This window comes from Ictidomys tridecemlineatus, chromosome 1, assembly GCF_052094955.1.
Source record: "Ictidomys tridecemlineatus isolate mIctTri1 chromosome 1, mIctTri1.hap1, whole genome shotgun sequence".
NCBI classification, from domain to species: domain Eukaryota; kingdom Metazoa; phylum Chordata; class Mammalia; order Rodentia; family Sciuridae; genus Ictidomys; species Ictidomys tridecemlineatus.
Window position 1 is genome coordinate 171,128,200 of NC_135477.1, and position 127,249 is coordinate 171,255,448.

At 44.2% G+C, this 127,249-nt stretch overlaps 3 protein-coding genes and 1 long non-coding RNA gene across 15 annotated transcripts in view; 3 read left to right on the forward strand and 1 right to left on the reverse strand.

The window, feature by feature from the left end:
* Positions 1-2,196, forward strand: part of Ttc1 (tetratricopeptide repeat domain 1) — a 48,560-nt gene extending 46,364 nt beyond the window's left edge. For 3 of the 4 annotated variants that reach the window (XM_013358698.4, XM_013358699.4, XM_005325427.5), the window contains exon 8: positions 1,581-2,196. In XM_013358698.4, the coding sequence (XP_013214152.1) occupies positions 1,581-1,714 (134 nt within the window). In that variant the 3' untranslated portion in view covers positions 1,715-2,196. The other variant, XM_078051894.1, reaches the window with a different exon arrangement.
* A 6,681-nt stretch (positions 2,197-8,877) lies between these two features.
* Pwwp2a (PWWP domain containing 2A) lies at positions 8,878-46,727 on the reverse strand. 7 transcript variants are annotated; one of them, XM_078051880.1, is made up of 5 exons: positions 46,056-46,724; positions 24,063-25,024; positions 16,306-16,371; positions 13,578-13,697; positions 8,878-11,137 (listed from the first exon to the last, which is right to left on the reverse strand). In XM_078051880.1, exons 1-5 carry the CDS (start codon positions 46,637-46,639, stop codon positions 11,124-11,126), a joined length of 1,746 nt encoding a protein of 581 aa, XP_077908006.1. In that variant the 5' UTR covers positions 46,640-46,724; the 3' UTR covers positions 8,878-11,123. The 7 variants fall into 7 exon arrangements, 6 of the variants coding, with proteins under 6 accessions (XP_077908006.1, XP_077908008.1, XP_021582147.2 ...); XM_078051882.1 differs by lacking the exon at positions 16,306-16,371 and having other exon boundaries at positions 46,056-46,723; XR_013439747.1 differs by lacking the exon at positions 16,306-16,371 and having other exon boundaries at positions 11,056-11,137; positions 23,330-25,024; positions 46,056-46,727.
* A 27,829-nt stretch (positions 46,728-74,556) lies between these two features.
* On the forward strand, positions 74,557-86,097 carry LOC144378170 (uncharacterized). Of its 2 annotated transcripts, XR_013439791.1 has the most exons (4): positions 74,558-77,832; positions 78,439-78,534; positions 78,851-78,945; positions 84,307-86,097. It is a non-coding gene; the product is annotated as an uncharacterized LOC144378170 (long non-coding RNA). The 2 variants fall into 2 exon arrangements; XR_013439790.1 differs by lacking the exon at positions 84,307-86,097 and having other exon boundaries at positions 74,557-77,832; positions 78,851-81,564.
* A 14,444-nt stretch (positions 86,098-100,541) lies between these two features.
* Fabp6 (fatty acid binding protein 6) lies at positions 100,542-121,527 on the forward strand. 2 transcript variants are annotated; one of them, XM_078051909.1, is made up of 6 exons: positions 100,542-100,771; positions 110,107-110,232; positions 115,068-115,147; positions 117,167-117,342; positions 119,436-119,525; positions 121,402-121,527. In XM_078051909.1, the coding sequence occupies exons 3-6, from the start codon at positions 115,081-115,083 to the stop codon at positions 121,453-121,455; spliced, it is 387 nt and encodes a 128-aa protein (XP_077908035.1). In that variant the 5' UTR covers positions 100,542-100,771; positions 110,107-110,232; positions 115,068-115,080; the 3' UTR covers positions 121,456-121,527. The 2 variants fall into 2 exon arrangements, with proteins under 2 accessions (XP_077908035.1, XP_005325483.1); XM_005325426.4 differs by lacking the exons at positions 100,542-100,771; positions 110,107-110,232 and having other exon boundaries at positions 114,409-115,147.
* The last annotated feature ends 5,722 nt before the right edge of the window (positions 121,528-127,249 follow it).

The following is a 127,249-nucleotide window of genomic DNA, read 5'->3' on the forward strand; positions in this document are numbered from 1 at the left end:
AACTAGGCATTGAACCCAGTGGTGCTTAACCATAGAGCCACATCCCTAGCCTCTTGCTAAGTTGCTTAGAACCTCACTAAGTTGCTGAGGCTGGCTTTGAACTTGCAGTCCTCCTGCCTCAGCCTCCTGAACCACTGGGATTACTGATGTGCACCACCACGCTCAGCCAAACTGGCAAATTCTGGGATTGCATTGCTAACAGGTTTCCCTCAGGATGCCAGGCTTGTCTTTGCTTGTTGTGATCCCTTGCCCGTTACCTGAGGCTGTGCTCCTGGCCTCTGTGCTGCTCCTATCTATAGGCCACCCCAGGCTTTTGCTGAGGATTCTCTTAAACCAGCAGCCCATGTGTGCCACAGGATTAAGTTTGGGAAGCCTGCCTGCTAGAAAATGGCCTTCCTAGGCTCCAGAAGTTTTCTACAATAATGACTGATCTTTCTCTCAACTCAGTTCGCTTCTGTGATGAGTTACTAGGAAGACCTTTCAGATTTAAACACCAGAAATGAGATTTAGCTCAGTGGTAGAGTGGTGCCTAGTATGCACATGAGGTTCAGCCCCCCAGTGCGGGGGCCGGGGAGTGAGAATAAAAATAAAGGTCCTGCGTCTTTAAATTATTTTCCTGGGCTTTACTCTAAGGGTGGGGAGGTGTACGCAAAGAGTGACAAAAGCTGCTAACCAAAGAGTGGCAAGGAGCCTGTGCCTCTAAAGGTTAGAGGCATCTCTCCTCATCTACCCCCATTCTAACCTCCTTTGAATACAGATCTGCAAAAAAATTTACAACAATTTAGGAAGAATTGCAACTTTTTATTCACCATCCCAACCAGGACTTTCTAAGAACACTCCTAATTTTAAATAATCCTCCCACTGCCCCACAGATCCCTATCCATCTCTGGGAATGTCCTGATATACAAACTACATAGCCCCCTTTCTTCTTTTTCTCATGGTCCTTTTTTTATATCATAAGACAGCATAAGAATCCTTGGTTGAATCACGTGTCTCGGTTTGGTTTCATGACACAAGATCACCCAGGTGGGAAGAAGACCCTGGAGCACTGGGCAGATGAACAAGGTCTCATTTCCCAAGAAATGCTGTACTTGTGCAGAGGCTAAAGATGTGCTTAGAAAAATGGGGGTTTTGAGTTCAAATGCAGGCTCAGTAGAAATCTGTTGAGTTACATTAAATTTACTGTCTGCTTCTGCTTGGAGAGGCCACATGTGGAGGGACCTCTGGGCTCACCACCAAGCAGGCAAGGCTTGGGGTGCCTTCACCCCACTGCACTGGGAGCAGCAGCTGATTTCCCAGCAGGCATCCTGGAAGCCTGTGTCCTTGGTAGTTCTGGCCAATGTGACACGATGCTCTGATCTCCCAGGAGGAAACCAGCAAGACTGCCTCACTCAGATGGGCGCCACAGCCTTCAGAGTAGAACTGGCCTAGAAGTTTTCATATTATTTAAAAGCAGGCATTTCTTTAACTGCACAGAGGTACTATGTATTTTATAATCAGTCAGGAAGGCAAGATCTGTTGGTATCGTCCCACTTCTCTTGGCTCCTATATTTATTTGAGTTTTTGCTTTTCCATTGCAGGTAAACTAAAAGATCTTGGGAACTTGGTTCTCCGACCTTTTGGGCTCTCCACAGAAAATTTCCAGATCAAACAAGATTCCTCTACTGGCTCCTACTCCATCAATTTTGTTCAGAATCCAAATAATAACAGATAACAAAGATAACAATAGCTTTAAAACCTGACTTGGAAATTGTGTGCTGCTTGCTGTTCGCAAGGGGCAAGGCCCTGCCAATATTTAATTTTCAAAAGCATCTTAATCTAAGCTAGTCCAAAAGGCTACCAGTAGAGCCTAGAGCCGCCTTTTCACTCTTGTTTCATGGTCAGAGTGGAAGGTACTTCTAATGCAATGAGCCTCATTTGATTTCATTTTAAGGTGGTGTCTGTGCAGCTGTTGTCCCTGGTTCTGACCGTCCTTTGTCCGGGAGGAAGTCTGCTTGGCAAGGCTGACTTCCCTGAGCCACACAAACCCACTAGCCTAGCAGACCTGTTTCTGGGAGACTGCCTGGATGACAGCCTCCCTGGGGTCCCTGAAGTCTGCTGCCCCTCCCTGATCACACAGCTCCTGGCTGCTGTGCAGGGTCTCCAGGATTCCCTGGTTTCCTCTGTAATAATAAAAGCTTTCTTTCGTGGTCTGGACTGGGTTGTGAATTTGTCCCCTTCTCAACAACTAAAGTCCACTGGCTTTGGGCAGTAGTGTTGGTTTTAGGCAGCATGGCTGATTCCAAATTCCACAAATTTGCCAAAGTTATAGTTGCTGCCTTGAAGATTTATCTTGAAGAGATGACCATCCTATGAACTAGAATTCAGAAGTTCCACCTCAGGAGCTGTCTTGGGCCCGTCAGTTTGTGCAGATGATTATGAAATCAGTGGTTTTGACCAAGCCTTCATTGTAATTTCAATTTAAAATAGCTTCATTCAGGAATGGTGGTGTGCAGATCCCAGAACTAAACCATATTCTTTCAGACATGTGACACCAAAGGTTTGCAGGAGAGATGATTTTCCTAGTCATCTGTTGGTGCTGGGGAAAAGTTTTCACACTCTTATTTGAGTGCATAGGCGGTATGTGTAAGTTCATGTGGGGACTCTGTTAAGTGGCATGCAGCAAGGACTGTGCAGGTGGGTCCTGCTGGCTGCAGAAGCCCCAGACAGGATGCTGTAGACAGGGTGGGAGGGGATGTAGACTCCTTCACAATCTTGAAAAATTGAAGGGCTAAGGTGGTAGTTCAGTGGTAGAGTGTGTTTCTAACATGCACTAGGTCCTGGGTTCAATTCCCAGGACAGCAAAAGAAAGGGAAAACATTTAAATAGTACTTTCCATTTTGTGAATTCTATCTATTTTAATGTGTTCTGAATTCTACAACTACAAATTAAAATAATTTAAAAATATTTAGTTAATTCCTTGAAAAATAACAATTTGTGTTAACATGAAAAATATTAAAAATATCTTCCGAAGCATGTTTTAGTGAGAAGTAATGACATCTTGCACTTGTGCAAGCCTCTTGACTGACAGCCAGCCGGATTCTCTCGTCCGCTTCTGTGCTCAGTGTGTCACACTATCACATGTCATGTGGGAAAAGTCTACCTCATGCTCATGACAGATTGACAGTGAAGAGAGCACATAACCCCCAACATTACAAAGATAGTTTTGACCCCATGGGCACCTGAGAGGGTCTCAGGAATGCCTCGGGAACCTTGAACTGCATTTTGAGAATTGCTTTGTGATTACTAGGACTTTGGAGCTAGATGGTGGAGACTCCTGAAAGACCATCCCTGCCTCCAATGAGCAGGAAATGGACAGTTTACTTAGTTAAGAGATGCCAGGGCCTGCCATTGCCTCAGGGTGTGGAGGCCTTGCTCTTAGGCAAGCTCCCTCCACCACCACACTGAAGTCTTAACAGAGTGCCAGGCCAAGCCAACCTTGCAGGCTTCCAGGGAGTGGGCCAGGCAGTGCATCTGGAAAGAAAAGGAAGGGATCTCAATAGGTGTGAGTTTGCTCAAGCCAAGACGGTTTTTGTCCAGCACCTACCTGCTTCTGAAATCTATAAGAAAATGCTTGACCATAAAAAAGTTGTGAAAGAATGCAAAAATAGGGAAGAAGGTGCCTATATTTGCCTATTCTGCTAAAATGTATGATTTTAACATTCTGTGATGCCCAACCAAAAAAGGTAGAGCAGAGTTCACTTTTTCTGGTGCTGGGGACTGAACCCAGGGCCTCACACGTGCTAAGCACCTGCTCTATTGCAGAGCTGTACCCTCAGCCTCCAGAGTTTACTCCTAAGGTCATCACACTGTAGCGTGGTATATATTCTTATTCATACAGTATTGCAATAAATCAAAATAACTTTGGATCTCCTTTTAGAATTGCTTTGAGAACTCTATAAAATATCCTTTAAAATACTATGATCTGGGGCTGGGGATGTGGCTCAAGTGGTAGCGTGCTCACCTGGCATGCGTGCAGCCTGGGTTCGATCCTCAGCACCACATACATACAAAGATGTTGGTTATGTCCACCGAAAACTAAAAAATATTTAAAAATTCTCTCTCTCTCTCTTTAAAAAAAAATAAATAAAATACTATGATCTGTTGTTTCCCTGTCTACTGCCATGCTAAGTAGACAGTGAGTTCCTAGAAGGGAATGGCCATACTCTTAGCACCAGCACCTACATTCTACTGGAGACTTGGTCTGTTGGAACTGGAACAAGACATGGTCTCAATGTGACAACCATCAATATGCAGAGTTCTTCAGATTCTTGTGCTTTATTCATCTGTTTTGACAAATGTTTTGTTGCGCCAGATACAGTGGCACAAACTTGTAATCCCAGAACTGAGAAAGCTGAGGCAGGAGGATCTCAGTTCAAGCCCAGCCTCAGTGGTAAAGTGCCCCTAGGTTCATCCCCAGAACAAACAAAAATTCCAGTCTCTTCGGTAACATGCCACATGTGCTTCCCTTCTCTCACAAGCACAGTTGGCTTCATCAGTTGTATTTGTTTTTAGCCTTTTGCTCCTTATCCCCCTCCCCCTACAATGCCACATCTTCTCACTTAACAGATAACTGTAGTTTTAAGTGAAGAACTCTACACCATGTCCGGATGCAGAGGTTGGAGAGTGGCTAAGCCTCCTTGGCTAATGACCTTAGCCACATCACCACTGGGCCTATATCTGAAATTCTGCAAAATGCCAGATTTCACATGCTATCCCTGCAGAATTGCTCGGATAGTCAATAGGCACAATGCAAAGCTGTCCTTACTACATCTGGTGTTGATAAAGGTAGGGGAACTACTTTAGGAAATGTTTTCTGGCCTGTGGTTGTTTCTGCTGCTCCTTGAGCCTGAAGTGGCCTCCAAGACCACTGGTGAGCAGCATGTCACACAGCTGCAAGCTAGACATAGGGGATTTAAGGAAGACCAGACATGGTTGTTTTAGAGGCATCTTACTGTCCCAATAGACAGTGGCATAGAGAGCTAGCAATAGGTATTAAATGTAAACCTGACTAAAAGATATATTTTTGCAGGTGTGTGGTCCTAAGAGCTAATCAGGCCTGCAAATCCTGTCCCTGCAACCAGCTTAGCAGGACTTGGAATGTTAAAGGGGAAGACCATGATAGGAGACCAAAGAAGAGGGCTGCTGAGGTAACTGTGCAGGTCAATGGTGACTTTAATTTCCTTGAGGAAGAGAAAGGGAAGAGTCCAAAAAATCTCGAAACCAGACTGCAGTCTGAGAATCCACACAGATCGGTGACAAGCCCTTTCCATTTCCCGTTAACAGTGCTTTCTTTTAAGCCTGCCCAAGGAGCTGCTGAAGCTCAGTGGAGCTGTCCCAGTTCAGATGCGTCCTGAGTCTGCAGCCCAGTGGCAACTGCCAGCCCCAGCTCTATGTCCCTTCCTTCTGCTCTCTGATCACTTCCCCTCTTCCCTGTCTACTCTCCCCTCCCTTATTTCTTAAGGCCTCGAACTCTTTCTGTATTAACTCCTATCTGTACTTGACCAATGTTTGCAGTCCTTTTCAGCCTCTGTACGTGGCCTGACAAGCTGAATCCTATCACTTGGCTTTCCTTGAAAAGGGAAGTTTGTGCACATTCCACCAGAAGTGGCTGGAAGATCTGTGCCTTCAGTGAACTATACAGTTGTGAGGTGTAGAGGGAAAAGAGATGAGCATTTCCCATCACTTCCTTCTGCAGAGTATAGAGCTGTCTTGAGCCCACACCAGACTGAGTCAGTTAATGCTCCTGGTAATGAAAAATTGATTACTTGGGATCAGCCAGCCCAAGAGGCAGGGCTAAACAAAGATTGCCCCTTAAAACCATTCAAGGGGCAAAGAAAGAGAAAGCTATTATATGAAAACTAGTGAGTATGTCCCAGTTTTTATATTTCAAAGCATCAAAAATTTCAATCTTCAACTCAGAAGGCAGGCAGGACAGCAAGTTTGAGGCCAGCCTGGGCAATTTAGGAAGACCCTGCTTACAAAAGGGCTGGGGGTGGTATAGTGCCCCTGGGTTCAATCCCAGTGCCACAACAAAAATTCCATCTTCCTCACCACAAGTTGGTACTTGTCAAAGCTAGGGATGGGAACACAGTGGGTTAGTTTTTTTTTTTTTTAATACATTTATATTTTCTATAATTAAAAAATAAAATGTTCTATTTTTCAACCCCCCTGAGATCTGCAAGCTGGGAGTAAAGCTCCATCATACAAAGTTCCACCCGCCAGACCAAGGCTTCCTTTCTTTTCCCCTTCACTCCAGGGGAAATAAGCAGCTCACATTTCCTGCTTATGGTACAGCAGGACCTGCTGCCTCACTGCCATGGCAGCCCATGGTACTGATTTGTGGCAGTGACTCAGTGTCAGCCAGTCTTCGTTCCTATTAGTCCCTGTGCTAGTTCTCACTAGAGTATGACCTGACAAAATGGGAACTGTCACCAGGCACCGGGGCTTAGTGGCCTGTCAGTATGACGGAGGTGAATGGAACATCTCTTTTGGGTTCCAAATGTGAAGAGCTGGATCCAGAGATCCTAGTCTTACTGTCCTGCATGAGATGGAGTGCCAGACCGCTGGCCACCAGATGTCCATCTGGTTCACACAGCAGCTGCCACATGCCACCCCAGCACACAAGCATGCAGTTTCCAGTCAGTCAGAAATTCTAAGCCCAAAACTGTTCAAGGAGCTACAGGAGCCCCCAGGGTGAGAAGTGAGGGTATAAAGCGAGGTAAGGAAAGCAGTATTTAAACACTGAAGCGGGGAGGTTTGGGGAGGCCATCAAGCTGTTTTGTAGGAGTGGTTTGACTGCTCCAAAACAGTATGCCATTTATAGCTTTGCCTCATGCACTTGATTGGGAGAAAAGGCCTGACAGTTTCTAGGGCAGTGTGACACTTCAGCTGGATTCTGCCGTTGGTGAAGTTGGCAGCAAAGAAAATAGTTCCTGCAAAGCTTTTCTGCCTGCCTTGTTTTCTGCAGGTCTGACATTCAAGCATGTGAAAGATCACAGCCATTGCTGTCTCACTGAAGGCCTGAGCATGCTTTTTCTGGGGTAATAACTGTCACACTACCCTTTTTCCTTGTGGCACTTCACACTGATGTTATAGTGTACCTTATTTGGAAAATTTGAGCTGTCTTCTCAGGATCTGCAGCAGTTAAAATACTGAACGTAGTTCACATAACGACAAATTCCCTGATGTCGCCCCAGCATCTTGAGCCTTGGCTGAATAGGAACTGAAGAGCTTGGTTGGTGAGACTGAACTTCCACACCCCATTCTAGCCAGTGAGTTCGTGTGACTTTGCGACCAGGAAAGTCACTGATAAAAGGACCCTTTCATATCATAAATTTGCCGTCCCTCCTTTACCTCAGAAAATTGTTTCTACAAACTTGCCTCACAAGGAAATAATGGATGGGCTAATCCTAGAAGTACTCTCAACTCTTAATGACCCAGTCACTGACCTGGCCAGTTTTTCCTCTGGCACAGTATTCCTGAATCATCATCTCTTTCACCCAATTCATTACCTTCTGAACACCAAAGCAAAGGAGGAGTCATTAATGTTAAGGCCATAAACTGTCATTCTGAATAAGCAGAGATTTGGCAGAACACTCATCACTAAATAAAAGTATGCTTAATACACACTAAATGAAACAGGAAAAAAAATGAGGTATTGGATATAAAAATAAGAAAACAGCTTATTTTTATCTAAAATATTTGCCATGACAGGAAGGAACTTGTGTGACCTATACATGATTCCAAGGTATGGCTCAGAAGTTACACTTCTTTATCTAAAGACCAACATCAATATTTCAGGTTGTACCATGTGTTTCCTCGCTTGTTCCCTGTACCTTGTAGGAGGTATCTATCCCCACACACATGTACCTGCTCAAGAATGGTCTCAGGTAGGCCTTCCCTGGTAAGCAAGCATGTGGCTTAACTTCCCTTGTTGTCTCTAGTTCTATTTTTGTTAGTGAGAAACTTGAGAAAAAGGGTATTAACAGAGCAGATACCAGTGGCCTCCTTTTTATACTCCTTTAGATAAACTGAAATGGGAGAATGTTTGAGAGGAAAGACTGCATGTGTACTCTGGAATAACAGCCTTCTAAAGGATTGTTTTACAGAAATGGAAAAAGGGTGGGCAGGACATACTGACCTAAGATTCTGGGTCAGTCCTGAAAAATCTCACTTGTATGGTAGATTTGAAAAGGCTACTTTTTTCCGACCTCCTGTCGGATATGGTGGGCTTTTAAAGAAGCAGCCATTTATCATGAGGTTAGGATGCCTTAATGTTACAACAAAACCACACAAACCTGTCAGTGGCTGTTTAATTATATCCAACTCAGAAGGATATGTTATTTCCATCAGAAAAGTAGTTAAATTGTACACAGGGTCCTAACTAAACTATTTCACCTTCCTTATCCTTAGTTATAAAGAACTCCATGAAGTCTCCTAGTGATCAGAAGCCTCAGACTGTTCTTAAGTATGTTGCTACCCTATATGCTGGGCACTGTGGCACTTATCTGTACTCCCAGTGGCTTGGAGGCAGAGGCAGGGGGATCAAAAGTTCAAGACCAGCCTCAGCAACTTAGCAAGCAAGGCCCTCAGCAATTTAATGAGGCCTGTCTCAAAATAAAAAAGGCTGGGAATGTAGCTTAGTTGGTAAAGCACTGTTAGGTTCAATCCCCAATACCAAAAAAAAAAAAAAAAAGAACAAAAAAAGAAATATTGCTGAACAGCTTCCTGAAGTACAATGACTGAATTTCAATAGTTAAAATGATAATTCTGTAAAACTAACTCTTAAAAAAAAAAAACTAACCCCTACAAAGTAAAAGTTTTTAAATAACTAAATTTTAAAAAAATCAAAGACTTTATTGGATAAGTGTTACACAACATTCTTTAACATTTAACTCGGAGCATACTTAAGATGAGAAACAATTTTTGTCATTCAAGTCTACAAAATGAAATAGGCTTGTGAAGATTTGAAATACAGACAAAAGGTAGCATGAAGCAAAGCTTAAATATTAAGCAACTAAAGCAATATAAGTGATGTCACAACATGGTCTAGATTTTAAATACCACCAAGTTTCATTTTTTAAAAAATGAAAATCTAGTTTGTAACAAAACATCTTTGAGAATTTATTATGAGAAAAAAATATTTAGATACTTAAAACTTGATCTCTCCCATTTATTTTGCCTTTATATTATTACTTCTTGGTCATTCCCATTACTCTACACAAAGAATCCTAAAGCTTAGTTTAAAATCCTCATTATACAATCCACATGTAATCCCACCAAGGCTTGGGAGTCATCTGGTTCTTGAAGTGAGCCTAAAAGGTACTGCTGGTGTTAGGCATCTGAAAGGCCAAGATGACCCATGCCATCACCCTTGGGCCATCTAGAGTAGGGTACCTGATAGTACCTGTCATCTTTAGAATTTCCTGCTGCTATAGTTCCTGAGCTGACTTTTTCCAATTTGATAAGATATATAATGACTTCATAATACTGAATCTTCCAAAAAGACAACTGTGGGATGCAGTCAACACTTTTAATTACTTGCAATGTAATTAGGATTTGTATTAAGTTCACAAGGCTCAAGACTGTCTGTTTTCTTGAGTTGTAAAAAACAATCAGTCAGATAAATTAAATATTCTAAAACTTTCACCTAGAACATTTTATCAATCCTGAGCATGTGGTCATTAGGTAATTCCAAACCTATACAGTAAGATCACGGAAAGTTAGAACACCTGAGCCAAGTGCTCAGCTATTTATTATGTTGCTTCAAATGAATTTGTGGTGTTTTTTGTGGGTTTTTTTTTTTTTGGCATTTTTTTCTTTTTTTTTTTAACAAGTAACCAATATGGAATAATCTTTCTGATTTAAAAAATAAATCAGTATTGCCACTAAAAAACTTCAGTTTTTTTATTAAAAGTACGGCACCATCAAATATAAAATGCCTTAAAAATGTAGTACTCACAGGTCCATCTGATTTTCTCATGTTTTCTCCATTCATTAAAAAAGAAAAATTAAAGTTTTTCATAATATGTACTTATCAAAGAAAGAAATTATGGTCTCTACTAAGAATTCGTGTTCCATGCACAGAAAGTTCAAGCTATCTTTATGGATCTCTTCTGGCCACTCATCCCCCAGGGCCAAGTCCTACCTGACACCTGTGAGAATTTCTTGCAATTAGATGGAGGGGCTCTCTGTAAAGAGGTCCACATCAAAATTCAGATGTTGTTACCTCTTCTGAACAAGATAAAATCAATAAGGACAGAGACAAGAATAAAACTTTTTCCAGCTCAGTAAATTAAGAACTAGCTCTTGGAGTATACATTTTCACTCCAAGGTCAACACTAGACTATCCACTTGGAGTCAAAATATGAAAAGATAAGCATGTAGTTATGAAAATGTGCACAAAATGTTAAATACTAGTGGCAAATAAATACACCTTAATATGTTCTAACAAGCAAACATGTATTCAAGATAATACAGCCCTGCTTTAGAAAGAAATGATCCAAATTTGTTTGTGGAGTGGGGCACTTTGCCATCCCTCCAGCGGGATGTTAGATAATCTTTCCTCTTATTTCCACTGGCACCCTGAAGGAGACATTGGCCTTAGCACGAGACTATTGCTGTTTCATAAGAACCATTCTAGAAATACCTTTGCTCATATCTGAACTGATTAACATAAGCCTTGGAGCAAGCACGAAGTTTAGGTATGAAAAATAATTCAGCATTTCTGCATCATCCCGTGCCCTTTAAGCCTGTCCAGACTGTACTGATAAGAACTTCACATTCTAAGGAAGTTATTGTCAGTGATTCTCCATACGTAAGATTCAAGTGAGTTCTTATGTGTATTCACATCACTTTCTCCTCATCTCATGCATAATTTATTGCAGTAGTTTTAGAAAATATTCCCTAATACCTTTTCTTCAGTTTATTATAATGCAAGTGCCCCTTTATAGACTGTTGGGTTTAACCACTGCCTTAACATTTACTTCTTAGTGCAGCTTTAAAAATCTCCAATTTCATTCAGTCCTGATGCTCTGATGTTCTCTGTCATTGTGGTACAGGTCCATGAAACCAGCAGCCTGCTAATGTCTTTGTGCTGAAATATAGTAAAGAAAAGGAAGAAAACGTAGTTAAGCACAGGTAATTATATAAGAAATAAAGAAGTCCTTGTTTAAATTAAGCCCTATATAGATTTATGGGACTTTTTCTTTAAATCAGTTAAACCTGACCATTTTTTTTTTTTTGAGGAAAAAACTTACTGCCATTCTAAACCAGCAGAAGCATTTGTTGTTATTTCTGAAGTTTATGTGGCCAAATTCCAACACAAGTTAAATGCTGCCATCTTCACATAATCATTCTGCACTTGAGTCTTTTATATATATATCTATATATATATATATACTTGTTCATGAATATTTGCCTACTGTCAGGGAAATTTTAACTTTGTTCTTTATGTTGACATATCAAGGTAATAATAAGTCAGCATGGCTGGTATGGACTACTGAGAAACACCAGCCTTCTCTAGCACAAGAGAGCCTACCTACAGTCTTAGGAAGCAAAATTTATATAATAGAACCAGTCTACTGAAAAATCAACTGAAGATCACCCTGTTTGCATATGTGCACACAGTAAATAAGAGGGGAGTGGAGGGTGCCTCCCCAGAGGTAGACACAGCACATCAGAAGGCATCAAGAGTACCATTTGAAACTGGAAGACAACTGAGGTACACTGGTTAGACCACAGTGTTCCTTATTACACCAGCAAACTTGATTACTGACAAAGCCATACTTCACCACAGCTCCAACAAAAAACAGGACTCAAGAATGTGCTTACAGAGAGCAAGGCTTATAAAAATTACTGCCAAGTAGCATGACCAATGCCCAACATTACCAACCTCCTAATATCACAAAGTAGTAAGAATCCCACTGAAACCCTCTATAATCTATGGGAGCTTCTCTCAACGTGGGAGCTTAAGTGCCAATGAAAGTTTGAACTCCAGAAGAAGCGATCCATGGAAAGAAACATGAGTTTTTTTGTTTACTTGTTTGTTTTTTGTCAAATGCATTTTTAAACCAGAGATATGGTATTTTGGTGAAATAATAACACACAAACAATGCAAAAAAGGAAAAATGAAACCACCCCATCCTTCTCAATGTTTAACTTCCAAACAAAGTAGGCGACTTTCCTGTGGTATTATTTAACAGAACACTTGACTTTATGTTAACTTCCCAGTGTTGTCGTGCTTCATCTGCTTAGTGGATCAAGGCCTATAAGATAAATTCCACAGGACATCCTATCACATTTCTTTACAAACAATGAAAAATGACTTGTAGCCATAAATAATGCACACATCAATATGAAAGGCGGAGGCAGTCCTCGCTTCTGAAGAAAAAGAATGATTAAGTTTTAAAATTCCACATTAAGAAAAGTTTTTACTTTCTAAAAGTAAGAGATCCAGCTAATATGATCACAATCCTCACAGATTTAGACTCACATAAAACTTTTTTGAGAGAAAAAAGGGTCAATGCCACATATGATTCCATTTCCTTCTATTTTTGAGTCTCAAAACCTGACTGATCTTCGTGAGGCCTCCTCAAGTTCAGTTAAGATCAGAGCAGGAAGCCAAGGATTCCTATGAGAGGGGTGAAAACCGAAACCACTGTTCCCTCAAGAGATCACTGTAAGGTAGCTACCACCATTACAGATAAGTCCCAAATTCAACCAGTCTCTGATCTAAACCTGCCCTTCTGACACAGCTTGTAAATTATAGCTCATTTGCACCTATTTAGCTCTTCAGTAGCTGCAAAAATACCAGGTTAACAGCACTGCCCCTACCCCAAAAGGAAGGCTTCCTACTTTTATTAAGAAAGTAATGAAAGATCATAAATTCAAAAGGAGCACAGCAACAACACAAAAATCCCTGAACTTTTCCTACCAAATAAAAGAGTCCAAAATAAGCCATTCAGGCATCATCCAGGAAATCAATAAAAGCTTATGGAAATAGATTATAACTACATTTCAGTATTATCTTTTACCACCCCTGGAATTCTTACCTTATGTAAATGACTACAGTTCTGAGATGAATTCAAGATTGTGTGTGTGTGTATTCATACTTATGTATACAGGAAGAAGCAATCACTCATAGGAGATTAAAGAAATGAATATAAAAGTGACAAAAATTGAAATAGGGAAAAAAATGAAGAAACCCAGTACTTGATTTTCATGGATACGCAGCTATGTGATATAATTCTTCAAAGAAACTCCAAACTGCTACCATCCTACAAGAAACTGTGCTCAATTTATGGAAACTCACAGGAAGCTCTGCTTCTTCATCACAGCAGGTAGAATCAATTAAAAGTTATTTTCACTCATTAAAGCTATCACCTACATGAAGTACATCCAGCTATCAAGGTCAATGAAAACTAAAGAAAAAGGACTAATGAATTCTTTGAAATCTAGCCTAGTCTACTTCAGGAATGATTAAGTGATGACATGATGCCCTCTTCACTTCGTGGCAGGGCTTCAAACAGACAGACCTGCCCGTTTCACTGTTAACTTCAATGCTCCCAGTCTGAATCCACAGTGGTCTGTCAGACACTGTAAGGGAGCAGCAGGACTCGTCACTGTCTGATGTAATAGCTGCCATTTGTTGAGACCTATGGTAGAAAAAACCAAGTTAACAAAAATAGAGCAGTCATTTGAGTTCTTTTTCATCTATTTTACAAAAAAAAATAATTTAAAAATAAGACCAAAATTTCAGTTGAATTTTCATAATTTATGTATTCTGGGTAAACTGCTGGCTTCACAAAATGCGAAGCTTTGATACTACAAGACTTGAGAGCCGTGCAGACACATTAGCCTCGGCCAGGAGGGGGCACACTCCAGCTCAAGTCCTAGCATCAGCAAAATGCCAGGGGCACATAACTATGCTGCCCTCCAAGAAAACTTAGAAGCAAAAGGGGACTCACATTTAATGTTCCTGACCCCAAAAAAGTAACTGCTAACCCTAGCCTAGGGTTGGGGCAATTCTGATCTTCAACAAGGTCTGCAGTATCCTCCCTTGTATCACATCATTCACAAACTCTGAAGACCTGTTTCCAAAAGACCATCCACCATCTTAAGCCCCTTTTCTTTCCACAGGGATGACCACCTTGCATACTACTCAGGACCTAACATTTATGAGGTGACAACTGGTTGGAAAAATAGCAGTTATGATGAGTTAAACCTCAGGCTTTCACAACAGAGACTTCAAATACTAAGCATAATTCCGATGAAGGACTGGTCTTTTAAGCTTTCATTTAACATATTTGCTGGTTTGCTTACCTCCTCTTCCCTAGTTTAAGTACAAATAAGAATCAATTCACCTGTCACTTCAGTGTACTCAACTCGAGGGTCACTGATTTAGATAGTTTTAAGATTCTAATCAGAAGCAGTCACATATGATAAAAAAAAAAGTTTTTTAAAAGGGCTTTCTGACATTGAAAAGGAAAAATCCTGTATATACCTGAGGTTTAAATATAATTACATCTGAGTTTTAATCCAGATGAAAACAATTTTTAAATGAGGTTTAATAATGAGGTTATTTTGCAAGGGAAAAATTAAATATACTATAACTATAACCCAGTAAAATCATGCAAGAAAAAGGAATCTGAATGCACTAGAGGACTTCTCTTTGGAAACTGTCCCTAAGTAAAACTTTTGTTAGGTTCCAACAATCATTCTAAAGAATCTGTTTTTTGATTCTAAAGCAGGGAGCTAAGATACATCAAAGAATGATCTATCTCATCTTCTCCTGTATATTTCCTCTTTGGCAAACTCCTGAAATGCTACATAAAATACCAGTATGCCAGTCCCCTCCACAGCGCCTGGCTTGTGAGTCTGGTGCTAATATTTAATGTGAGTTTCCCTTCAATGCTTCCAGGGTCTCCATGTTCTCTTTAGAAATTCATCACCATGCAGGATCTGCGTTAGGAAGAGCCAGGGAGCCTGGCTATGACGCAATGAAAGGAGGGATACCCCCATGGAAGGCGCGATTTCCCTGGAAGTTCCTCATTTGGTCCTTTAAGAGAAAGCTGCTGCGAAGGCCCTATTCCTGGGAGGCAGCAGAGATCTAAAGGCACAAATCAGAACAGGGTGTCAACAGTCAGTCCCCCTTTTGGAGTGAAAGAAGGAAGTAGAAGAGGTCATGCTCTCAGTGCAAAGTCCAGCATTGAAAACTCAATGATTAAGATTATACACATGTACCTATTATTTCACTAAACACTCAATATAGATTTTAATACAACGGGATGCAACACAGAAGAACCGGAAATGCATAAATAGTACCTCATTTTACAAGACATTCTGGTTTTCTAGCCTTAGTGCTGTTTTTCTAACCAGTTATTTTTCTAGTTTTGAACAAACTGCACATAGTTCTTCCCATCACACCAGGACTCACACCTAGATGCGCCACTCCCTGCAAAATTCCTTGCTAAAATCTAAACTGGGAGAAATCATAGGTTTGTAATCAACAGCATCTCAGAAATGAATCATGGATAAAAATTACTATCCTTTGAAAAATAAGGCCATGAGACATAAATCTTGGCCTTGAAATGTTAAGTATATCCCTCCTGGGAAGGGAAACAGCTTCCTACTCAATCAAACCAGTAGTAACGCAACTTTTTCCAATTAATATCCACTGCTTACTGCTCACCAAAACATTAAAATAACAAAATGCCAAGGTCCCAAGGGAACACAGCATCTGTGCAAATCCACAGTTACTTAAAATCTGACAGGTATAGTTTTGTGGTTCTAACACCTTTGTCATTGTCAAGCTCTGACAGGAGCTTCATGCAAGGAGCTCAGTCTTCTCAGAGCCAGGGGAAGGATTTGGGAGGTACAGGCCATGGGAGGTGGTGATCAGTTGTTAGTACATATCCTATCCATACATAAGTAAATGATCATTTCTAATCACGCCACGCCCTGTGCCTGCCACAGAGTGGAAATGGGAGTTATATGTGAGTGAAGTATGTTACATGAAGAGTAAAAATATGCTAATGTGAGTTAAATAGGAGTTTTCATCGTGGTGTCCTGTGACCTCCAACCTACCTACCCTCCTCAAATGCCAGTTAAAATCAGTGAGTTCATGCTACTTCTAGAAATCTGTGAATAATCATACCGTGATGACTGGAATAATCACACTGATTATTGAAACCTAAATAACATTTTTTCATTTAAAATGAATGTGTGGGGCTGGGGATGTGGCTCAAGCGGTAGCGCGCTCGCCTGTCACGCGTGTGGCCCGGGTTCGATCCTCAGCACCACATACAAAGATGTTGTGTCTGCCGAAAACTAAAAAATAAATATTTAAAATTCTCTCTAAAAAAAAAATAAATATAAAAAAAATAAAATGAATGTATGTCACAAAAAATAGTTATCAAAAACCATTAGAATGAAATTTCTCTGCCATTTACACAAAGATGGTGTTAGTGATAGGAAGTATTTATGTAGGTCTTGTGCCAGGCTCTTTTCTAGTGCTTTAAATATCTAAATTCTCACCATTACCTTAAGAAGAGTTACTATTATTCTGCCATTTCACAGATGATGATACTGAGGTAACTTGCCTGACTTGTCAAGTTGTGAATCTAGGCTATCAGGCTCAGAAGCTTGTACTTTCGACCACATGCCTAAAAAGTGAAAGAGATGATTCTTTGCTCAATAAAAGCCTGCTACCACACGCTACTGATGCAAAACTGATAATGCTCCAGCTTACCTGCATCACTGGCAAGTCGTATACTCATAAGGACCTGCTTGTATATTTTACAATCAGCTGGATGACACTCCCATATTTCTACAAAAACACTCTCCTCAGGCAACCAAAAACTTCTAATATATTTTACCTGTAGGGAAAAACTATACTCCTAGGGTTTTCAACAGCTTTTAAGTGAATCTCTGGGCTGAAAGAACTGAGCAGGAGGCACTGAGTGTAACAAAACTATGTTAAATAGTTTTTTTAAAAAAAGGAAAAGACACTCTTGCTAAAACTTGCTATGAATTATTATAAAGACAAGGTTTTTAATTTTCAAAAAAGGCGGGGAGGTGGTGTGTGATCATAAAAACCTAACACTTCAGCTAAGGAGTACTTATTTTTGCTTCTTTTTTTTTTTTTTTTTAATATTTTTTTATTTTTTTTTTAGTTCTCGGCAGACACAACATCTTTGTTGGTATGTGGTGCTGGGGATCGAACCCGGGCCGCACGCATGCCAGGCGAGCGCGCTACCGCCTGAGCCACATCCCCAGCCCTTATTTTTGCTTCTTGATACCGACACCAGTACAGAATGATCATGAGTTTTAATCATGGTTTCTGATTAAGAGTCAGATTTCTGGGCTGGGGATGTGGCTCAAGCGGTAGCGCGCTCGCCTGGCATGTGTGCGGCCCGGGTTCGATCCTCAGCACCACATACCAACAAAGATGTTGTGTCCGCCAAGAACTAAAAATAAATATTAAAAATTCTCTCTCTCTCTCACTCTCTCTCCTCTCTCACTCTCTCTTTTAAAAAAAAAAAGAGTCAGATTTCTAAGCAACATAAAGTGGCAACTGTCACATTCTTATGATATAAGGAAAGTTCTATATTTAAATGACAATTGTTTTCAATTTATTTAAGAGACCTTACCAAATATTTGGGAATTTGAAGAAAAATATTTAATTCATGTTTAAACTAAGTTTTAAGAATGGCCTGTTTTCAACATGAAAGCTTTATGAAATTGTTTTACAAAGAAAAGGTGAAACTCAAGAAAAGAAGGCCCATTGAGTCAGACAACATCCATTATAGCCACCTATGTTTTTCAACTGAAAAATGAAACTGACTCAGAAATTCAGTATTTGATGATTGACTTTTGAGTTTACAATATCTCCTCTTTACCCCTCCTCACAGAATAATGCTGAAATCTATATGAAAAAATTAAGGTTCAGCAGTTAGATTTTTCAGGGATTAAAAAAAAAAAATCACTGAAATTTGACTCAGTCCATTCCAAGCTAGATTTCAATATAAAAATTAATTCAGTATCTCCTATGAAATTGTGGTACAAAAGATGATCACAGAACTTTATTAAAAGTTAAACGTTATGTATGGCAAGGCATTATTTGTTTTCTATTAACTACTCACATACAAAGGGGGAAGTGAATAAATTAAAGAAAGCAGTATATGAATAATGAAAATATGACAAAAGTATGATGGGCTAGTAATCTAATTTAATTACTAATAACTTATTTCCACATTCATAAAAATTGTCCAATAATTGTCCTTATTACTGGAAGGGGACCATTTTAATTAAAACCTACTCCTGATAGGTAGATGCAGTCACATTTATTAACCTAGAAATTCTACCAAGATATAGTTTTTGAAAGTGGGGCACCATTAGCACTTGGGGCAACATTTCTTTGCACAGGGCTACAAGTGGACCAGGAATGAATCCTGGAAGGCTGGCACTACCAGTAGCTTAATCCAATTACAGCGATGACCTCCCCAGAAAATGAGTGGGTCCTATGACTTAATTTCCAATACCCTCTAGAACAATATTACTGCAAATTTAAAGATTCTATCAAAAGCCAGGTGTGTGATCCCAGCTACTTGGGAGGATGAAGCAGAAGGATCATCAAGTTCAAGGGCAGCCTGGGGAACAGGAAAACCGTGTCATAAAATTTAAAAAATAAAAAGGGCTAAGGATATTGCTCAGTTGTAAAGTCCCCAGGGTTCAATTTCCAGTACAAAAAAAAAAATTACTGATGGATAGTTGTGATGGTTGCACAACAATGTGAATATATGTCATACCATAAAACTGTACAATGAAAATTGATTTTAAATTGGTAAATTTAGAGTCAGGCATGTATGCCTGTAATCCCAGCCGCTCAGGAGGCTGAGGCAGGAGGATCCCGAGTTCAAAGCCAGCCTCAGCAAAAAGGAAGACACGAAGCAACTCAGTGAGACCCTGACTATAAATAAAATACAAAATAGGGTTGGGGATGGCTCAGTGGTTGAGTGCTCCTGAGTTCAATGGTAAATTTTACATTATGCCTATTTAAGCACAATTTTTTAAATACCAAAAAACTGCAATGCTTTATTAAAACAAAACACTATTTCTACTTGATCCAACAAGGAAAATCTGTTTGGATCTACATAAATGTTAAGTCTTGGCTGGGGGAATAGCTCAGGGTAAGAACCTGGGATCCATACCTATAATTGCAAAAAGTAAAATGATAAAATATTGTTTTTTACTTGACTCAAACAAAGAGACATTTCAATCTTAGTGTCAGTTATCCATTTTACAAAACTAAAATATAAATCATCTATATCACTATGACTTTAAACTTCTTATTTCTTATTCAGAATAACACATCAGAAATGCAAACTACAAATGCTTCCACTTTTCAATTCAATGCAAGCTTGAAGAAGGAACACAATAAAGTGTACACAAAAACAGAATATGAAGAGCCTCATTACTTAGAACAAGGTAAAAATCAATACAGCTTTGCTGTTTACCTTCTCCTGGCAGTTGGATGGCCCCACCTAATTCTGAGTTCCTGTATTAGGCATTTCTAATAGATATTGTCTTAACAGGTATAATTAGTACAGTCCCAAAGCAAAACCTGATTTCCCCTAACTTAGAAAATTTGTCTTCATTCAGTCAAATTCTCTATTGGGGGCCATCACTGGACATAAATCCTTGAGTTAAAATATTATTGACTTTTCTAGAAATTTGCCAGTCAGCTAAAAGTAATAACAAATGGAACCAGTGCAGCACAAACAATAGAACATTCACAATTTAAAATAAAAAAAACTGATTTTAAATCCAAATTACAGATTTTTTATTTGCAATTCCTAATTCAGTTATTCAATAAAAAGGCAAACTGGCCACCTTGCAATCTTTTAAATATGTATGTTCCTTTCAACATAATCAATTTCAGAAAGGTACAGCCTCTTTATATAGAGGTGAAATTCAGTTTTTCTTTCTTTTTTCTTGCAGTACTAGGGACTGAATCCAGAACCTTTTTTCGCATGCTATATAAGTGATCTACCAATGGGCTGCATCTCTACCCCTTTTCACAACAGGGTCTCACTAAAGTGCCTAGGCTGGCCTCAAAACTTGCAATCCTCCTGCTTCACCCTTCCAAGTAGCTGGGATAATAAGCACATACCATGACACCCAGCTGAAATTCAGTTTAATAGTTTGTAATTTAGAAGCCCAAACCTACAAATGAAGATATGTAATATGGTTGATTTTAATATGGTCCCATGTTCTTTGCCTACAGTAAGTATCATCTCTAAATTCCTGTCTATTCATATACTTAGTACTGAGCTACAATTACTATCTACTTAGAAATTTTTTCCATCAAAGTCACTTAAGGACATACAGACTAGTGAATCCTAGTTTCCCCATCTTTTACATTTCTGGTTCCACATCTGTAAATGAGAGTTGAGCAGATGTCCCTTCAAAATGACCAGGAAGCTTTCTGGTCTATAAGTTTCAGGAAAAAAGGGGGAAAAAAATCTGATGCTTTCAATTTTTTATGGTTTCTGAGTTTCAAAGATCTGATTTCACTGTGTTTCTCCCCTTGCTTATCCTTTGTTTTGGCCACTTCTCTTAGACCACTAGAAACTTGATGTAACCCTACTTTTTCTCTATTCAAAGGGAAAAAATATCCAGTTGGATTATCTCCATGAAAAAAGCACCTTTAGCACTTCTAACAGAAATGCAAAAATGGCTATAATTATCCAATTCAACTCTACCTCCATCTGCAGTAGATACTGGTTGGATTCATCTAAGACATTTCTATTTGAATACAACACTTTAATAATCAGCTATTGGATTATTAGTGTTTAGAACATGCATTTTAAGATTACAGGAATTCTCTAAAACTTGTCCCTCCCTTCTGAGAGGTACAGTGAAACACAACAGACTGTAAATTTAAATCGAGGGATTATTTGACATAACTAGATCATGTACATTTGTTATTATGCCTCAGCCTTTTCCTCAATAGTATAAACTACAAAAGTGAATGTTAGTTTTGTACTCTACAATCATGAGTTTTTTCTTCTTTTTCCCCATGGCTTCTAAAACAAACCAAATATGGTTTAAGCCACAAAAGCATATTTGTCAAAGTACCTGACTGTATTAGCAATCCACTTTCAAAATCACTATTCTGATAAAACCCAGTTCATTACAAAGCCTTAAGATAACATACTTTAAGTGACTTTTGTTTTAAATTTGTCTTTATATTCAAACGTTTAAAAATACCTGAATGAAAAAGTTCAATAATCTGAAAGATACTCAGAAAATATTTAAAGATAATTTTTATAACCTCTCCAACACTGTGAACTTCCTTCAACCTGTTATAATAAAAAAATTATATAATAGTTGTTTCTGTTTGCAGGAAAGAATATGTTTTTAAAGTGAAATCTTTTTTTTTAATTGTGTGTTTATTAGAATCAAAAAGCATTGACTAAAATTCCCCAGAAGAAATTCTACATGCTTTTGCAGAAATTGGTACTTAATCAAAGAAGTTCATGACCTTAAGGAAGCTGATAGGAGACTATAGATCTCCAATCTCTATTAATCATTATTAATTTCATAGTAACTAACACATTTCAAAACTGGTTTATTTAGACATACATGAAAAATTGCCCTTTCAAAGGTTCAAGTTTCCAAAAGTGTTGAATTGACACATTTCAAACTGGATTATTTAGAAATACATGAAAAATTGCCCTCTTAAAGGTTCAAGTATCTAAAAGTGTTGAATTGAAATTATATCACACTTAAAATTTACACGCAAGTCTTATAAGCAACTTTTAAAATGTTGGGATAAACTTGCCTTCACAGGCAATCAGATATATTTTTTCACTAACAGTACAAAGCTAAAACTGCAAAATAAGAGATCAAATCTCAGGGACAGATAGAACATTTAGAAAAATAGCAAGCTAAGTAAGTTACCAGCAAAAAGCAGTGGCACCTGAGGCAGAAGATCAAACAGAAAAAGACTGGTTTTAATCCCCAAATGAGACTGGTTCTAATTCCTTAGAAACTAAGCATGTAGTGAAATATTACGGCTAAAAAGGAAAATATTAAAACCTATACATTTGAGAACTTGCTGGGAGGGGAGTATCAAATCTAGAAGCACATCAGACCTCCAGACTATAAAACCTCACATTAAGAGTGTACTGATTGATCTCTTATCTGAATTTCACCTATTCTCAGATAATGTATTCCCTGATAGGGCAAACCATCTTGAAATATTTCAAAGCTTTTTGAGAAACACACACAAATAATTTGGATTTAGTCGATTTTATTTACAGATTTTTTTCGTTTTGTTTTCTTGTTTGTATTTTTTTTTTTTTTACATTTCAGAGCATTACACAATTACATTTTCTCATTTTCTGACCTGCAAACAGATACCTTAAATGGAAATTTTTTTAATTATCAAATTAGGTACATCCAAAATGCAACAATTACACACTTGACAATTAATTCACAAAGTGTAATTTACTGGGACGTATCCTAAGAATTTAGGAACAGCCAGTCAGGAGAAATCTGACCAAATTTAGCAATCAACTATTTACATATCCAAAACCAAACCTATCTAAGCTCCCAAATCAGAAGCTTGAAAGTCTGCTATATCCCCACTGCACAAAGGAGAACAATGACTCAAACCTGTCCAGTCTTGACAGTTTTAATCCCAAATACTGGGCTACTTCCCCAGCATGTCACTGAATAGCAAGCATTCAGTTTGTCAAAGCAAGCATCTCAGTTTGTCAAACACCCAAATATCAAACTTTTATACCATTATGACCATAGAAAGACTAATTTTCTTTAGTTTAAAAAAAAAAAATAGTAGTCATTAAATATCCACAATGTGCCCCCAGGTCACCAGCCCTTACTAAATCCCAAATACGCAACCTATGTCACATAGTGACAGGCAATGTTATATATATGTGAAGATATATATACAGTAATAGTACAAATAGCAATTAACAGTCCCTGAAAAAATTCAGTTTCAGTTGAGGCTATGGCTTCTATGCCTTGGGATGTTTTTAGATTTCAAAATTGGAAAATACTGCTAAAATCTCACTTCCTGAAGACAAAATTTGATTGCATGTTCAGTTTAAGCTTCTCAGTCTAAAAATGGCTATAAGGTAGTATAAAAAGTCAGCCAACTGAGTGCAATTTTTCTCTCCAATTTGGCCAAGCTATTTTGTAGAAATTATTCCTAGCTAGACTAGAAAATCTGTGGTGCCTTCCAAGGGTTCTTGCCTACCTTACTGTCCATGTTCACGTTTCAAACTGTGTCAACAGAGCCCGCACTTCAGGGGTCAGTTGCTTGGCAGCCTTAGCCGCCTCTGTGATAGCCTTGCGATACAGGCCCTTTCTCTTCTTATTAAAGCGTGACTGGAAGTTTTCTAAAAAGGGGGAGAGTTGCGAAAGAGCAAGGAAAGATGTTGTTGGAGACCCAAACCACGAAATGCGGGCCTCCTGTCGGACTAAAAGGCCGTTATCTTTCCGGCTCACAGTTATAGTAAGAATACGGGCTGGCCACCAAGGGAAGCCATATATCTTGGCCCAAACAATGTCCCCTACACATATGGTCCTGCCATCTGGTGTGACGCATTTAGAGACGTTTTTGGAAAAGATTTTCATTTTCAAGGAATTACTGAGCTTTTTCTCTTCCTTTGAAGAGGAGGAAGTGGAGGAGGTGGAAGGTACATGCATACTGCCTGGAGGAAAATCAAAGCTTTCAGAAGAGCTACACTCAGAGTTGGAGGATTTCAAATCATCTGTGCTATCAATGCTACACACTGAAGCACTGGAAGAGTCAGATTTCTTGTGATTTAGGGTCATGTAAACAGAGATATTGCTTTTGCTGCCCTTTTTGCCCAGTGTCTGTGGTTCATCCTGCTCACCAGGTACAGGCACTTCACTTGTGTCCTGAACCCCACTGCTGGCCTCTTCAGGGCCTTTTGAGGGACTCTGATTTTCTGAAGGGGCCTCACCTGCTGAGCGGGTGGAGGTGCAGCGAGACTGGGGCTTGGGTGCCATCTTGCCACTCCGCATTTTCTCGAGTCCTGTCTTCAGAGAAGAGTCATTTTCTTCATTCCTGTACCTCTGTGGTTTTAAACGAACCCGGGGTGGAAGGGAACCTGAGCTAGGATTCTGGTATCGACGAGTGAAATGGACTTTTGAATGTGCATTTTTGGAAGTAGAGGTTTCACTTTGCTTCTTTTGTGCCTTTTCTTTGGCAATTTTCAATACTTCCCGAGCTTTTGCATGATCCATGTTCTTACTCTGGAGCACTTTTTTAGTACTTAACTGAGCTTTTGACGTATTTGCCTGAGCAGAAACTTTGACTACTCTGCCTCTGCTGTGAGCAATATTTGAAACCTTAACCACAGCATTTCTTCTCTGGCTTTCATTTTGGTTTTTCCCATCCACTTTATGGTCAGTTTTCAGTTTTTTGTTCACAGTAGCTACACTTTCATTTCTCCGTTTTTTATCTTCATATTTAGAAGAGTCACTTGCACTACTACCTTTTCTAATTTCCTTTTTTTCAGCAACAACACTGTTTTTACACTTATCACAGAGGACTTGTCTGGGTCGTAGTTTAATAGCATTCATTATTGAAGTGGGTTCTTCCCGGTACATTTTTCGTTTGGGTCGCTTAATTTTCCGAGGAGGAGGCTGAGGTATTGATTGGTTATATGTGTCCCTGATAAACAAAGGGGGAGGATAAGGTGCTCCTTCATGGAAGAGAGGTGGTGGTTTGGAAGTCCACAGGCTTTCAGCCAAACTCAGCTCAGGAGGTGGGACAGAAGGATCGTTGGGAACAGCACCATTCACTTCACCCTTGACTTCTGTCCCTTCTTGGAATGTATTACTTTGGAGCTGCCTGGCTTCCGGTTTATCCTTATATTCCCTTTTAGGAAATACTGTCACAGGGATCCCATGGGGCCCAAACCTTTGAAAGAAAAGAAAGAAAGAAAAAAAGAATCCAGTAAGTTGACATTTATAATTCAATGCTTAAATGTAAACAGCTTTCATGTTTATTTATGACTATTCCTTATAAAACAAAAATCTACTGACTACCCCCTTCCACCCTCCATTTCTGCTTTTTTTGGGTACCGGGGATTAAACTCAGGGGCACCTGACCACTGAGCCACATCCTCGGCTCTATTTTCTCTCTTTCTTTAGAGACAGGGTCTCACAGAGATGCTCAGCACCTCACTTTTGCTGAGGCTGGTTTTTTTTTTTTTTTTTTTTAAAGAGAGAGTGAGAGAGGAGAGAGAGAGAATTTTTTAATGTTTATTTTTTTAGTTCTTGGCAGACACAACATCTTTGTTGGTATGTGGTGCTGAGGATCGAACCCGGGTCGCACGCATGCCAGGCGAGCACGCTACCGCTTGAGCCACATCCCCAGCCCGCTGAGGCTGGTTTTGAACCCGAGATCCTCATGACTCAGCCTCCCAAGCCACTGCAATAACAGGCATGCGCCACCACGCTCAGCAAAACCTCCATTTCTTTGGTCCTACATTTTAGGTATAAACAGAAATACTCCAAATGACTGCCCTAAGCAACAATAGCTGACTTCACTTAAAATGGACCTTTCCAGTGTTGAATTAAAAAGGATGTACTATCAAACAACCTGATATCCAATGTCATGTGTTATATTCACTGAACTACATGCAACATCTTCAACTACTTTCAAATAGGACTTTGTAACATAAATATATATCTTCCTCTGGTTAATAGTTTTCAAAAGATTTACAAAGTAAATCCATTCTTAACTACTCAAAAATACTAAAAAAGTAAAATCTAGTTTCACCTTTATTGGTGAATCATTAAAGGGTCAAAAAACAAAAAAAGTTGCTCCTTTATTCTTATCTCTTAACTCTTTTAAGCCTACAATTCCAACCTCCCAAACACAAAACTACCAAGAACTCAAATACTCAAAGGAATTTCAAAACAGACAGTTACACAACTTGTGGCTTTCAAGCTTTTTTAAAATCATATACTTACTCCATTAGCAGATTTTTTCAGATTGTAACCCAATATAGAAATTATTTACACATGCATACATGTGTACATTGTATACATAAATATACACTTACGTAAAAGTTTCAGCAAATACTGAACCTTATGTGATACACAATGATATGTTTGCTTTATTCTTTTTTTCTACTCTTGTCTATTTCATTTGTATTAATACTAGTTAATCCAGACCCTTTATTTTTATTTTTTTTTAGCTGTAGATGAACAATACCTTTATGTATTCATTTTTATGAGGTGCTAAGGATCAAACCCAGAGCCTCACACATGGTAGCCAAGAGCTCTAACACAGAGCTACAACCCCAACCCCTAGACACTCAATTTTCAAAGCAGTGGTCCAGAATACAAAATCTTCACAATTATCAGCTTCAAATAAACTGGGGTCAATAAATTTCCTTCTCACGAAGACCTAGAAATAACTGTGGTTTAATTTGCCTGGGCTCAATTATCAAAAACCTGACCTTTAAACTGGCCATACTCAGTTGCCTTCTCATAAAACTTAAATCACACTACCAAAAATTTTAGCATATATATAAACATGTTAATTTTAAGCACTGACTGGATCAAACAGTACCTAACAATAAGATTCTAACCAGTCCTATAAGGCAACAGTTCTTAGACTGGCTTCAGGTAGTGAGTGAGGCAGAATCCCTCCAATCAGATGCAAATGTTATATATGTGTTTTGTTTTGGGGTTTTTTTTTTTTTTTTTGAAGTCTGGCACTCAGAGTCTTAAAAATATGTTCTCATGCTTCCAAAAAGGTTCAGAATTCCTTTGTTGAAAACAAATTCATGAAACTGGGTAACACAACTAGGGCAGGGATTTAAACAGAGCCAACACAGAGCAGGTATCCAATTTTAATATTTTTCTTCTTAAAAGTCTTTAGAAGAGTCTTGGCTACCTCAAACCAACAAATTAACAGGAAATACTTACAAACCATAAAAAAAAAAAAAAAAAAGAAAGAAAAGAAAAGCATTTTTTTTCACCTACAGTATTACAAGCATGGGTCTGGGCTAGTTCAAAATGGAAAGGCACTCTCCTCAACTGTATTTGACTTTGTAGAAAGTTGCTTTTTTAATCTAGCATAGCATCTGATAACTGCTTGCTTCCTGACTCATTGATTGAGCATTTAACCTTTTCTACATACAGGTGTTCTTACTTTTTTTTTTTTTTAAATGACAATATAGATACAGGTATGCTGTGCAAACCTGTAATCCCGGGGACTCAGGAGGCTGAAGCAGGAAGAATCAAAGTTCAAAGCCAGCCTGGACAACTTAGCAAGACCCTACTTCAAAATTAAAAAGATAGAAAAAGTGGGGATGTAGGGGCTGGGGATGTGGTTCAAGCGGCAGCGCGCTCGCCTGGCATGCGTGCGGCCCGGGTTCGATCCTCAGCACCACATACCAACAAAGATGTTGTGTCCGCCGAGAACTAAAAAATAAATATTAAAAATTCTCTCTCTCTCTCTCTCTCCCCCCCCCACTCTCTCTTTAAAAAAAGAAAAGAAAAGAAAAAAAAAGAAAAAGTGGGGATGTAGCTCAGTGGTATTAGTACCTCTTGGTTCAATTCCCAGTACCCTCCCCACCAAAAAAATGGATTCAAGGTCAATAAACATTAGCCACTTTTCTTAGCCAAAATTAATTTTATATTATTTTTATAACAGTGGAGTTTAGGAATCTCCTCATATGCCCCTCCACCCATTCATATTGAGGATTAAACCCAGGGCACTATACCACTGAGATTTATCCCCAGTACTATTTTAAATTAATTTATTTAGTTAGTTAATTCTGAGTCAGTTTCATGTTGCCCAGGCTGGTGTCAAGATTCGGATCTTTCTGCCTTAGTCTCTCTAGCAGGATTACAAGTATATGCCACTGCTTTCAGCCCCCTCCTCATATCTTGAATTTATATTCCCCATGTCGGGGCTGAAGGTGAGGCTTAGTGGTAGAGTTCTTGCCTAGCATGCACAAGGCCCTGGGACTGATCCCCAGCACTACAAAAAAATAAGTAAAAATATGTAAAGAAATATATACATACTCTCAATGTGAGCACGACCCCAGCTAATTACTTTAAAGCTGGTTATATCAAGAAAGCCGTGAGCGGAACGTGGTGATGCACACCTATAATCCCAACAACCCAGGAGGCTGATGCAGGAAGATCACAAATTCAAAGTCAGCCTCAGCAACTTAGCAAGTTCTAACCAACTTAGTGGGAGCCTGTCTCAAAATAAAAAAAAAAAAAAGAGCTCAGAGATTAAGCACCCCTAGGTTAAATCCCAGGTACAAAAAAAAATGCTGTGGAATCTTGATTTATTTATCCTATGGAATTCAATGAGAACATTAATAGTTCTTACCTGGATTGGTTTTCTCTTTGCCTTTCCCCCATAAGCATATAAACTATTCAAACATGAAGTGTTTTCTGTTTGGTTTTGTATGCCATGCTAGAGATCGAACCCAGGTGTTCACACATAAGCACTGTATCACTGAGCTACACCCTTAGCCCTCAAAGTGTTTCTAATAACAGAGGACGCACTTAATTACTTAATGATGAATGGAAATTAGAGGCTACTAAAATGAAAAAATGAAAAAGGACCCAAACTGGTAACTCAGGATAGTGAATGACTAGCAAAGCAGAAAAATATTTTTAAATAATAATAAAAGGCCCCCCCTCCAAAAAAAAAAAAAAAAAACAAAGGGAAAAGGTAGAATCACACATCATCTTTCCATCTCAGTAATCATGAGTAATTGTGCCACCAACCTTACACAGACATCACTTAACTATCTAGAACAGCGTTATCAAACTGAGGATAGAGACATTGGCTGTGATATCAATTCAGGGTCATGCTGATAAAAATAAAGCCAGCATTTAAGAACAGCAAGAGTAAATGTCCACAACTGCAGTGAATATTTTCGCGCGCGCGCGCATGTGTGTGTGTGTGTGTGTGTGTGTGTAAGAATCTAGATGTCACTATGTCACTATGCTCCAAAGTTTGAAAGTCAGAGGGCACAGTGGCTCATGCCTATAATCCCAGCTACTCTGGAGACTAAGGCAAGAGAAAGTTTGAGGCTAGCCTGAACAACTTGTCTCAAAAATAAAAATGAAATGGAAAAGGCTGGGGCTGAAGCTCCGTGATAGAATATTTGCCAAGCATGCATGAGGCCCTGGATTCAATGTGGGCTACTGTACACAAAGTTTAAAAGCCACTAACCTACAAATGTAAATTAGCAAAAATACTTATCTCTTTAAAACTCTAAATACTAACTTCTCAAGAACAGTCAGTGAAAATCTTCATCACAACTCACTGGAATATTTGAAAACGGAGACTTCTAAGCTGAAACATAAGACTCTCCTACAATGAACCCAAGATCTAAATTTTTAGCAAGTACCTTGCTTTAGAGCTCTTTCTAAGGTAGAGACATCTACGTCCCATGTCAATGTTTTCCATGTCAATGTTTACTGAGCAAATGGAGAGCTGAAAGGCTGAATGGTGTCCCTTGCTTGGGCTTTTTTTTCCCCTGTTGTACTGGGTTTGAACCCAGAGGCACTTGACCACTGAGCTACATTCCCTAGCCCTTTATTTTTTTAATTTTTAAAAATTTTACAGTATGGGGATGAACCCAGGTCCTCACACATGATAGGCAATTGCTCCACCACTGAGCTACTACATCCTCAGTCCGTTTTATTTTGAGACAGGGTCTCACTAAATTGCTCAAGCTGGCCTTCAACTTATGATCCTCCTGCTTTAGCCTACCAAGTAGCTGGGATTTTAGGTGTGTGCTACTACCTTTAACCTGCTTAAGCTTTTCCTAAAAGAACTTCTTAAGAACTGACACCAACTGTGTCACTTTCCTTCCCTACTCCATTGTGCAGCACACTAATGTTTTAGTGACTTATTCTAACCCTTACCCATTTTCAGTCTTTTTTACTACCCCAAAATTCTGGGCCAGGGGTAAAGATCAGTGGTAAGGCATGCACTTAGCACATACAAGCTCCTGGGTTCACTGAATCCCCAGAACCAAAACCAAAAAAAATTCTAGCTGGTAATCCCAGCTTCTGTGGGGCAGGGCTGAAGTAGGGAGGATCGAAAGTTCAAGAGCAGCCTGGCAACTTAGCAAGACCTAGTCTCAAAATTTTAAAAAGGGCTGGGGACACACTCAGTGACGGAGCATTTGCATAATATGAGTAAGGCCCTGGGTTTAATCCCAGGCACTGTAAAAATATTAAAATGACTTGTGGGGAAAACTAGGTGAAGGTGCAAGAGACCTCTCTACCCTATCTTCACAACTTCTTTGAATCTGTAATTGTTTTTAAATAAAGTTGTTTTGTTTTTCTTTTTGATTTTGTTTTTGGCTACTTGGAATCTAACCAGAGATTGCTTTACCACTAAGCTGCATGCCCACCCCCAACCATTTTTATTTTTTATTTTGAGACAGAGTCTCACAAAGTTGCTGAGGCTAGTCTAGAATTTAAATCCTCCAATTTCAGCCTCCCCAATCATTGGGATTACAGGTGTGGGTCCTGGTTTCAATCCCCAGTAAAACAAAAAGAAAAGCAAAAAAGGACTGAGGGCATAGCTCAGAGATAGTCCACTTGCCAATGCATACAAAGGTCTACCAACCACTGTGGTCTGTGCTGTAGTCCCAGCTGCTCAGGAGACTGAGACGGGAGAACTGCTCAAGCCCAGGAGGTTAATACCATCTTTTTTTTTTTTTTTTTTTTTTTTTTTTTTTTATTTTTTTTTTTTTTAAAGAGAGAGTGAGAGAGAGAGGGGGACAGAGAGAGAGAGAGAGAGAGAGAGAGAGAGAATTTTAACATTTATTTATTTTTTCTTAGCTCTTGGCGGACACAACATCTTTGTTGGTATGTGGTGCTGCTGAGGATCGAACCCGGGCCGCACGCATGCTAGGCGAGCGCGCTACCGCTTGAGCCACATCCCCAGCCCCTTAATACCATCTTGAGTAACAAAGTAAGACTCCACCCTACAAAATTTTTTAAAAAATAGTTACCTTCCAAATAAATTAAGAGTGATGAATGCCAAAATTTTGAGGGAAGAGAATCCTGGGGTTTAATAATTACTCTGTGTGAGGGCAAGAGATATCACTATTAAAAAAAAATAAAAAGTATTTTCAGAGCTAGGCATAGTGGCACATGGCCTGTAATACCACTAATAGGAGGCTGGCAAATTCAAGGCCAACCTTAACAAATTAGCAAGGCAAGCAATTTAAGCAATTTAGCAAGGCCCTGTCTCAAAAAATAAAAAAGGGCTAGGAATGTGGCTTAATGGTTAAGCGCCCCAAAGATTTAATACCAGGTACCAAAAAAAGGAATCTTAAATCTCATCTTGAATCTTGGCTGTGACAGGTACAGTGACACATGTCTATAATTCCAGCAACTTGGGAGGATCGAAATTCTGAGGCCCCCTGTCTCAAAACAACAAATAAACAAGGGCTAGAGATGTAGCTCAGTGGTAAATCACCCCTGAGCTCCATACTTAGCTAAAAACTGGGAAACTGTGGCAATAGGATCACAAGTTAGAGGCCAGCCTGGGCAACTTGGGGAGACTCTTAACATAAAAAATAAAAAGGACTCAGATAGATCTCAGTGGTAAATTGCCTCTGGGTTCAATCCTCAGTACAAAAAAAAAAAAAAAATCTCAGCCTAATGCAATGATAAAACTGAAGATGTAAATGTAGAGGATTTAGGTCAAATCCAAAAATGTGACTATTATAGGAAATATGAAAATGTTTTCTAGTATTTGTATTCCATTTAAGATGTCTGAATTTTGTGATTATTTTAGCCTTGACCAAAGAATCAGTCTTTATTCTCCTACTAACAAGCTTTATATAAGTTGTATTTGCTCAAGATTTCTAGGACTACCAATCAATCTTTTTTTTTTTTTTGAGTTGTTGATGGATTTTTATTTTATTTATTTGTATGTGGTACTGAGAATCAAACCCAGTGTGTCACGCATGCTAGGCAAGCGCGTTACCACTGAGCCACAATTCCAGCCCTAGCAAACAATCTTATACTTAAATATGTGTGTGGCTTCTTGGGGTAAGCTCATAACCATTATCCAAATTCCTTTTTCAAAGGAGTACTTAAAACATAACTAAAACGTTTACCAAAAACTACCCATTTTAGTCAGACATATTTATAATTCTTACCTCTTATTTTGAAAGGTTTTTTGTTTGTTTTTGTTTTTTTAATGCTGATCAGGGTTCATCAGCATGAACTTCACAGCAAACTCAATCAACTCATCTCTGACCTAGGATTATATTCTTTTCCTTCCTGTTTACAACAGTTTAAGAATGCACAACTGATTCTCATTTTCTTCCCTCCAATTCTTTTTGCCAAGCTGCAACTGTAAAAGGGGATCTTTTTAATATATTTCACACTAAAAATAAAAAAATACAAAAGCAAAGGTATTACAAACTTTAAGCAAGCAAAGAGAAATTCCAAGGAATTAAAGGCTCAGGAAAAAATTCAAGAGGGTTAGTTGTGATAGGCCCTAGTGCTTTGGCTAGACAAGACCTCCCTCCCAGAAGATTAGCAGGAGACAAAATGAAATCCTTTCTGCTATAGGAAAAAACTGTATGCAACTAACCCCTTAAAAAATAATATGCAGATTTATTTCAAGCAGATGCTTTTAGAAACTACCTATCCTTACAATTAGCAATAGGTTAAATCATTAAAAAGGGGAAACTATGAAGTAAGCTTACTTTGATTCATATTTCATGTCCTTGTGATGACAAATTATTATGTCAAAACTTAATCCAGAAAAAATGAAATTAATATTAAACTAAATGCAATATAAAATCTTACCAAAATGCACACCTATTCCTTCAGAAATAAAAAACACAACTGCTATATAATCCAGCAATCCCATTTCTGGCTATATGTATCTATAACAATTGAAAGGAAGATCTCTAAGAAATACTTACACATCCATTGTCATAGCAGCATTATTCACAATAGCCAAAAGTAGAAGCAACCCAAGTGTCCACTAGCAAATGAAGAGACAAAATATGAAATATGTACATACATATATATGTATCATGCATATATATATATACATAAGAATATGTATACACACACACATAGTGTGCTATTTTCATCCTCAAAAAGGAAATTTAAAAAAGGAAATCATGTCTCATGCTACAAAAATGGACAAGCCCTAAGACCACTGTGCTCATATTAATCCACTTAGGTGACATATGTGAAGTATGTCCCATACCACATTGTTTTCCAATTTCAGTAACTCACAGAATAATTTTTTACTATAGTGAAGTCTCTTTATTGTATCTAATTTTAAATTAAACTTTATTATGTGTTGATTTTAATTTTAACCCTAAATGACCTTTAATTTCTAGAGAAAATGAGGAAATAAACATGGTAAACTACATATACCAGCATTTCATAGATTTGAAAATATATGACTATACCATTTCATAGTTTCTATATGCCTGTTCTTCATGATCCAATTTTCTCAATGTGGCAGAAAGAAGAGGGTTATTAACAGGTCCTAAAAGCTTTGGTCTCCATTAAAAATAAGAGGCCAGTTATATGTAGACTTGAACCTAAGTCCATTAAAAGTATTTTATCTTGGGGCTGGGGTTGTGGCTCAGTGGTAGAGTGCTTGCCTAGCACATGTGAGGCACTGGGTTTGATTCTCAGCACCACATATAAATAAATAAAATAAAGGTCAACAACTACAAAATATTTTTTTAAATATTTTATCTTTTGTGTAGGTGAAACAGATACTTAATGAATATCTAGAAGTCAAGTTGCTTCTACTTTTGGCTATCGTGAATAATGCTATGACTATGGATGTGCAAATGACTCTAAGGCAACAAGTTGCCAAGATTTTGGAAACCATTTTGAGACAGCTATATTGTAAAATACAAAATTGGTACTGAAATGTTTGTGAGAATAACCTAATTTAATTAGAGGAGCTTAAGTGTGTAGCTCAGTGATAAGAACATATTCATAGCATATGTGAGGCCCTAAGTTCAATCCTCAGCACCATCCAAAACAAATAAAAAACAGTACTTTAAGAATCCCACACCCAGGCAGTTCTACCAACTTTTAAGCAAAGAAAATCTATTAAAAAAATTTTTGTTCTACTGAAGTGTAAATGCCCAGAAATTCATCTCATGGACCACTAATCACATATGTACTCAAAAACCAGTATGTTGTGGCTGGAGTTGTAGTTCAGTGGTAGAGAGCTTGCCTAGCATGTATGAGGCCTTGGGTTGAATTCCCCACACTGCAAAATAAATTAACAAAGTATGTGAATTGGTCTGATAGTATAAAACAGTCCTAGACCTAGGAACCAGCTTTATAATAGGTGAAACCTGAAGCAGTAAGTCATTGTCAAATTAAGTTACAAAACAGAGGGAAAGAAATCACTCTGCATTGATGATTAGAAAATGGATTTAACAGGCAAAAGGACCTAGAAGAGCCCAAGCAGATTAAGACATCCTGGGCCTAGTGGAACATGGGTGTAATCCCAGCAAGGAAGCTAAAGCAAGAGGATCAAAAATTCAAGGCCAGCGTCAGCAACTTGGTGAGGTCCTAAGAAACTTAGTGAGATCCTGTCTCAAAATAAAACAATAAGAGTTAGGGATACGGCTCAATGGTTAAGCACCCCCTGAGTTAAATGCCCCCCCCATCAACCAAAAAAAAAGAGAAAAACAAGGAATGGTAAATGGTGGTCTGTTTACCCTTTTTTTTAAGGCTGTTAAGGATTCAGAGGCATAAAAAAGCAATTAAGGGAATCCTCCTGGAGAGAGAGGATGTTGGTTAGAGTATGTGTCTCTAGGAGGGGGCTAGGTGTGTGGTTGATTGAGAATAATAACTAGTCTCTTGCCGTGCACAGTGGGTTCTGCCTGTAATCTCAGCAACTTAGGAGGCTGAGGCAGGAGGATCACAAGTTATAGCCCAGCCTCAGCAATTCAGTAGGGCCCTAAACAACTTGACAAGACTCTGTCTCAAAAAAAAAATAAGACAAAGGGCTGGATAAGTGGCTCAGTGGTTAAAGCACCCTTAGGTTCAATACCCAGTACCCAAAAATAAAATCACTAGTTCCTTAACAAGATGAAGCCACTGAAGGCTTCTGACTATTCTATAGTAATATGACCACAAGCGTCTATTTCACTTTGTTAAAAACCTTAAATTCATCTACACTAGTCTGATCCTATCGTTTACTGAGTACAAAGTGCTCAAAACTATCTTGCTTTCCCTCACTTTGAAATAGATCCTTCTCAAAGGTGAGCCTTTTTCAATTAGTTTAAAGAGTACATAGGAAGGACTAAATTTCCCTAATGAGACTGTAACCTTCTCTTCATGACAAAGCCTATAATTTCCTCATAAACCATCTGCCCCAAAATGTTAGTGGAAAGAAAAGATTGGGAAACACTTCCACACTCCATTGTGAAGTCCACTGTTATCTCATCCCTAATAAAACACACGTCATCTTTCCTTATTTTTTTATAGTGACAATAATTTATTTATTACTTGTTTTTTTAAAATATACATGATAGTAGAGTTTATCTTGCCTACTACACACACATGTAGTATAACTTATTAGGATCCCATTCTGTGGCTGTACATGATGTGGAGTTACACTGGTCATATATTCATAATGGACATAGACAATGATATCCGATTTATTCTTTCCTATTCCCATACCCCTTCCTTCCCTTCATTCTCTTTGTCTAATCCAACTAACTCCTATTGTTCCCTACCCACCTTATTGTGTGTTTGCATTGGCATATCAGAGAGACATCCTTCCTTATTAAAAGAGGAAAGTTGTGCTACCCTAATACTATCCAAAGCTTCTACAAGTCTTTTCAAAGTATTTGAAAGATGTGGATTTATTCTGTAGGCCACAGTATCACTGGGTTTAGGCTGAATGGACATTCAAGCCAACCCTTATTAAGTGACTTGTCATTCACCCTAGTTCTGCTACTTAATACCTACTTTATAAAGTTAACAATGTTAACGATATAGCAGTTACTATATGTCAGGCACTATTCTAAATAAACGTTTACAATAATTGGTTTAAATCATAACAGCAACCCCATTAGTAAAGTATTACTACTATCCTCACTTTATGTGTGTGTGTAGTGCTAGGGATTAAACTCAGAGCCTCATACACACTAAGCAGGAGTCCTACTACAGAGTTAGGCCCCAGCATTTTTTTTTTTCCTTTTCCTTTTTTTAAAGAGATGGGGTCTTGCTATGTTGCCCACACTGGCCCCAAACTCCCAGACTCAAGAAACCCTCTTGCCTAAGCCTCCAGAATAGCTGGAACTACAGGGTGTCCCACAATACCCAGCTTTCTGCCCCCATTTTATACTCGAGAAAACCAAAGCAGAGAGAGTAAACAATCTTCCCAAGATCACACCTCTGGTGAACAGTAGAGCTGGGATATGAATTCCGGCAGTAGGCCCAAAGTCAGGTTCTTTATTACTGCCTCTTATCTCATCAAGTTATTTAGCCTCCTCTCTCCTCCACCTCCACTTTTCCACTAAGGAAGCAGAGGCACTAATGGGTCTGCATGCTCCTTTCTGAATGCTGTGGAGACAAACAAGCTTCAGAACTCAGACTATGCCATGTTTTAAGATAATAAAGCACCACCATAAATATATTAACGTTTCAGCAGTGAAATAAAATAAAAGCACGTTCACACTAAATGGGATGATTAAATGGGTTTAAAAAAAAAAAAAACCCTCACATCATCTTAGGTCAGGTTAGGTTTTGCCATCAAAAAGTAACCAAAAAGCTGGACAAGGTAATCCCAACAGCTTAGGATGCTGAGGCAGAAGGACTTCGAATTCAAAGTCAGCCTCAGCAAAAGCAACACTAAGCAACTCAGTGAGACCCTGCCTCTAAATAAAATACAAAATAGGGCTGGGATGTGGCTCAGTGGTCAAGTGCTTGAGATCAATCCCCGGTACCAAAAAAAAAAAAAAGTAAAAAAAGGCCAGGCTACACACCTGTAATCCCAGCAGCTTGGGAGGCTGAGGCAGGAAGATCACAAGTTTGAGGCCAGCTTAGTGAGACTATTAACAATTTAGCAAGATCCTATCTCAAAATAAAAAAAAGTATCAAAAAGTTTAGTTTTCAAAGCTTTGTGGATTATAAAATTGCAGATAAACTTGTCAGACATGAGGCCAGGCACAATGGGACACACCTGTACCCCCAACTACTCAGGAGGCTGGGTTGGGAGTCTGAGGCAAAAGGATTTCAAATTTGAGGCCAGCCTGGGCAACTTAACAAGAACCTGTTTCAAAACAAGAAATAAAATATAGAGGTAATGGGAATATAGTTCAGTGGTAGAGTGCCTGGTTCAATGCCAGTACCACTAAAAAAAAAGGGGCGGGGGACAGAATTCTGGATATTCCTATTAATATCTGCCTTTTACAGGAAGTTACTTAATCTGAACCTGTCTTTATCTGTGAAATGATTATTAATATAGGTATTAACAAAATTTACTGATTCAAATTTCCAGGGCTAAATGAAACAATGTATACAAAGTACCTGGCACAGAGTCTAACAAAGAAATGAGTCTAACATAGAAATACACAGTAGCTATTATTTAATATGAAAAGTAAAGCTTGGTAAACTTTTTAGATAGTAAGAGTATAAAGAAAGTATGAGTTTTAAAAGGCTAAAACATACTGTCATAATAAGACAACTTTATAAATTAGTTCAAGGAAAAAGATAAAAATATGGACTACTTAAACTTTCATTGGGCAACCAAATTTGAAAAACAATTTGCAAGTTTAATAACCAGGTCTACAATAAGAACCTGGATCTGCCACCACTCTGCACATCTCCACATGCATTGCATGGCTTGTGATTATGTTCCATTCTAAATTAACCAGTAACTCCTTAAAACATGTTTAAGAAATTTATCTTGGGTTGGGGTTGTGGCTCAGTGGTAGGATAGAGCACTTGCCTAACATGTGTGAGGCACTGGGTTTGATTCTCAGCACCAAATATAAATTAAATTAAGTAAAAGTCCATCAACAATTTTAAAAATATTTAACAAAAGAAAAAAGAAATTTATCTTTCACCAAGTGTGGTGGCATATACCTATAATCCTAGCTACTAAGGTACATGAGGCAAGAGGATCACAAGTTCCAGGTCAGCCTGGGCAACTGAACAAGACCCTCTCAGAATAAAAAATAAAAAGGGCTGGGGATGTAGCTCAGAGAGTGCGTGCACTAGGTATCAAAAAAAAAAAAAAAAAAAAGCAAACTGGTAGAATGGAGCTCAGAAATCTATGCACATTTGTTTTGAGGACAACTGCCCAAACGTGTTTGGCAAATTCATCTTATATAAATTCACCCAAAAATTCACTTAACCTCTACTCATGCTCTTCTAAGATCTGCCCAGCCAGTTTCTGTTCTACGGGTAATGTGTGTCTGAATTAATTGGGGAATTTAGGGAGAACAGGACCAACAAGAAATAATGATGTACTACATAGGCACAAATAACTAAGAATATCTTTCATTTTTTATCAATAGGAAATTAGCCATAACAGTCAACATAAGCACATATGAATTTTTTAATAGCACACAAAGATAAGTTGATCTTAGGAAGATCATGTGCAGTGTTATCAAGAGCTTTACTTTAAAACAGTACAAAGTATAGTCTTATTTACACATAAAGGCAGAAAATTAAATTCATCAGAAACATCAGATCCAATAAAACATGACTGGCAAAGTTTGTATATATTTAGTTAACTAGCACATAAAATATATTTTTTTTTTGTTAATACCAGAAGTCTCTGCTCTTAGATTTAAACTAGATTTTTAAAGCCCAACAACTAATCACTTCCAAAAGAAAAAAATCAGATTACTGCAACATACAATGGAAGAACTCTCTTGATACAGCACAGGGGACCATCCTAGATTGTCTAGATCAAAATGTGACTGGCACTTGACTCTGCTATTTTATTGTGGGAGCCCTTTATTGACATCTGAGATTTAAGTAGAATAATCACAGGCAAAATATTTATAAGTGTTTTAAATATGTACAACTCAAGACAATCATTCAAGCATATACTCGAGGACCTAAATTCTCAACCTGGACACTTTAATATAAGCTACTGATACCACTACTCACTGCTTCACCAGAATGGCTGTATATTTTTCCCACCAAAAGTAGAGCTATTGCACCATACGTTCATGGTCTCTGCAAAGAAAAGAAATCATTGTCTTGGTTTATATTTCCTTTAAAAAGTAAATTTTCTACAAATAATTTTAAGAACCTAGACAGTGAAATCTGAAGTTTTCTCAGTTCTTTTTAATGCAAATGGTACCCACACATACACAAAGTCAATATGGTTATTTGTAAAATGATCAGTTCTGAAACACAACTAGCTATAACCTTTAATATGCATGTGCCAAAGAATTAAAATGCACAAGCATTTTTAAACACAAAATACGTACTTCCTGATTCTTTAATTCATGTCAGGTAAAAAAAAATAGTTTCAAAAAGATTTTTCAGGGTTCAAATTTGCTTTTTAACTATTTAAGATGGGACTAATAAGCAGAATAATGTGTACAGAGAAGCTATTGATCTTAGTAAATAATGTCCCTTCAGACATGGATTGAACAGGTGAGAAACTACCTTTTTAGAAGCCAGAAATGAAGTTTTTACCTTTTGCAGATAATCTTGACTGGTTAAATATTTCTATGCTTGAAATTGCTAAAGTTAGAGCTGTGTTTAAGCAACAAGTCTAAAAGTTTGCAGGCAGATAAAAGATATCCATAATCATTTCTACTGCCCTAAAACAAAGGAAGAGTGGCTTTCAAAAAAAGGGATGGGAGGACTGAGATTGCTGCCCTTTCAGTTTGCTACTGTGGTAAAAGAACGTTTACATCACCAGGCCAGGTGGGATGGTGCACACTTGCAATCCCAGCAACTTGGGAGGTTGAGATAGGAGGATTGCAAGTTAAAGATCAGTACAGTTGGGCTGGGATTGTGACTCAGCGGTAGAGTGTTCGCCTAGCACGAGCGGGACCTGGGTTCGATCCCCAGCACCACATAAAAATAAAGGCATTGTGTTGTGTCCATCTACACCTAAAAAAATAAATATTAAAAAAAAAAAAAAAGATCAGTACAGTAACTAAGTGAGAAATCAAAAAGGGCTGGGGATGTTAACTCAGTGATAAAGCACCCCTGGTAAAGCAATCCCTAGTAAAAAAAAAAAAAAAAAAAAAGGAATATTTGATATTTGCATCTGAGGGTATGCAATCAAGAAACAAAAAATCCAAAATGTAGAAAATTCTATAAGACTTTCTGGGATCCTAATTTGAACAAAACGTAAACAATCTTGGGGCTGGGGTAGTGGCTCAGCGGTAGAGCATTCTCCTAGCACATGTGAGGAACTGGGTTTGATCCTCAGCACCACATAAAATAAAGGTATTGTGTTCACCTACAACTTAAAAAAAAAAAATTGAGATGTTCATTTTGAGACTGTTTATGACATTTTAACACTAACTAGAACTTTAATGATATAAAGGAATTGTTGCTATTATTTTAAATGTGAATGGTAGTATGGGGTCTTTTTTAAGTATTTATCTTTTTAGAGATCTATACTGGAATATTTATGGTTATGCCTGGAAATTGCTTCAAAATAATTCAGTGAAAGCAACTGTAACAATTTTGACTAAAAAGCAGTGAATGTTAAAGCTAAACAATACATGTATGAAGGTTCATTTCCAATAATAAAAGAATTCAACAAAAAGCACCTCATCACTGATTTCTTATTGTCTAAACCATTAATAATTAATAATCACTAAGTAACTTGAAGGAATACTTATTACATATCAAAATTACAAAAGCATAAGATTAAGGAAGAAAAGGAAAACCCAAACTGAATTCATAGTGTTGATTATTCTCACCAGCTAGTATTTAACTGTTTTCATTACACATTGCTAACAAGCTGAACAACAGGCAGGAAATTTAAACTAAGAGAGCTAGAGATGTAGCTCAGTAGTAGAGCAAGCACCAGAACCTGGGTACCATACCTATCAATACAACCAAAGAAAGGAAAAAAAAAGGAGGCCAGGCATGATGGTGCTTGGGAGGGGACTTGGGAGGCTGAGGCTGAAGGATCAAAAGTTCAAAGTCAGCCTTACTCTTAAAGTTAAAATTTAAAAAAAAAAAAAAAAGGTAGGGAGTGTGGAGAGCTGGGGATGTCACTCAGTGGAAAACTGCCCCTGGTTTCAATTCCCAGTAGCAAAGGAGGAAAAGAAAAGGCAAAAAGCCCAGGGTAAACTAGAGAACGCATGTTTTACCTAAAGGCATTCAGTTTCAAATAAATATTTCACTAAACAAAATATGTTTTTAACCAGATACTCAAACACCCTCATTTAGTGTGACCATGTCATTTACAGCCAAACAAGATACCTAGAAGAAAGGAGAAATAACACTCAACCAGGATGGTGCAGGCTCCTTCACAGTATTCACCTTACATGTGCAGTCATGTATTGCTTAATGGTGGGGATATGTTCTGAGAATATCAGTGTATACTTATAAAACTAAGACAGCCATAACTTCCTTGGATAATATAATCTTATGGGGCTACTATCAAAAAATATGGTTCAAGAATATCATCTGTCCTTTCTAAAATGTCATTATGCAGCACATAAATATATATATAAGCTGGAGCTTAAGCCTGCTTGTTTATATGTAAGTGAACTGGTCAAAGCCAAACAAATTAGCCTCAGAAGAACTAGAGAGGGGCTGAAGGTACAGTGCTAAGGTAGAAAGCACGCTTAACATGCTTGAAGCCCTGGGCTTAATAAATAGCACCAAAATAAATAAATAAATAAAAACAAAAGCAGTAACACTTTTTGCAGACTGAAGAAAGGCACACGTACGCTGACATAGTCTCCCAAACATTCATTCTTTCCCAATTATCTCAGACAGACAGGAACCAAAGCTTCAGAGCTTTATGTCCTCCAATATTCAAGCTAAGGAAACAGGGAGTGTCCAGAGCAGAAGCCTGGCTACTAACTGATTGAAGAAATTTGCCTGGCTCCAAGACCTATGTTCTTTGTATTATCCCACACAGCCACTAAAATTAAGCACTGAATTTCAGAAATACATATTTTTTTACTTTCTGCTTAAAAGAAAAGTTGCTAGCCCAACTGACTCTTTATTATGAAAGTAGAAAAAAAACAAGAGGTTTTAGAATTAAGTTTGAATCCTTATTTTACTTACAAGGCAACTGGCCAAATTAAATGAACCTCAATTTCTTCCTAGATAAATGAAAAATACTACCAGAGCTATAAAAACTAAAGCATGTGATACAATGCCTGGTAAAAAATAGGTTCTCAATAGGAAACTCCTATTATTTTTACCTCAAGGTATAATTCTATGTCCAATTCAAATGGGATACAAATTATTTTTAAAAGTGACTAATGAGGGCTGGGGATGTGGCTCAAGCGGTAGCACGCTCGCCTGGCATGCGTGCGGCCTGGGTTCGATCCTCAGCACCACATACAAACAAAGATGTTGTGTCCGCTGAAAACTAAAAAAAATATTTTAAAAATCTCTCTCTAAAAAAAAAAAACTGACTAATGAATATAGTGTGGTCATGGCCTTGGTAGAATTTATTAAAAAAAAAAAAAAAGAAAATTTTCTGGATCCATCAGTTAACACCAAAATTATATATGAAATCAGGCAATGAAGGTAAGTGCAGGGCTGAGGCCATGGCTCACGGTAGAGCACACTAGATGGCAAAGCCCTTGGTTCAGTACCCAGCACTGGGGAAAAAACAAAGACACGGGCCGGGGGCTGGGGGGTTGCCACATGTTATAATGAAAAAGGAACTCAAACTACTCAATCATCAGCCTTAGGATAATTCCTTGAATAGCTAAACCGTAAAGTCACTGTGTTTTATTTCCTCACCATTTCCATGACTGGTCTCTCCACGTAGGTTTTAGAAGGGAGGGACTGTGTATCACACACTATACTCAAAATACCTAGAAGGGTACCACATCACATTACATACTGAAGTGCTCAATAAATATTTTCTTGAATTAAAATGTTGATATGGGGTTGGAGGTGGAGCTCAATGGTAGAGGTTTGCTTATCATACATGCAAGGGCCTAGGTTCCATCCCACACTGAAAAACAAATTGAGATGATCCCCTTAATGGCTTTTTTAACAAATAAAATAGCTCTTTCAAGCCAGATGGACAGATGCAGTGGCACGTGTCACCTGCAATACCAGCTACTATAGTCTCTGCTACTCAAGGAGCTGAAGCAGGAGAATTGCTTTAGCCCCAGAGTTGGAGGCCAGCCTGGACAACATAGCAAGACCCTGTCTCATTAAAAAAAAAAAAAAAAAAAAATAGCTCTTCCAATAGAAGAAATCACTGTTTATAAGAAACACTGTTAGCAAACTAGACCAAATTCAAAATTGGAATTTTCTACCAAAGAAAATTTTTTAAAAATCAAAACATTGACAGAATGAGCACCAAAAAACAGGAAAGCACTCTCCATTCCATTTCTAAAAACAACTTACCTTATTGCACCTTTCTTTTGCAGATTTGAAATTCAGATTCTCTCACAATCACTGGCCTCTTCTGTTTGATTCAATAGCATACACACTAGAGTGTCTCTGTCACTATTAAATACATCAGTAGAAAGGACACTTGTCTTATTCTGCTTTCTAACTAGGAAAACAGAAGTACAAAAGTCCTAACCCCAATTTTTTGTTTTTAATTGCAGAGCAGGGTGATGCACACCTGTAATCCAAGCTACTTGGAAGGCTGAGGCAGAAGGATGGCAAGTTCAAGGCCATCCTGGGCAACTTAGCAAGATCTTGTCTCAAAGTAAAAATAAAAAAAGGACTGGGTGTATAGCTTGTTAGTAGAGCACCCATAGGTTCAATCCTCACTACATCCCCTCCCAAAAAAAAAAAAAAAAAAGGGTTAGATGTGTAACTGTGGTAGAGTGCTTGCCTAGCATGCATGAAGCCCTGGTTCATTTGGAGCACTGTCAAAAAAAAAAAAAAAAATTAAACAAGGCACGGTACTGCATGCCTGTAATCCCAGCAGCTAGGAAGGCAGGAAGATTCAAAGCTAGCCTCAGCAAAAGCCAGGCACTAAGCAACTCAGTGAGACCCTGTCTCTAAATAAAACACAACAGGGCTGGGGATGTGGCTCAGTCAAGTGCCCCTGAATTCAATCCTTGGTACCTCCCCACAAAAAAGTTAAGATTAAACAACATACAGAGCAACTGTAACTGCTCCTGTCTTTTCCCCAGAACATCATACTTCAATATAAATTTTAAATGTTTCTTTTTTTCCCCATACGGAAAAGGATTTCTGAAACTTGATGGGAGGGCAAGGAATTAAAAGTAAAACATACTAATAAGTCATTTCCAAACAGGTGAGACACCATTAGTGTGTGCTATTGCAGGAAACAGAATAGAGAGCAGTGAATGGGAGTCTCTGCACTTCATATCTGCAAAAGAAGAGAATAAAAAGGTTAACTAACTTAAAACAGGTTATCTCTTTTACTTGTTTAAAGCAGTGCCCATAAACATTTTAAATCAAAAGATGGCCTGGGGGAGTGGTGCAAGCCTGCAATCCCAGCCACTTGGGAAGCTGAGGCAGAAGGAAGGCAGGCTCAAAGTCAGCCTTAGCAACTTAGCAAGGCTCTAAACAACTCAGTGAGACCCTGTCTCAAAATTTAAAAATGAGCTGGAGATGTGGCTCAGTGTTAAGTGTCCTTGGGTTCAATCCCCGGTACAAAAATTTTAAAAAGGATGAACATGTACTGACTGGTTAAGACAGAGTTATAGATGAACTCTACCTTCTAGTCCTTAAAACAAATTTTCTGGCATGGTGGCCCACACCTGTAATCCCAATATTGGGGAGGCTGAGACAGAGGAACAGCAAGTTACAGGCCAGCTTCGACAAATTAGCAAAACCTGTCTCAAAAAATAAAAAGGGGGGCTGGGGATGTGGCTCAAGCGGTAGCGCGCTTGCCTGGAATGCGTGCGGCCCGGGTTCGATCCTCAGCACCACATACAAAGATGTTGTGTCCGCCGACAACTAAAAAATAAATATTAAAAATTAAAAAATAAAAAGATAAAAAAATAAATAAAAAGGCTTGAGGATATAGCTCAATGACAAAGTGCTCCTGAGTGCAACTCCCAGTTGGGGGTAGGGTGGCGATATAAATTTAAATCGCATCTATAGTATTAGAAATTATGTTAAAAAGGATGTGTGTGTGCATATATACATATATATACATATATACACATATATACCCTATCTCTTCTTTAGATATTTATTTTAACTATCATTAAAATTGGCAAAATATTCTTCCCTATTTAATAGTTACCTATGGGGAACTGACAGTAGTAAGAATAACAGTAAAAGGTTTAACTTAACAAACGCTCTTTCCCCAGTAAGGAGTGACAGGTAACCTTTTAAGAACCCATTGCACACACCCCTTTCTCCAACCCTGCTAAAGTTAAAGGTTAATTTGAGGACAGACAAGTGCTCCTGTGCATCTTCTGCTCCCTGTAGTCCCCCGTTCCCTGCAAAACTCCATCTGCATTTTGCATTAAACCACCCGATCCTGGGTAGGTGAGCCAGGGCCAAGTCTCAGGAAGCTGAGAGTGGGAGGCGAGATCCACGACCCCCTCCATCTGAACCCGCGCCCCCTGACCCGTGGCACACCTGCCCGCGCAGGCGCCCACCTGGGGCAGGGACCGCCCTCTCCCAGGTTCGCGCGCTGCCCCACGCGGAGCGCGCGCCACCCGCAGCTCAGAACCGGAGGGCGGTGCAGGCGGCGGGGCCCCGAGCACAGGAGCCAAAAGCCTGGGAGAAGGGCCGCCGGGGCTCGCTCACTCTCTCTCGGGACCGAGCCGGCAGCAGCGAGCGGGGCACGGGCGCGGTACCTTTTGGACAGATCCATGAGGACCCCGGAGAAGAGCTTCTCTCCGAGGCGGAACGACACGACGAGCGCGTCCTCAATGATGTGGTCCAGAGTGACCCGCACCTCCGAGCCGGGAATCAATTGCGACACCGCGGAGTCCCCGCCCGCGGGCGGCACCAGCGCCGGAGCTGTGGGCTGGGGCAGCGGCGTGTCCTCGCGCTCCTCGGGAGCCGGGGGCTGCTCGCAAAGCGGCGCTGGGGAAGGTGGAAGGTCCGGCCCTTCTTGAGACGCGGCAACCGCCGGCTCCGCCACCCGGACGGGTAGCTTCTCCTCAGCCTCCAGCTCCGGCCCCGCCGCCTCCGGGCTGCGGGCGAGCTCCCCTGGCGGCGGCGGCGGCGGCGGGAGCGGCGGCTCGTCGGCCTGAGGAGCGGACTGCTGCCCGTCGGCCTCGCCGTCCGGCACAGACGCTTCAGTGGCCGTGACCGGGAGGGGATCAGTGCCGGCCTCGCTGCCGGGGATGGGCTCCATCTCCGGCTCGGCCTCGCCGGCGCCCCCCTCCCCGGGGGACGCAGCAGTCGCTGCCGCCTCTGCAGCCACGGCCGCCATTTTCTTCCTGGCTTCTCCCTCCTCCAACTCCGGCTGCGGCGGCGGCGGCACCGCTGCTTGGTTCCCTAGGCCTTCCCCTCCCTCCCGCGAACAGTTTCGTCCCGCCCTTTCCCTCATGCTCGCTATTGGCACCGCGCCATTGGCTCCATCCTACACCCCTCCCGCACTTGTGCTATGCCATTGGTCAGGCCACGACGTCTTTCATCTAGTCAGTCCATCCCTCCCACACAGAATAAGAACTTCTCATTGGCCAGATGAGTTGTCAAATGTCGAATCTGAGAGGAGGAGTCGGGGTGGGCTCAAAGGGGGCGGGGAAAATCACAAAAGCCGAGCTCCGTACTTTATCTCCTCTTTCTATTGGTTCAAAGGGAAAATGTAGCTTTATGATTGGCTTACGCTCCTGCCCATTATCAGTCCCGGTCTTCGGAGGTGGGAGAAAGGATGAGATCACGTGGTGCGCTTGTTCTTTCAAAGATGACGGAGGGGAGGAGTAACGGGAGAATACGGGAGGGGGAACCACTTCCCAAGAATCTCTGCGCAGAGATCCTTAGAATAAATGTTATTTCTAGGGGCCGACCTGCTTGCGGCAGAGTGTGGGTACGACAGGCATCTTTGGGAAGAACAACTAAAGTTGAGAATAATTTCGCAAGCACTTTTTGAGACCCTGCTCTGGTCTTCACTTTGCTAGTATGGCTATAGTATGATGTACAATACATTTCCCCATAACCTCAAGGCAGCTGCTCGAGTCTCCACACAAGGAGTGTTTTCCTTCACTTTTTAGGAACAAAGAACGAATCTCCACTTTCCAGGAATTTAGTAATTTCAAAGAAGGAAAATGCTAGTGAAAGAGAAGAGACACCTTCCACACTAGACAAAGTGAAAGCAATCCTGAGACATTGCTCATTCTCTCCAAAAATGGGACACACCTGGTGCCTGGCAAGCATTCTTTCTTTCCTGACCTGTCCTATTTGGGTCTATTTGGGTATTAAAAGTCTCTCTTCAGTGTCCTGATGCACCTCCTTCTCTACTTTCATTTTCAGTCTCTTGATTTGTTATGTCTGGAAGAATCTGAATGTGTTTCTCTCAGACTGCGCCTCAGTCAGTCCTTTTCTATGGAAGAATAGAGATTGTAGGCAGTGAGTATGCTTACAGGACAGAGGGAAGAAAAGTTTCCGATGTTGAAGGAAATAAAAATGGAATTATAAAGAATAACTGCAGCTAACATTTTTGAGTATCGTGCACTAGGTACTAGTATACTGTAATATACCTCTCATTTAATACTTGCAGGTACTATTATTACACTTGTTTTATTAAAAATTGAGCTACGAAGAGGCTGCTAAGATCACTCACCTGCTAAACTGCACAGTCAGAATTCCAGTTTTGCATTAAAAAGCTCAAAAATGGCAATAAGCAAATATCGTTATGTGTCCTATTTATTTCACATCAGGTGGCTCTTGGGAAAAATCCAGTAAGAGATGTCAAACAGGAAAGTTTCCGAATCTAACAGAAGGAATTAAATGTACTTAGTGTTCATTCTGTAGCAGGGATTAGGAAGCGGAGTCTTAGGTTAAGGAGTTTGCACTTGTCTAGCATGGGTGCAGCCCTGCTTTTCCCAGGGAAGTTAGGTGAGGAAGGCCGGGTCTGTTATCTCTTGCAGGCAAGATGCTTTCCTTCATGACACCCTGTGTAGAGTTCACCACAATGAGTTAACCATACATATAGGCTGTGAAATTCTGAGACCCTGAGTTTCCAAATTGTGTAATCTCCCACAGGGAGAAAAAAAAATCTAACTTGGGTCCTAGGACCTTATTACCTCTTATAGCAATTCATTGCAGGATACTGAAGTGAATAATTTACATTTCACATTTATATTGTGACATAGTAAGTCACCTTCTAAACTGTCATTTTCATTCTGCAACTCAAGTCTCTGTTGGCCTGCTGTGTTGACCTCAAGTGTACCATCTTCTGCTTTACTTTCAGGGCCCTCTCTGTTCTCACCCTACCTTTCAAGATCTATTCTCCACTAGTCCTCAGGCCTTCTAATTCTGGGAATATCTGGTCATCCATCCTTCATCCATTTATTCATTTATTCATTCAGCAAATAAATATTGAAGGCCAACTGTCATCAGTTACTGGGATAGGCAGGTAGAAGGCATGCCATAAAGGTTACAAAAGATTTAGTAACTGCCTTTCTGAACCTTTTTATTTTTCCTAGTAGTAAAGCTAAGAAATAATCCAAAAAATGAATAAACAAGGGGCTGGGGTTGTGGCTCAGCAGTAGAGCACCCGCCTAGCATGTGCAAGGCACTGGGTTCAATCCTCAGCACCACATAAAAATAAATAAAATAAAGGCATTGTGTCCAACTACAACAAAAAAACTTTTAAATGAATAAACAAGAAGATGATGGATTGTGAGCATTGCCAGGTGTACATTGGGGTCAAAAATAACAGCAATTGCTTAAAGTTCTGAGGCAAAAGAGAGCTTGACTTGTTCCAGTGTGGTTGAAGAGGAATGAACACCAAGATTAGTGGGTGAGATGAGGTTGGGAAGGAAAACAAGGCCTAAATCATATGTCAAGTATACAAAAGTAAGGAATTCTGCTCTCAGGGAACTCCAGATCTAGTGGGGAATGTGGCTTTTACATTTGCTGTTGTCTCCTAGTCACTTCTGCAGTCACTGTCCTTCTGGCATAGAACTGGCTTAGAGGAGACCCTTGATGTTTATGTCATGGATATCCACATGGTATGTGTGGCTAGCTAGATAGTGAGCCGGGTGGATAGTTGGAGGATTGGACAGATGGTTGACTAGATGGATGGATGGTTGGATGGATGATTGGCAGGGATAAGCAATCCAGCTGGTTGCTTCAGCAGATCCTCTCTGTCACAGACTTTGATTTCAAGCTCTGCAGGGTACTATAATTTAGTGACTAAAAACTCGAGTAGATGTGAACAAACCTGTGTCTGACTCCCCAGTCAGACTTATGACTCGCTATTTGAACTAAGAATGATCTTAGGCAAGTTGCTTAGCCTCTATTTGCTCATTTATAAGCTATTTTGTACATATTATGTAATCTCACTTGTATCTTAATAATAACTATTTACCAATAGGGTTTGTTTTTAATTATATAAAGTAAAAAGGGCATAACATATACCCTCAATCAGTAAAAGTAGCTCAATATCTGTTAGCAATAAGGTATAGAAACTTAGAACTTACATGAAGGGTATTGACCCCCCCAATAATCAAACTTGTTATCATTAAGCAAAAACTGAAACATTAGGATGTTGATACATGAAGAAGGATAAATATATTTAAATATGGCTTAGTGGTTATTTTTGTGGGCCTGGATTTTGTGGGAAGTCCAATTATAGCGAGAAGAAAACACGGGGAGTAAAGACTCGTTCAGGACAAAGGGAATGGATCTTCTCATAGGACATAACTGCCAAACCATAGCGACTAAATGAGTTGTTCCTCCAATTCTGTCTATTTCCATGTAGGTAACCAATATTTCTCTTCTATAATCAGTTCTTCTGCTCCAAGACTGAGATGGAGATAGATGACTACTGACAAATGTGTCAATCATTGACTCTGTCACTATGTCTCAATAGTTCTCAATGTATCAGGGGATCTCTATGAGAAACTGCCTGAAAGTTATTTTGTACATATGGTGGGATCCCATAAAAACAAGCAAAACAAATGATGCTGGGCTTGGGTTTTTTGGTTTTTGTTTTGTTTTGTTTGTGGTGCTGGGGATTGAACCCAGGACTTTGTGCATGTGAGGTAAGCATTCTACCAACTGAGTATATACCCAGCCCCTTGGGGTATTTTTATAGTACTGGGAGTTGAACCCAGGACCTTGTGCATACTAGGCAAGTACTCTGCCACTGACCAATTTCATCTCTAGGCCTTTGGGGTTTATTTTCTTGCAGATTCACTCAGGCTGGCCTCAAACTTGCAATCCTCCTGCCCCAACTTCCAGAGCAGCTGAGATTACAGGCTTGCATAAATGTACCTGTCTTCAAATTGATGCTATCAGAAATCAAGATATAGGGTTATTCTCTGCAGGGGGTAAGTAGGAGCAGAGTAGCTAGTGACTAACAGGAATATGAGTGGAGTTTGCTGGATTCTGATAATTTCTGTTTCTTGGTCTGGGTACTGGTTACACAGGTATGCCCAGCTTTTAAATATGCATCAAGGAAGCCAGGCAAGGTGGCACACACCTGTAATCCCAGCAACTCCAGAGATTGAGACAAGAAGATTGCAAATTCAAGACCAGCCTGGGCAATTTAGAGAGAGCCTACCTCAAAGTAAAAATTAAAAAAGACTGATGTCTCAGCTTAGTGTTAAAGTATTCCCGGGATCAATCCCCAGTATCTCAAAAAATACAAATAAAAAATAAAAAGGACTGAGGATGTACTTCATTGATAAAAAACACACTTGGGTTCAATCCCCAATATAAATAAAATAAAATAAAATAAAAAATCAAGGGGTGAGGAGTGTTGCTCAGTAGTAGAGTGCTTACCTAGTATGTAGGAAGCCCTGTGTTTGGTCCCAAGAACACAAAAAAAATTAAAGTTTAAAAAAGTACATTAGGGGGCTGGGGATGTGGCTCAAGCGGTAGCGCGCTCGCCTGGCATGCGTGTGGCCCGGGTTCGATCCCTAGCACCACATACCAACAAAGATGTTGTGTCTGCCGAAAACTAAAAAATAAATATTAAAAATTCTCTCTCTCTCCTCTCTCACTCTCTTAAAAAAAATAAACACACATAAACTCAATTTACCTTAAAAAAAAAAAAAGTACATTAGGGTCTGAGGTTATGGCTCAATGGTAGAATAGTTGCCTAGTATGTGTGAGGCACTGGGTATGATTTTCAGCAACACATATAAATTAATTAATTTATTAATGAAATTGTCCATTGGCAACTAAAAAATATTTTTTAAAAAAATACATCAAGAAGCATGCTTATGTATACTTTTCTCATAAGCATGTGTAAAGTAAGTTGTATTAGTTATCTATTACTCTAGTGTCTTCCTTTCTTAAACAACATGCATTTGTTTTATGACAGTGTTTATGAGTCAGAAAATCAGCATAACCTACCTGGGTTCTCTGTTTCAGAATCTCACACAGGGCTGCCATCTAGATGCAGTCCCAACTAAAAGCTTAACTAGAGAAAGGTCCAGGTGGTTTGATGTGTCATTTTGAGCCACAGGGAACCCAGATTGCACATTATTTCTGATGCATCTGTGAGGATGTTTCTAGATGAGATTAGCTTGGGAATTGGTGTACCCAAGTGAATTACAACTCCTTTGGGGATGGTCCTCCCCATGTGGTGGGGCATCATCCAATCCTTTGGAGGCCTGAATAGAACAAAATGCAAATGAAGAAAGAATTCACCCCATTTGCTTCTTGTCTACCTGCTTGAATTAGGACATGTCTGCTCTGGACTGGGATTTACACCAGCAGTTCCTTTGCTTCTCAGGCCTTTGGACTGAGTCTAGAATACCACCACACTTTTCTTCTTCTTCTCAGCCTTCATATTTAAAGGAGCCAATTCCTCACGTTAAATCTCTTTCAGTTCTGTTTCTCTTGAGAACTCTGACTCATACCGTCCACTTCTAAGCTCACTCACATGATTACTGACAGGGTTCAGATCCCAGTGGCCACTGGCCAGGAGCTTCCCTCAGCTCATTGCCACATAGAGCTGCCTCATAGGCCAGCTCACGTCATTACAGCAAGCGCGGAAGAGCCAGAGACAGCTAGAAAGAAGCCACCTTCTTCTAGAGCTGAGTCTCAGAAGAGGCATCCCCGCTCTTCTGCTGTGTTCTACCCATTGCTGGAGTGTAGCTCAGCAGTAGAGTGGGTGGAGTTCAATCCCCACACAACTTAAATGTTTAAGCAAATTAAAAGGGAAAATATTTCAAGGGAGTCCCCCTGAATCTCACTCAGGGTTGCATGCTCTTCTGTGGGCTTTTAAAAATTCCTGCTCTGCATGAATGTCTACCCCTGCCCCTCCTAGGCAGATCCTCACCTCCGTCTGGCAGGTACAAGAAGCCATTACTGCCCGTCGAGGTGGCGCACACTTATAATCCCAGCAGCTCTGGAGACTGAGACAGGAGGATCTCAAATTCAAAGCCAGTCAGCAATTTAGCAAGGCCCTAAGCAACTTAGTGAGACCTTCTAAGTTAAATATAAAAAAGGGCGGGGGCTGGGGCTCAGTGGTTAAGGGCCCCTGGGTTCAATCCCTGGTACCAAAAAAAAGTCATCACACTACCAGGGTAAAATCCTAATACTGAGGACACTCCTCATAGCATGAGCCACCATGAATCCAACCATTCATTGAGTACCTACTAGGTACCTGACAGAGACAGCAAGGAGGTGAACTTGAAGAAATCAAGAACCTAAAATGTAAGCACCATGCTGAGACATCTTCCTCAGCAATCTTGGGGGTGTTGTTTTCACACTGTTCCCCATATAAAATGTTCCCCCAGTATTAGGGATTGAACCAAGGGACACTCTACCCCTGAGCTACATTCCTTATTTATTTGTTTGTTTGCCTGTCTGTTTGTTTTTGAGACAAGGTCTTGCTAAATTGCCATGACTGGACCCAAACTTGCAATCCTCCTACCTCAGTCTCCCAAGTCCCTGGGATTACAGGTATGCACTTGGTACCTGGATGCTCCCTCTTTATATATTCTTGATAATCATCATGTCAACAGCTGGGTGCGGTGGAGCATGCCCATAATCCCAGTGACTCTGTAGGCTGAGACAGAGGATCATAAGGTCAAGATGATTGTCAGCAATTTAGAGAAGCTGTAGGCAACTTAGCAAGACCCTGTCTCAAAATGAAAAATTAAAAGGGCTGGGGATGTAGTTCAGTGGTTAAGCACCTCTGGGTTCACATCCCAGTACCAAAAAATAATAACAATAATTGTCATGCCAACATAATTCCTTCAATATTGACCCCAAAGGAAATACTTTAGAAAGAACGATTTTCGGTTGATCTAGGTTTGCTGGGACTGAGGGTCTGAGTTGCAGGACATTCAGTATTAGAAGTGGGACAATTTGGGAGACTGGGATATGGCTCTGTGTTAGAGTGCTTGCCTAGCATGCACCAGGCTCTGAGTCCTATCTCACACCAAAACCCAAAAACAACAAAAAGTGGAACAGTCTTGGGTAAACCATAAGATTCAGCCAGGCTTCATGCTATGTGTTTTGCAGAGACGAACACCAATCCCTCAATAAACCAGCAAGTAAAAGGGAACCTCAGAGAGGTCAAAGGAAACTTCCAAAGGTATAGACAGGGATTAGGATGGGAGCTAGGCCTGTCAGTCTTCATAGAATGTACTCTTGGCAACTTTGCTTTTTTTTTTTTTTTTTAAAGAGAGAGAGAGAGAATTTTTTGATATTTATTTTTCAGTTTTCAGTGGACACAACATCTTTGTTTGTATGTGGTGCTGAGGATCGAACCCGGGCTGCGCGCATGCCAGGCGAGCATGCTGCCGCTTGAGCCACATCTCCAGCCCCAAGGCAACTTTGATTTTTTATTTTTTTTTTAAATTTCTTTAGCCAAGCCTCAGACAGGATTCTTAGATTAATGATTTATGGATGTGCGTTTGTCAAATTTTCTAGTTCCAAGCCCACAGTGTAAACTTGACCTTAGATTCTAAACACCTTTGATTGTAGCAATGCCTGAAAAAAAAAAAACTAATAATATTTGTTGTTGTTGTTGTTGTTTGTTTGTTTTCCAGTCTCAGGATTGAACCCATAAGCTCTCTACCACTGAGCTATGTCCCCAGCACTTTTTACTTTTTATTTTGAGATAGAGTTTCTCCAAATTGCCTAGGGTTGGCCTTGAACCTGCAATCCTTCTGCCTCAGCCTCCTGAACAGCTGGGATTACAGGCATGTGCTATCTTGCCCAGCAGAATACTTATTCTTGTTTTTTTTAGTTAAAGTTTCTGATGTCAGAGATTGAACCCAGTGTTCAGTAATGCTCTACCACTGAAGTATACCCCATTACATGAACACTGATATACTGCCACGTGCAGTGGTGCACACCAATGATCCCAGTTACTAAGGAGGCTGATACAAGAGGATTGTAAATTTGAGACCAGCCTCAGCAAATCAGTGAGACCCTGTCTCAAAATAAAAAAATAAAAAGGGCTGGGGATGGGGCTGGGGATGTGGCTTAAGCGGTAGCGCACTGGCCTGGCATACGTGCGGCCCGGGTTCAATCCTCAGCACCACATACCAACAAAGATGTTGTGTCCGCCGAGAACTAAAAAATAAATATTAAAAATTCTCTCTCTCTCTCTCTCTCTCTCTCTCTCTCTCTCTCTCTCTCTCTCTCTCTCTCTCTCTCCTCTTTCACTCTCTCTTTAAAAAAAAAAAAGGGCTGGGGATGTGACTCAGTGGTAAAGCACCCCTGAGTTCAAAATATAAAATAAATAAATAAGTAAATCTCAAGCCAGAAGCAGGGACTCAGGAAAGGCACTTTATTTATATAATACCACGTACTTCACAGCCATTCCTTCCCTAGCAGCTACGTCAGGGTTCATGCCCAGCTGTTCCTCTGACTGTACACTTGCTTATCCAAGGACAAACACTACATTAAAACGGCTTGAATATTTAGCTCTAAGTTACTTTGGTTCATTTTTATTCCAAATTCTTTATATATATATGTTTTTTCAATTGTAGATTGTCACAATGTCTTTATTTTTATATGGTGCTGAGGATTGAACCCAGAGCCTCACGTGTGTGGGGCAAGCGCTCTGCCATTGACATACAACCCCAGCTCTATTCCAAATCCTTATTTTATTCTCTGTTTTATTTGTATTTGTTTTCAAAACAGCAGCAGAGGCAGGGTGGCACATGCTTGTAATCCCAACAACTCAGCAGACTGAACAGAAGGATGGTTAGTTCAACCTCAGCCTCAGCAACTTAGCGAGACCCTGTCTCTACATAAAATATAAAAATGGGCTGGGGATGTAGGTCAGTGATCAAGTGCCTCTGGGTTCAATCCCCAGTAGCAAAAAAAAAAAAAAAAAAAAAAAACCCAGCAGAAGCCAGGTGCAGCATAGGCCCATAATCCTAGCTACTCATAAAGCAGGAGGATCATATGTTGAAGGCCAGCCTCAGCAATTTAGCAAGATTATGTCTCCAAATAAAAGATAAAGAGAACTGGGAATATAATTCAGTGGTAGAGTACCCCTGGGTCCAATTCCCAGAACCACAGTAAATAAATAATAAAAATAATAAAACAAAGAGGAGTGTGGATGGAGTCGGTCTACAGCACTTGCCTAGCCTGTGCAAGGTCCTAGGTCTCACCCACCCTGAGTGTCATACATGTGAAAAAGAAAATTGTAGACTGAGCATGGTGTCGCACACCTGTAATCCCAGCTTCTCGGGAGGCTGGGGCAGGAGGATCGTGAGTTCAAAGTCAGCCTCAGCAACAGTGAGGTAGCTAAGCAAATCAGTGAGACCCTAGGGCTGGGGATGCTCAGTGGTTGAGTGCCCCTGTGTTCAATCTCTGGTACAAAAAAAAAAAACTTATAGAGTTTTTTTAAACAAATGATAAATAAATGAATGGTAATTTCTAGGTGGTGGGATCACTATGCTCAGTTACAAGTATTCTAATTGCCTAGTTTTTCAACAAGAACATGGATTTCTAGGGGGAGGGCATATTGTTTAAATTCTTACCTAAGGAAATAAATATATAAAAAGAGAATAAAGCAGGGTTGGGTCACCTTGTAATTGGACGGTGAATGCAGAGCCACAATGGGTGACTGGGCTGCCCCGGGATGTAATGGGTGGAAGGGACAAAAGTCTTCAACTGAGAAGCAGGCTCCACAGCCTGCCATTTCTGTTCAGTTTGGGGTGGGGTTTGTTTGCTGGTTTTTGTTATTTCTTGGCATACACAGGGCTTCATGCATGCTAGGGAGGTGCTCTACCACTGATCTACATCTCCAGCCCTTTTTATTTTTTATTTTGACAAGAAGTCTCGCTCAATTGCTGAGGCTGGCCTCAAACTTGCAGTCCTCCTGCCTCAGGCTCCCAAATAGCTGAGCACAGAGACTATAAACTGTCACACCTGCCCTTTTTTTATTTTTTAATTTTATTTTGAGACTGGATCTTGCTCAATTTCCCAGGCCAGCCTGGAACTTGTAGTCCTCCTCTCTCAGCCTCCTGAGCAGCTGGGATCACAGGTGTGGGCCACCGCCCCCAGCTTCATATGTGTTCTTTGGATGACAGCACACCATTTTCTGCTGTGTTATGTTAGTGGGTAAAGGTGAGAAGCAAGTCCCCAGATAGTAGCAGTTCAAGGACTCTAAATCATTTCTCAGATGCATCTCCATCCAGCAGGGCAAGTCCTGGATCTTGGCACAGCAATGGAGGTGGCCCTGCTGCAGGCCCCCAGAACCTTGGGAGGCACCACCCCCCTTTCTGCAGTATTTGTTTCTTCTGTGCAAATCCTTATTCCTCCCAGACTCAGCCGCTCCAGCCTGGTCTGTGGATGCTGATGAAGAAGGGAACAGAAAAGAGAACTTACTTGTCCTTTCTTTGTTCCCTCGACCTTGAAGCACTTAACAGCAGAGCTCAGGGTGCGGAGAGCAGGCAGAGTTCTGGAATGAAAGGCAGAGAACTCAGAGGGCGCTGGGAGGCTGCACTCTTTCGTTCCGCTTTGGTCACCATAGTGACTTCTTTCTGAAGCCTCAACCCTGCGGTTATTGCTTGACATTCATTCATAATAAGGCCACCCCTGCGCTTTCCACCCACTGGGGAACTGAGCACCGCATGCACTGGGAATCACGAGGCCAGGACACCGCAGCCTTGACGCAGTGTGTGTCCTGCAGGTGGGGTGGCCCGCTGCTGGGCAGAGGGAAGACTGAAGGCTGGGTGTGCTGGGTGTTCACGTGTGTTCTGGTCCTGTCCCCTCAGTTCACAGAGCAGAAGGGATTTGCCTAAGGCAATTGAGCCCTTTTGAGAACCAGCCAAGACTGGAGCAGGGCCCTCTTTATTCCTGGTGTAGAGGTCTTGGCACCTCGTCAGTCATGCACGTGCAAGGCTCTGATCTGAGCCCAGGATTTTTCACTTTTTTAAATTAATTAATTATTTTTTTCTGGTACCAGGGATTGAACCCAGGGGTGCTTAACCACTGAGCTACATCCCCAGCCTTTTTTTTACATTTTATTTGGAGACAGGGTCTGGCTGAGTTGCTGAGGCTGATGTCGAACTCGCAATCCTCCTGAACTGCTGGGAGTACAGGTGTGCACCACTGCACCAGGCTCACCTCTTGACACTTTGTAACAAGCCCTGGGCCTCACACTTCCTCAGATTGTCACTAAAGGTTATTACCAGTGATTATGGCAATCAGATCATGAGGTCCTCCTGAACTAGAAGTTCTGTAGCCAAAGACTTCCATTTTGGTCACAGATTTACAAGTAAATCAGCTCATTTAGTCCTAAAAATAATCCCCAAAGGTGGCCATTATTACTGATGAGCTACACCCTCAATGCTCTTGGTTTTATTTGGGGACAGGATCTTGCCAAATTTCCCAAACTGGCTTTGAATATGGATTCACCTGCCTTAGGCCTTGTATCTCTGGGATTACAGGCCAGGGCAGCATGCCAAGCTATTATTCCCTTTTAAAGTGAGAAACCTGGGAGTTTGGAGAGTGGTTGAATGGATCCACTTGGAGTGAGAAGTAAACGTGAGTCTTAACTGATAGTAGTAGTAGCTCATTAGTCTAGACACTGGCTTCAGACTCAAGGATATCAGGTCCTACTATTTGCTTGCTGTGTGACTTTGGACAAATCATTTAACTTCTCTCAGCCTCCCTTTCTCCATCTGTAAAAACAACATAATAATAGAACCTTCTATATAGGATCATTGTAAAGATTAAGTAAGGAAATATATGTAAATCACATAATAATGTGTTTGGCATTTAATAAGTGTTATCTATTATAAGATCTGAAAGTAGTTTCCTGCTAGAACTACTCAAAGGAAAAAGAGAAAATTTGCATCCCACTGTCAGACCCACCCAGAGCCTAAGGTCTTCCATTGTCAAACAGGAAGAGAATGTTTTCACAGAAGACACTTCAAGGTGAATGAAATAAATCTAAAAGACCCTTTTAAAAAATATTTTATTAATTGTTAATGGACCTTTATTGGATTTATTTATTTATTTATATGTGGTGCTGAGACTTGAACCCAGTGCTTCACACATGCTAGGCAAGTGCTTTACCACTGAGCCACAATCCCAGCTCCTAAAAGACCTTTTTTAGAGCTTTATTTTTTATTTGAAAGACTCTGGACAAGCTGGGTACACTGGCCCATGCCTGGAATCCCAGCTACTGGGGAGGCTGAGGTAGGAGGATTACAAGTCCAAGGCCAACCTATGCAATTTAGGGAAACCCTGTCTCAAAATAAAGAGAGCTGGGGATGTTGCTCAGTGGTAAAGTGCTTGACTAGCATGTATGAGGCCCTCTGTTGAGCTCCTAGCACCATAACAACAAACTCAGACATGGAAAGGAAACAGAAGAGACTGATATTTCTCCATAATTTTACCATCAATACCCTCCAGACTGACGATCTCATACTCCCCAACACAATGGTCACTCACCCCAAGTGGGTATATATATTTTTTTCTCCATACTAGGGATCAAACCCAGGGACACTTTACCACTGAACTGCTTTTATAGTATTATAATAATTTATTTTGAGAGAGGATCTCACTCAATTGCCCAGGGGTCTCCAACTTGCAATTCTCTTGCCTCAGCCTCCCAACTTGCAGAGGTATCAAGCATGCACCATAGCGCCCAGCTCCCAACAGGGTCTTAAACACATGAAATGTTCTTAGTCTAGACAGATCTGCTGGGTGCAGACATTGTTCAAATAGCCAGGAAGGCCAAGCGTGATGCATACATTGGACATGGATTACCCAGGTTCTGGTCTTGGTTCTGCCTACAACCAACCCTGTGACTTAATTAAAATTAAGATATGTGGGGCTGGAGTTGTAGCTCAGTGGTAGAGCGCTTGCCTAGCATGTGTGAAGCACTGGATTTGATTCTCAACACCGCATAAAATAAAGATCTATCAACAACTAAATAATATTTTTAAAAAATTAAGAAAAGTTTTGGGGCCTTGGTTTCTTCATCTGTAAAGTGAGAGGTTTGGATCAATTCTGGAAAACCTGAGAGCAGACCTGCATTCTACCTTACACCCCCATCACAGCAGGCCAGGCCTGGGAGTTACAGAAAAAGGCCTCAGAATCCTTTAACACTGTGTTCTCATAATGTCCCACCAATGGATCAAAATTAGCATATAGGTTAGTACCTAAGCTAAGTGCTTGAACTGGATCTTTCTTTCTTGGTTTTTTTCCTCAAAATTTTATTTTTTTGTCAGTACTGGGATCAAACCCAGGGCCTTACACATACATACCAGGCACGTGTTGTAACACTGAGCTACATGCCCAGCCTAAACTGGATTATTTCTAAGAGCCCATTCAACTTTGATATTCTAGATGGATTTGACCCTCTGGGTTTGCAGTCACAAGAGGAGGCTGGAAAGAGGAACAGTAGTGATAAGAACATGGGCATTGGAATCAGAAAATCCTGGATTTGAATTCCAGCAGGTTATATGCAATCATGAGTGACTCACTTCTCTTTGAGCTGTGGTTTAATCTCTACAAAACAGATCAGAACTCCAAACGCATTACAGATTAAATTAGATAAATGTTTGTAATGTATCTCTTGCTTGCACATAATGTTACTGGAAGCTTGGTCCTTGTCCCCAATGCCAATCTAGTAATGAAGACATGATTTTGAGAAAAATGAAAAAGAAGTGAAAGGGTAAAGTTTCTAAGCTGCAAAGCCTGAGTTAAAATGTAAAAGACTGGGCATTGTAAAGTTTCTAAGCTGCAAGGCCTGAGTTAAAAAGTGAAGGACCAGGTATTGTTAAATTCCTCTGCTACACCCAGAACCTGAAATTCCTGAGGCAGTTAAGACAACGCCCTACTGGCCATTTAGCCTAGGGCCCTGTGCAGCTTGTCAGGTAGGCATACAGAGCCCGAACCAATCAGTTTGAATGTGTACCCCGCTTAGGAGTGACCAATCACCCCCGCCCGACCTGTTCCCGCCAATGAATGTGCTAATCATGTATGAGAGTTGTTGTTCAATTTTCCCATGCCTCATGCTGATTTGTTCTGATGTATGCAAAGCCCCCGCCCTCCCCAAAAAGTGTACTTAAGCACTGCTTAGCCTCTGCTCTGGGCTCTGGGCTGCTCTCCCTTCTTGAGTGAGCCTGGATCCTCAGCGCGCTGAATTGGATCCTCAATAAATTCCCTTCTGCAATTGCATGAGTCAGTCTCTTGGTGGTCTCTTCCTCCGACACTTCGCCGGACCCTTACAGAAGGTTTATTGCTTTGCAAAGAAGAAACATAGGGGACTCCTATCCCAGAGGCTGTGATTCTACCCATCAGCAGAACAGAGGGACTTTTAAAGAGGTGACTCAAAGGTGACATTTCACGTGTTCTAGGTCTGGAGTCATTATTCATTTGTTAATTTGGGAGATAGTCACTTCGGAGATCTTCTGGTGCCATCCCCCAAATCTGGATGACTTCATTCCTATGGTGTGTGTGTGCTCAGGGACTGCCTAAAATGGGGAAGAAAGGTTACGTAGGAGCAGGCAGACAGGAAGAGAAAGAAACATGTTCATTTTAAAAATCAGCTGCAGTGGCAGAGCAGCAAGGACTACATTCACAGCATAAAGTGGACCATGAAACTCCATAAATGGAACTTAGACAGACACACCCAGCAAGATGTGTGCACCCAGAGATCTGCCTTCTCCCTGCGCAGGCCACCTCCTGACAAGAAGATCAGAAGCCCTGACAAGTGGCTTCTGACGCGTGCTTCCTGGAGCACCCCCTTTCCCCTGGCCATCTCTTCTGTTAATGACAGATTGTTCTCTGCTTTTCTGAAGCTCCCTGGGAGCTGTTGGCACGTCAGGAAAATCAGAGCAGCCCTGAGTCTTCTGGGTGAGACAGAGCACTAGAGAACCCCAGAGATGAGTGAAGAGCGGGTTTGCTCTGGTTTGCATACTTGGCCCCTGCTTAACAAAAGCAGGCACCCAATGCTGGTGGGAATATTGTGTCGTAAAAGCAGAGCTGTTGCAGGGCTGGGCTTTGTCTCTCAGGATAGGTGTCAGGGAGGCTTGGGGTGTGGCTCTGGGAGGACACTTGTCTAGCATGAGTGAAGCCCTGGGCTTGATCCCCAGCACCTCAAAAACAAGGGATTGAAAAACAAAGCACGGGTTCCAGGGCCACGTGGGAAAATTTGGTTATAGTTTCTCTAGATTTCTTAATTGTAAATTCATGGCCCAGGTATGGACACTACCCACTCTGTGCCCAGGGTGGGGGTTTGTAACAAGGGTCCACTTTATCTTTTGAATATAGCCCTGGCTTCTCTGCCAGGGCAATTTATTTTTTTTAAATGGGCCTGTTTCTTTCTCTTCCTCTCTCCCTGCTCCTTCCTAATCTCTCCCCCTCCCTAATCTCCAGGGAAACAAGGTCAACTTTCCACCCCATTTTTAGGTAGATTTATCTGTCCCTGAGCACACACCCACCATAGGAATGAATTCATCTAGGCTTTGGGGATGGCACCAGAAGATCTCAGAATTGACTATCTTCCAAATTAACAAGTGGCTTACAGTTCCAGGCAGAGAACCTTAGAATGTCACCTTTGAGTCACCTCTTTAAAAGCCCCCTGTTCTTGGGATGGGTCGAATCACAGCCTGAGGGACAAGAGTTCCCAGTGTTTCTTCTTTGCTAGCAAAGCAATAAATCTTCTTTTTCTTTTTTCTCAAAACCACTTCCTTGTTTTTGGACTGGCATCAGGGACAAGGACTGAGCTTTTGGCAATGGATCCACTGTGCATGCCACAGTGACATTACTGGCCAGTCACTGCCTTCTTCTTCCCAGGCAGCATGGAAATTATACTGGGGATTGAACCCAGGGGCACTTTACCATGGAGCCACAAACCCAGGCCTTTTTAGTCTTAATATTTTAAGACTAGGTCTTACTGAGTTGCTTAGGGGCCTCACTAAATTGCTGAGGCTTGTCTCAAACTTGTGATCCTCCTGTCTCGGCCTCCTCAGCTTCTGGGATTACAGGGCATGCACTTCCATGCTCAGCTTGCACAACCCTTCTCAAGACTGCTTCTGCCAGGCATGGTGATGCACACTATACCAATCCCAGCAACTCAGGGAGGCCGAGGTAGAAAGATCACCAACTGGAGACCAGCCTGGACCACTTAGTGAGACCACATCTCAAAACAAAAAATACAAGCACTAGGGGTGTAGTTCAGTGGTGGAGAACCCCTGGGCTTCATCCCCAGTACCTTTACCTTCCAAAGACTGTGCTCTGGGTAGCCATTAGCAAGCCATAGGGCAGCCACCCCAGAGCAAACATGGCCATCTTTCTCTGAATCTCTTTATTTTTCCTTGTGGTCCTGGGGATGGAACCGAGGGGACTCTACCACTGAGCTGCACCCCAGCCCTTTTTAATTTTTATTCTGAGACAGAATCTAAATTGCCCCAGTTGGTTTCTAACTTTTGATCCTCCTGCTTCAGCCTCACAAATACCTAGGATGACAGGCATATGCCACCACACCCAGTTATTTGCCACATTTCAAGTGTTTAATAGCCACATGTGGCTAATGGTCACCATGTTTGAAGAGTGCAGATTATAGGATTATAGAATGGCTCTTTTTTTCTTTTTTTTTTAAAGAGAGAGAGAGAGAGAATTTTAATATTTATTTTTTAGTTTTCGGCGGACACAACATCTTTGTTTGATTGTGGTGCTGAGGATCGAACGCTGCACGCATGCCAGGCGAGCAGGCTACTGCTTGAGCCACATCCCCAGCCCGAGAATGGTTCTGTTACTCCAGTAGAAACTGGACATCCCTGCCCTGGACTCACTATCCCATGCTGCCCCTTTGTCCTCAATCTCAAAAGTATGTAAGGGCATTCCCTCAGACACCTTTGTTTCCCTTAGCAACTCACCTGTCAATAGGTCACTTTGGTGACTTATGATAAGGGAAATGAAGGGGCCTCATAAACACCCAAGTCCCAGCCTTTTTTTTGGTACAAAGGATTGAACTCAGGGGCACTCAACCATTAAGCCACATCCCCAGCCCTTTTTGTATTTTATTTAGAGACAGGGTCTCACTGAGTTGCTTAGGGCCTCCATAAATTGCTGAGGCTGGTTTTGAACTTGTGATTCTCCTGCCTCAGCCTCCCAAACCACTGGGATTACAGGCGTGTGCCACCATGCCCATCGACAATGAGAAATTTTAATCATTGCAATTTAGTGTCAGGACTGGACTTACTTTTTTTTTTTTTAATATTTTTTTAGTTGTCAATGGACCTTTATTTATATGGTGGTGCTGAGAATCAAACGCAGTGCCTCACACATGCTAGGCAAGTGCTTTACCCCAGAGCTATTTCCCCAGCCCCGTTTTTTTTTTTTTTTTTTTTTTTTTGTACCAGGGATGGAACCCAGGAGCACTCAATCGCTGAGCCACATCCTCAGCCCTTTCTTATATTTTATTTAGAGACAGGGTTTCACTGAGTTACTTAGGCCTCGCTAAATTGCTGAGGCTGGCTTCTTTGAATTCACAGTCCTCCTGCTTCAGCTTTCGCAGCAGCTGGATTACAGCACCACACACACCTGGCCTGGACTTCAACTTTTAAAAGGCCCTTCTGGGCCAGGTATGGGATTCACACCTGTAATCCCAGCTGCTCTAGGAGGCTGAGGCAGAAGGATCCCAAGTTCAAGGCCAGCCTGGGCGATTTAGCAAGACTGCCTCAACATAAAAATAAAAAGGACTGGGGATATAGCCTTTTGGTAGAGTGCCCTGGGGTTCAATGCCCTGGAGAAGAAGGAGGAGGAGAAGGAGTCCTTTTGGTTGCTTGGTGAGAAATGGTGAGGAAGGTACAGAATCTGGGGGGACCCACTGTCCTGTCCTGTCCCTGGGGTTGTGTGAGGAGGTCCTGGAGAAGGTGACCTCCATTCAGGAAGACAGGGTCCTTGACAAATGCCATGGAAGAAAACTTCTGAACCAGCTGGACATTTCTTTAGGAAAGAAAGGAATACACGTACTCAAGGGAGTGTGGGAGCCATTGAGAGGGGAGACACTCTTCAGGTGTCTCTTTATTTTATTTTTTGGTGCTGAGGATTGAATCTGGGTGCCCTTAACCAATGAGCCCCATCCCCATAAAATAAAAACTAAAAATCCCTTTTTATTTTGAGAGATGTTTTCGCTAAGTTGTTCAGGGTCTCTCTAAATTGCTGAGGCTGTCTTTGAATTCCAGATGATCCTCTGTCGCAGCCTCCAGAGTCACTGGAATTACAGGCATGCGCCCACCGCGCCCCGGCTCAGTCTCTTGTTTTGAAAGAGACCTGGTGAGTGGTGTGTATGGAAGGTATGTGTGGATATCAGTCTGGTGATCACAGAACAGATTATGATGGTCTGGTTGTTCTCAGGATCTTCAGGATGATATCCCCTACCCCGGGGATAGCATCAGTAGATAACATCAGAAAAGTACCCTACCTTGTTTGGTTTTGTATCTCCCTTTGCTCAATTTATTCTCAAAACACATGTTAGGGCTAGGGATGTAGTTCAGTGGTAGAGCAGTTGTCTGGCAAGTTCTGGGTTCAGTCCCCAGTACCATACGCACGCGCGCACACACACACACACACACACACAAAACGAAAAGTTATATTTTCTTCTCCCTTTTTTATTTTTGGCACTGGGGATTGAACCCAGGGGCACTTAACCATTGAGCCACATCCCCAGCCCCCCTTTTTTATTTTATTTTGAGTTGCCTAAGTTGCTTAAGGCCTCCTTATATTGCTGAGACTGACCTTGAACGTGTGGTCCTCCTGCTTCAGCCTCCCAAACTGCTGAGATTACAAGCATCCACCACAGCACCTGGGCTTTCATCTGTTTTTATTGTTGTTTTGTTTTGTGGAACTGGGGATGGAACCCAGGGGTGCTCTACCACTAAGCTACACCCCTAGCCCTTTTTATATTTTTTATTTTGAGAAGGGTGTCACTAAATTGCCCAGACTGGCCTCTAATTTGTAATCCTCCTGTGCCAGGCTCCTGAGTGGCTGGGATTACAGGCATGCCCCAATGCGCCCAGCTAGCTCTCTTTTCACCCGTCTTTATTCCCTCGTCCTACCTCACTCTGGCAAGGCTGTGGATGGAGGTAGCCTTGGAACCTGGAGGGCCATGGCAGCTTTGAGGCTTGGTGATGGGCTGTGGTGGAGCATGGGAAGACCTGGCATCTGTCACAGCTGTCACGGAGTGACTTGTTGTATACCCAGTGGCTTCATGTCTTTCCTCTCCCAACTAGACTGTGGGCTCTAGGAAGACAGGGGCAGCCACATCCACAGCGACCTTCAGTGTCTAATAGCACTGTCAGTGGCCTGGGCTTTGGGATGGTGCTCTTGGTCACTGGGATGGAAACTAGGGGAGAGGCAGTCAGGGACCTTGAGGTCAGAATCTAGGGGCACAGACAGATATAAACAAGAGAGGTTTTTAATTAATTAATTTTAATTAATTTACATTTTTTGGGTGTGTGCTAGGGATGGAACCCAGGGCCTCTCAATGCTGAGCATGTACTCTACCACTAAGTGACATCCTCCCACCAACAACATACCTTTTAATCTACTGACCCTGGGCAAATGAATTCTTTGAGATTTTTGTTTTTTCATACATGAAATGTAAATATTTTTACCTTCCTTCTTACCTAATAAGATTAGATGAATTATGGACCAAATTCCTCCTCGAGGTATGTCCTAGGGTAGAGATCCCCGATTCTGGGGATCCAACAAACCAAGGTCAGCCACTCGCCCAAAAACCAAACAGAAAATCAGGAGGAGTGCAAGTTCAAAGCCAGCCTCAGCCACTTATCAAGGCCCTAAACAATTCAACTTTTTATATATTTTATTTTGAGACCCTGTCTCAAAATAAAATATATAAAAAGGCTGGGGATGTGGGTCAGTAGTTAAGCACTCCTGGGTTCAATCCCTGGTACAAAAAGGGGAGGGGGACAGAAAAGATAATGGTAAAAAGCGTGAGAGGAACTTGAATCAGTGCAGCTACATAGGGAAGACAGGGAACCCATGCCCTTGACCGTCTTGGAGGGACTGACCATGACTTTGAGGTCTTATAGAAAGTGGAAAAAGGGCAAGACTTGGGGGCTTGCAGGGTTGGAGGCTTTTCACAGCTGCCAAAGCAGGTGAGCTTGACCAGATGTGGTTGGTCCATGATTATTTCACGATTGGTCAGGTCCATAAGAAAGTCCCTGTTACCTAAGATATGTGTGGGTTAGATCTGGTTCCTGGAATCCAAGGTGACTCAGAGCCGAGGAGATGGATGCCAAATGGAGCAGAGATGCCAAGTCTTTAATCCTGCCTTAAGCTGCCCATTGGCCTTGTACAGGCAAAAGTGAAGAGTGTCAGTCCTTGCTACAGTTGCACCTAAGGAATTCAAACCAGGAGCCGGCTGCAGTGGTGCACGCCTGTAATCCCAGCAATCTGGGAGGCTGAGGCAGGAGAATCCCAAGTTTGAGGCCATCCTAGGCTGTTAAGGTCTGTAAACAAGTCAGGATGGCGCCAGGCATTTTGCCAGAGAAATGCTGGGGTCTGTAAACAAGTCAAGATGGCGCCTTGCATTTTGCCAGAGGGAGTGGTTTGTGAAATAACAGCCAGTGAGCCATTAAGTGTGGAGATTCCTTATTGGTTGACTGCTGTATCTAGTTTATGCTAATTAAGATAAGCTGTGTGGAATGTATAAATACCTCTGTTGTCCTACAATAAATGGCTTCCACTCCTGCTGTATCAACGTACACAAGTTGTTCATCACCCCCCCCCCCCCCGCCTTATTAAGGACTGGGGGCAGAGGTGCTGATGTTGTAGCTTAGTGGTAGAGTGCTTGCCTAGCATGGGTGAGGCACTGGGTTCGATTCTCAGCACCACATAAAATTAAGTTAAAAAAGGATCACTGACAAGTAAAAAAAAAAAAAAATTTAAAAATCATTAAGGGAGTGCTTGTCTAGCACGAGTGAGGCACTGGGTTTGATTCTCAGCACCACATAAAATTAAGTAAAAAAAGGATCACTGACAAGTTAAAAAAATTTTTTTAAAAATCATCAAGGGAATGAACTTTAAAAATAATAAGGGCTGGGGGCGTAGCTCAGCAGTAGCATGCCTGTGGATCAACCCTCAGCACCACATAAATACTAATAACAATAATAATAATTAGCTAAGGTTGTAGCTCAGTGGTAGAGAGTTTTCCTAGCATGTGTGAGGCCCTGGGTCTGAGCCCCAGGACAAACAAATATATATATATATATCAATCACAATGGTAAGCTCAACACTAAATATACTTCCAGCCACTTTATTTATTTATTCCGCTGGCTGGGGATGTGGCTCAAGCAGTAGTGCACTCGCTTGGCATGCGCGAGGCACTGGGTTCAATCCTCAACACCATATAAAAATAAAAAATAAAGATATTGTCTCCACCTAAAAAAATAAATAAATAAAAAATAAATTTTTTGAAAAATATTTATTTATTCTGCAGTGCTGAGTCTCAAACTCAAGGCCTTGTGCACACTAGGCAAACACTCTACCACTACCACCTCCCCAACCCTTCACACTGAATATACTTTTACCACCATAAAAAATCAACTAGAGCCAGGTGCCATGGCACATGCCTGTAACCCCAGCGGCTAGAGAGGATGAAGCACGCGGATCACGAGTTCAAAGCCAGCCTCAGCAAAAGCAAGGCACTAAGCAACTCAGTGAGACCCTGTCTCTAAATAAAATACAAAATAGGGCTGGGGATGGGGCTCAGTGGTCAAGTGCCCTGAGTTCAATCTCTGGTACCCTAAATAAATAAATAAATAAGCAAGCTAGATGAGATGAGTTTATGAGGCCTCTTAGCAGGGGATCACAGTGGTCATCATCAATTTCACTGAGGGTGTAGTCAGAGGTCCACTTACATAGCATACAGGAGGTTCTCAGTTTGATCCCTACCATTGCAGGGGGTGGGGGGAGTTGAATTATTGCCAAGTTGTTGTTTTTCTTTTCTTTCTTTCTTTTTTTTTCCCCCTAGGAGTGGTCTAATAGAGGGAGAAATCAAGAGCTAACAAGAGCAGAAGCAAGGAAGTTGGCGATGGCCCTTTGTGGCCTGGACCAGGGGCCGCTCCACAGGAGAGGCCCGAGGGAAGAGGAAGTTGCCTTGAGCTGTCCACCTCTAGAAGGAGGCTCCAGGCCCTGGCCCTTGCCAGATGCCTGAGGTGCTGTCCTTTGTTTCACCAGGGCAGGGATTTCCGGCAGAGCCGCTTGCCTTAGGTATCTTTACTACCGACCTGTTCCTGCAGCTGCCAAACCACAATGCTTTGTCTGAAACCCAGAGCAGACAGTTTCAGACAAAGCATCGGTGAGCGCAGCCCTGCAGCGCTGGGGTCCTAATTAGTATTTTATTCCTGTGTAAGGAGAACTGAGCCGAGCACCTGCTCCGAGGCGTCAGTCGCCTGCACATCGCCTTTGTTCAGGGTTTACATGCACCACGCTGGAGGAAGCATCTTCAGGAGTTACCAGCAGTCCGGCCCACGCGTTTCACAGTGCAGCCCACACAAGGCGAAGAAATCCGCAGACTCGCCGTGGCAGGGTGCCCAGCAAGCCACTTGCAAGCTCGGGGACTAGGACAAGTTCCCCCAGCCCTGAAGTCTGTTCCCTGGCAGCAACACAAAAATAATGGAGGAGCCTGGCGCAGGGGCACACACCTGGGAGGCTGAGACAGGAGGATCACAAGTTTGAGGCCAACTTCAGCAATTTAACAAAACCCTAAACAACTTAGCAAGACCCTGTCTCAAAAAATAAAATAAAATAAAATAAAATAAAAAATAAAAAGGGCTGGCAATGTGACTCAGTGGTTAAGAATCCCTGGCACCAAATAAATAAATATTTGTGGAATAAATGGTGTTCTGGAGTCACTGAAGAGTTAGGCCAACTCTTGTTTTTGCAAATCACTATACAACTGTACATCTGGGATACTTAAGATATATTATATATTATATCCAGTAACTATTAAGAAGCCAGTAGTCATATATATATATATATGAAAGAGAGACAGACAGAGATTGATTTTTTGTTGTTCTTGTTCTGGCGGTATTGACAATAAAACCCAGGGCCTCATGCATGTTAAGTAAGTACTCTACATCTCAACCCTTAAGAAAGAAGCATTTAGCTGTGCAGACCAAGGAGTTCGTAACTCCATGACCCAGAAAAGAAGTGTAAATAAATGAAGGCTTTTCTACTGGTACCAACTTTGCTAGAACCTGGTATACCAGTTATCCAGGAGAATCCCTGGGATTGGTGGGAAGAAGATGGATATAAGGTGGGTAAGGCAGAGAAATGGAAAGTGGAAAAAGCAATGAACTGGAGTTGAATTGAGTTTCCTATATTTATGACGCTTGGCCACCCGGTGATGCCAGGTTCTTGGAAATCACTCTGTTGATTTTAGTGGTAAAGTACTTGAACTCTGAGGGAAAAACTAGCTCCATCTCTTACCCCTTGTGTGATCTAGAGTCACCTTTTTCTTCCATGAGCCTCATTTTTTCATGTGTAAAATGAGATGAAAATATAAGCTACCTTTACTTTTTTTTTTTTTTTTTTGAGGGTAGGATAATGAGGAGTCCCAGGGCCTCTACAACTGAGCTAAATCCCCAGCCTTTTTCCTATTTTGCTACGGGATTGATTTTTTCTAGGTACTGGGGTTTGAACCCAGGGGCACTTTACAGATCTTTTTTTTTTAATTTGAAAGCAGGGTCTCACTAAATTGCTGATATTATTTTTTAAAAAAATATATTTTTAAAAATTTTAGTTATGGATGAACACAATATCTTTGTTTACTTATTTTTATGTGGTGCTGAGGATTGAACCCAGTACCTCACATGTGTGAAGCAAGCCCTTTGCCACTGAGCCACCACCCCGCTGAGATTCTTGCTAAGTGGCCCAGGCTAGCCTCAAACATGCATTCTTCTTGCCTCAGCCCCTCAAATCTGAGGGATTACAGGTGTGTGCCACCACATCCTATACCACCAAATAATTCTTAGCTGTATTCTCATCGAAACGAAACCTCGAAATCCAAGGTAAAGATACGACTACTCCTTAGTGTCATAGTTGAGGCTAGAATAGAACCAAGGGCTCCCGGGTTCCTGATCTTTTCAGTGCATGTGGTGGCTGTCATTTCTTGTCCCCATGGGCTTTAGAGTTCAAGAGAAAAGGGCAAATATGTAAAACATAAACCGCAGAAACATATAGGATGATAACTGAGCTTAGGATGTGCAGTAGACACTCATTTTGTCATTTTAGGATCTATAGGAAGAACCTAGAATGAGGTGGCAAGCTTTATTTATTTATTTATTTATTTATTTATTTATTTATTTATTTATTTATATGGAGAGTGAACCCAGAAGCACTTTACCACTGAGCTATACCCCCAGGCCTTTTATTTTTATTTATTTACTTATTTTTGAGACAGAGTTTCACTAAGTTGCTTAGGGCCTCACTAAATTGCTAAGGCTGGCCTTCCTGTCTCAGCTTCCTAAACAGCTGAAACTAACTACAAGTGTGTGCCACCATACCCAACTGACAAGTATAATTTTTTTGATGGGGCTGGGGATATAGCTCAGTTGGTAGAGTGCTTGCCTCACATGCACAAAGTCCTGGGTGCAATCCCCAGCACCAAAAAAAAAAAAAAAAAGTATATTTTTTTGAGTGCTTACTATATGGAATCTTTAAATGAATTATATTCTCTTAAAGCATCTCTAGACATAGTAACAGTTATGACTCCCATTTTATAGGTATGGAAACTAAGGCCTAAGTAATTTAATTTGAGCCTGGGCTTGGTGGCTCACACCTATAATCCCAGACATTCAGGAGGCTAAGATAGGAGGATAGCAAGTTGGAAGTCAGCTTCAGCTAAATTGCTAAAGCAAGGCTGGAAGCAATTAAGCAAGACACTGACTTTTAAAAAATTAAAGTACAAAGGGCTGAGGATGTAGCTCAGTGGTAAAGGATGCCTGGATTCAATCCCTAGTACCAAAAAAAGGAGGAGGAGGAGGAGGAGGAGGAGGAGGAGGAGGAGGAGGAGGAGGAGGAGGAGGAGGAGGAGGAGGAGGAGGAGGAGGAGGAGGAGGAGGAGGAGGAGGAGGAGGAGGAGGAGGAGGAGGAGGAGGAGGAGGAGGAGGAGGAGGAGGAGGAGGAGGAGGAGGAGAGGAGAGAAGAGGAGAAGGATCTGAGGAGGAGGAAGAAGAAGAAAAGAAAGTAGTAGTTTTACGTGAGCCAGGTTACAGTGATGCACACCTATAATCTCAACTATTCAGAAGGCTGAGGAAGGAGGATCACAGATTTGAGGCCAGCCTCAGCAATTTAGCAAGACCCTCAGCAATTTAGCAAGGCCCTGTTTTAAACAGCAAAAAAAATAAAAAGGCTTGGGATATGTCTCCATGGTAGGCCACATGTGCAGCAAGCTCAAGGTCCTGGAATCCATCTTCAGTACTGCAAACAAACTAAAATCAGCTAATCAGGAGGCTGAGGCAGGAAGATCATGAGTTTGAGGTCTCAGCCAGGGCAATTTAGTGAGACCTTGTCTGAAAAATAAAAATTAAAAGAGCAGGGTATGTAGCTCAGTGGTAGAACTAAATACATGCAAGGCCCTGGATTAATCCCCAGTACTGGGGTGGCGGGGAAGTTGAACTTGTTCAAAGTCATATTAACAAGGTTCAAAGTAGCAGAGAGTGATGGAACAAGCCTGTAATCCCAAAGGCTCAGGAGGCTGAGATAGGAGGATCCCAATTTCAAAGCCAGCCTCAGCAACGGCGAAGTGGTAAGCAACTCAGTGAGACCCTGTCTCTACATAAAACACAAAATAGGGCTGGGGATGTGGCTCAATGGTTGAGTGCCCCTGAGTTCAATCACTGGTACCACTCCCACCACCAAAAAAAGAAAAAAAAGAGGTTCAAAGTGTAGCTATGTCGTTTCCCCCTCTTTGCTCCACAACAGATTGGGATCCACCATTAGAGTCCTGCCAATGGATCACAGCATTTGCTAAAATGCATAATTCTGAAAATGCAGACTTTGTAAAATTTGCCATTTATGCACACATTCAAAAATAGAATCCCAGAGTTGAAAGGAATTTATCAGCAATAATAATAGTTCCAAACGTTGTAATTCACTTAAACTTCAACAAAACTACAAAGAGGCAGTGTCATGCTTGTCTCAGGGATGCAGAACCGGAAGCCGAGAGAGGGTCAGCAGCTAGTCGCTGCAGTGGCTTGGCTGACGGCTGGTAAATGGAACAGAGTCCACCTCAGCCCGTGCGCAGTGCCCTCCTACCTTGGCACAGTCCTACCGCTGAGTCAGTCTACCCATCCCGTTGAATCAGAGAGAAAAGTCATAAATGATCTCTTTGGACACATAACTGTGAATTTAGGTTTTTCCCAAAACCTCAATATTCATCAGAGAACCTGCAAAAAATAACTTCAGCCCAACTCAGACCCTCCACCTCCTATTCTGCTATTTCATCTCCATCAGGGGATTTGTGCCTTGCTGGATGGTTTCCAAACAGGAACTTCCTACCTCTCCAGCAGCTCCTTCTTCAAACTGGAAGATTCAACAGAAAATTTTTCCCTCTGGTGGGAAGATGCCTGCTTCCCAGGGACCACTGCACAGAGCCTGGAGCTGCAGAGAAGTCAGCTCGCAGCTGCCAGACAGCCCTTCAGAGATGGTCCCTGGCCCCTTCTTCCCCACCACCCAGCAAGGCTTCTAAGTCTCCACAAAGGCTCCTTCTTTGAGAAGTTCAGGGATGAGGGTGATGCTGCTTCTCGAACGATGTCCTCATTCCCTGCTAAGAGCATGCAAGCATGGAGAGAACGTAGAGTCCCCTGGATATTCAAGAAGTTCAGGCATAGAAGCCTTTCCCCACACTTGCTGCAACCTTGGCCAAGATATTGGACTGTAGGTTTCTGGGCCCAGATGAGTCCTTCTGCAAATCTTTGTTAGATTGGAATTGTAAACCCAAACCTCACAGGCTGGCTGACAGTCGAAACACCTGGTAATATTCATTTCCTCTGCAAAAAGGTAGGTTCTCTTTCAATTTCCTTGCAACATGCAACCCTCCTAGTATTTCATTTTCCTATTTCGGGTGGAATCATAGAAGCAAACTATATAAAGAAATAAAACTAAAAATGCAACAAGGGGGAAAAAAAATGCCATTTGGCACTTGACTCCAGTGGAAAACAAAAGGGGAGCCCGCCTGCGGTGGCATATGGCTGTGATCCCAGCAACTTGGGAGGCTGAGGAAGGAGGATCAAAAGTTGGAGGGCAGCCTCAGCAACATAGCAAGACCCTGTCTCATAATAAAAAAATTTAAAAGAGCCCAGTTCCTGTTTGTAGGGGCACATGTGGGATGCCTAGCTACTCTGTCTTTGGAGTGACACTCAACATGGGCAGACTGGTACCATTTGGCCTCACAGGCCCAGTGTTAACAGAAGTTAAGAGGCTGCTAGAGAAGTCACATACGTGAATTTTTAGATTGGCTCAAAATTTCCCTAAAGAGTGGGAGGGCCAAACCCAGTATGTTCTAGACTGTGAACCAACTTTATGCAATCTCTGGATTAGGTGTTTTTAAAGCTCCTTTTTCTGCCAGACGGAAGAATAAAAGGATGAGGGGCTGGCAGGAGCCACTGGCGACTGTCCCTGAGACCTGCTCAGCCTCTGCAGAGCCTCTGAACCTCTGGTGATTCACACCAAGTAGGGGTCAGGGAGGGGAGGGCCTGGCCTCTCTGCTTCCTGGGCTTCACTTAGGTTAATCCTTCCTTTCCCCTTGCTCTCTGCTCTCACTTGGGAGAAACGTGATGGCCGCAGGCTTCAGGAATGTCTGAGCAGGTCTGTCTGAACAGGCTGATACCGTGCGCTGGGAGAGGCGTGGCCCTTGCTCCCAGCGCTGGTGGAGGGTGTCAAGGAGGAGACTGAACATCTCAGTCCAGAGGAGGGCTCTGGGCCTTGGCCTCCGAGTGGATCATCCCTTCATGCTCCTTAGCCTGAGCTGAGCTCCCGGATGTCGTTACCACCGGCGGTGTCAGGGAGAGAGTGTGCAGTCCGGGGCTGGGGTGGCTGTCTGCCAGCCTGGCAGATGGCCAGAGCCCAGAGCTCCCTGGGGAGGAGCGTAAACAAGGCGCCTGGTGGGCAGCTGTGACCCAGAATCTTCCCTCGGAAGAGCAGTGGAGAGGGAGGGGGAACACCAAGGGACCCTTTCCTGGACTTCCCAGGCTGCTGGGGACTCTGGCATCAGCCAGGGAGAGGATGGGGCTCCCAGGACAGCAGCTGTCCCGTAAAGGGTTGGATGAGCCGACTTTTAGGGAGTCTTTCAGCTCCTACCATCTAGACTCTGATTCCATGACTCTGTGATTCAGCTTTTTTTCACACTGTGGAATTCTCCAGAGAGGACATCTGTGGCTCTTCCTGGCCCAGCACCCACTCTGCTCCTTCTGTCAGCAGCACCCTGGTTTATCCTTCAGGAAATCACTTCTCCACTCTCCTTCTATGTGGTTTTGGAGAAACAAGACCTTGACTGCTTATCCCCCTTACCTGCCCTGAAGGTTGGGCCCAGGGACCTTCTACCCCTGCACTATGTCCCCAGCCCTTTTTGAGACAGGGTTTCACTAGGTTACCAGGGGCTAGTCTGGAACTGGCGATCCTCCTGCCTCAGGCTCCCGGGTAGCTGGGATTATGGGTGTGCCCTACTGCACCTGGCTCTGACCTTGATTTTCTGCCCATCAGACTCCAGGACAGGCAAGTGTGCCAGGCCAGGCCAATTGGCAGATCTCTTCCCTGCTGGATTAAATGGAACCTAATCCAAAATATTTCGCTGAAATTCTTGGGAAAATTAAATTGTCAGCAACTGACTTGATATGTATCTGGAGGTGCTGGAGGCTGTGTGCCCTCCATGTGGGAGGAGGTAGCCAGAGAATGAAGCCATCACAGGGAAAGACAGCACAGGACTGAAGGGGCAAACAGGACCATAGACTGATTGATTACTTACCACGTAGAAAAAAGACAAAGACCCGACAAAAATGGTTTGAGCTTGAACTGAAGTTATAGTCAATTATCTGATTCTTGGATTTTTCAGTGAACTGCCTTGGCATTAAAATTTTCTGAGCAGAAGAATTTCAAGTTCCTGAAATCTTTTAAGGTCTAAAGGCAGAGCCTCCCCAAAAGGGCTTAATTGTCACAAATTTTTTCCCCAGGAGCGACCAGGAAGATTTACTCTGATCACTGGAGATTAGAAATTGCCACACCTAAACAGGCACTGTCACAAAATTATCTTCTCATTATTCTCCTAAGGGTCCATTTATCTTCCCCCAAAGTCCTTTGTTTTCCAGTGAGTGCTCTTGTCCGCCACCCCTGCCTCTATTAAAATGGTATGTAAAACCCCAAATTGTGTTTTTTATTCAGTATTTGGTATCAAACTCAGGACCTCATGCTGGTGAGGCAAGCATTCTATTACTGAGGTACATCCCCAGTTCTTTTTTTACTTTATTTTGGGACAGCGTCTCGCTAAATTACCTGGCTGACCTTGAACTTGTGATATTTCCTGCCTCAGTCTCCAGAGTAGCTAGGATTATATTATATGCTAATCCTTTCTTTGCAGTGCAGGGATGGGTCGCTCTCATGTGTGCTAGGCAAGCACTTTACCACTGAGTTATATCCATTGCCCATAACCACCCTGTTGAGTCACATTTTTTCTATGAATTTCTGTGGGTACATGATTAAATTGGTCTTTTCTCTTACTAATCACTCTTTTGTAAGTTTAATTTGCAGGCCCCAAAACACTAAACATATAAGGATAGAGGTAAAGTTTTCCCCTCCCTGAGACATCAGTTATATAAGCAAAACCTCTTCTGACATAATCTTCCATGACTCCAATATTCCACACAAAGTCTATGATTTTCTGCATGATTTACTAAGCACTAAATTCTGCTTTATTTTCTTCAGGAGAGAAAGATTCTGGCAGTGATCTGGGATCCTTTAAGCGTTCCCTGGTTGCCTGAAATCAGAGGGGATTTGCCCAGAAAACCTCAAAGATCCTGACTTCCTTCCTGCCCTGCCCACATCCCCAAGGTACACCCCAGGTAACCCTGCTTTCTGCTTAGACCTTCAAAACGGATGTCACAGGTCCTGGGGTGTCATTCATTCATTGGCCAATTTGACATGATTATAGAGCGTTGACTGTCCAAGACGAAGCCCTTCTTCTTCTCCCTCTTGCTCTTCTACCTTTTCTTCTCTTTCTTTTTGTAGTACTGGGGTTGGAACCCAGGACCTTGTACATGTCACTGAGCTACGCGCCCCCCAGCCCAGAGATGAAGTCTTATCCCCAGAGGGTTTGGTGAAGAAAACATGCCAATAGAAAGAATTTCATTAGAATGTGACTCGTGCTGTAGGAGATAGAAGTATAGAGAAGGGGCTTCTGGACCAGGTAGGTGAGGGCAGCAGGCATGACACAGAAGCTTCTGGAATGGGAGAGACTCGCTAGCTGAACGGCATGGCTAAGGGGTGAGCAGGGGAGAGGGTGAAGGATGAGCTTCCCAGGCAAGCAAAGGGAACAGCAGGAGGTACCAAACCCAGGGAGAGGTCCTGGCTGGTCAGAGGAACTGGCTGTGGTAGGGCTGGTGTGGGCAGGTTCAAGGGATTTCCCATCAGGGAGCAGGGCGGCTGGGCTTTCGCTTGACAAGCCAGCTTTGACAGGTCTGCTTCCTGCATGTGGGAACAAACAGACAGCAGCAATGTAGCCCAGGGCAAGGCCTGACTCACGTCCTCAGAGGAGAAACAGGCTTGCAGAGCGACACTTACCCGGGGTTGCAGGCCAAGGGGAACGATAGAGCCCTTGAGAGCAAGTATCTCCTTGCTGGAACTTACTGGAGGCCAGTGAAGGCAGGCCTGGCTATACTTGGGGGAGACCTGTAATTTTCTGGCCCACTCAGCAATTTCTCCTGGAGTCCTTGCTTCCTCATGTGTGTCCTTGAGCTCGGTAGGGCCAATAAGGACAGGAAACTACTGTGGGTAAGTATAAGCAATTTTAAAGGGTGCAACTTTCTTGCACAGTCACTTATTCTTTCATCGACTCTTTTCATATTGTGTGTGTGGAGCATTTTTGTTTTTGGTTTTTTTTTTTTTTTTTTTTGGTGCTGGGGGGTGAACCAGGGGCACTTAACCACTGAGCCACAACCACAGCCCTTTTTAATTTTTATTTTAAGACAGCATCTTACTAAGTTACTGAGGCTGGCTTTGACTCATGATCCTCCTGCCTCAGCCTCCTGAACTGCTGGGATTATAGGCATGTGACCACTATGCCCAACATGTGTGTGGGACATTCTTTCTTCTTCCTTCTTTTTTATTATTATTATTATTATTATTATTATTATTATTATTATTTTATGGTACCAGGGATTGAACCCAGGAGCATTTAACCACTGAATCACATACCCAAACCTTCTTATTTTTTAAATTTTATTTTAAAAATATTTTTAGTTGTAGAAGTATACAATACTTTTATTTTATTTATTTATTTGTATGTGGTGCTGAGGATTGAACCCAGTGCCTAGTGCATGCTAGGCAATTGCTCTACCACTGAGCAAAAAGCCCCAGCCCTTATTTTTTTGTTTTCAGATGGGGTTTTGCTAAACTGCTTAGGGCCTCACCAAAATTGCTGAGGCTGGCCTTGAATTTGCAATCCTCCTGCCTCCTGAGTCACTGGGATTATAGGTATGTATCACTTTTACTGGCTCTTTTTCTTCTCCTCCTCCTTTTCTTTCCTTCCTTCCTTCCTTCCTTCCTCCCTCCCTCCTTCCCTCCCTTCCCCCTCCCTTCCTCCCTCCCTCTTTCTTTTCTTTTCTTTCTTTCTTTCTTTCTTTCTTTCTTTCTTTCTTTCTTTCTTTCTTTCTTTCTTTCTTTCTTTCTTTCTTTTTCTTTCTTTCTTTCTTTCTTCAGTACTAGGATTGAACCCAGAGCCTCATGAATGCAAGACCAGTTTTCTACCACTGAATTCTACCTCAGATCCTTTTATTTTATTTTGAGACAGGTTCTCATTGGATTGCTGGGGTTGGCCTCCAGTTTGTGATCCTCCTGTTCTGCCTGCTGAGTTGCTGGAATTACACGGAAGAGTCACCATGCACAGTAAGCATCCCTATTACCAGTAACCTAGCCCAGGGACTCTGCCTGGATCCTGTCCTGGCTGGCTTTGAATTCTCCTGCCTGCCCATATAAGAAAAGTGCAAGTCGTGGAAAACTAAATTTCATGCACCTTGGTCAAACTGGAGAGAAGCAGCCAGGCTTGGCTATTGGTGACATTCCTTTCTTGAGGGACCATCTCCTTCAACTCACTCTTTGAGACTTTTTATCACATAGCCCTGCCTGGGCACAATGGTGCATGCCTGTAATCCCAGCTGCTCGGGAGGCTGAAGCAGGAGGATAGAGAGTTCAAAGTCAGCCTCAGCAATTTAGCAAGACCCTGTCTCAAAATAAAAAATAAAAAGGGCTGGGGATGTGCTCAATGGTTAAGTGCCCCTGGGTTCAATTCCCTGGTACCAAGAGAGAGAGAGAGAGAGAGAGAGAAACAGAGACTTTTTGGTCACATGGTCTTGATCTCTTCCTGGCCACAGATGGGTACTGGCCATGCCCAGTCAATCACGACATCTATCTTTTGGCAACAGCAATGGGTCCCTGGTTGGGGCTCAAGCCTTAAGGAGATCAACCAGGGGTGCCTCAGGCAATGATGTCTTCTCCTGGACTGGGAGAATAGGAGTTTGTAGAAAGGTCACCTGTTAGTGTGTGAAGTCACTTCTTTTTCTTTTTTTAAAAATTTATTTATTTTTTTAGTTTTCGGTGGACACAACATCTTTTTTTGTATGTGGTGCTGAGGATTGAACCTGGGCCGCACGCACGCCAGGCGAGCGCGCTACCGCTTGAGCCACATCCCAGCCCCTGAAGTCACTTCTTAGAAGGAAATAAAGCTAAGATGACAGTGTAGACATCATGAGGCTTTTTTTTTTTTCTTTTTCTTTTGGTACTGACGATTGAATCCAGGAACAATTTACCATTGAGCCACATCCCCAGCCCTTATTATTTCTTGAGACAGGTTCTGGCTAAGTTGCTTAGGGCCTCTGTAAGTGCTGAAGCTGGACTTGACCTAGCGATCCTCCTGCCTCAGCCTCCCTAGTCTCTGGTATTTTAGATGTGCACCACCACACCTGGCATATCAAGCATTTCTTTTTTTTTTTTTAAATTTTAATATTTATTTTTTAGTTCACGGCAGACACAACATCTTTGTTGGTATGTGGTGCTGAGGATCGAACCCGGGCCGCACGCATGCCAGGCGGGCGCACTACCGCTTGAGCCACATCCCCAGCCCCTCAAGCATTTCTTAAAGCTAAATCCATTCCTGGACTTCCCAGGAGTGGGATATTTCATGAATATTTTCTTCCTGGGTAGAGTTCCCTTTACCTCCAGCCATAGAATCTTAAGCTATTTGACATGAAAAAAAAAAAAACAACCCAGCATAGAATCTTCCACATCAGGGCTCCATGAAAGGTCACTACAATGAGCAGGGTGAAGATGACCTTATTCCCTTCGCCACCACCCTTTTCTTTCCCAGCATATAGTATCACTCCTTTTTCTTCCCCTGGCCTGGGGAAGAGGCTACTGGCTGGTGGGCTTCCTGTTTTCAAGGACGGGCTGGAATGAGGGGCATGGTGACAGACTGGCCAAACTACCCAGCACCTACAGTCAGCAGGGAGCTTTGGCAGCCCTGCTGAGGTCCCCATCCTGCCTACCAAATATGATCTGGATCAGCCGCATAGCAGAGCAGGACTAAGCCGGAGTTGGACTGACCTACTTTGAATTCCACTGCTGCAACCATGTGACCTGGGAAAGGTCACTTTATCTCTCTGAGCTTCTGTTTCCGTGTCTATAAAAGCAAGACAATAATAGCCCCTGTCTCTCTAAGAGAGTTGTAAAGATTAAATGGCGAGGTGGGGGGGGCTACTATTTAATATCGTGCTTTAAGCACAACACTGTTCTAAGCACTTTGCAAACTATGAGTCCAATGAACCCCCACCAAAAGCCTCAGTGGTATCTACTATTAATTCTTCCCACTTGATCAGAAGTTGAGGCACAGAGAAGTTATTGTGCACAGAAGAAGAGCGCAGCAATTATGGTCTAGCCTGTGATATCTGAAAAGCACAGGAAGGATAGCTAGGGACTCTTGATACCTCTTCTCCTTGACCTTTGTGTATCTGGAAGCTTCTACAGATAGTTCTGCAAAGCTGGGACATGCTGCAAGAACCAAGCTCTCCCTTCTCTGTAAGAGGAATGGGAGCTGCCTGAATAAGCCCATCAACTGCTCTGGGGTCTGAGAGAAATAGATGTAGCAGTTGCTACAAATCAGGAGGCCTGCCTGTAATCCTAGCGACCTGCTCTGGTAAGATATAGGATAGATGATCTCAGGACCCTCCCTTTGAGCAGCATTTGAGGCAGCATTCTGCTCCTAGGACTTTATCACACAAATCCTCTTACACACAAGTGCATAAAGACTTCTGGAGAAGGCTGTTCTCTACAATGTGGATTATGATCAGCAGAAGATTGGGGAGGGGCTCGGATGGCCAATAGGAGGTGATTTGACTGAACAATTGTGGTATATTAGAACCTGGAAGGCTGCATGTTCCTCCTCTGTCATGCCTATCTGTATGTGCTGACCCAGGCTGGTCTTTGAAATAAATTATTAAATGAAATACGCAAGTACGGAATGATGTGTCTCATATACTCCTGTGTGTGTGTGTGTGTGTGTGTGTGTGTTCGAAAATGCATCTCTTATTATCCAACTCAATTTGGTTTCTGAATTCATACAGTGAGGGTACAGAAAGCAAGAGATGCTACACCATTTACTTCATTTCAGGTAGCAAATAGCAAGAGTTGGAGTGTGAATAGTTCATCTAAGAGCTGATCTGAATCCCACTTGGTTGCTGCATTGTAATAGTATTTGGATAACCACAGCATATAGTAGGGATTCTTGTGTTTGTATAACCTCATGGGCGCGCATGCATGCGTCTGTGTATGTGTATACTGTCTGGGAAAATGCACAAGAAATAGGCTATTTGGGTTTGTTGCTAGGGGTTGTAATTGAGCCTTGGGGGTATTTGGTGAAACTTAATTCTTCAATTTACATATGTGTGGTTGTTTTTTTGTTGTTGTTATTTGTTTGTTTGGTACCAGGGATTGAACCCAGAAGTGCTTAACCACTGAGCCATTTCCCAGCCTTTTTATTTTCTGTTTTGAGACAGGGTCTCAGTAAGTTTCTGACGCTGTCTTTGAAATTGGTGATCCTACTGCCTTAACTTCCCAAGCCACTAGGCTTGGAGGTATATACCACTGGGCCCCCAGCTAAAGTTGTGGTGCTGGAATTTTTTGAGAGCTGGGGTCTCTCTCTCCTCCTATTGGATCAAGCAGATCAGACTAATAAGGAATGGTAGGAGTGACATTATTTTATTTTTATTTTTTGGTACTGGGAGTTGACCCCAGGATGCTCAACCACGGAGGTACATTCCTAACCCTTTTTGTTTTTTATTTTGAGAGTGGGTCTAAGCTGGCCTCCAACTTCCCATCCTTCTGCCTCAGCCTACCAAGTTACTGGGATCATAGGCACACACCACCACGTCTGGCCATTATGAGACTTTCAAGGCTAGGTCATAGAAAGTCACATAGCCACTGCTGGTTCTTTGGATTGCTCTTGGCATGCTGTCTCCCAGACCTCAGTCACCAGCCCGAGACACAAGGAGTGGCCCATGGTAACATGCCAGGCATAGTCCCATCTGAGCTCCTGGTGGACAACTAACATCATATGCCAATCCTGTGAGCCAGCCCTTATGGAAGTAAGTCCCAGTCAGACATTCAAATGCCTGCACCCATGTGACCAGAAAGGCAACAGAGACCCCAGGGAGAACTAGCTATCTGAACTAAGTTAATCCAGAAGTGCAGAAACAAGAGTGTCATTTAAGCCCTGCATTTGGGCTGGGTTTTACCATATATATATATGATTATCAAAAGGGGATTTATGAGATTGGCTTACATGACTGCAAGCTAGAGTGTCCACAATGGCCATCTGCTGGTTCCCCACCAGTAGCTGTGCAGCCAAGAGGCTGAAGCTTCACAACAAGGGAGATCATTGGTGCTACCTTGATCCAAGGTCGAAGGCTTCTGGAAAACTCCCTGGAGAATCACTGGCAGAGTCCGCTTTGGAAGAGTAAAGGAGCTGGAGTCTGAGGTCCTCAGATGATCACAGCAGCCGTTTTAAGCTCTGTGGTCAAACTCCCAGAGCCTTCTCTGCATTTTTTTTTTTCTGCTTCTCTTTCTGATGGACTCAGGGGTAGAACGCATGTCCAGCATGTACAAGACCCTAGGTTTAATATTCAGCACCTTGCAGGTCTCTGTCAGGGACATGACAACACCATAGATACGGTTTTTAGTAATGCCACCACTGTGGGGTTTCCTCGGAGGGGCCAAAGCACATGCACAAAATGTCCTTTCTGTCAGTTTGACTTAGGTCACTGCTGTCATCTTCAGGAATCCAGGTTTCTGTCATTCTCTGACATCACATCTGGAAATAAGGAGAGAAATCAATGGCCACATCCCTGAATGTTAACAGCTCCATTTCCTGGTGTTCAAGGTGGCCATTGGGTTCTCCCTATGGTTTGTTCAGCGCCTGTGCAGCACAGAAACCAGTGTCTCCTGAGGATCGGAGAAGAAGTCTAAAAGCGGATAGGAAGCATCACATGTGAATATTAATTGGAACATTTATGTTACCTATCAAAATTAAGAGTCTCACTGGGTGCCATGGCGCACGCTTATAATCCCAGTGATTTGGGAGAGTGAGGCAGAAGGATGGTAAGTTCCAGGCCAGCTCTGTCTCAAAAAATAAAAAGGGCTGAGGATCTGGCTTTAGTGATAAAAGTCCCCTGGGTTCCATCCTGGTACCAAAAACAAAACAAAATTAAGAAACAAAACAGTTTCTTCCTTGGAAATGTTCAAGGAACAGTGCTAAACGGGCAGCATCTAAAGTATTCCTCACCAGATCCTGCCCTCATCTCCATTTCACAGATGAGAAAACTGAGGCTCAGAGGGGTCTTCCATTGTTTGCCCAAGGTCACACAGTTCCTAAACCAGGAGGTCTCTGGGCCCCAGGGCTGTCAATCATGGGTCTCTGGTCACTGTCTTCAGTAGGGGGTTTGGAATGGGACAGGAGCAGAAAATTCAAAGCCCTCAAGGGCCTGGTCAGTAACACAAAAGAAAACTGTAGGTACAGGAGCTTTGGAGCAGTTTCAACTGAGCTCCAGATGGCAAGCCCAGAGTTGCCGGATCTTTGGGGTTTTATAGAGAAACCAGAAATTAGATTTTTAAGTGCACTCTATTCCTGTTTCAATATTGGCAGCTAATTGTTCTTCTTTGTTTTCTTTCTCCTTCTCCTTTTTCGTTTTAACTGTACAGGCTGAAAAGCAAAGCGAAACACACAAACCAAGAGCTGTGATTGGCCTCTCTGGACTGGGAGGTCTCTAAGGAGTCTCGGGCTCAGACATCTTGACTTTCAGCAGAACTTCTCCAGGGAGACGGCACAAATTCCACTCCCAGGAGGCTTGGATGGGAGAGAGAGGAGGGCGATGGGGAAGGTGGAGATGGCCAGCCTCTCCCCAGCACTTCCCTCCCGAGGTGTTGGGGGGACAGGGAGTGCTGGGAGGCCAGGCAGCCGGGAGCCCTGTGATAACTCAGCTGCCATCACCTGCCACTGTCCCAGAGTTGTCAGTGCTCCCAGAGCTGGCCAGGCACCAGGGGAGGCTGGATTTCCATTGCAATGGGAAACCGCGCCCGCCCAGCCCGCCGTTCTCTCCACTTCTCCTCCCTCCCTGCTCTTCCCCTGCCCCTGCCTCCCCTCCTCAACCAGCCTCAGCTGCGGGGGATCGATCGGGACCTGGCCGCCCCTCCCTCCCTCCCTCCCTCCCTCCCTCCCTCGCAGTGGCTTTGATTCCTCTGGAGCATGCAGCCCATTCAGTCTGCAGTCGGCTGGCCTTCCTCGGAGACCCAGCCTGGCAGGGCGCAGCGGCGTGATTGATGAGCTAAGTCGCTCTGGCTGGCAGGCTGGTGGCAGCCAGCCAGAGATGCGGCTCTCATAAGATAGCAGAGCAGCCCTGGAGGAAGCCCGCAGCTTCCAGGATGCCATGCTCCTGGGGGGTCCCCCTCCACTGCCTCCCAACATTCTGGGCAGAGCAGATAATTACAGAAGCAGACACACCGTGGTCCCTTCATCAGTGGGTGCTCCCTGCTTTCCCCACTCCAAAACAAAACCCAAGGAGCTCAAAAGACAGGTGCTTACACTCATTCACTCACTCACCATTCACTCATGCAATGTGAGGATCTCCATGCCATTGTAACTGCCAGTGTGGCATGGAGGCGGCAGGCTGGTTTGAATTCACGTCCCATCCCTCTCTAGGTAGGTGACTTTGGCCAGATCACTTCACCTGCCTAAGCTGCAGCTTCTCTCTCAAGGTTGCCACTGCAAGTTTCAGTCGGACGTTACACATAGAGAGCCTAGAACAGAGCCGTCACACGGGAGAGAGCGACACATTCTTTCATTCATCCAACAAGGGATAACCAGCCGAGGTTCTAGGATGTGCCAGATTCTGGAGTCACAGTCAAGAACGAGGCAGAGAAGTTCCCTGATCTGAAGCGCTCTACTTTTAAGATAGGGAAGGCCGGCAATAAATCCATAACTGAATGAGCAAAGAAACCTGGTAGAGCACGGGTGGTGGTGAGCAGTGTGGGAGGGTGGATAGCAGTGAAGGCCCCTCCCAGGAGGGGACTCTGGAGTTGAGTTTGGATGAGGAGGAGGTGGCCAGGTGAACATATACGGAGGAAATAAACCAGGAAGAGGAAATAAACCTGGACATATGGAAGAATCAGAAAGAGAGAAAGAGAGAGCCAGCCCCGGGTAGCTAGAGGAGTGTGGAGACCTAGAGTTTAGGAGATGCGCCTGGAGCACAGATCAGTGAAGGCTTGTAAACCAGGATAAAGGTTATAGTTATCATTATTTTTTTTAAGGTTCCAGGGATTGAACGAGGGCATCTTAACCACGGAGCCACATCCCCAACCCTTTCTATTTTTTATTTTGAGACAGGGTCTTGCTAAATTGCTTTGGGCTTCACTAAGTTGCTGAAGCTGGCTCTGACTGTGCAATCCTCCTGCCTCAGCCTCCTGAGTCCCTGGGATTAAAAGTGTGCGCCCCCACCCCTGGTTGAGAGAGTCTTATTACCTTAGGCAGATGAGGGTTACTCAGAGCCTCTGTCTGCCTCCCCTGTTCCCTGAGTGCCCTCAGTTCACAGAATAGGAACATCAAAGCGTCACATTTGGGGGCAGCATCTCCTGACCTCCTATTGGTTGGGCTCCAGAGACGGCCGTGGCAGAATCAGAATGGCTTGAGAGGAAAAGGGGACATAGCTTTTCCTGGATGCTGGGAGGAGGGAAATCAAACCCAAGACCCCCCATGATAACTCCTGGGCTTTCTGTTTGAGCCTTGTGAGGACTGGCAGTGCTCTTTCCTGACACGCGGGGCAGGCTGGAGCGACAGGTCCTACCAACAAAGCTCCTGATTTGTGCAGTAAGAATAGAGGGCACAGCTCTTAGTGGAGGTGGCCTCTGTCTGGGAAGCCAGAGAAGGAATGACCATCCAGTGTGACAGGGGCCATGATGGGGAAAGAAAGGGGGCTGAGTGTCCCCGAACGTGGCTTCCCAGGCAGGACCCCAGGCTGATGTGCTGTGCACCCTCCGCAGCCTCCCCTGCCCTCCTTCCTCTCTGCCCCAGACACCCTGGCCTTTCCTTTCTCCTGAGAAGTCATTTCCCTCCTCCTGAGAAGTCATTTCCCTCTCCTCTCTGAGCCGTGCACAGGCTGCTGCTGCCTGTCGCCTCTCCCAGAAATGTCCCAGAAATGTCTGTGGCCTCCTGCATGCTAGGCATAACACTACCACTGAGCTACATCCTGAGCCTTGTTACCTTTTTTTATTCTTGGTACCAGGGATTGAACCCAGGGATACTTAACCACTGAGTGACATCCCCAGCCCTTCTTTAAAAAAAAAGAGAGAGAGAGAGAGAGAGAGAGAGAGAGAGAGAGATTTTTTAATATTTATTTTTTAGTTTTCGGCAGGCACAACATCTTTGTTTGTATGTGATGCTGAGGATCAAACCCGGGCTGCACACATGCCAGGCGAGCGCGCTACCACTTGAGCCACATCCCCCCCAGCCCTTCTTTTTTATTCTCTTCAATATTTTATTTTGAAGCAGTGTATCTCTAAGTTGCTTAGGGCCTTGCTAAGTTGCTAGGGCCGGCCTCCAACTTGCAATCCTCCTGCCTCAGCCTCTCAGGCCACTGGGATTACAAGTGTGCACCACTGTGCCAGGCTTTTTTTTTTTTTTTTTTTTTACTGGAATCGTTTAGTTGATCGTCTCCTCCCATAAAAATCTAAGATCCCAGCAAACAGGGACAAAGTACCTCTTGTTCTCTCCTGGATCTCAAATTCTGGGCACAGTCTGGCACAGGCTGAATGCTATATGAATTGAATAATGGATAAAGAATCAAAGGCAAGGTCTGAAAAACAAGTGGGGTTAGATGGGCAAAGGGCAGGAGGTAAGAGTACTCCAGGTGCGGGGCAGGGCTGGCACACAGCAGGGAGGCACAGTCCCAACCAAGGGACAAAAACGTGAAACTGTCTTTTTTTTTTTTTTTTTTAAAGAGAGAGTGAGAGAGGAGAGAGAGAGAATTTTTTTAATATTTTTATTTTTTTATTTTTTAGTTCTCAGCGGACACAACAGCGGCGCGCATGCCAGGCGAGCGCGCTACCGCTTGAGCCACGTCCCCAGCCCGTGAAACTGTCTTCATGTGCTCTGTGCCCTCAGCTCAGCCCACAGAGGGTCCTCAGTAAGCACGAGGCCTCCTTCTCTCTCCCTTTTTGTTTGTGAATAGAAAAATAAGCAGGATGTACTTTCTGGCCTGGGAACTCCTGGGATGGGAACTGGGCCTCAGTCTCCATCCACCCTCAGTCCAAAGTACCTGGCTTAGGCTGCCACATAGTAGGTGCTCCACGGTGTTTGGACATTGATGTTAAAAGGACATCATCTCATTAGCTGCAAATGTGACGGTATTGGATAATTCCAGAATGTCAATTCTCACAGGGTCTTTACAGCCCCACCTGCCTCCTGTTACAAAGACCCAGAGAGGGGAGTGAATCTGTGCAAGCTCACACAGCAAGTCAGTTGAGGAGAAGAAATGGGATGGGAGTCCCCCCAACCCTGTCCCCCTTCATCAATTCACCCCTTCTCCCCCAGCCTCTGTTTTTAAGATATTTGAAACCAGTAGATTGGAGCCAACAGGAAATCCCCTGTGTCTTTCCCCAGGGCGAGGGCATTGGGTTACAGAGGGCAGATGGATGACCCATTAGTGAGCCAGAATGAGTTCCTGGAGGTTCCATTAGTGCCTCTGATTAACCCATTAGTAGCCACCAGAAGCTGGAAGCACAGGCCCCCGCAGGGAGGAGTCGTGAGTAAGTCAGCTTGGATGAAGTGAGAAGCAGAGGTCAGAGATCTGGGTAGGGTCAGGGATGATGAGCATCAGGCAGGACTCAGAATCATATCATTTGGAAGCTGCAGGAACCTGCTGAGCCAGCCCATTGTACAGATGCAAAAACTGAGCAGTGGAGGGGGTTTGCTCAGTCACTCATGGAGCACCCCAGAGTCCTGCTCTTCACCCTGCATCATGGGAGTCCACGCGGGGCCAGAACTGCAGCCACCGGGCTCATTGTTTTGCATAACATTATCTCTCTTTTATTTTCATAGCAATTTGGGGAGGTAGGTGACATCACCTGATTTACATGGCAAAACTGCCATGCTGGACAGCAGAAATAATCACCCCTTGATAAATACTGTCTGCTAAGCTCTCCACACAGGGTGTACTTATTATTACAACCACTTCCAGAGGATATTAGCTTCCAATTTACGTGCTTCCTGGGCTCAGCGGCACATTCCTATAAACACAGCCACGGAGTTAGGAGGAGCACCAAGTTACAGGCTAGCCTCAGCAACTTAGCCAGACCCTGACTCTCAAAATAAGTTGCTGAGGCTGGCCTCTAACTTGTGAGACTCCTACCTCAGCCTCCGAAGTCACTAGGATTACAGGCTTGTCTTTCAAAATAAAATAAAAAGGGCTGGGGATGTGGTTCAATGGTAGAGCACTTGCTTAGTATGTGCAAGGCCCTGGGGACCATCTCCAACACCACACATACACACACACACACACACACACACACACATACACATACACACGCAAAAAAAAAAAATTCCAAAATACAATGAGATCAAGTGACCTACTGTCACACATACACACATGGATAGTGTAAGAAGCCCATTTGTATCACTCTGAAGCTGAGGCTTTGGCCTGCTACCCAACATCAATGTGATTGATGATCACCACCTCTGCTCCCAAGCCATGACCACTGTGTAATGAGGCCTACCTGCGGGCTCGGCTCCCAGACCCACTCATCCATGAATCCATCTATTCATGCACTCATTCGCTCAGCGAAAGGTGTAGTGCCAGACTGTCCCAGGCCTTTGCTTAAAAGACCAATGGGACCACAGCACACGGAGGGTTGGGACAGAGGACAAGCAATTCCAATATATAGGAATGAGCAGTGGGTGATACGTCATGATCTTGTCCTAGGCACAGAAAGGGCCAAGCTGAGTCTTGCAGGCCAGATGAGTGTTGTCCAGGCAAAGAGAGAAGCCGGAGGTATCGGAGAACACCAATTCCAGCCACAGCCAGGAAGGGGATGAGAGGTGGCGCTGAAGGACCTAGAAGTGGCTGGACTTCGGGTTTTCTGGAGGCAGTGGGAAACCACCACAGGACATCAGCCATGGCAACAGGCATCTGAGTTCGGGGTTTGGGGTGCTCAGGGAGGACGCAGTGGGTAGGGGGTAGATATGTGGAGGCTGGAGTTTACAAGGAGGGCTTGGTGCTTGATTAGATCTGAGATAGGGGTGGGGAGCAGGAGGCCAGGCTTCTGACTGGGATGTCAGGACAGGTAGGGCGGGGGTGGAGGAGGGGAAGGACCTACGGAGAGAAGTCTGGGAAGAGAGATGGGTTCTATCAGGGAGTGTTGAGTGTGAGATGGCTATGGGATGCCCAAGGCGCTCAGGCCTGGGAAGCAGCCTGGATTTCAGGAGAGCCGTCTAAAGCTCCTGCAGAAAACCGCCTCCTGGTCTTCCTTGCCAGGGTCTCGATTTCTTATTTGTGAAGTGGGTGATAACATGACCTACATCATGGAGTTTGAAGGTTAAATGAACGAAAAATATGAAACTAATGTATAAGTGCATTATATAGTGCCAGGAGAATGAGGAATGTTCAATAAAGGTTAGTTGAATGGCCAGGTGTGGTGGCACACACCTGTAATCCTGGGGCTCAGGAGGCTGAGGCAGGAGGATCTCCAAAACCAGCCTCAGCAACTTAGTGAGACCTTTAGCAGCTTAGTAAGACCCTGTCTCAAAATTTAAAAAAAAAAAAAAGGTTAGTTGAATGAATCTAGAAATAGATGGTTTTTTCAGTTGTGACTGATAGTAGTTATTTGGGAAGAACCAGGCATAGCAGCTAACACCTATAATCCCAGGTACTCTGGAGTTGGAGGCAGAAGGATCTCAACTTCACAGTTAGCTTCTAAAACTGAGCAAGACTCTGTCTCAAAAAATAAAAAGGGCTGGGGATATAGCTCAGTGTTAAAGTGCCCTTGTGCTCCATCCCCTGCACCCACCTGGGGAAAGAAAGGTAAGATCCAGAACTGAATTCATGAATTCCATCATTCAACCATTCATTCAGCAGGTACAATGGTCCTCAACCAGGGGCAACCGTGCCCCCCAGCGAATACCTGTCAATGTCCAGAGACAAATTTGGGTACCACAACTGGAGCTGGATAGAGGTCAGGAAACCCACTCTGCATGTGACACCCCCCCACACACAGAGAATTCTCCAGCCCAAGTGGCAACAATGTAGAAGTAGAGAACCCCTGGTACCCACCAGTCGGTGTGTGCTTCCCGGGAGGGGGCAAGGGTACGTCACAGGTGGAGGGGAGGGCACTGAACAAGATGTCAGGTGCTGCTACGCTTACTGAAAGAGCTGGGGCTGCCGCACAAAGGAGCGGCCTTGACTGTTAAGCTACAAAGAGCTGGGGGTATGGAATGGTGGGGCGGAGGCCTGAGAACTTGGTGTCATTTATTCTGAAAATATTTCCCAGTGGCCCCTGTGTGGCTTGTGCAGTGCTTTGTTCTGATCACATATCAGAGGGTACCACGGCCACAGATTCCTGTCCCCAACATTGACATGGCCCCCTCCCCCGACACTCGTGTTTCGGAGGAAGCAGGAATTCTGGCTTCCCTGGTCTCTAAGGAGGTTTGGTGATAATGAGGCACTGAGGAAGTGACATTGTACTGGGACTAGTGACATGGTACTGGGGCAGGAGCAAGCATGCAGGAGGAACCTAGAGAAGGCTGGTGTGGTGGAGAGAACCATCAGGAAAGGAGCTAGGAGAAGCAATGGGGTCCAGATCATGGGATCTGGCAGGTCATTGCAGGAACTTTTACTCATATGACGATGGAAGCCGCAGCAGGGCTTTAGGTGTGAGAAGGGGCTTCAGGAGGTCAAGGTTGCAGTGGGCAGGGTCAAGAGAATATTATGAAAGAGCAGGGAAAGCCTTCAGGGCTCAGACTCATGTGGAAAACTAAGGGAAACTGCTTTAGGGACATGTTTGTTGTTGACAGGACTCCTGGGAGGTTGGTTGTGGGCAGAGGAAGGAGAGGAATCGAAAACGACACTTTGTGGGGTTTGAGTGTCTATGGCTTGAATGTGACTTACTGCCTGGGGAGAAAATAGCAGAGTCTGGGGCTGGGGTTGTGGCTCAGTGATAGAGCCCTGGGGCACTGGGTTTGATTTCTAGACCACATAAAAATAAATAAATAAATAAATAAAGGTATTATGTCCATCTACAACTGAAGGAAAAAGAAAGAATGAGGGCTGGGGATGTGGCTCAAGCGGTAGCACGTGCTCGCCTGGCATGCGTGCGGCCCGGGTTCGATCCTCAGCACCACATACCAACAAAGATGTTGTGTCCACCAAGAACTAACAAATAAATATTAAAAAATTTTAAAAAAGAAAATAGTTATTTATTTTAAAAAAATAAAGAATGAAAGAAAGAAAGGAAAATAGTAGAACCCCTGTGGGGAGCTCAGGCTGCTCAATGGTGGCTTCCATATAGGAGTTCTCATTAGTGGTTCTACATGGGAACCTGGGTTCAATGAATCAGAATTGAAGAAATAAATGTCAAGTGATTGGTATATGCAGAGATGGTTAGGACAAGGTTGCTGGCTACAGCTGGGGACCACATTACTTGTTTATCCCCCTGCATTTGAACCCAGGAGCATGCTACCACTAAGCTACATCCCCAGTCCTTTTAGTTTTTTATTTTGAGACAGAGTCTTGCTAAATCACCCAGTCTGGCCTCAGATTTGGACTCCTCCTGCCTCAGCTTCCCAAGTAGCCAGGACCAGCATCTTGTTCCACCATGCCTGGCTGCACTTTATGTTTTGAGACCAAGTAGAGGAGGAACCTATGAAGGAGACCGAGAAGGAGCGGCCAGCATGGTAGGAGGAAATCAGGATGTATTTTGCGGGAAAACAAAAACTTTTCGAGAAAGCATTCCAATTGCAACAAATTTTTACCACATGCACATCAGATAGAACACAATCTCCAGGATATATAAAGAACTTACACCAAAAAAAAAAAAAAAGAAAAGAAAAAGAAGAAGAAAGAAAGAAAGAGAAAACCCCAATCAATAAATGGGTAAAGGAACTGAACAGACACTTCTCAGGAGAAGATACACAATTAATCAACAGATATATGAAAAAATATTCAACATCTCTAGCAATTAGAGAAATGCAAATTAAAATTACTCATCTCACTCCAATCAGAATGGCATTTATCAAGAACACAAACAACAATAACTGTTGTCAAGGATGTGAGGGAAAAGGCACATTCATACATTGCTGGTGGGACTGCAAATTGGTGCAGCCAATCTAGAAAGTAGCATAGAGATTTTTTTTAAAAAACTTGGAATGGAATCACTATTTGACCCAGCTATCCCACTCCTCAGTTTGTACCCAAAGGACTTTTAAAATCAGCATACTACAGGGACACGGCCACATCCGTGTTTATAGCAGCACAATTCACAATAGGCAAAGTGTGGAACCAACCTAGATGTCCTTCAATAGATAAAAGGATAAAGAAACTGTGCCATATATACACAATGGAATATTAGTCAGCATTAAAAGAGAATAAAATTATGGCATTTGTAGGTAAATAATGGAGTTGGAGGATACCATGATAAGCGAAGTAAGCCAATTCCCTAAAACCAAAGGCTCGAATGTTTTCTCTGATAAGTGGATGCTAATCCATATGGGGGGGGGGAGGGCATGGGACGAGTGGAGGAACTTTGGATTGGGCAAAGGGGAAGGGGAAAGGGGAGGAGCCATGGGGTAGGAAGTATGGTGGAATGAGATAGACATAATTACCCTAGGTACATGTATGATTGCACGAATGGTGTGACCCTACCCTCGTGTACAACCAGAGAAGTGAAAAATTGCGCTCCATTTGTGTACAATGATTTAAAGAGCACTCTGCTGTCATGTATAACTGATTAGAACAAATTTTAAAAAAGCATTCCAAGCCAGATGAAGTAATACAGCAGGACTCGTATAGTACATGAGTCTGGGAAGGGGACTGGGTGACTGAGGACAGATGTAGCTGGAAGGAAGAGGGAGAAGGAGCAGTGGACTGAAGTTACACTGCAGGGAAGTTCATGGAGGGGAGGGGGGAGACTGCAGAGGGAGAACCCTGACATGGGCATTTCAGGGGCGCCCGATGCTGGGATAGGAGACCAGATATGACATGGGTGGAAGTGACAAGGCCAGTGCAGGGCAAGATCACAAGGTGGGTAAGAAAAAGAGTGGCTAAGGGTTCGCAGGCTCCTCCAGCGGAGTCTGAGGTGGGGGTGAAGGAGTAAAGGTGAGGACCACCTCCAAGAAGCTGGTAGCAGAGAGTAATGGGTTGTGGGCAGCAGTGACTGGTGTAGTAAATCCACAGGAAGGAATGGGTTTGGAAGGAGAAGGGAGGAGAAATGGGTCTTAAGATGCTCTGAAAGTAAGCAAGAGAGTGACCCAAACTCCCACCCCAGATCCACAGCCTGTAGGAAATTAAAATTAAAATTTGCAAGGAAATTAAAATCAGCTTCCCTAACTGGGTGCGGTGGCTCACGCCTGCAATCCCAGCCGCTCAGGAGGCTGAGGCAGGAGGACCATGAGTTCAAAAAATTAATGTGCTGCTAAGCAACTCAGTGAGACCCTGTTTCTAAATAAAATACAAAGCAGGGCTGGGGGTGTGGCTCAGTGGTTGAGTGCCCCTGAGTTCAATCCCTGGTACCAAAAAAAAAAAAAGTCAGCTTCCTTGAGGAGATCAGAAGGGGCCACAGAGTCCTGACTGAGGAGTCCAGAATCTTCCACAGCAGAAAGGGGAAGGAAGTGTCCAGGCAAGAGAGGAGGAGCCAGCCATTCTCTTATGAGCTTCTGAGGGCACCCTGGAGGTGTGCTGGGAGAAGGGGCCCTGGGTCTGGTCCAGAGCTGTGTGAGGACTTGGGGAACCGGGTCTGGCTGACGGAGGCTGGGCACTGTGGGAACCTTGGACCCAGGTCGGTGAAATCTAACAGTTCCACAAGAGGGTACTCCCCAGCGTGGGTTCTGAGCCACTCCCTTAAGAAATGTTTGCAATTATTTTTATGATTTCCCCAGGCTACAGAGAGGGAGATTTCTGAACTCCTCTGAGACAGTCTTCTCCATTCACCCAGGAGGGGAACAGGCTGAGCCCAGCTGGGATTCCTGCAAGCAGACAGAAACCATGGTGGAGGTGGGGTGGCAGAGCCCTCCAACTGTTCCTCCTGGTCCCTTATCAGCCAGAAGCTCCAGTTTCCCAAACACAGGATCAAATGGTGCTTCAGAGCCCTAGGAAGCTGGGCATGTCTTCTGTGCTTTGGGAAGAAAAAAAAAAAAAAAGCTTTGAAAATCCCCGTGCCTTAGTAACCAGCTGGCTGAGTGCAAGACCACCTTGAACCAGGCAGGGGAATGGCAGGCTTTGCTCCAAAGCCAAGACCAAGTGCAGCACAGAGCAGAAAGCATAAAAGGCAAGGAGCCACAGTCGCCTCCCTATTCCACAGGGAGAAATCGCAGCTGAACAAAAGAGACCCCTGGGGCCTGATGCACAGCCTGCATCTCCCCACCCAGAGGGAGACAGCGCCCAGACCTGGCTGTGAGCCACAGGCTGGGTGGCCTCAAGCAGGTTGCCGCCCATCTCTGAGTCTCAGCTTTTCTCAATTAAAAAACTGGAGGCTGGACCTGATTTCTTTCTTTTTGGTAACAGGAATTGAACCCAGGAGTGCATAACATGGAGTCACATCCCCAACCCTTTTTAATTTTATTTTTGTTATTTTGAGATAGGGTTTTTTCTAAATTGCTTAGGGCCTCGCTAAATGCTGAGGTTGGCCTCGAACTTGTGATCCTTCTGCTGCAGCCTCCAGAGTCTGTGGGATTACAGTTGTGCAGCACCATACCTAGCTGGCCCTAAGGTCCCTCCTGGTTGGAACAGTCCCTGCAAGGCCCTTCTTTCTCTGTACCTGAAACTCTTCCCTCCCCCACAGCCTCTGGGTGGACCCTGGGTTATCTGGATGGCTTTTATCCAGTTGGCCCCAGAGAGAGAGAAGTGCCGCTGAGCAGCTGTTGTTTACAGCAGAGGTAACTCTAAAGAGCCAGAGAGTAAAGATTCTGAGCTTTGCAAGTCCAAATCTTCAGCTCTGCCATTGTTGAAAAAGCAGCTGTGGATAAGATGTAAACTAGTGGGTGTGGATGTGTTCCCATGGAACTTTGTTTATAGCAGCTGAAATTTGAATTTCTTGTAATTCTCGTGTGTCGAGAAGCTTTATTATTTTTGACATTTTTTTTCCACACCATTTTAAACCTTAATAAACACTGCTAATAGCTCAGTTGGTAGAGTTCTTGCCTCGCCTGCACAAGGCCCTGGGTTCAATCCCCAGCACCAAACAAAAAAACAAACAAAAACCCCCAACACTGCTAGCTAGCAGGCTGTACTAAAACAGGAATACGGCTTTGCGATGTGGACTTCAGGGCTGGTTTCTCTGGTTTTCTGGAGCCGTTTCCTTATCTGTAAGATACCCTGGGGATCAACTGAGACAACAGATCAAGCTGATCAAGCTTATTGCACAAGCTTTGTTATTCTTGGTGTTGCTGATTTATGTCCCCAGCAGAAGGGGACTTATGGGTTAGGAGGGTGTATTGGGCCCCACTCTTGCCTCATTTCCTTAGGGCTTATGATAAGACAGATACTGTGCTAGGTGCTCCATGCAATGGATTATTTAATGATCACAGTTGAAAGAGATAATGAAGGTCTGAAGACTGGGAATCAGAGCCAAAAATTGAGCTGAGTGTCTTGGGTCTTCCTCCATCATCTTCCCTCTTTTCCTCTCCTTGGTGCTGGGGATTGAACCCAGGGTCTGAGGCATGCGAGGCAAGCACTCTACCAACTGAGCTATATCCCCAGCCCCCCTCTTTTCCTCTGTTTGGACAGAGCTGTCATTGCTTAGTCTAGCATTGTCACTGTGTAAACAGAACAGTGTTTTCCTTCCTGGATGTCTGAAACCTTTTTGGTGAGCAGACATAACACCTTTAGGTGCAACTGCTATTTTGTCCTTCTTTTTTTTTTTACAGATGAGAAAACCGAGGCCTGAAGAAACTAAGTAAAGAGTGAAAGTTTGGGCCTGTCTGACCCTACAAACTGGGCTCTTTCTAGCTTGCACAGGTCCTCAGCCTGGAGCCTCTAGGACTCCTTCATTCCCAGAACCTATGTCCAATGACTGACACGTTGTTTGGATTCGTCCTTGAACGTGTATCTGGAACCTATTCATTATTGGGTGAGAAGGGAGCCATACCATTTGAAAAACCAGTCTCTACCTCAGAGCAAAGCCTGTCCAAGGAAGGGACATGACCTTTGTCCTTGGAAAGACCTACAGAGCTCTCCTAGGCACATTCCCAACCTGCTAAGTTGTTTATCTGCTGTGCCAGGTGTCCCTGACTCAGTCAGGCTAGGTGGGGATCCATAGCAACCCCCTAGCAGCCACCAATCAGCATGAGACATGAGACAGGGAAATACCTGGGATGCCAGATGACCCTCCCAGTAGTTTATGGAGTTGGGAAACCACGTAGTTCAGCACGAACACCCCTCTTGGCTTAAACCAATCAGTTCAAATGAATACCCCTTTTGTACTGACCAATCACCCCTACCCAACTTGTTCCCGCCAGTGAATGTGCTAATCATGTTTTAGAGTTGTTTGATTTTCCCGCAGTGTGTGATGATTTGCTAAGAGATGCTATGATGTATGTGAGGGTCCCTGCCTTCTCCAAAGAATGTATAAAACTGCTGGAAACCCTGGGCTCGGGGCCTCTCAGCGTCACCAGTTGCTGTGTGTGCGCACGCGGAGGAGGACCGGAGCAAGCTCGCAATAAACACCTCTTTGCTGTTTACATCCATCTTAGTCTCTGGTGGTCTTTTGGGGGTCCCGAATTCGAGCATAACACATTCTCTTTGGGGAAGCTACCCTGGTCTTTTAAAAGTGTAAATTGGGGGGTAGTGGTATAGCTCAGTGGTGCATTGAGGTGCTTTACCACTGATCTACACCCTCACCCCTTTTTATTTTTTATTTTGAGGCAGGGTCATGCTAAGTTGCCCAGGATGGCCTCAAATTTGCAATCCTCCTGCCTCAGCCTCCTGAGTGTTTGGAATCACACGGGCGTGCTCCACCACACCTGGCTTAGTTATTTTTTTACCTGGGCTCAGGAATGGTACACGTTTCAGAAGGTACACAAGGGCCCTGGTGCATCTCCCTCCTCTGCTCTTCAGAGGCAGCTGCTGGGGCAGTCAGACCCTGGTGCTGTCTGCCTCTGTGTGGGGTCACTCAAGGGAGGCCTATAGTTGCATCTCCGGGCTCTGGGCAGCCGCGGGGACCCCTCCCTGCTGGAAGGGAGTCCTCTATGAGAGGCATTGGAGAGGGTGAAGGCAGAGAGGACAGAGGCAGGCAGGGCTGACTCACTCTGGGCTGGAAGATCCCCAGCTCTGGGGCAGCTGGAGGACCCCATGGAGAGAATAGCCAGTGCCTGCTGTCCCCAGTCCAGGGTTTGTGCTGGTCCAGTTGGTCAAATTACCACAGATGCCAGGCAGCCTGACGAAGGGTGAGGAGCATCCTGGGCCCACAGGGAAAGGGTCTCACTCCATGGTGGGACCAGGAGAAAAAAATATCCCCAACTGGTCCCTCTGCGATTCCAGCCCAAAACTTCCCCAAGAGGACCAAAAATGAAAATGAAAAAAAAAAAAAAATCTCAATTTAGGAGCCTCTCTTAGTCTAAACATGAATTCAAGTAAGATTAAGTTAAGATGAACCAAAGGGGGACCCAAAAGGGACATGGATGGGCTCTCTAGGGTTCACAGTTTCATTCCCCTACTGGGGATTGAGCCCATCCCCAGTCTTTTTTATTTTTTTATTTTAAGACAGAGTCTCCATACCTTCTGCCTCAGCCACCAGGGTAGCTGGGATTACAGGTGTGTGTCACTGTGCCCAGCCTGACAGCTTCATTTTTGGGTTACCACTTAGTGACAAGGAATGGGGTGTATGGGAGGGGGGCAAGACATCTCCTCATCAAAATCCATTACCTAGCCATTTGTGGTGGTGCCTGTCTTAAATCCTCGATACTGGAAAGGCTGAGGCAGGAGAATTGCAAGTTCAAGGCCAGACTCAGTAATATAGATAGACCCTGTCAAAATAAAAGGACAGGGGATGGAGCTCAGTAGTAAAGCACCCAAGGGGTTCAACTCCCAGAACCCACCCCCCAACACACACACACACACACACACACACACACACATACACTTGGGGGAGGGGCTATGGATGGAGCTCAATAGTGCACTTTGCCACATGTTCCCCCAAAGGCAGTGTGCCTGACCTCCTCCAGCCCCACAAGGTGACCCATTCGTGGAGTGGCATCCCACACGGTGACCCTGTCAGAATGGACAGATGGGTGTAGCGGATCTGGAGGGAGGGTGGGGAAGGTGGGGATGGAGGTTGGCTACCTGCCCCCACAGCTTCAATGCAGGCAATTTTTCTTTATCTTTTACACATTGGACTTCCCAGTAGGGCTTCACTTGAAACAATGTATCCCTTTGCAAGCAAAATGACACCCACTGTGAAAACCCCTTCACTGGAGAGAGGCGGCTGCCTGGCAGCTCTGGAGTGGGAAGCCTCTGGCTGCTGTGTGACCTCGGGTGGAATAATAGGACCACCTCACGAGGTGAGTTAAAAAGATAGTGCAGGGACAGCTTGGCCACCCAGCTCCTGCCTGATAAGTGGCCATGTGAAGATAATGGGAACTCAGGGAGGAGGACAGTCCCTTCCAGCTGTGACAGCAGAGCCTGGGTCAGGGTCTCTCAGCCTGGTCTTTGCCGGCACTGGGGCGGATCATTCCTTGTCGTGGGTGCTGTCCTATGCGGCACAGGATGTCCAGCCGCACCCCTGGCTTCTGCCCACTGCATGCCCGTCCCACCCCCTCCCCGGGTTATGACGAACAAAAATGTTTCCAGAAATCGCTCAATGTCCCAAGGAGACAAATGAACCTCCCGCTGAGGATTGAGGGTCCCGGGAGAGAAGCTGCTGGAAGCCTAGGGGGCGGGGGAGCAGCCTGTGGGGCGGGAGGAATGCGCAGCTCTGCAGAGCCGGCCCCTCTTCACAAAACCCACTGTCAGCTTCTCCTGCTCTGTCCCTAGAGGCCACTTGTTTCTGCTGGAGGCTTTCTTCTGATAAGGCTGCAGTAAACCCCTGTGTGTGTGTGTGTGTGTGTGTGTGTGTGTGTGTGAGAGACAGAGAGAGAGAGAGAGAGAGAGAGAGAGAGAGAGAGAGAGAGAGAGAGAGCGCAGAGAAGGAGGTGGGGAAGGAAGAGGAGAGGAGAAGGAGGGGAGGGAGAGGGTGGGAAGAGGGGTGCAGATGTAGGAAGGGAGCAGAGCTCCCGGGTCCCTGGTTTTGAACATACCCAAGATCTAGCCCTGAGCGTTTGGGAGGCTCTGGCACAGAGTCTGGCCTCCCTCCCCCTCCTCTGAGTGCACTGCGGGAGATGACCCAGTGGTCCCCCTACCCAGGTTAGGAGGGTGGAAGTGGGAAGGGGCAGGCGCCTGGCAGCTCTGGGCTCCCCGCTTCCTGCACAGACAGCTGCCAGCAGGTCCTGTCCTCCAGGACTCTAAAATCCATCAGAGCCTGACTCTTCCTGCGCATCCCAGCTCAGCCATCATCTCCTCCACCCGTGATCTTCCCAGCATTTATTCTCCACCAAGCAGATGGAATGACATATTAAAAATGCAAATCAGGTCATGTCATCCACACATTCAAAACTGTCCAATGGCTGCCTCTGTCCTCAGCATCAAACCAAAAGCCCTGGCCCCACAACAATTAAGTGGTACCCTGGCCCCTCTCTGACCCTAGCTCCTCTCATTCATATTCTCTCTCTCTCTCTCTCTCTCTCTCTCTCTCTCTCTCTCTCTCTCTCTCTCTCAGTACTTGGATTGAACAGAAGAGGACTTTACCACTGAGCCACATCCCCAGCCCTTTTTATTTTGTTATGAGACAGTGTTTCACTAAGTTGCTTAGGGACTCATTAAATTGCTGAGGCTGACTTCAAAAGTCAAGATCCTCCTGCCTCAGCCTGGAATTACAGGTATGTGACACTGCATTCGGCTCTTCTCACTCTTTCCTTCACCACTACGTTCCAACCATACTGCTCCTCCTTCTGTACCTTCCACAGGCTAAGCTGACAAACCCCTCCCCCAGCTTTTGTACCAGTTGAAACTTTGCCTGAAGGCCTCTGCTCTTCTCAGTCCTGCATCCATGGTATTAGATGTCCACACAAATATCCCTTTGCCTGACCCGTGGCCTTCCTTGTTCACTCTATCTGAAAATGACCTCTTTAAATACTTGTGCATCATTCTGCTATATGATCTTTTTCTCTTTTGCCTTTTTTTTTTTTTTTTTTTTTTTAAGGTACTGGGGATGGAATCCAGGGACTTTCAAGTGCTGGGCACATGATCTACCACTGACCCACATTCTCAGCCCACCCTGCTGTGTGGTCTTTGGAGAACTTCTGGGCATATGAGAATGATCTTTTTTTTGTGTGCCTCTCCTTAACTGGAATCTAAATTCCTGGAGGTCAGGAACTTGCCTTCTTTTCTGTATCCCCAAGACCCATGGTTTGACACACAGTGGGGACTCTGCAAGTATTTATCGAATAGAGAAATGCCCCCGATGATTCTGTCGGCTGTGTATTCCATTACACACTGCAATCTCTAGCTCCGTGGTGCCACGGGCAGCGGCGGGCTCAGCTTAGAGGTGATGGAGACAGTGATAAAGAAGGCGCAGGAACATCAGGTGCTAACCTGATCAGCCCAAGATGCTGCAAAGAGATCGTGTGAAGCAAATGAGAGGATGTTCCAGATCAACAAGAACCCTTGGGGACTTGTTAACGATCGACTCGTCACGGTTTCTCTTTGTGACTCCCTTTGTGAGAGTCTCTCTGTTACTCTTAGCAGGCTGGCTTCTCAGAGGAAGGACACTCCCTGGTTTAGTGGCTGGTGGGCAGCCGGGCAGCTCCTTGCCCCTGGGGACCAGCCTGCTGAGCTGACCACCAGAGGGCGCTCCAGGTCACAGCATCCCCGCTCCGCGGCAGCCCGAGACAGGCTGGGCGGAGCTTCGCTGTTTTCTACCAAGGCCTCTTTCTTCCTGTTACCTGTCTCTGTCTGTCTGTCTGTCTCTCTTCCTCAGTTTTTTTCCTATGTTAATCCCGGACCCTCTCCATCAACAAATCTGCCTTGGTCTTATCCTATGTTCAGACCCAGTGTCAGGCAGGGCAGGGACACAGACATTCCCCAGGGGAGTTTTTTCCCATCAGCCAGACAGGGAGAGATGAAGCCCCCAGGGAGGGCTACCAAGGAGAGACAGGCCTTCCTGCAAGAAATGGAGCGAGGAAAAGGAACGTGGAGCAAGACTTTGTCTTCTCTATGCAGGGGCTCCACATCTCCCCTCTGCTCCTCCATCTCTAGCCACTGGGTAGTCACACAACTGATGACTTTCTGAGATGAAGAAAGTTTCAGCACAGTGACACTCCATGACCCCACTGAGGGATGAACTGAGGCTCCAGCTCAAAGCAAAATATAGTGTTAGTCTTGGCTTCGAATCCTGAATCTGCTGCTGGACGCCCTTGGGCAGGTTTTCTAACCTCTCTAACCTCAGGCTGCAGAAGTACCCACCTGGTAGGGTTATGAGATATCATGCCTGAGTGCTTAGCGTTGTAGGTGGAGGTAGGCATTAGCTCAAGTTTACCTGTTGGACTGAGGGAGCAGAACAGGGCCCTGCATTCCCATCTTTGAACTCTCAGGACCCAACTCTTCTTGCTGTGGTGGACAGAGGCCTTAGAGAAGAAAGTAGCCATCTCTGATTGGATCCTCATTTTGGGAGGAGAGGTCTTTGTTACCAGCTCATGTCACAGTACTGTCCCAAGTTGCCTTGTCTGTTTTCCTGGCCATAATTTCCCTTCAGGCTCAGCCTTGGGGTGGAGAAAGTGGGGAGGCAGTTCTAAACGGAGCTTGCGGGTGGTGGGATGAACTGGCACCACCCTCACGGAGGACTCTGCCAGTACCTAGCGATATTCTGACTCAGCTGCTCATGAACCCTTTGCCCGTTCATCCACAGTCATGTGTGGGTCAGGCTGAAAGTCAGAGTCTTCCTACAGACCAGAAGATGGAAGAAGTTAGGAAGACAGAAACCTGGAAGAATCTGGCAAATTCTGATGACCTGGAACTCAGCTCCTCGGGGAGCTGGAATGCAGGAGATAGAAGATTATGAGAAATAGATGAGAGGGCCATGAGCCTTGAAAGTCTGAGCGAAGGCTTTTCTCTGCATCTTGGTTTTGTCCCTGTATGTGAGGGATGCCACTTAGAAAACATTTGTTGAATATCAGCTCTGAGTTCGATCCCTGGTACAAAAAAAAACAAAAAACAAAAAAAAAACCAAACAAATTTTCTGTGGCCACTGATTGAAAATCCCTCCAGAGGATGCATAGTGGCTGATACATGCAAGTGCCATCCATGTTTTTTCCACCGCCATGGTGTTTGTGTGTGTGTGTGTGTGTGTGTGTGTGTGTGTGTGTGTGTGTGAGAGAGAGAGAGAGAGAGAGAGAGAAAGAGAGACAGAGAGTGCGAGCCCCTGGGAACTGAACCAAGAGTGCTACATTCCCAGGATTCCCACCCTTTTATTTTGAGGCAGAGTATCACTAAATTGCTGAGGCTGGCCTTGAACTTGACACCCTCTTGCCTAAACCTTCTAAATCTCCGGGATTTCAGGCAGGAGGACCATGGCATCCAGCTTTTTTTTTTTTTTTTTTTGGTACCAGGGTTGAACTCAGGGGCCCTTAACCACTGAGCCACATCCCCAGCCCTTTTTTTGTATATTATTTAGAGACAGAGTCTCACTGAGTTACTTAGCACCTTGTTAAATTGCGGAGGCTGACTTTGAACTCGTGATTCTCCTGCCTCAGTCTCCTGAGCCGCCGGGATTACAGGCTTGTGCCACTGAGCCTAGCAGCATCCAGCTTCATTTTCTTCACTGTGAAACACTCTCTGGAAAATGAAAGCAAGCCAAGCCCCAAGGGCCTACCCAGGAGGGGGCCTCACCCTGCTAAGCAGCCTTGAGCTTTGGCTTCCCCGGTGTCTGAGAAGTGTGATCCTGAGGTTTACAGCCCCAAGGGTGGGGGAGTGGTGGGGATCAGGGACAGGAGATAAAGCAGCTAAGCTTTCCTATTGGCTGTAGAAAACCCCAGGCCCAAAAGTTTCTTAGCTAATAATAATAATTTTTTAAAAAAGTGTTGGTCTCCTACCCCTCTGTTGGTATGGTGCTTTTTGGCAGTTACACTGTGTCTTTTGCAGGGCTTGGGATCTAAGGTCTCCTTGTTAAGGACAAGATTCAAGTAATGATTAATTGTTTCCTCAGCTAGAACTTGCTGTCTCAGGGAACATCCCCAAGAAGGCCATAGGGAGCGGGAGGTAAGCCCCATCAAGTTACCTACCATGTACTGCAGCCCTGAGCCCAGCCCCATCAAGTTACCTACCATGTACTGCAGCCCTGAGCCCAGGTGATCGGTTATACCTGTGCACATGTAGATAACTCCTTGTGTGTACAGATACGCTCTGTCCCTCACATTCACATAAACACACTGAATATTAAATGGACACATGCACACTTACATACATACTCTCAAATGCACACACACCTACATTTAATGCCCACATATGAAAATGTACACAAACAAACCTATACCCTCCCTTATTCCCACTGTGGTAGATAGTTTTCAAAGATGGCTGCCATTGTGTCCTTCATTTTGTGTATGAATGCTGCCTCACTTATTAAAAAGTGTATTCCAAGCTGGGCGTGGTGGCACATACAGGAGGATCACAAGTAAGACTAGTCTGGACAACATAGAGAGACCCTTGTCTAAAATAAATAAATAAAATTAAAAAGGGTCGAAGGCATAGCTCAGTGGTAGTGTGCTTTACTAGTATGGGTGAGGCCCTGTGTTCAATCCTTAGTACTGCCAGAAAAAGAAAAAAAGTAAATTCTATTTCTCTCTTCTGGAGTTTTGGTGGCAGAAGCCATGTTCTGAGACCTAGACTTGAAGAAGGATGGAAGCTTTTGTTTCCTCTTTCTTGGAAGCCAATCCAACCATCCTGAGACCACCATGTTGTGAGGAAGCCCAAGCTATTCACAGAGAGGAGCCACGTGGAGGAACGAGGACATGCCACACACATGAGTGGAGCTGCTTGGACCTTCCAGCTCACCCAGCTGCTAGTTGAATATAGACCAGTGAGTGACCCACTTGACTATCCAGCCATACCCTACCCAAATTCCTAACCCATGGAATCATGGGATGATAAAACTTGTCGTTTTGAGCTATTGTGTTTTGGAATGATTTGCTATGCAACAATAGGTAATGGACATATCTACACATATCATACACCTACTTATGTTCATATATATACAAACTCACATATTCTTACAAAAAGACATGCTGCACACACGTGCACATTCATTTATAGTAGGCACTATCCAACATCTGCTCCCACCATCTTTCTTCCTGGCAGATGCCCACCAGAGTGCTTGCCAATGGCAGGCAAGCACTCTGCTGCTGAGCTGGATCTTAACTAATGGAAAGGCTCATTCCATCTCCAACTTCAGAGATGGGATCCTGGTTAGTCTAAGCCAACGTTGGTGATCTCAGTCCGATTGACAGAGATTGGTTTAGCTTTGGTTATATGTCCAAGTTCTAGCCAAGAAGACAGGGGGGATTTGGCTCAGAGCTTCCTAGTTCTTAAGAAAGTCACCCAAGAATCAAAGACCCTGTCACTGAATTCTGTAGTGTGTGAATGAGGAAGGAGTATGGAATTGCTGCAGCCATTTTGTGACCATCAGAGAGGAACGGTGTAATGGTCACTCAGAGCCCAGTGATGCTATTGAGCCATACTTTTAGCCACCTCCAGAGTTCCCCCCACCCATCTCTGGAATTCCAGTCATGTGAGATAATAATTTTATTTATTTTTTGAAAGATTTCTTTCTTTTCTTTCTCTTATTTGTAGGCCAATATGTCCAACTGATACCTCCTTTCCATAAACAAAGTCTCCCACCTATATACGCCCACAAATCTCTCCACAAGCAGACCCAGAGCCGACCATAGAAAGTCACAGCTGAGAGCCAGAGGTGGAGGTATTTGCCTATAATCCCAGCTACTGGAAAGGTTGAGGCAGGAGGATGGCAAGTGTGAGTCCAGCCTGGGCAACTTAATGAGACTGTGTCTCAAAATAAAATAAAGATTTTGAGAAAGGGTCTCACTGAGTTACTGAAGGTCTCACTGTTGCTGAGGCTGACTTTGAACTGGTGATCTTCCTGTCTCAGCCTCCCAGGTTGCTGGGGTTACAGGTGTGCACCACTGTGCCTGGATTATAATTAGTTCTTATGAAAGTGGTTGTTATGAGAGGGGGAGCCTTACCCCACAGCTCTCTGGATTCCTGCCTTGCCATGTGACCTCCCTTTTGCCACTGCTAGGGACCATTGCAAGAGCTGGTGTCATGTTGTTTGGACTTTTGGCTTCCAAAACTGTGAGCTAATGAAACTTCTTTTCTTTTCTTTCTTTCTTTTTTTTTTCTTTTTTGGTTGGGGGGGTGATAGAGGGCAGGGGTTGCTAGGTCAAGTACTCTACCACTGAGCTACATCCCCAGCTCAACTTATTTTCTTTTTAAGTCACCTCAGGCATTTTGTTAAAGCAATGGAAAATGGAATAATATACAAATCGAGTCAATGCCTCACTCACCTCCATACAAAGGGCTCAATCTCTAAGTGAAAGTGTGAGTCACACATGCATGAGAAGCCTAGCAGGCAATTAAGGAGGACTGAGCTGGAAATTCCCCTGGATGCTGGGAGGTGTAGGTTCTGTTCCTCGTTTCTGGGAGTCAATGACCTTGGTAACTCAGGTGCTTCACCTCTCTGAACCTCCATCTCCTTATCTGTCAAAGGGATTTAATGACAATAATTGGGATGTTATACTGATCAGATGAGATAACCTCTCTGTGACTGCTTTGTGATCTGTGAGTTGAGCCATGGATCACCTTTCAATCTGGAACAGCATCTCAGGTGGGAAGGAATGGAAGGAATCCATCCCCTGGTGGAAATTCAGACCCAAGCAGCAGATCAGTGGGGTAGACCATCCACCTTTGGATGGCCCTAAAAAAATCCCAGCATGCAGGTGCAGCATGCACGGCTGTTACATTCCAGCATGTGCAGTCAGGGAGGGCGTCTGGCCTCAGCTCAAAGCCTGTTCTCCTTTGTAGAACAGTGCACCCCCTGGGAGAAAGAAATAGGGGCAGCTACTTCTTGGCCTTTTCCGAATGTCCAATCCTTTCCATAATTTATCTGCCTGCTCCACATAATTACTTTTCTCCTGGCTTAGGAGCTTAGAGCAATAGTAGTTCCCAATAACTAGAGGCTTAATAAGGCTAAATTATAATGAGTGTCCTGCAGAATTACACACCGCATTAACACCAAATGAGTTCATTAGAAATTCATTAGGAATGATTCTCGTGGCTGCCACAGGAATTAATCACGGTTAGCCAGAGGCAGGAGAGGGGGCAATGAATCACTGCACAGAAGACCTTTTGGTATCTGATTTGGGCCCGAAGCAGTATTTTCCAAGGGCCAGGGGCTGTTTGGGATGTAAGTTTGGAGTCAAGGTGATTTAGATGTTATTGGTCCTGCCTCTCACCCTCTTCCTCCTCCTCCTTCCAGGCTCTGGCCCCAGTCGGGATTAGACCTATAGACTTGAGAGCAGGTTATCTTCTTTTTCAGTCCTGGGAAAGCTGAGAAATCATAGTGGGTACTTAGGTTCTTGCCTTCCGTGTTCATTTGGCTTTCTTCTGATGGAATACCTCTACGTCCCTTCAAGAGCTAGTCCTTGAACTCCCTGTTGCATGTGCATCTTAGGCCTGTTGATCAAGACCCTCCACTCACCTGGGCCACCTCACCCACCTCCAGGAGCCAATACACGTTACTAAGCACAGTTGGGCTTTGTCTCCTGGTAGTTTTTTAGTAGCTAGTATTGATTAAATACAGAGAGACATACACAGGTCTGACTTATGCTTTTTGAACTTGACAATTGATCTTGCAAAATGATAGACATTGAGTGGAAACCATGCTTTGAATTTTGATTTTCTATTTGGTCAGTGATATGCAGTACGAAGACTCTTTTGTGATGCTGGGCAGCTTCCGGTCAGCTATGTGATTGTGAGGGGAGACGGTGGTGCTCTCTGGTGTGCTGTGTGACTAAGCTAGGATGTTCATTCAGCAGCTAGGATGTATTAAATGCTTCAATTCATGATGGCTGTATTGGGATGTAACTCCAGTGCAAGTTGGGGAGCCTCTGTGTTTGCTAGGTGCCAGCCTTTTGCTAAGTGCCTTCCTGTATTGCATTATCTAGTCGTTAAGGTGGGTTTAATTATGAGCTCCAATGTGCTAGGCACAGAGGTTAATTGTTTTGCACAAGTGATGCAGGCAGCAGGTAGCCAAGCTGGGGCTTTGAATCTTGAGTGCAGCGTGTTAGGAGGGAGGACTGTGGAAAGTGGTTGACCAGATGGCTGTGCTCCAGGGAGTTGGTCTCTTCTTGCTGTCTGCTTGCTCTGTGCTATTTTTATTGTTGTTTGTTTGTTTGCTGCCCTGGAGATGGAACCCAGGGTCTCACACATGCTGGGGAAGTGTTATAGCACCGAGCTACCTCCCCAGCCCTTTTTATTTTCTTTTGAGACAGGGTCCCACCAAGTTGCTGAGGCTGACCTCAAACTTGGAATCCTTCCTCCCTCTGCCTCCTCTGTCACTAAGATTACAGACACTCTCCGATATTTAAAGAATTTCCCACTACATGGACCCTGATGGAAGGCAGGGTCCACTTCCTAAGCTGAAAAGGCAGATTCTCATGTCCCATCACCCCTGGCATTGAGGATGCCTGCTTTTCACTTGGGTTCAGTCTCTGTAGCTCATGATGTAAATAATCAGGGCCCAGAGAGAATCTTCTGGTGGCTGCGGTGGCCACCGCTGTGCCTGGGGAATGGTGGCTGTGTTGCCAGCTTATAGTGCTACTGTTAATAAGGTACAAGCTGTCCAGTCCAGGTTTTGTTAGTACTGGCAGCTGGATCCCCACAAAACCTTTATGCCATGTGACTGTGGTTCTAGCTGTTTGTCCTCTCTTGTCCCTGCTTATTTTTCAAGCCTGAAAATTCTGTGATCTAACTGATCCCGATTCAATAAATTTCTTTTCGGCTCAAATCAGTTCTCACTGTTTGCAATTAAGAGTCTGCAGCCAAGAGCTCAGCCTTCCTGCCCACAGCCCCTGGGAGCACAGAACACGTGACTCTGGATGGACCAATCGGAGGCTTTTCTTCCTGCAAGGAAGCCATGTTGCATGCAGCAGAGAAAGAAATAGACAGAAAACGAAGGAGAGAGAGAGAAAGAGAGAGAGTCAGAGAGAGAGAGAGAATATGACAGAGGTCCTGAGCTTTACAGTTCCCAGTTCTCCTTCCTCATGAACCTAGACTCCATTTTCTATACTTGGCTTTTCTTTTATTTTTTGACACTGGGGGATTTAATCCAGGGGTGATTTTGCAACTAAGCTATATTCTCAGCACCTTTTATTTATTTATTTTTAAAATTTTGAGACAGAGTCTTCCTAAGTTGCATAGGTCCTCACTAAGTTGCTGAAGTAAGCCTCCAACTTGGGAACCTCCCTCCTCCACCTCTACTCTGGGATTTTCGAAGATGCTCCTATATCCTTAGCATATTAGGTTGAACCATATAAAATTGTTTTTATAAATCAAAAAGGTCAATGATCAGCAATTACACATGGTCCAACCTAACCCATCTCCCATTTTGGCCTAGGTTAGTTCAAGTGGGTTTCTGCTAACCCCAGGGCTTTGTCTACACCAGTCAAAAATTCCATTCGCTCAAAAGTGGGGAGTGAAACAAATAGAGTCACAGATATAGTATAAAACTAAGATTTTTCCCTGTCTAGCAAAGACTTCCCAGTGAAATCCCAGTGGCTATAGGACTTGCCCACTGGGGTCATCATCTCAGAGGTCACGATCCTCCACTAGTTTATGACTCTGCCCTACTTGCCTCAAATAATACTATTGCCGTGAATACATGTTCCTGAATAATATTTTTCCCATGTGGGGGTTATGTGATATTTCCCTCCAGTGGATTATGATGAAGCTATTGGAAGCAACAGCCACTGAGTTGCTGAGGCTGGCTTTGAACTTGTGATCTTCCTGCCTCAGCCTCCCAAGCTGCTGGGATTCCAGGTGTGCACCATCCCAACTTTTATTTTTTATTTTGAGACAGAATCTCCCTAGGTTGCTCAGATCCTAAGTTGCTGAGGCTGGCTTTGAACTTGTGATCTTCTTGCCTCAGGCTCCTGAGCTGCTGGGACTACAAGCATGTGCCACCACACCTGGCTGCCCTCAGAAGCTTTTGTGTGGACTAAATGAGATGCCAAACAAATGCTTACTACAGTGCCCGGCAGTATGGGCTCCTTTGGTAAGTACGAAAGGAGCAAACAGTCTCCAGAGGCCTCATCAAGCTAGAGGCCACATATTAATGAAATTGTTGCATTTAGTTACAGACATGAGTATAAACATGGAGCCAGACTCTCGCCTTCATGTTCCACCTTGACATTTTTTTTTTTTTTTTTTTTGATACAAGGGTTTGAACCCAGGGGTGATTAACCACTAAGCTACATCCCTAGCCTTCTTTTGTTTTATTTTGGTACAGGGTTTTGCTAAGTACTTTGGGCCTCGCCAGGTTGTAGAGGCTTATGTGGAACTCACCATCCCCATGCCTCAGCCTCCAGAGTTTCTGGGATCACAGGCATGCACTCCTGTGCCTGCTGGGTGTGGTATTCCTGAGACCATTTCTTCATCTGCATAGTGTGATAATGCAGGTAAAGCATTTAGAACAGGATTCCACTCAGAGCCGATGCATGTTAGATCTCGGTTCCTACTATTTCCCCCATCAACTGGGAGGGAGAAGCCCACAGGAGGGGCAGCCTGTGCCAGGCCAGCAGGACAGGGGCGTGGATGGATGTGAATGAAGTTTGAGGTGACATGAGGTAGGGGTGGAGCTGTGACTGTTGGATATCCCAAGTCTAGAGGAGGGGTCTAAGATGAAGAAAAAAAAAAAAAGATTGGGAGTCACCGGCATTAGATGATATTTCAAGCTCTGGGCTGGATGGGATTCAGGAATGAGCACTCAGAGCAAAGTCAAGGAGGAGGACTGAGCCCAGAGGCACCTGACACTTGGAGATGAGGGAGATGTTGACCCCTGTGAAGCTGGCCCATCCAACACAGCCCTGTCTGGGCTGCACAGCCACCCTGCCTCCTTGTTGATCTAATACTGTTAGGCCCCGTGCTGGGCTCTGTAAAAAGTGCTTTACAAGAAAGAACTCATTTAAGCCTTCTGCGGTGGCACATGCCTGTAATCTCAGTTTCTCAGGCTGCGGATGTAGCTCAGTGGGACAGCACTCCTGGGCTGAATCCCCAGTTCGAAACAAACAAACAAAACCCCACAGAAACAAAACAAAATGAACTTATTTATTACTGATAACATCCCTTTCAGGTGGACAGTATTATTATCTCCATTATGTAGATGAGAAAACTGAGATAAAGGAAGACAAATCACTTGCCCAAGGCTGTGCCACCAGTGAGTGGCAGGAAGAGCTAGGATAGGCCCCAGTTATTGTGAGTAAAAATAGAGCCAGCTTTACTTTCTTAGGGACCTCCGCATTTCTTAGCTTTTGATATATATATTTTCTTTTTCTTTTTCTTTTTGGTACCAGGGGTACTTAATCTCTAAGCCACATCCCCAGCCTTTTTAAAAAATTATTTTATTTATGATCTCAGAAATAACTATCTCCCAAATTAACAAGTGAATTACTACTCCAACAGACAATATGTGGAATATAGCCTTTGAATCACCTCTTTAAAAACCCCCTGTTCCTGATGATGGGCAGAATCACAGCCTTTGAACACAAGTCCCCTGTGTTTCTCCCTCGCTAGCAAAGCAATAAACCTTTTTTTTTTTTAACCTCAAAATAATTTTATTTAGAGACAAGGTCTCACTGAATTACTTAGGGCCTTGATAAGTTGCTGAGGCTGGCTTTGAACTTTCAATCCTTCTGCCTCAGCCTCCTAAGCCTCTAGGATTACAGACATGCATCACTGTGCCCCATCTGATTTTTTTTTAATTATTTTTTAAAATTTTAGGCACTGAGGACTAAGCCCAAGGTCTTTCAGATGCTAAGCATATGTTCACTGAGCTCTCCGGCCTAGACATTCATTTAAAGAAAAATTATTAGTGCATTATAATTATACAAAATAGTGGAATTTGTAGTTATATTTTTTTAATATTTATTTTTTAGTTTTAGGTGGACAAAATATCTTTCTTTTTTATATTTATGTGGTGCTAAAGATCAAACCCAGTGCCTCATGCATGCTAGGCTCTACTACTGAGCCACAACCCCAGCCCCTGTAGTTACATATTAATATAGGAACATAACACAATTTGATCTATTTCCTTCCCCATCAATGTGCTCTCTCTCTCTCTCTCTCTCTCTCTCTCTCTCTCTCTCTCTCTTCCACTGGGAATTGCAACCAGAGCCCCATGTGTACTAGGCAAGCATTCCACCACTGAGCTGTGTCCCCTAGCCCTCACCTTGGACTCACCTTGAGAGTGGCACTAGGAGAATCATGATGGAATCAATTGCCCACCAAGTTCCTAAGCCCTGACTTTCAAGGATCAACTCCAATGAACATTTCAGAATCCTGGTTAAGGAAAGAGAAACAGGGAATTGATGAAGGAGTTGACACCTCTGACCATTCACTTAGCCCACGTAAGACTATAAGGTCCTGGGGTGGGAGAGGAGGAAGGTGCCCAGAGGTCCTTTTCTAACCAAGGACTCAAGCACTTGTGTCCCACCTCCTAATCTAGTTATTACTCACAGGATAATGGTGATTGTTTGAGGTCAGAGCCAGAGTCCAGGGGGGAAGTTGTGGCACCCAGAGGGATCAACCTTGGGGCCCTTCTTATCTCCATTGGGGAACAGTTGCTCTCTTGGTTCAATTGCCCCATAAAACCTCACTGCAATACGGATGCAGCTTGAGTTCATTTACCCCTCCTGGGAGGTTCTGATTGAACCTCAGAGCCATCACCTGTACCCCAGGAAGAGAGTGAAGGAAGGAGGTGTGGGTGGATGGAGGATGGAGGTCAGATGCCCATGGCGTCTCCTCAGGCGGGGAGGGGTGTGGTGAAGCCAGGCGTCCCATTGCCAATCCAATACCTCCCGCCCCACTCCATCCTGTTTTTTTTTTTTTTTTTTTAAAGAGAGAGAGAGAGAGAGAGAGAGAGAGAGAGAGAGAGAGAGAGAGAGAGAGAGAGAGAATTTTTAATATTTATTTATTTATTTCAGTTATTGGTGGACACAACATCTGTGTTTGTATGTGGTGCTGAGGATCGAACCCGGGCCGAACGCATGCCAGGCGAGCGTGCTACCGCTTGAGCCACATTCCCAGCCCCATCCTGTTCTTGATGATGACCTTAGATATGGGGCCCTTGAGGAGAGGACAGCTGTGCCCATGCAGGAGGTCTATGGGAAACGGAGTGAAGTGGTGGCTAGAGAGGCCAGCAAGAGCATCCTGTGACTCCTTGCCCACGACCCCAGCTACACTTCTCTGAATTTCTGTCTGCTTCTTGCAAAATGGAACAATAAGAATCCCTACATCACAGAGCCATTTTGAGGATTGAATCACATAAACCATTAAACACTCAACAGTGTGTCCAATGTGTAATAAACAAGCTGCACATATTATGATTTTATCCTGCAGTACTCCCTTTTAGGACTGGGGTCTCATGTGTGCTAGGCAAGTGCCCCACCACAGAGCTACATCCCCAGCCCTTTTATTTATTTATTTATTTACTTACTTATTTGTCTATTTATTTATTTATTTTTAAGGCACAGTCACTGTGTGTGGCAAAATCCTTTCTTTTTCCCCCAAATAAATTCAGAAACTGCTTAGCCCCAGGTCTGGTAGAGCCTACTTTGGGTGACAACATTTTTGTTGTGTGTGGTGCTGGGGATTGAACCCAGGGCCTTGTGTATGCAAGGCAAGCACTCTACCAACTGAGCTGTATCCCCGGGGAGCTTACTCTGGATAGAAATGAAGGGGTTCATGGAGAGAAGACCCAGGAAAAGGAGAGAGACTTGCTGAGGTTTCCTTAATTGATGGTAAGGAGGAAGGCCACGAATCTTCGCCGAGTGCCCTGTACTTCGCCTGCCTGTTGCGTTTGATCCAGGGAACATGCCACAGCCAGGCAGGGCACAGTTACCACTGAGGATCTGGAGGCCCCACCTGGAAGATGGGACAGGGACTGGTAGCCAAGGTTCTGAGCCCGGAGCACCTTCCCACGATGAAGCTTGAACACAGTGAAATTCGTGGAACTCGTGGTCTAGCGCCTGGCACCCAGAGGTCCTCAGGGCACCCTGGCACTCCCCCTCCCTCTCTGCCCTGGTTCCTGGCTCTGCTCTCCTCTGGCTGCATCATCTGCATCCTTATTGTCTGTTCCCCTCCAGTGCTCTTTGCTGCAGATTCCTTGTTTCCTTTCTTTGTGGCCCTTCCCATCTTTGTCACACTGTCCCCTCATTCTAGAATATCCCTTTGTTCAGCCTCCTCTAACCTTCCAGCAGCTTCTCTCTGCATCCAAATCCCATTCACCTGTCAAGCCCTGTATCAAGTGCCACCTCCTCCCCAAAGGTTCTCCAGCCCGTGGCTGGACACTGGGACTCCTTCCCCGTGCCCCAGGCCACACACCTGCTCCTTGCTCAGGATGCCTCACATCCTGCTCTGCAGGCCTGTGCCTTGTCCCTGGGCTAGACTAGAGAAGTGTGTGTCTCAGTCATCTGTGCCTGCTCAGGGCTGGCCCCACACACAGTAGGTGCTCAGTGCACCTCATTCGATGAGGAGGGAGTGAATGAGTGAAGGGGAAATGGGAGGACAGAAGGGCAGGACACGGGTGAATGGAGGGAGGGACAAACAGAGAGGGGGCAGGCTCCTCAGACCCTCCAGCAGTCCTGACCCTGGCCTTGCAGGGAAGGGCAATGTCTGACGCCTGGCATTTCCCCAAGGTGAATAACCGAAGGGCCCTGTCCCTCCGGGCCCTGCCCACATCATAAAGCAGCAAGTGCTTCCTCTTCAGGGTCAGGAGGGAGATATGGGGTGATTTGGGGGCTGAGCCCCAGCAGCTGGGAGCATTTATAAGCTGAGACTCCGGGTGGCCCAGCATCGACTCTCTTCTGCTTGCTCCTCCTGTCTGGCTTCCAGACCTCCCAGCAGCATGGCCTTCAGCGGCAAGTTCGAGTTGGAGAGTGAGAAGAATTATGACGAGTTCATGAAGCGCCTGGGTGAGTGGCCTCCTGAGTATACCTTCCCCGGGGCTGGCCCGCGGCAGCCAACTTGGGCCCAGAACCAGAATCTTGGGTAGAGCGGGATAGGACTTCATCCATTCACTTACTCATTCACTCACACATTTGTAGAGCAACTACGCTGTGCTGTCTCTGAGGATAACAGAAACCATAAGACAACCTTTAACTTTAAAATACTTATAGAATATTAGTATTTCTATGGATGGAAAACTTGAGACACAGAGAAGTTGAGTAACTAGTCTAAGGTCACACAGTTAGTAATTTTTTGGAGGCTTTGTTGGTGAGTGAGAAACTTGGTGTTTATTCATTTAAACATTTGTTGGACACCTGCTGTGTGCAAGAGCTATCCCCATGTCAATGTCACCTATGGGGACACTCAGCATATCTTGCCCAAGTCACTGGAAAAGGTCTTTAGCTTCCAGGACCCTGTCATGTCCTGCCTGGGGAGAGACGACAAAGGGGATTAGTATAGAGACCAGGTTGGATAAGTCACTCCTTCACTCAGTCATTCTACAAACACAGGCCACTACCTGTGCTGCGGTGGGCAGAGAGATTCAGGGTTTCATACTTTCTGGCTTGACTTACGAGCTGATGTGAGGAACCAGGGACAATCCCATGGAAGTTTCGGGGCACCATCTAAGTCTGAGGCAGTGTACCAGCCCAGACTTGGTGAACAGCTTGGGGGATCTGTCACTACCTCTTGGTGGTCACCTCTTGCCTGCAGGGCCCTTGTTCCCTGAGGCCTGTGGAGGCAGAACCCTCTGGAGAGTCCTGGCAGAGACCAGTGACTCAGTTTAGCCTACCACAGCCTGCTGCAAGGGGTAGAGCTGCAAGTGAGCCCACTCAGCTCTAGACCCTGTTCTGCCACACTGGAAAGCCCCTTCCTCCTCACCCCACCCCACCCGCCCCCCAGCACCAGGCATTGAACCCAGGGGTGCTCTACCACCGAGTCACATCACCAGTCCTTTTTATGTTTATTTTGAGACAGGGTCTTGCTAAGTTACCCAGGATGGCCTCAAACTTGCAATCCTCCTGCCTTGGCTTCTCAAGTTGCTGGGATGATGGGTGTGTGCCACCATACCTGACTAAGTCTCCATTTTTTTTTCCTTTGGTACTAGGGATTGAACCCAGCAGGTGCTTACCCACTGAGCCACATCTCCAGCCCTTTTTTTTGTATTTTGTTTAGAGACAGGGTCTCACTGAGTTGCCTAGGACCTTGCTAAGTTGCTGGGACTAGCTTTGAACTTGCAATCCTCCTTCATCAGCCTCCCAAGCTGCTGAGATTACAGGCATGAGCCACGGCACCTGGCTTAAGTCTCCATTTTCTTAAATGTAAACTAGAAGGACAAGCCAGGTTCCGTGGCTCGCACCTGTCATTCCAGTGACACTCAACAACTTAGTGAGACCTTGTCTCAAAATACAAAATGAAAAGGGCTGGGGATGTTGCTCAGTGGTAAAAGTGCCCCCGGGTTCAATTCCCAGTAAAAACAAAACAAAACAGAAAAAAGAGAATTAGAAGACAATCTTGAAGGTCCCATTCATTCTAGAACTTTGTGAACTTGGCAATTTTCTATTATGTTTATAATTACTGTTAGAAGATCAGCTATTTTTGATGAAGAACAGATAAGTGCCAGGAGCTTTAAAAGACACAATGACATTGAATGCTTGCCTCAACCCTGTGAAGTAGACCCTATTTTTAGTTTTTAAGGATTTTTAGGGATCACACACTAAGCAAGCCCTGTACCACTTGAGCGACATCCCCAGCCTGAGGTCAGTCTGATGATCCTCATTGCCTGGATAAAAGCATGTAGGTACAGAGAGGTGGCCACATGTCTCAGCCACATGGCTCATGGCACAGTAGGGCTTTGAAGGCATGTTCTGTCACTGTGCTCTTCACCTGCAGGCTGGCCTGCCACTGGGAGGAAAAGCTCTAGCCCCAAACCACAGGGCTCCAAACAGCAGTTCTTAGGTGATCCCTCTCTTTGTCACCCGGCCCAGGTCAATCCGGCGAGGTGATCGAGAAGGCTCGCAACTTCAAGACCATCACGGAGATACAGCAGAACGGGCAGGACTTCATCTGGGCCCAGTCCTACTCTGGGGGCCACATCATGACCAACAAATTCACCATCGGCAAGGAAAGTGAGATACAGACCATGGGTGGCAAGAAGTTCAAGGTGAGAGGCCTCTAGCCACCCTTTCCTGCTTCCCCACCCTCTGGCTTTCTCCATCTCAAATGGGGCCTCCATGTTTCTCGGACTGAGACGTCTCTCTACAGTGTGGCCACCAGCATTAAGAGCTCCAATTACCTGAGAATTTAACAACACTCCTGGTGTGTAATGTCCGTTGTCAATAATGGACACTATAGTGAACATAAAATTAGCTAACACTTCCTGAGCACCTAATATAACATAACCTAGAAGCTGGTTGAATAGTTCATACCTCTTAGCTTTGTTAATCCTATGAAGTTCCTACAATGGCTCTCCCCAGGAGCTGAGTCCTGGGATTAAATAGCTTGTCCCTGGTCACACAGCAAGGGTAGGCCTCGACACCTAGGTGGTCTGACTCCAGAGAGCACGGCTGTTTTGTGAAGCTGCCTTTCAGTGTAGCAGAGAGATATGGAGCCCAGGCCCTGTTGTCCACATCAGCAAGATTGGAAGCTGCATCTCTCATGGGCGACCGTGGGGTGGGGTCTTGGGCAACTCTTTTCGCTTCCCTGAGCCTCAGATATCTAGGACATGGCACCAGGTGTGGTCCTTGATCCAAAGAGCCATGGAGAAAAGTCAGCTCCATGATGCACAGAAGCACCTGCGGGGTGCCTGACACACAGTGAAAGCTGGGCTGAGAGGTCAGTAATTTATTCTTGTTTTAGAGGCAAAGAAATGAGGCTCAGGGAGGCCACACGATGGACCTAAGACTCTGCATCCAGTAAGTGGCCACAGGACAGCGGCCTGAACTGTGCTGTGTGCCAATGGTTAAGCTATCTGCAGAGGGCACTGCTTCTGCAGGTGCACACAAGTCCCCAGTGGGACACGGAGCTGCCAGGTCACTAAAGCATTCAGCCAGGAGGTTCATTCAGACAGAATTCTGGGCATCTTGACAAATCCCTGCTCGACCCTCTGTGGTCCCTTATTATGCTGCCCCCTAATCTAGAGCAGGGCTTCCCCAGAGTCCCTCTCACCCAGGTTTGAAGCTGTAATCAATCATGGGTAGCAGAGAAGGGAAAGTGGCTGGCTGTCCCCATCCTACCAGGGCTGGTCCCTTAGGCCTTCCACCCCTTCTGGGTCCTCTCGGTAGACCTCCACATGAGCATGAGAGTACCCTGCTCCTCAGGCTGCCAAGGTGGAGAGTAAGTCACCGTGATGTTCACGTACTGCCACTTCTATTTTTTATTTTTTTGTGGTGCTGAGGATGGAACCAGGGCCTCGCACATGCTAGGCGAGTGCTCTACCGCTGAGCCACAACCTCAGCCCTGTTTTTTATTTTTTTTTAACTTGCTGGGGGTTGAGCCCAGTTTAGACTACCACAGGCTGCTGCAGGGGGTAGAGCTGCAAGTGAGGGCCTTGTGCATGCTAAACAGGGGCTCTATCACTGAGTTCTAGCCCCAGACCCATTTAGGTTTTTTTTTTAAAAAAATTAACCTCTCCTGGGAGAGAACCTCTGTGAGTCAGCATATTGATTATTTTTATTCTTTTTCATAGTAGCACATTATCCTAGAGTACAGAAAATCTAATTTCTTTAACCACTCCCCCATTGATATGTATTTAGGTATTGACTGGTGGATAAAATAGGCTGGATATTTAGATTGTAATGACTACAATGCTAGTAATCAAATTCCTTGGATAATATTGCTCCATGGCTAACTCTGTACACTTAACTACACCGTGCACCAGGCACTGTTCTAAGTACTTTGCATAGATTGTTATTTAATAATATTTTTTGGTGTAAGAACTAAACCTAGAGCCTTACACAGGCTAAGCCAATGCTCTACCACTGAGCTCCCTCTACCTAGTCCCCATATCATTTATTCTTTCCAGCAACCCTATGAGGTAGGTAGCCACTTGCTCCATTTGAGTGATGGGTAAATTGAGGCATGGAGAGGTTAAGGGAGTTGCTCAAGGTCATTTCTGTCTTTGGAAGTCTGCGGCTGCCTGTGTCCAGGCAGACTCCTAGAGAGGATCGCTGGGCTGCTGGGGGCTCTTCCTCCCTGGAGGGGCTGGGCTGAGCTGCTTGGAGGGTTCTTGTGGCTCAGGTTCTGTTTCCCTTCCAGGCTACCGTGCAGATGGAGGGCAATAAGCTGGTGGTGGACTTCCCCAACTATCACCACACCTCGGAGGTGGTGGGTGACAAGCTGGTGGAGGTGAGTATCAGACCCTTGGATTCGGGGACTGATTCATCAGACCCCCAGTCACCGCCCCCCTCAAGGTCAGCCTGTGGGCAGCTGGAACTTCCCTAGCGCAGGGTACACATTTCTCCTTTGATCTGAACACACCCTCTGTCAGAGGCGGATTTTTATCTCCATTTCACAGGGAAGCTAAGGGATCCGCAGGAAGGCATGTAGCTTTGATGACAAAGCTGGGATTCCAGGGGAGCACAGCTGACTCCAGCGCCCCACTTGTGAGGGGCACACGTCTGCTGGCTCCCGGGGACCCTTCCCAGAATGTAAATGAAGGAGGTGGTGCAGGTGGGCCTCTCTGGGGCAGCTGGGATTTCAGTCCCTTCCCACAGGGGTCTTCAGGCCCTTCCTGCCACATCTTCTGATTTTTCAAAAGAAGCTAGAAGTTTGCATTTGTCTCTCCCCACACTGTTAAATGTTGGCAATTACTTAGAAAATTTTTTTTTAATGCTGGCAGGTCTGACCACCTGTCTTTGTGGACTGGCCTCTCCCACACTCTCCAAGCCTAGTCCTGGTCAGAAGTGCTGCTTGGGAGAGCCCTGGCCTTCCCTCTGCCTCTTCTCCCTGGTCCCCTGAGTTTTCCCTAGGGAGAAGAAATGAGGTTAAAGGGAAGAGAAATCGTCCAGCGTAGGTCTAGGAAGAACTCTCCAGAAGGGCACTGATGAGGGAGGCAGGGCTGGACACCTACCTCCCCTCGGCCCCTTTCTGATCTCTCTCTCTTTCCCTTGTTTTGCGACCGCTCTCTTCTGGAGCCTGATGGGGAGGGAGGGAGTGAACCGCCTGTCCTAGCTTAGGTGGCTTAATTTCCCCATTTTGGAGGCTGGGGAGTCTCAGATCAAGGGGCGGCACTGTTAGGGGCTGGTGTGGGCACTCTTCCTGTTTTCCTCAAGTGCAGACAGAGAGGTTGTCTCTGGTCTCTTCTTAGGAAGCCAATATTCCCATCAGGAGGCCCCATCCTTGTAACCCAGTTACCTCCTCAAGGTCGGGCTTCAAATGTCCTCACACTGGGGACTGGGGTCTTAACTATGAATTGGGATGGGGGCATTAATATAAAGACGAATGTGCCTAAGAGGCTCAGTGCCTTCCATTATTCCTGTTTTACAAAGAAGCTTTACCAGGCAGGCTCAGAGACAGCAGGTGACTTTCCCAAGGCCACACAGCTAACAGTGGCAGAGGCGAATCCCATCCCTCAGTGTCTAGACTAGGCTGTTTTCCAGGCCAATAGGTCTTCTCTTTCCCTTCATTTTTACTTTTTAAAAAATAACTGAATAGATGTATAGTGTTACACAAGTATAAAAGGAAGTGAGTATCCCTCTTCCCTTGGGTGAAAATGGTCTCTTGGAGGATCTGGTGAATGCTCTGGTACATTTTTTACATGAAATGTCAGCCAGGGGGTCCTGATTCCCAGAAGCAAAACTCCTCAGCCCGTGAAGTGCGCAGGGAGAGCACAGGGCGTGAGAGCGAGAGGCAGGCTTGTGCCCAAGAACAGAAACCATCTCCCAAGCTCTCAAGCCTGCAGTTTCCTCCCCTGTGCAACAGGGCGACCTCCCAGGGCTGCTGGGAGAGTCAATGGAATCCTGCAGGGGAATTGCCAGGGTGGGTGAGAGGAAGTGAACAGAGGTGACAGGTTAGCACCCAGCGCGTCACCCCTTACACCTGTTTGCCACCTTGACCTTGCACAGTGATTCCTGCAACAGATTGGGCACCTAAGACCCAGCCAAGTGGTGCCTGCCCTGTCTACTCAGGGTGGCGCCGGAGGCCGGTCTTCCTTCAGTTGTGCCCCATGGTGGACGGCCTCTGTCACTGCACTGACACCCTCTGTTCTGGCTGCTTCTTTCAGATCTCCACCGTTGGCGGTGTGACTTATGAGCGCGTGAGCAAGAGGGTGGCCTGAGCCATTGTACGGGGTTCCGGGAGGCTACAAAACCCACCAATAAAACTGAATGAGAGCAGATACTGCTCACTGCAGAAACTCTTTGTTTCCTGGTGTCTTGGGACAGCCTCTGGCTGGGTGGGGGTGGGAAAGCCCCCAAGGATGATTGCATGGGCCAGGCATTGGCCTTGAGACCCCAGTGGAATCCTCTTCATGCTGACAGAGGGGACCATGAACAGGAACTGTAATGCTCCTGCCCTGGGAGAAGCCACAGGGAGTCCATGGTGACTGGGCTCCCCCGCCCTGCCCTCCTCTCCAGGAAACAGAGATGGGGTCTTGCTGTGTTGCTAAGGTTGGTCTCAAATCTCCCTGCCTCAGTCTCCCAAGTAGCTGGGATGACAAGTATGTACAGTAAAGGCTCCTTGGGACTTTCAGATGGGTCACAAGATAAGCATCTGAGCACTCTGGGTGCAGGGTGAGGGGGGCAGACATTCCTTCAGGAAGTGCCCAGTCTCCAAGGCAGGGCAGACCCCAGGGTGCAAGCACCAGGGCTTATCCTGGGGAAGGGTTCCGTCTGGGCTGTGGAGTCATCTCTTTAGGCCTCAGGAGAACCATGAGGGGTTGAAAGGAAATGACAGTCCAGGAGATGGCGAAGGGCAGTGGAGTGGCTGGAGGGACTGGAGGTCTTGGGCTGGGGCGGGGCCCCTGGGAGGAGCTAGGAGAGGCTGGGGAAGGGATCGGGAGGCCCACTCTGATCCTTTGGCAGGCCCTGGAGCCTTGGGTTGAGGCTTCCGAGGCAGCATTTAGGTTTGGCAGATGTCCTATGACTGATGGGAAACCGGGCCTGCCAGGGCACAGGGGTGGAGAAGGGTGGCCCGCTTGTTCCTGGCTTGACGATCCCTAACCCAGAGCACCGAACAGCCCTGTTTTCATCTCCTTTCTCCTTGGAAGCGTCTGCTACATCTGGGTATCAACCTGACTTCTTTTCACCCAATATTTTTCTGTATGACAGTTCACTTATTCTTACTATCATGGAAAGTTTTAGGTCACTTCCATAGGTGGACAGTCAATATCATTTGCCATAGGTAGAGGAAAACTATTCGTAAAAGTCACAGCCAAGCAATGTGAACTTCTAGGTGTATCTTGTTACCTGCCCAAAGCCCTGAGTGTGGCACTTCCCTTGTGAGAGAGGTAAAAGACATGGTAAAATCGATAGGAAATCCTTTCCCCTAACCAGTCAAAATTATTCTAAGATTACTAAAAGGAAGCTGGGCACCGTGCTTGTAATCCTAGTGACTCTGGAGGCTGAGGGGGGAGGAGTTCAAGGACAGCCTTAGCAACTTAGTGAGGCCCTAAGTAACTTAGAAAGACCCTGTCTCAAAATAAAAATAAATAAATAAAATAAAAAGGGCTGGGGATGTAGCTCAGTGGTAAAGCACCCGTGGATTCAATCCCCAGTATGTACACACACACACACACACACACACAGAAAAGAGAACATACTGCAAATTTTCAAAGGCAGGCGGACTGAAATTATCCTGAATGTACAAGTTCTATACTCAGGGAATAAGGAATAAGCTTTGCCCAGCACACAGCAGGTGCTTAATAAGTGTTTCCTGCCGGGTTTCTGTTCTTTTGACTAAAAGGCTCAGGGGTCACTCCAGTTAAACTGGGCTGCATGAAATAACCACACAAGAGACACAAATATCTTTTTCTTTGGGGTCGCTGTGATGGCTTCTTGGGACCTTAAGGATCCGCAGAAAGAGAGAGCGTGAGAGCACATGCTGACCCCTATATTGAGGAGAAGCCATTCAAATGAGGCAAGGGGTCAGGTTTCAGGGGGCTGAGTCTATCTTCATGATGTCCACTGTCAGCAGGTTGACTGACACCTGGGTAGGCCACACCCAAGGGCACAGTAAGAGAAGGGGACACACACAAGGCACCTCCATGGAAGATTCTATCCTAAACAGGGCAAGGGGTTATATTACAAAGGAACAGGTGAGCATAGCTTCACCCATGGGGCTGTAGCAAGACACACCCATGCACGAGACACTGACCACATTTCTGTGACTGAGCACCTCAGCACCCAGCCGGGGAGTGTGACTCAGTCATGTGTAAGGTTGGTCTCCCATAGCTTCCTCCCCTAAGTTTCTTCTGGCCCCGTGCAATCTGCAGCCCTTCACTCTTTTTTTTTTTTTTTTTTTTTTTTTTATATAGAAGATTTTTTTTTTTTAAAGAGAGAGTGAGAGAGGAGAGAGAGAGAGAGAGAGAGAGAATTTTTAATATTTATTTTTTAGTTCTCGGCGGACACAACATCTTTGTTGGTATGTGGTGCTGAGGATCGAACCCGGGCCGCACGCATGCCAGGCGAGCGCGCTACCGCTTGAGCCACATCTCCAGCCCCAGCCCTTCACTCTTGGGGCAGCCTGGACGGACACTAGGCCCAGCCTACTGGCTACCCTCCCCTCGCCTCCTCCCACAGGCTACCCTGAGACCTTGTTTGTCTTTCCAAGAACAGCCTCTCTCACCCACCCACCCAGCCAGGACCCCACGAATTCCAACGTTTTGCCAAAACTTATTGCTAATTAAGTGAACTAGGTAAGCATTAAATTAAACTAGCAGTGTTGCTGTTTCCCCTCCAGACTGAATAATTACTCATAATGAGCTTGGATAATAAGTCTCTAAATAACACAGAGTTACCCATAATTAGACTGAAAATTGAGTGAGGGAGAGAGGGAGGAAGGGAGGAAGGGCAGGGAAGAGGAAGAGGAAGAGGCAGGAGGGGAGGGAAGGAGAGAGAGATTTCATATCCATAATTTATTCAAGGACAAATTCAAATTGTTGACAGGGAAGGACCTCTTAAGCCCATGTTGCCACATAATCTCAGAAGTGCAGAACCTAGGACAGCAGGATCTCAGTTCTCAACCAGTTGTAACTGTGTATTTCCGATATGGAAAACCAAGGCTCAGAGAAGGGAAGAAATTCACCCAAGGTCACACAGCAAAAGGGGGGGGGGGCGGAGCACTCAGAGTAAAGGACTGGGCTTCTCTCCCAGATGGAGGCTAGTTTCTGGGGTAAGTGGCGGAAAGTGAGCTGGAGGAAAGCAAATCCACTTCACTGGCCTCCTGGGAGGCAGAAGAGATGCGTGGTTACTTAGGAACTTTGACTCAGTCACATTGCCAGGACTCGGAATACCTCTTCTGTCACATGGTACTGGTGTTACCTTGGGGAAGTTCATTCACTTCTCTGAGCTTCAGGCTCCGCAGCTGTAGGTGGGGGAACAGCTGTAATTTACCTAATGGATTCGGTATGCGCTCCCGCTGCCCTCACCTCCCCATCAATCCCAAGGCAGTGAGACTAAAGGGTTGGGAGTGCCTCCACCAACATGTAAGCCACGTGGGCAAGTCCTGGGCCTTGCTGAGCCTTATCTTTCCTGTGTGTAAAATGGGTTAATATAACCGTCCCCTCCTGGGTCACAGGGGAGTTACACAGATAGAGGTTAATAAGTATACCAACGGCTTCCAAAAAGCTAGCAGTGTGTTTCCAGCACTGTTCAAGACGCAGCGGGAGGCCCCATCCCCCACACCTCAACAGCAGGCGCCCTTAACCCCAGGCTCCTCATGACCTTCACCCTGACTCTTGGAGGTCATCACTCCCACTCTGCCAGGGCACCAACTTCCTCCAGTCAAGCTCCTCCAGTGCATGGGGAGCTCCCACAGAGGATGGGCCGCTGGGCCACTGTGGGTCTTCTCTCTCATTCCAAACCCTTGCACCAGGCCCTGTGGGGTGGCAAGGCCAATTCAGATTGCAGGAGCTTGAACTGACTCCCTTATTCACTGCGGCTCTCCAGGTGTGTACCATCACAGGGGGGGGGCAGCCAGATCATTTCTTTTTTTGTGTGTGGGGGGGGAGCAGGGGGCTTGGGATTGAACTCAGGGGTACTCACTCACCGAGCCACATCTCCAGCACTACTTTGTATTTTATTTAGATACAGGATCTCACTAAGTTGCTTAGTACTTCACTTTTGCTGAGGCTGGCTTTGAACTTGTGATCTTCCTGTTTCAGCCTCCCAAGCCGCTGGGGTGACAAGAGTGTGCCGCTGTGCCAGGCCAGATCATTTCTTTGTCCTGTGCATTTAATTATGTTAAGCAGCACCCCTTATCTCTGCCCCCTGGATGCCAAGACCATTTCCTCTTGCAATTGAATATATCATATCTCTAGACACTGCCAAATGTTCCCTGGGTCACAACAGTGACTCTAGCTGAGAATCACTGCTATGAAAGGTAAGGAGCCAGTCCCACAAGGATTAAGGGAGAAGAGCAGACCAGAGAGGAAACAGTTTTGAAGAGATGGCCTGAAAACTCAAGGGCCAGAGGCACTGGAAGCCTGGCCTTACCCCTAGTCTGGTCACTTGCAAATGTTAACCTGGATAGAAGCAAGTTCTCATTGGAAAAGGAGCCTGAGTCTCCCAACCCTTCACACAGCTCAGTGAAAGAAATACTTAAGAGAAGGAAGAGTGTTAAGTGCAAGATAAAGCCGAGGCTGAGAGCTCAGATGGCTGAGCTTGCATTGGGATGTCGTTTCCTTGCCCTCTTCCTGTGAGCATGGAATCTGTGTCCTGCACGTTTAACCTTCTTTCCTTCTTCAAGGAAATGCTGTACTCAAGTCACCAGGAAGATGGTTAAAAATGCAGATTCCAGGACGCCACCCCTCTAGGTCTCCAGGCCACTCATTCTTCAGCTTGCTCAGGTTTGAAAACCTCTGGATTCAGCCAGATGTCAGCCCTTGGGAGGGCCTTTAAGACCGTCGCTGTTACTAAAAAAAAAAAAAAAAAAAAAAAACCTTTCCTAGCCACCCACCCCCAGCATGGGAATCGACCAAATGTTGAATGGAACACACGTGTGTGGGAGAAATCCCTCCAGCTGAAGGCAGGGGCCAGGGACTCTGCAGCCCATCTCCCCCCACCCCCACCCCCCCACCCCCCCCCACCCCCCCACCCCCCCCACCCCCCCACCCCCCCCCCCCCCCCCCCCCCGATTTCAAACTCAGCCATCAATTCAACCATCTCCATGGAAACAGGTGGGGAACCGAAGCCCAAAGAGGGAGGGGATTTGCCCACAGTGAGGCAGATGCTCTTGGTAAACGAGACTTGTCTCTAATCTTCCCAAACCCAGAGCCTCCTGCTTCACTGGGCCTTGTACACAGAGAGATCAGTTCCCAACTCCACCTGCCAATAGACATGGTCCCCAAGCACCCTTCCTGGGACTTCCACACATCTCCCCATGCCTCCCCACCCCAACCAAAGGCACATTTGCTTGGCAAATCCCTCGAAGCACCATTGACACCAGCTCTCAGGGTGGTTCTCTTGCTGGAACCCAGTGGCGGACAGCAGGACAGGCCTCAGAGAGAGCCCTTCAGGGAAGGGCAGGAATCTGATATCCTTTATGACAGTGGATGTGTCTTCCGAGGTTCTACCTACACAGTTTGACATTTTTAAACACTCCTGAATAGAATCCATGGCATTTTAAGCCCTGTCATTAAGTTGATGGGGATTTTTTTCTTTTCTTTTTGTGATGCTGGGGATGCAACTCAGGTCCTCAGAAATACTGGGCAAGTAGGCACTCTACTGCTGGGCTACATCCCCAGGGCTTGGCAAGACTTTTTCTTTTCTTATTGTTTGGTACCAGGGATTGAATCCAGGGGCACTTAACTACTGAGCCATACCTCCAACCCTTTTTTATATTTTATTTTGACACAGGGTCTAAGTTTCTTAGGGCCTTGTTAAGTTGCTGAGGATGGCTTTGAACTTGCAATC

Coding starts and splice junctions, on each gene's coding strand:
- Fabp6 (XM_078051909.1), top strand. CDS start 115,081: ATGGCCTTCAGCGGCAAGTTCGAGTTGGAGAGTGAGAAGAATTATGAC. Junction 115,148..117,166: donor CGAGTTCATGAAGCGCCTGG/GTGAGTGGCCTC, acceptor CACCCGGCCCAG/GTCAATCCGGCGAGGTGATC. Junction 119,526..121,401: donor TGGGTGACAAGCTGGTGGAG/GTGAGTATCAGA, acceptor TGCTTCTTTCAG/ATCTCCACCGTTGGCGGTGT.
- Pwwp2a (XM_021726472.3), bottom strand. CDS start 46,639: ATGGCGGCCGTGGCTGCAGAGGCGGCAGCGACTGCTGCGTCCCCCGGG. Junction 25,025..46,055: donor CTCATGGATCTGTCCAAAAG/GTACCGCGCCCG, acceptor TTTCTTTCAAAG/GTTTGGGCCCCATGGGATCC.